Source organism: Mauremys mutica, chromosome 3, assembly GCF_020497125.1.
Source record: "Mauremys mutica isolate MM-2020 ecotype Southern chromosome 3, ASM2049712v1, whole genome shotgun sequence".
Classification (NCBI taxonomy): domain Eukaryota; kingdom Metazoa; phylum Chordata; order Testudines; family Geoemydidae; genus Mauremys; species Mauremys mutica.
The window spans coordinates 194,843,824-194,988,002 of record NC_059074.1 but is presented as its reverse complement, the minus strand read 5'-3'; the positions used below and the strand labels follow the sequence as shown (position 1 = coordinate 194,988,002).

The 144,179-nt window shown below is 45.4% G+C and overlaps 1 protein-coding gene across 2 annotated transcripts; it reads right to left on the bottom strand.

Moving 5' to 3' along the window:
- Positions 1–28,076: 28,076 nt before the first annotated feature.
- SERTAD2 (SERTA domain containing 2) lies at positions 28,077–131,576 on the bottom strand. 2 transcript variants are annotated; one of them, XM_045011130.1, is made up of 2 exons: positions 130,827–131,576; positions 28,077–34,050 (listed from the first exon to the last, which is right to left on the bottom strand). In XM_045011130.1, the coding sequence occupies exon 2, from the start codon at positions 34,044–34,046 to the stop codon at positions 33,090–33,092; it is 957 nt and encodes a 318-aa protein (XP_044867065.1). In that variant the 5' UTR covers positions 34,047–34,050; positions 130,827–131,576; the 3' UTR covers positions 28,077–33,089. The 2 variants fall into 2 exon arrangements, with proteins under 2 accessions (XP_044867065.1, XP_044867064.1); XM_045011129.1 differs by lacking the exon at positions 130,827–131,576 and adding an exon at positions 54,124–54,235.
- Between the last annotated feature and the right edge of the window lie 12,603 nt (positions 131,577–144,179).

The following is a 144,179-nucleotide window of genomic DNA, read 5'->3' as shown; positions in this document are numbered from 1 at the left end:
GCCTCCTGCAGGCCCGCAAGCAGGTTTCAAGGGGTCCGCCGAGCAGGGCTAGTGTTAGACTTGCTGGGGCCCAGGGCAGAAAGCTAAAGCTGGGGCTGAAGCCTGGGGCCCTGAGCCCTGTCACCTGGAGCTGAAGCCAAAGCCTGAGCAGCTTAGCTTTGTGGGGCCCCAGCAACTCCCTTCCACCGGCCCTGGCTTTCGTAGGCAGAAAACCAGTTGTGGCAGTGGTGGACGGTGGAGTTTTTATAACATGTTGGGGGGCAGGGGGGCTCAGGAAGAAACAGGTCGCGAACCCCTGCTGTAAGGAATGAATAGTCTTAAACTAAGATTACCAACACCTGTCGTCAGGTATAAACACCTTGGGACAAAAATATGGGCCTCCTGTGCATAAAGGCTTCATTTCATCTTGGGGGGCGTGGAGGGAACAACCTATAGTGTCAAAAAAACACTGGCGATTTCTTTCAGAAACATCAATGGCGAGACCGAGCCTGTTCACAGAATAAGATTTCCCTGCAGCCTCTCATTACTCTTCTGTGCTTGACAGCTAGGCTCAAACGGCGAAGTCCCTCACCTAAGAGTTTGATGTGCCTCAGAAATAAGTGAACCTCCTTCCCACTAGTGGGGAGTAGGAGAAGGAAGGACAGTTTTAATCCATGGACTGTGTGATGTGAAGCTTTAACATGTTTTTAAAACACTACAAACTTTAAAGCTATGTTGTGTGAGGGGGTTCGGAGAGCAACAGCTCCCATGAGGGAGGCCGGCTAGATAAGTTCCTGGTTAGCGGGAAACTGGTAAGTAAAAGAACCAACAGCCTCGGAAGCAGTGGTGGGGCCTAGGTCTCTTAAAGTCAACTTCAGTGCTATGGATGAGGTTTCCATAGGTGCCTATTGAACTTCTTATATGCCCATTGATTTTAATGGGAATTGAGCATCCAAATGAGTTGGCTTTGGAAATCTCAGTCCGCAGATGCGTAGACCATTTGGAATGCTTCAGTTACCTTTGAAGTCGTGTTCCCAGAAGACATGAAATGAAGCACAAGTTTGGTTTTTTTGGTTGGGAGTGGAGGCTTAATTTCTTCTGTTGGCTTCTCTAAAAGTGTTACAAATATAAATACTCAGCTTTGGTCCAATGCCTTGTTGGAACTGATTTGGGGGTAAATGTTTAGAGTTTTCTGAGTTTCTTCAACATATGAATGCAAGGCTGGAAATGCCTATGTAGAGATCTTTAGTGGGTATCATGTCATCAGAACCCATGAGGAGGAATTATGGGAGTAAGCATAAAATCAAGTCTTGCACATCAGTTAAGTGGATTGATAAAGAAAGCTAAACATTCAAATAACTGAAAATAAAGTCAAGGAAAAGGATACGTGTGGAATGGCGATGCTGTGGGGGAGAGAGACCTTGTACTTGGGAAAACAAATGTGAAAAAAGTGGAGCAGATCAAACTAGAGGGAAATACAAAAACAAGAATAAGCAGGCACTGAATGGCCAATAGCCGTGTGTAACAAGCAAACTGCAGGCAGAGCTGGCAGGCACCACCTGAAGTTAAGGTTGCCCTACACTTTCCATTATAAGACCCTGTTTGTAGTTTGCCAACTTCAACTATTTGGACTGAAGTTTCCTATGCTGGATGTGTCTCCAGCTGAAATTTTTTGGAACATGTAATCAAAAGTGGTTCGTTATTTCCAGGAATGAGGTTAGGAGGAAATGTTTTGCCTGTTTTTGTTTTTGTTTGTTTGTTTTTTAAATGTACACCCATGTCAGTGAGATGCTCTAGTGCCTCCACTGCTTCAAAGCATGATTTGAAATTTGTCTGGGTGGAGTCACCCTGGAGTCAGGGATGTGTCTTTTTGTCATCTCAATAGACAGCCCCACATTTGCCCAAGTTATACGGGTTTGAAAAATCTCTCTGCACGTGTTCAGTAGAGACTCGTTAGCGTTTGTCAGCTAAATTCTCTGAAGAGTCTTAGCATGTGCCAGAGTGGGGCTGAGGAGGATTTTCCCTGCAATTGCTGCTCCTGGCACGTACAGGCTGCTGTGACACTGGCAACAGGAACTGAGAGCAAAGAGATTCTCTCCTGGGCTCTGTGCCCCCTTTGCTGGGCTCAGGCAGTGTCGAGGAGGAGAAAACAGCCTGCTTTGAATCCAAAGGAGTGAAAATGGGATGGAGGAACAAGAGGTAAATAGAAGGACTGAGGGCTGCAGGAGCTAAAGTGTGTTGGGGAGCTGAGGAAGCAAGAACTCCGGAGTATAAGTGGTGGGGGTAGGAGCCAGGAAATGAGGAGCTGGATAGCAGTAGAGGTGATGTGAGGCAGGTGGTGGGATGGGTCCACATAGGAGCAGAGAAGGGGGAAATGAGGGTAGGGCGTAGGGGGACAGAGCTGGATGGGAGCAGAAGGGCATGAAGATAGGCTTGAGACACGGGCAGAAGGACAAGAACCACTAGAGCACGTTCCCCTCCAGAGCCCAGAAGTCCTCCTCTCCTGTCCGTAAAGAGATATGAAACCCACTGGCAAAGGAGTCCACACAGATGATAACCATATAGAGCCAAACAGGGCTACCAGTTACGCCACTGGCTAAAGTAGCAGACCCAGGGGCGGCTCCAGGCACCAGTGCTCCAAGCGCATGCCTGGGGCAGCAAGCCGCGGGGGGCGGTCTGCTGGTCACCATGAGGGCAGCAGTCAGGCTGCCTACGGCGGCATACCTGCGGGAGGTCCGCTGGTCTCGCAGTTTCGGCGGCAATTTGGCGGTGGGTACGCTGAAGGCACAGGACCATGCGAATTCGGCGGCGAGTCCCAGAGCGGAAGGACCTCCCGCCACCGAATTACCGCCAAAGCAGGGGCCCCTCGCCCCTGAAGTGCCCCGAAGACCTGGCACTTTGGCGGCTGGTCCCAGGGCGGAAGGACCCCCTGCTGCCGAATTGCCACCGAAGACCCGGAGCAGAAGAAGATCTGGGGGCCTGGCTCCCGCGAGAGTTTTCCGGGGCCCCCAGAGCGAGTGGAGGACCCCGTTCCAAGGGCCCCAAAAAACTCTCGTGGGGGCCCCTGCGGGGCCTGGGGCAAATTTCCCTACTTGCCCCCTCCCCCCCGGGCGGCCCTGCCATGGGACCTCCCGCAGCCATGCCGCCGAAAGCCGCCCGACTGCCGTGCTTGGGGCGGCAAAATCCATAGAGCCACCTCTGAGCGGACATCTGAGCTGTGAATCTGAAGGACAGAACTCCACTGACTATCCAAGCTGGGGGTTAATAAGGTTCCACATGATAGAATCTTTTTATTCTTGTTTCTTTAATTTGAAAATAACATTCTTTTAATGATTTTTTTAATGTGAAGTTTGGAAGTCAAGCAATCAGAAGTTGGAAATGCCAGAATTAAGAATGCCTGTGCAATGTTAATTTGATCCCCATGTGCAAATGCATTCTAATACAGTTTTTAATTACATGATTATGTACTGTTTTTTTTCCTACAGAACTCGTGTCTCATTCAGTTCATAGGATGGACTCTACTTTTGGGAATGATTCAGGGTTGTGTTGCGAAGGAGACGGTAGCACATCTGCTCTGTTAGTTGCAGAAGTGTTGGAAGGTGTGTAGTGAATGCGGGCAGGGGAGGGGGGGGAGTTTGGCAGGAAGAGAAAGGATGGTCTCCTGGTTAAGGCAGTTGGATGCTGCCCTGGAAAACAGATTTCTATCCCTGTCTCTACCACAGCCTGTGTGGTGCTGGGCCAGTCACTTGAACCAAAATTTTTAACAGGTGGCCACTGTCTGTGAGTTCCTCTGTTGAGTGCCCAGCATGAGACACCTGGGACAGACTAGAAGAAGTGCTGAGCACTCCTGGAGTCGTTGGGAGCTGTGTTTATGGACTGCAAAGTACTCTTGAAATCAGAAGTCGGGCACCCAAAATTAGTGGACGCTTTCGGCCTTAATCTCGCACCTCGGTTCTCCAGCTGCAAAATGGGGGCCCACATCCGTATGAGGTAAGATAGTATTGTGAAGATGAGTTCATTCATGTTTATGAAGCTGTAAGACACTCTGGTGATATCACCTTAGAAATGCGTGGGAGGAAATAATTCTGTAAGCAGTGCAGGGTTTGGACGGCATGTGTTAAATAAGGTCTAGGGTCACACATTGGATGTGGAAGATGAAAAATATACAGAATAACTGTGTGATCGTGTAATTAAACTGTATCATCGTGCATACACATAAGGGGGCTGAATTAAGGTTGTACAGGCAACCTTGTTTCTGGCATTTCCTAACTTGAGTGCTTGCCTTAATGTTTTTTTCAATGTAGTTTTTGGCATGTAATATCGTTTATATGATCCCGTGGTTTCAAATGAATTCTAACTCACTTTACAAAGCAAAACCGAGGAATCAAAATTTCACTGTCAATTAGCTTTCGCAGTTGATATGATCTGGAGCTCTCTGTTCTGATTCTTCCCACAACCCTGCCCCTTCATCACCAGCATTATTGAATAAGGAGAATAGATGTACAAACCACATTAGCCTCATCTGCTCCATTACAACCATGGTAAGGAACACATTTATGACATGGATGTGTTCTAACCGTGCTATAACATAGTTTGGATTTGCCTGTGTCTTTTAACCACCACGCTAAGGGACATCATGCTATCGCCCTTATGGTTATAACATGGTTTGGTCTGGTCCTTGCAAGCAAAACCCAAACCATATTATAGCATGGTCCGAACCCACCCTTGATGAAAGTGGGTTCTCCACCATGGCTGTAATTGTAGTCTGGACGTTATCAAAGTGCTAGGATTTTTAAAGCCTGGAGGCGGCGTGGGAAGGGATGATTTCAGTGCAGTTTAGCAGGTATGCTGAATAGTGCGAATGGTGTGTTGTCTGTGCCTTTGTCTCAGCTTCTCCAGTGAAATGTGACCAATTCACTCTTAAATCGCTAAGGGACAAAATGCTGGCTCCGTGTTCGCGTCTCTCACATAGTGAGAACTGCAGCCAGCCCTGCTACCAAGGCCAGGTGTGGCTTTCAAGACAGCTTTAATCTTCTAACCGGCAGGATGTAAGCAGCCGGTGCTGAAACTCCCCTGAGCCTTAAGCTCTTTAGCCTAGTAATTGGAAGGTATTACACAATTGGTGAAAAGCAGGCTCATTTGGTTGCACCTGACTCTTTCTAACTGAGCTCCAGTTGCCCAGGTGGCTGGTACCTGGGAAGAGTCGTGTTGTATTTAAGTCCCACACGTAGACAAAAGTTTCACAATGCATCAGACACCCAAATGCTTTAGTGCAATAATGTTGAGCGCTCTTCATTGTGGCAGAAACCCGAGTGAAACAGGGAGCCTGCAATGAATGCTGGATTTTTCTGAAGCAAGGCAACCCCCTTTCTGTGCCACTGCAGGCAGAGCTGACTGCAGAAGACATAGCCAACAAACGTTCTCTTGGCCTAATGAACAATCCATCCTAATCTAGGAGGTCAGGAACACAAATGGGCTGGAGACTGCTTTGCCCCCCTATCTGGCTGGGGAAGCCTGTAGTTGTCAGTACTTCCTGCTTTTAGGGACCTCCGTTTTCTTTCTCCCTGCCTAAAGATCATGAGTCATTTGCAGTCCCCACCACTACCACCCAGGGCTGGCCTCAGCACCACGGAGACCGCGACCACAGGGCCCTTGGCCTTAGCGACAGCAGACTCATTTCTGGCTGCAGGGGATAGGGTTGCTCCCATGCAGGGCCGGCATTAGGCCAATTCCCCCGATTCCCGGGAATCGGGGCCTGCACCTAAGAGGGCCCCACGCCTTAGGCGCCTTTTTAATTTTTTTACTCACCTGGCATCCGCGGGGAGGGGTCTGGGTCTTCGGTGGCATTTCGGCAGCGGAGGGGGTCCGCTCCAGGTTTTCAACGGCATTTCAGCAGCAGGGGGGGGTCCCCTCCGGGTCTTCGGCGGCACTTCGGCGGCGGGGAGTCCTTTGGTGCCGCAGAAGACCCGGAGCGGACCCACCGCCGCTGAAGTGCCGGCGAAGCCCCGGACCGCCGCCGGGTATTTGAATCAGGCCCCGCAGTTCATAAAGCCGGCCCTGCTCCCATGGCTGCTCACAACACTACGGTTGTCACAAAGCTCCCACCCAATTGACTTCCCTGCAGTGTGTGGCCTGCTCAACGAATGAGTAGCAGTCTGGTGCCGGGCTGTCTTTGTTCTGTGCCTACCGTCCTGGTCCGTGACTGGGGCTCCTAGATACTTCAGTAATACAAATAATACCAGGACTGAAAGCCAGGGGCCTCATGCATTATAACTGTAGCACTGCCCTTACTCTCACTGACCTTCAGCTGAGCCCCTAATCCTTCTGCCTGGGTGTCCCCCTGAGACGTGGTGCTGTGATGAAGGCTTGTAAAGCTCTAAAATTCACCAGAATGTTCCTGCACCCTGTGATGGCCCAATCTTAGTTCAGGAATCGTCCCTTGTAAATGCTGGCAACTGTGTAATGGACGCAAGTGACTGAACTCTGCTGCTTTCATAGGAGAAGGCTGGGGCCGGCACAGAGGTTATACTCCTTACACCCACTCTTTTGAGTCGGTGTGGTTAGCCACAAAGAATCCTCTCCCCGAGCCCTCCCCACACCCTCGGCCCAGCCCTGTGATCATGGCTGACAGGCGTCTAGAGGAGGGAAGCTGTTGGGGGTTCTGTGTATTTCCAAGGCAATCATTGGACCCAGTTTGACTCTGAGGCAGGATTGAGTCTAAGTACAAACACAAACATTTGGCTGGTTTAGAACCAGAATGGAAACTGACAAACACAAGAGTTTCTTTTCTTTAAACTCACCCGGAAAAAATCTTATTTCAGACGTTTTGTCCATATCCAAGGGACTGAGATGACTTGTCCCTGTTTGTGCAAGACAGTTCTACTACCAGATAGTTTGTGAGGCTCCAATATTTTAGTATGTGAAATTATTGAGCACTCAATGCTCCTGTTGCTCAGTTAACCCCCTAAAATCCACACAAAGCTGGTGGTCTACCTGCCGGTGGCATCACGCAGCTGTCAAAAATATTGTAAGTTAATAAACTTTCCTTGTGACTGGCTCTGACGGCGGCAAAGTGAGCAGTTGCAGCGCCGCTTTCGTGCACGGAAGCGTTCAGCTTTCCCTCCTTTTCTCTGGTTTTCTGTGTCTCCACCCAACTGGAGTCTGCTCTGGCAACCTTCCTCCTCCCTTGTCTGGGGAGGAGGGAAGGGGGTGGAGAGGGAGGACCAAACAGCTGTTCTTTTAGGCTCCAAATCAATGCCGCTCCTTAGCGAGCTGGCAGTGTGAGTTCATACGTTAGGAAGGCTGTCCTTTCATGCAGGGAGACTGCAAGAGCCAGTTCTCCCCCGGCCCGGGGCCGATGGGGTAGAGAGTTCAGCCTTTTCCAACATGGACTATCGGGCTGGCACAAGTTTCATATGTTTCCATTATGGGATGATACAGACTTGAACTGTACGGTGAAGGACTGTGCTGACACTTACGGAGAGCTCTGGTGCTATTATTTCTCTGCACACTACTGAAGTTTTGCAGTCTGCATGTTAGCTTCCCTTCCCTAAGTAAAGCCACTCTGCTGAGAATGTGTATGAGATCTTGATGTTCCAGTTTAGAAGGGCCAAATTCTGCTCTTTTAAGCCTGTGTAACTATAGAGTAATTTTACTCAAGCCAAACTGGGCCAGATCCTCAGCTGGTGTCATCAGCTGATTTCCCCCAGCTGAGGATCTGGCCCAATAGATTTGTGCTGGTGGAACTAAGAGCAGAATCTGGCTTTGCATAGTCGGATTTTAATCCTACAGTTTTCTCTGCTCCTCGTGTGGTCTCCAGATAGCATGAATGGTTGGTATTTATAAATGCTAGTACAGTGCAATACGTTAGCTGGACAGACATACCAGAGTAATGATCCAAAAAGCAAATGCCACTTACAGAGCAATACCCAGGTCTAAAAGGATAAAGGAGAACATCACCCTTGCCTTCAATACTAAAGCAGGATAATAGGGGCCTGATTTTTCAGAAGGGCTGAGCACCCACAACCCCAATGGAAGTCAATGAGAGCAGTGAATTTTCATCATCTGTCTAAACTCAGGAGTTGGGCTTTAGTTCAGGACTAACACATACAGACTAACACAGCTACCGGTCTGATACTTAGTTCAGGACTGTTGCTCCAGGCACGGCACCGGTGAGGTCTGTTTTCCCTAAGCATTTGTGTTTAAAGTGGCAGAGACGCATTTTGAAAGTTATGGGTGGGGAGTATTACAGCTGAAATCTCATTAGTAAATAACATGTCTTGTGTACAGAATTCCACATCCCCTTCATTGATCTCTTGCCCTGCAGGATTTGATTGGCTGGCCTCAGGATAGTTTCTTGCCTTTTCGGTGTGAACAGAAGGTCTGTGTACAGGTGATACAGGAAGAATGCCTGATGATTGCATTACAGGGGGAAATGGGGATTTCAGCCTGAGTACTGGAGGTCTAACGGTTGGAAATGTTCCTCAATGAATATAGCTAATGCCCACAGCCATGGTGAAGTCCTGAAGTACAGGAATGTTACCTGCTTTGCAGCAAGCAGGGGCGGCTCTAGGCATTTCGCTGCCCCAAACACGGCAAGTGGGCCTGGGGGAGGTCCACCGAAGCCACGGGACCAGCGGACCCTCCACAGGCAAGCCGCCGAAGGCAGCCTGCCTGCCGCCCCCACGGCGACCGGCAGAGCGCCCCCCGCGGCTTGCCGCCCCAAGCACGCGCTTGGCATGCTGGGGCCTGGAGCCGCCCCTGGCAGCAAGCCGCCTACTTAGCAGCAGAAAAGTGGATTACTGAAAAAGATGCTTCTTTTCAGCTGCTGTATTTCTTTTTAAGTAGTTCAGGGTACGAATGCTCTTCTACCGTCTGTTGGACTTGGACTGCTGCTATTGGGAAGTGGCCTCCCACAGCAACGCCGACCTTTGGGACCCTAGGAACCTGCCTGAAGATTAGGTACCGTTACTGATAGCAGCAGCACGTAGAAATGAAAGTAATGGCAGAGACTCCAGCCAGCAGGGGCAGAAGGAGCGAGAGCAGAGAGCTCTGGACATTAAGATCTTCCTCTGTCCTGTGCCGATTGGCGTTTGCTTCAGCCCCCTCCCTCTTCCCCTTCCGCCCCCCAAAAAAGAAGTATGGAACTAACCTGAGAATTGCTGTCATCAGGTAGGACAGTCCGTGTTTTACCCCATCCCTCACCCTGTCTGTCTTGCCCAGTTACATGGGGCCATCTGCTTCTGTGTTTGTACAGCACCTAGCACAATAGATTTGTCCCTCGGCACTACTGTAACAAACAGTATTAAGAATGGAGAAAAATAATTGAACTACTAAATACATTAGCCTAACACCATACCAAGGTGTCAGCGATGTAATGTTTCCCTAATTAAAGATGGCTCCTGTGTAGTCACTACTCTTCAGGGCAGTGACTCTCTCTTACTCTGTGCCTACAGTGCCTAGCGTAATGGCCCCCCCCCAGCCTGACTCATGAGGCCTCGAGGTGCTACTGTAATACAAATAATGAATAATAATGCCCTTCGTTCCAGCTGTGAAACCCTAGTGCTTTCACGCCCTGGTAATTGTCATTGGGAGAAAAATTATTTGCAGCCCCCGAGGTTGCAGAGCCATTCCAGTAGCAAGGATGTGGGCGGGGGGGGGTCTCCTGTTAACAATTCTGCAAGAGTTAGACAATAACCCGTTCCGCTCCCCCAGGGCTGGGTTAGTTCTGCAGTGCGACATTGGTAAAACCAGTGAAAATGTGCAGTAGAGTGCACTTAGGAGAGATTCTCTTGGCCCTGCCCAGGAGTACGTCTAGTGCCCCTGAAACAGGAACGTTAGGGCAGTGCAAAGGACTCCAGACAAAACTTGATTCAATGCAGCGGGAGTGGCGGCTTGGTCACTGGGCTGTCCCCCTGTTTTCTATCTGTGCTGCCTGCTTATTCCTTCTGAGTGCAGGACTTCACTTGTATTTGTACCCAATCTCCGCTGTTTGCCTGCAGCCCCTGCTGCTCTAATCTCTCCAGGTCACTCTGCGGTTTGTGGGTTTGCGCCCCCTCTGTTGTTCGCTGCCATCAGCGCATTGGATCATGGTTGAATTTACATCCAAGAAACACTTGACCAAAAAAGAAGGTTGATAATAGACTCCCATTTCTTTGCAGCAAGCAAAACAGGTTGAGGCAGACAAGGGAGCTGTGGCAGGCAGAGAGGGGAGCTGGGCTCTAGTTTCAGGCTTTCAGCTTAGCTCTGCTTCCCTCTTCTGATAGATGTGTTGTTGGATACTCACCATAACTGTTAAAAAAAAAAAAAAAAAAAAATCGAGGGACCAGCCACTGATACAGTGGGGAATCCAGGCTAGAAGGAAAATAAAGCTGGCATCGTTCCTTTCCTGTGAAACCAGCAAGTGCCTAGAAAGCAGGGAGGCACAAAAACGCCACACGCTAACCAGCAGAGAGGAAGAAGAAGTCTCTGCTCCTGGGGGAAGAACGGCTGGTTTTGTAGCACCAGCAGCACAATTCATAGCCTATCCCCACCGCCCCCCAGGAGCGTTGAACCAAACTTCACAGTGGAGACGAAAGGGTCTAATCCAATACGTGAACTCTCTGCACACGTGGCGCCTCCTAATTCCCTCCCCACACCTCAAAAGGTGGCTGAGAAGTGCCCAAGCGGTTTCAGTAGTAAAATCCCTAACCTGGTGTCGGGAGAGCTGCGTATTTAATCATCTCCACTTCTGACAGGCATTCCAGAATGTCCTTTTCCATATCTAGGGCATTTGCTGCTGAGAGCTGCCTTGTATTGTCGTAGTCAAAACAATAAATATTTCTGTCCAGTCAAGATTATGCGGTGGGGTATAAGAAGCCTATTTGTATCAGCTCCCAGAGTCAACAAAAAGTCACCGCAAGTGTCATCTGATTGTCCTCCTTAGGGCTTGAGTAACGTGTGCGAGATTGGGCTGTGCCTCTCTTTGAGATGCGAAGAGGGTTTTGTGCACCTGTGACCCAACTAGACTCTTATTCCTCTACAGGGAAGCAAAAACAAATACCATCCGAGCCCTATATTGTTTCTTATAGGACTCACCCCTTGGTGTGCAGCGGGTGTTATGTCTGGAGGAATAGGAAATCCAGGGCCTGATCCATCCAAAAATATCTGCAGCCTTCCAGGCTCAGCCAGTCCTGGAAGGCTGCACATGCTGGCTCTGCAGTGGCTTGGTCTTTCCGGGGGAAAGGTTAGCTTGCTGAAGGCTCTGAAGGGAGCATCAAAGCTCAGTTGACAGGAGCTGTGGAGCTGCTCCAGGGAGGAGAGCTCGTGTAAATGCTCTCCACAGCTGCCTTGGTACTGGTAGGGACCCGCTGCCCTTTTCCTCGACTGAAGCAACACAGCCAGCAAAGGCTCATCGCCCTGGAAAGGGGCCAGGCACAACTCCGAGAGGAACATCAGGTTCTGGGCCAGCTTCTGCTCCACTGTGAGCTCTGAGCTGCCCTGGGAGCTGGATTGCTTTCTAACATTGAAAATACAACCCCCACACCCATCCTTCAGCCTGGAATGGCTGAATACATGGGGCCTGATTATTTCCGCTTTCTGGATTAGGAAACAGCGGGAGGCCTGGCCTGAAATCCTAGATTTGAATCTCATATCTCTGTAATTGGCCTAACTGAACCCCTCCAAAATCTTCAGGCACTATGGTAATGGCAGTGGTGCCAGCATGCATCATTTTACTGTGACTTTCCTCAGATCTGGTGCACTGTGCTCAGATTCCCCCCATCCCAGGAAGAGGTTGGTGCTCTGAACTTGGTTTTGAAACTGTATCTCTAGAGACCTGACTGGCAGCTCCACAGCCGGTTTCCTGGGATTACCCCTGGGAGGTGCTGGGGCACAGAAGCCATGCATCTCTGGGAGGAGCCCTGTCCAGCCCCACCCACCCCTGCCAGCTGGGCTCCTTCCTAGCCTGCCTGCCTGCCTGTCCTGCATTCTTGGCATGCCCTGCTCCCACTCCTGCTGCGTCCTGCCCTGCCCACTTCCCTCAGGCCAGGAAGCAGAGAGTGCGAGGGCGGCAGCGCACGCTAGCAGCAGGAGAGGCCAAGGGTGGAGAAGAGCTGGAGCAGGTCCAGCCACTTGAAGGGAGCAAGGGTTGCCGCACAAGTGAGCTGAGGAGGGAGTGTGAGGCTGTCCAGCTGCCGGGGGTGGATCTTCTGTTTCTCTCAGAGGGAGAGCGAGGGGAGGGGAGGGTTAGAAGAGACGGGGGAGCAGGGGGAGAGATTGGATTTGGCTGGGGGACAGAACTGGTAGCCGAGTCTCCCTGGCTCCAATCTCTCACAATAGAGCCCTGTGTTCAGTCTGCGTCCCAAGGATGAAAAACCAGAGCGCTCCATACAGTAGCTTGGGACGTCCCGAGCCTCCCTCGTGCGGGCCAACGCTGCCCTCCATTGCCTGTGTCTTCACTGCCTCCGCAGCAGGGGGTACAGTCCCCCCAAATGTCAGCAAATTGTCTCCAGCCGCTAGCCCCCAGCCAGACGGGAAGGCTTCGTAGGCCAAGCACGGCCTAGTGGTGCCAGCTCTTGTGATGTTTGTGTTTTTTCTTAAAACCCCAGCAGCTGGACTCATGCCACTGCATAAGAATCTCAGCTTTCATTTTGAAAAAAAAAGTTTCTAGCCCTCACGGTTTCAGAGAGTGCCCCAAGAGCACCCCGAAGGCTCAGCAACCAGCAGGCACCAGGGGAAGAACCCAGCGATTATTATTGTGTAAATATCTCGGGGCTTTTCCAGCCAACCTCATGATTCTGGGGGGGCCTCATCATTTCTGAGCGTTTGGGGCTGGGCACACTGCACAGGGATGGGTAAAAGCTGGATTGCTTGGAAGCATGGACCCAAATCCTGACATATCCTTGCTTCCCTTAGAGGTAGAGCGTTTGAGGGCCATGCTGTTTACTGTGTGGGCGAGACCATAGAAACTGAGGTCCTGTCTGTTCTGATTAGAAAGGAAAGATTCCCTGGCAGCTCGGAGCACAGGTTTGCCCTGATGTCCTTGGCCGACATTCCCTTCTGCCTAACTGTTGTAAAACTTGCTGTGTGCGCCAATATACCCCTCCCTGCTGCCCTCCACCCCAGAGGTGGCTGCATTTCATGATGATGCTTGTAAAGTGCTTTGGGATTAAAGGTGCAATATACATGTAAAATAAATAGTCGTTAGTGGTGTCCAAATGAATCTATCCTCTGTTGTTAAGTGAATGGCTAGAAATCCACCGGGGCCATTGCATGTTGCTTCAGAGTTGGCCTCAGAAGCCTCAGCTTTCATAGCAGTGTATTGTGAGTGAGGAAATCCCTAGCCTGCTTCTTCCATCTTCCTACTTTATTTCCACTCAAACATTACCTGCCTCAGGCTGAAGATTTGATATGGTTCCCTCTGCATCTGGTCTGTGCTATTGTCTGTATGGGGCACCAGCCTAAGAAAGCAGTCGGCACACATGCTGTTATTCAGTAGCCGATTGTTTTACCCTCCCTGAGGGCAGCCCTGCGATCTGTGGGAGCCGTGAGCCGTCCCCCTCAACCTGCCAGCTCACGGACATGGAACTAATGCTCCTTGACTGCAGAGTCAATAAATAAATAAATCCATCTTTGAAAAGTCATTTGACGGTGACCTGTCAAGTAACTTCTCCTCCCCCTGTAAATTGTCGCTTCCCTTTCTTGTGCAGTAGAAAGCTGGCTGGGCACTGTTTTAAAAGACTGAGGGTGGGAGGGGGTTGGGTTTTTAACATAGCTGGTCCTTGCCGCCTTCCTGTTTTCCTGGAGAACCTTAGCAAAGCCTCTGGAGGCCCTGGATTGTGCAGTCCGGCTAGGGCTGCCAACTTTCTACTCACACCAAACCGATCACCCTTACGCTGCTCCCTGCCCCACCCCTCCTCTAAGGGCCCACCCCCCACTCACTCCATCCCCCCTCCCTCTGTCACTTGCTCTCCTCATCCTCACTCACTTGCTCATTTTCACCCAACTGGCTCCAGGGATTGGGGCGTGGGAGGGGGTTAAGGGTGTAGGCTCCAGGCGGTGCTTACCTCAGGCAGCTCCCCGAAGCAGCATCATGCCCCCCCTCTGGCTCCTATGCAGAGGTACGACCAGGTGTCTCTGTGCACTGCCCCATCCGCAAGTGCCACAGCTCCCATTGGCTGCGGTTCCCAGCCAATGGGAGCTGCAGAGCTGGCGCTTGGGGCAGGGGCAGCACGTGGAGACTCCCGCTTGCCCCTACGCCTAGGAGCCAGAGGGGAGACATGCTGCTGCTTCCCGGAGCCTGCCTTAGCCCCACTGCACTTAGGGTGACCAGATGTCCCAATTTTATAGGAACAGTCCTGATTTTGGGGGGGCTTTGTCTTATTTAGGTGCCTATTACCCCCACACCCTGTCCCAATTTTTCACACTTGCTATCTGGTCACCCTAACTGCACTGCCGACCTGACTTTTAACGGCCCGCTCAGGGGTACTGACCAGAGCCGCCAAGGACCCTTTTCAACCAGATATTCTGGTTGAAAACCAGACACCTGGCAACCCTAGGTCTCGCTATGTTGCATGCACTTTTGCCACCCAATTAAAGAGACAGCAGTTTGAAAAATACATTGACTCCCTCTTCTGCCTCTGGTTTGTGGAGAAAAAATATCTTGGATTGAGATATGGAGCAACAACAGTGCTCGATCCTTGCTGTTGCCCGCCTGAGCCAAGCTTAAATTGCCCGCTGGCCCAGTCCATCTAGCAGCAGGAAGTAAAAAGCCAGTATGTTGCTCCAACAGGTCAGAGAACCATCAAGCTGTCTGTACTGAAACAATGATGGAGTCAAATCAAAACTATAGGGGAAAAACTTTCTGGAAGCACCTGTGTGTCTCTTCTCTCGCTGTGTCTTTTGCCCCCTGTGTGTCTCTCCTTGTTTACAGTTGTCCTGCGCCTTGACCTACCTGGTCCATAGGTAAATACAGCACTGCAGCGTGGAGCGAATGACAGCTGAGCAATCATTTAAGAGGGGACTCGGAGCTGAAATACCACTGCGGTATGGCAGCGAGTCCACGGAAATTCAGAAAACTGCATCCTGGAGATTAAAAATAATATTCTCCTTATGGGAGTAGTAAGACTCCTCACTAATTGTTGGTTTACATGAAGAAAAACTGAAACCTACTGAAAAATTGACTCACAATAGAAGTTACTGTATCTTAATCGCCTGGTTCCTTTCTCGCCTTGCTAATAAGAAGTAAGGCTAATTTAATTTTTACAAGGTCCCAAATCTGTGGCTACACAATTCAGAGGCTTAATAAGCTTCTCCTGCCAAGCCAAGAAGAGCTTAGTGGTTTTCAGCTTGTTTTCTCTTTATGTATGTTCAAGACACTCCTGCAGTGACCAAGGCAATCGTGCTAGAAAAGCCTGTATTTCATCAGGCTTAGCCAGGGCCTCTGCTTAAGTGATTTTATTATATACATATGTCTATCTCTGTATGAAAACCCAGCACTATACTCACATGCAAACTTCAGAGCAGCTCAGTGACCACGCAGATGTTGCAGCTGCTCCTACGCCATATTTATATGGTGGTACATTGTTACTGTGGTACCTCTCGGGGTTCTGTGAGAGAGTTCATGCTATCAATAGGTGCCTGTTGTGTGTCCCCTATGTTAACACAGCGGCAACAAACATTCCTGTAGAAGCTGTATTTCAGGCATCCTATTCTGGAGTTGTGTGTCAACTATTTTGCTGGGTGACATCCAACTTCTGCATTATGGCGAGGGGGTACATGGTAAGCCTTAGGCTTTGTCCGCAGGCGGGCATGGCGTCATGTTAGAAAATGTGTTAACTGACATGATGTTAAACTTGCTTTGTCCCCTTAGTGTGGACAAGGCTCGTTGGTTTTAAACACCTGTTAGCTGGGCATGGCGAGGTGTTAGCTTTCCATGGTTAGTAGCTGACAGTCCTCACCCACAAAGTTAACCATGTCCAACTACCACGTTTTATAGCATGACTTGTCCCTGGCTGCTAAAGCACTTAACAGCATGGTCATTACAATATGTTGTTTGACACATTTGTCACCAGCCTGCCTGTCTCTGGCAGAGAAATGGTCGTAACAATGTGGGGGCATTTCTGAACCCAAAGGGCCAAATTCTCTTTTCACTTACAGCTGGTAGTTACCCTGGGGTAAATCTGGTGTTAACTGAGAAGACACAGTGGATGAAAACTGTCCACAGTCTTGCCTGGTTGTAGTTTGCTTGCCTGGTACAGGTTGCTAGGTTGACTCTCACCCACGTACAACTTGCTAAGAGCCGGGTTCCTGGGGGTTGAAATCTTGTCGATGTGACCCGGAGGAAGAGACTCAGCACTGAAAGCAGCCCAGCAAGTTTGAGACACTGACTTCCCCAGGCTTAACGTGTGGTGTTCCCTCTCCCGTCAGAAAATGACCAGGCAGGCGGAGTGGAACTCTACCCTGAAACACTCAGCCAGAGCACAGACTTAATGACGGGGTTTGGCTCAGCGCAGAGGTTAGGGTACGTGGAGGGGTGGCTGCGCTGTGCTGCTACCAAGTCAAAGTGCAGCTGCTCCATGCTGAGATTTGTGAAGTTAATGGGTGGGGCAAGGCCAGCCGCAGCCACAGCAGGAGTGCTACAAGCCCGTGGGCACTGCAATCATTTACCTCGGTAGCAGGGGCTTGGTTCACACAACCAGGGGTAGGACTCAAGCCTGTGCTGTGTGTATGCAGCAGCCCCATGGAAATGTTACTGCCTTCTGGCCCCATTTGTATTGCAGCCTGGCCTGGGGGTGATTAAAGATTAACTACACTGTGGGCTGGTGATTTTCAGCACCTTTTCCATCACCCTGATCGTTGTATGGGCCGAGCATGGGAGCGACTCAGTACCTGCTGCCTGGGGCTAAGCATCCTCCACTTCCAGCAATTGAGAGCAGAGCACTCAGCATCTCCCAGGCTCAGCCCTAAGCCTGTGCTGTGCTAACCCTGTCTTCCACCTTTGGGTGCCTATTTCATCACCCCAACCCAAAGGAGACTCACCTCCACAGCCCCCGTTCCCTTCCCTCTCTCTTCTCTGTATGCACCAATTAGTGCCACCCCACCCCCAGGGGGCCATTGGCCCCATCTTCCCCCTTTCCTGCATGGAGCGGCTCTGGGTTCCATCCTGGTTCTTTTCCGGCTGGTCCCCTGACACCAATTCCTGCCCTGAGGGGGTGGCTGGGAGGCAGCAGAGGGGAATGGGGGGGAATAGGAGTTTTGGCAGGAGAGCTCGGTGGGTCTTGCTGCATCTAGAGCCCAGCCTTGGTCCCACTTCCAAGTGCTAAGCACAGCCCCTGCCCTGCCCCCTCAGTTGTCACTTAACCCGTCTGGGAAGTAGCGAGGCCCCTGTGTGCCTGCGCCTGGGGTGTACCACTGGAGCTGGTTGAATAATTCATAGCAAATGGTTCACTAGACAGATTTCCCCTCTTGCTCTGTCCAGCAGCCGTTTGCAATATTCATAAAGGTGTTAGTTGTCATTAGGTATTGTTTACGTCCCAGTAGCACCCACAGGCCCAGGCACCAGCCACTCAGTCAAATAAAAGCAGCAAAGAGTCCTCTAGCACCTTATAGACTAACAGAAGTTTTGCAGCATGAGCTTTCGTGGGTGAATGCCCACTTCGGCGGATGCAAGTAGTGGAAATTTCCAGGGGCAGGTGTGTATATATAAGCAAGCAAGAAGCAAGCTCGAGATAACGAGGTTAGTTCAATCAGGGAGGATGAGGCCCTGTTCCAGCAGCTGAGGTGTGAAAACCAAGGGAGGAGAAACTGGTTCTGTAGTTGGTTTTCACACTTCAACTGCTAGAACAGGGCCTCATCCTTCCTGATTGATCTAACCTCGTTATCTCTAGCTTGCTTCTTGCTTGCTTATATATACCTGCCCCTGGAAATTTCCACTACTTGCATCCGACGAAGTGGGCATTCACCCACGAAAGCTCATGCTCCAAAACGTCCGTTAGTCCATAAGGTGCCACAGGACTCTTTGCTGCTTTTACAGATCCAGACTAACACGGCTACCCCTCTGATACTCAGTCAAATAGTCATTTGAATAATCATATTACTTTCTGCAAATAATTCTTGGTCTCTTCAATGTCCACGAGCTGTTAAATTGGGGATATTTAGTATCCATAATCTGAGGGCTGCTGGTTACTTTGGCGCAGTCCCATGGCACTGGAGAGCTGGGCTATAGACAGCAACATGAAATGCAACAAAGACAAATGTAAGGTGCTACACTTAGGGAAGAAAAACCAAATGCAGAATGGGGGGAGGGGGGTGGAAAATGGCGTGGCAGCAGCACTGCTGAGCAGGATCGGGGGTTGTGGCTTTCACAGCCTCAACATGATTCAGCAATGGGGTGCTGTTGCAAAAAAGACAAATGCGATATGAGGTTGCATTAACAGAGGCATAGCATGCAAGTCACGGGAGGTGATAGTACCGCTCTGCTTGATGCTGGTTAGACCTCAGCTGGAGCACTGTGTCCAATTTTGGTCACCAATGTACAGAAAGGCTCCAGCGGCAAGCAGCAAAGATGATCAAAGGGATGGAATGCAAGTCATATGAGCAAAGGCTGAAGGAACTGGGCATGTTTCGTTTGGAAAAGAGGCGATTAAGGGAGGGAGATATGATAGCGGTCTTCAGATACTTGAAAGGCTGCCATAAAAAAGCTGGAGAAAAGTTGTTCTCTCTTGCCACAGAGGGCAGAACAAGAGGCCACGGGTTCAAACTACAGCACCGCAGATTTACATTACATCTCAGGAAAAACTTCCTAACTGTAAGAACAGCAGGCCAATGGAACAGGCGCCTCGGGAGGTTGTGGAGACTTCTTCATGGGAGGTTTTCAAAAGAAGGCTGGGTGGTTTAGGCACACCAATTCCTTCATCTTGGCAGGGGGTTAGACTAGATGACCCTTGCAGCCCTTTCTAGCCCTAGGATTGTTTCTGGCCTTGGAAGGGTTGAACATAACTCTTAGGATCAGGTTTCTGGTGCAGAGAATCATGTTGGCGAGATCAACGCAGCGTTCCAGGAATAGTCACTAACATTTGCTGACAAGTCGTTGTTTCTGTGAACATTCCTGCCAATCAGCTCGATCATTAGGGTGTTAGTGGAACGCAAAAGGGGTGCGAGCAGAACCACATTGAAGTCAGGTGTTGCCCAGTAGCAGCTATTCCTGGGGGATCATTTTGACGCAACCACCCAGCTCGCCTTAGAACGCTGTGAGGCACCCGCCTGACTTGGCAGCTATACGCTCACTAGGCTCATGGCTGGACTGGATTTAGCTGCCCCTCCTCATGTCAGTTTGGCTTCGAGCAGTGATCGCCCTTTCCCCTTCAGCTCCCTGGTCCCCCATTTTTGCCTTGCATTCCCTCAATTTGTCTAGCTCACAGACTACAGGGCAATGATTTCCCCACCCACACACACACACTCCAGCTGCGCAGGTGCAATCGGTGGCGTTGCGTGCATGTATCTGAGTGCCAAACACAGCCCATAGACATTGGCAGGACCTACAGTCCTGGAGTCTTAAACTTGCACCTGTCCTGCCCAGGTCACAGGACCGCAGTGTTACTGGCCATGCAGGCTGGGCAGCCTTTGCAGACGTTAAAATTCCAGGATTAGGCCAGCTCGTCTCTCTGCTGCCCAGGCAGGATTCTGCCCCAGTGCTCTGACAAGCTCATCTTTAAATGGCTCAGGCCACGCTGCTGGGTCCATCTCCATAGTGCCCCGTACTGAGGGGTACAGGGCAAATGCTGCCCTCACATTCAGCCAGCGGAATGGCACGGACTGTGTGGCGTCTCGGGGGGGGGGGAGCAAGAATTGGGAGCAAAGAGTTGCTCTGTTTTTAACCCTTGACGTGCCTTAAAGCTATGGCTATAGACACTACAAGGCAGGGGTTCTCCACCTTCTTATGTCTGTTTCGGGGGACTGTGACTGAAGACAAGCAGTGGCGCCCCCTCCCTGTGGGGCTGAAGTTGGGAGCTGTGGGGCTAAAGACTCCAGGGCTGGGGACTTAGGGCTCTGGGCTCCGGCCACCCAGCAAGCATAGGCATGGTTTGGCTTCTGTTTTGGGGGCAGGGCCCAGAGGGGCTCAGGCCAGCTCCACACGGCAGGACGTGGGGTGGAAGCACCACACCTCCATACCCTGACTCACCTCAGCAGGTCACCCAGCCAGTCTGGGTTGTGGGGAGGGGTGCAACCAAAAATTATAGCTCAAAGCGGGAGGCTGGCTCAAAAAGTGCAGGCAGGGGATAGCTCAGGGTGCAGGGAGAGAGGTAGCTGGGGCCATGTGCAGGCAGGGGGTAGTTCAGGGTGCAGGCAGGGGGTAGCTGGGGCTCTGTACAGGCAGGGGGGTAGCTCAGGGTGCAGGGAGAGAGGTAGCTGGTCTGTGTGCAGGTAGGGGGTAGCTCACAGTGCAGGCAGGGAGTAGCTGGGGCTCTGTACAGGCAAGGGGTAGCTCACAGTGCAGGCAGGGGGTAGCTGGGCTGTGTGCAGGCAGGGGGTAGCTCAGGGTGCAGGGAGAGGGGGAGCTGGGCTGTGTGCAGGCAGGGATAGCTCAGGGTGCAGGCAGGGGGGTAGCTGGGCTGTGTGCAGGCAGGGGGTAGCTCAGAGTGCAGGCAGGGGGTAGCTGGGCTGTGTGCAGGCAGGGGGTAGCTCACGGTGCAGGGAGAGGGGGAGCTAGGGGCTGTGTGCTGGGAGGGCCCCCCCACCTGCAGGTGCTGAACTCCCTGAGGGCTCTGCGAGCCCCAGAGCCGGCTCCCCCTACCTGGGCGGTTCTTACCAGTGCACAAGCAGTCAAAGGGAGCTGGTTGGTGAGGAGCAGCTGTAACTCCAGACACCAGCAGGAGGAGGAGATGGGGAACGCTGCCACGGCCCTCTCCATGGCCCCAGCCAGAGCAATAGCAGCCCCCCGCCCCCCTGCCCGGCTCCAGCTTCCGGCCTCTGACCTACCCAGGGGCTGGGGGAGAGATGGAGGGATGGGAGCTTCCCCTGGGAATGCCCCTTCCGGCTAAGGCAGTGTAGTTTGGATTGCAATGACCCTATGCCCCCCGACTCCACCCATGGGCTCGAGGCTTTAGTCCTGCAGGAAGAGGCAGGACTTCAGCCCCACAGCTCCAGGCTTAACCCCCCCCCCCTCCAGGGGGGCATCGGGGCTTCAGCCGCAGGCCCTGCGGCCCTCCTGAAATGACTTACCTCCGGTTGAGAACCGCTGCTTTAAGGTGTAGGTTCACATTCAGTTTTGTACATAGAGGTGATGCCTTAAAAGAGTATAGTGGTGGCATCTGTTCCCTCACAGTCACAAGCAGACAAACCGAGGGTAAATGTTGAATCTGCAAGTTCTTTAGTTAAAATAACTGGAAACGGTCCCAAGCTGCTGAGTTCAGATCTGGATGGGGACTCCCTCCCTCCCTCCCCCCCCCCAAGTCCATCAGGAATGTCTGGCTCTAGGCCTGAGGATTTGGGCCTGTCATGACAAATAAGCTCGGTTACTTGTAGGACAGCAGCTTCCTGACGTTTTCCAGAACATTAGCCTTCCCATACATGAACTTCAGCAGGGTTCCCTGATAAACAGAGTAGGTTGTGGATGGGTGGGATGTGTGCGAGAGAGATGCAAACTACATAGGGTACATCTACACTGCAATAAAAAACAAACAAACATGGCACCGAGTCTCAGCACCCAGATCAATTGACTCGAGCTTGTGGGGCTCAGACTGTGGGGGCTAAAAATTGTGCCCATAGACATTTGGGCTCAGGCAGGTTCATGCCGAAAATACAATGCAAGCCGATGAGATTCCAGCCGAAGAAAAGCAGCATTTTTCCCAATGATGCCGTTTTTCTCCATATCCTCGTACACCCGCCCAGACAAGTGGATTTATTTCCTCCTGCCAGCACGTAGAGACAGGAGAAGAACGAGATTTGACCAAAAAAGCCCTTGCTGGCTGCATCAGCTCTGCTGGAGGGTTTCCAGGCAATGGAACTAAACTTACCCCGAGCTGCCTAGAACTGTTCTTTCCTCCCCTGAGTGGGTGGCGGAGGAGAAACAAGCTCAACAGGTATGAAATTATCCTGCCCCAAAATCTTACAGTAGCAGCCTAGACAAGTCGGACTACCAAAGCAATAGCCACCTTTCGCGCCTAGAAAAGAGGCGGGCACCTACAACGGACTGCAGACCCTGCAGCAGTGTCACCCACTCCGGCGACTGTTAGAAAGCGTCACAACATTTGGTGTCTTTCTTAAAGCCCCAGCGCTTGCAGTCAGCTTATTTCATGAGACTCTCAGCATTCGGTGAAATAAATAAAGTTGGTCACTAGCCCTCATGGTTGTGGAGAAAAGGGGACCCTAAGGATTCAGTAACCTCCCCCCACCCCCATTTATTATCGTTAACATCTGCTGATTGTTAAGCCGGTTGGATGATCCCGGGAGTGCCTGAGGCATGGTTTTTTAAATGCTTGGGGGCAGCCAGAGTCACAGCGAGTGGCTGGACTCAGTCAGTAGTGATGGCAGCAAGTGTGGGGACAGGCCCCACGAGCCAGTCGCTGCACATACATGTCAGGACAAAGCCTTTGCTTTCTCCAGCCAGGATGCTGTCACCGGCGTAAGCCTCCCAGGCCTCAGGAGGCTCTGCATCAACGCTGACTAACTTGTTCTCCCTGACTCAGTCTTGACTGTATGACCCCACTCCTGGGTGTCCCCAGGCAGTGCACGTGGGCTGCTGTCCTCTGAGGGACATAACCAGAGCCCGTCTGCCGTCCAGCATGGGAGGCCCCTTCTCCGTCTGCGTCCCTGGCCAAGGATGCAAGGCAGGTGGGGACACAGCGGGGCCTCGCCTGGGGCAGCGAGTAAGGAACAGCAGAGGAGCCAAGTATTGCACCTAACCTCTTCCCCGCACTGGTTGTCCCTGACTGGCCTGGCGTGAGTCCTCCTGCAGGCGCACCAGGGGCCACCCTCTCAGGCTGGGGGAGGCTCTAATCAAACTCAGGGCAGAGTTAACTCCTGGCTGGAGTCTAGAAGTGGCCCCACTAGAAAAGAGAGAGGGGAATAAAACAACAAATTAAAGCTCATTAAACATCAGAAAATTGAAATGACCCTAACTGGCTTCGTAGGCCGGCCCTCAGCAAGTGCCTAACTGCAGCCATGCGCCGTGGGTGGTGCTGGTGGTGTGTGTGTGTGTCCGTCCGTCCGGTCTCAGGATAGCTCTACTGGGAGGGGACTTGCAGAAGGGAGAAGTAGAGCTCCATATGAAAACACACGTGACACAAGCAGCACATTGATAGAATTACAGAACCCCCATCCCCCCAAGAGTAACCCGAAGAAATGAGCCTACCCCAAAGTAATGGAAAATCTGATCTAGTTACACTGCTCTAAGCCCCATCATGTGGCTCTAGTTATAACAATGCCTTAAACTGGGCTGGCTTAATCCCATTAAGGCAGCAGGCCTGAGCTACACTGCTTTATCCCAACAGACCTGCAGCCCCGTGTGGCAGCCTTGCACTGGTATAACTGTAATTGTAGCGCTAAAGTGGCGCAGACTTTCTTGTGTCGCCAAAGCCAAAGGCTCCTAAGTGACTTGGGCACTTTGAAAATGTTACCCAAGCCCTTTAGCCCACGGTAGCTGGGCCATGTTGACAAACACATGCCACCATCACACCTTTGACGCCTAGCCCAGCAAGGCCTTTGTGGTAGTGAGATCGGCACAGGCGCCCAGCGCGCTGACGTGAGGATGCGGGAAACTGTTTTGCTGGTGCTGTTGTAATAAGGGGGTGTGTTGGGAGGTGGGAGGGAAGGCCTGCGGCCTTGATGCACACACTAGTCCAGTGCAGGCTTCCAGACACAGAATTTTTTGGTGCAGTTTTTGCACAGACAGGCCATGGCACCTGCTCTTTGAACATTTTCTGGGGGAGGGCGTTCTCTCCCAGATCCCTCTTTACTCTGCTGGTTCCTGCTTGCTTTTGGCTGGCTCCCAGCACAAGGAGAACAGAGGGTGAAGAATTGGCCAAAAAAGGTAACAGTTTTAGTTTGGGTGCGTGCGCAACCTACCAGGGACAATGGATTCTTTCTAAAAGACGGGGTGGGGGCACAAGGCCCCGCCCTGTCCATGCCCCCCCTGCCCCTCCTCTCCCCCCCCAAGGCCCCACCTCCCAGCCAAGCCAGATGCTAAAGCCAGGCTGGGGAGCCTGGGCTCCTCTACCTGCCCGGGTGGCAGGACTTGAGAGCAGCCCCCGGCCCTCCGGGCAGGTGGAGCAGCTGTGACTCCCCACAGCAGCCATGGGTGGCTCTTACCCTGTTCTGGCTTCCAGCTGGGGGGCAAGGGGGGTTCAGAGCTGCAGCCAGGCCATGGTACGAGCTGCCAGGGCAGCTGTGGAGCGCCACGGACCCTCCACCTGCCCTGGGTGGGGGATCCGGGGAGCAGGGACACAGGCCAGAGGACCCTCCCACCCCGGGCAGGTGGAGGGTCTGCAGCTCCCCCACAGCTGCTCGGGCTCCCGGACCACTCTCACCTCAACTGGCTCCAGCTTCTGACCTGGCTGAGGAGTGGGGGCCTTGGGGGGAAGAGGAAGGGCAGGAGGCTGGGCCCATGCCAAAATGGGAGGGCCATGGCCCCTTTGCCCCTCCCCCCATTATCTACTCCCCACCTCACCCCCAGCAGCACCTCCCTCCTGAACTTGGAACCCCTAATGCTCCTCCCACTCCTTCAGATGAGCCCACCCCTTTACCCTTCAGCCCTACATTAACATTGGAGCTACCCTACCCCCTGCCCCTTCTCCACACCAACTCTGAGTTTCAGCTTCACAGAAACTGGCTGGATTCAGTGACTGATCAGAAGCACTGGCAGGCTCCAGTGGTAATGATGTCCGGTTGCCCCAGGCCAAGGGAGTTGCTACGATGCCTGTACTAGGCTCCTGCTGGAAAGTTAGGGAAGCAGGCGAGGAGAAATGGAGTCCCTGGTATGAAGAGGGAGGACACCAGATACTCCCTGAACATAAAGTGATAGCCTGACTCATTGCCTTGATGGTTGGCAGCAGATGGCTACATGAGCAAGGGAGACATGGACTTTGGGAATGGAAAAGGTGCATTTAGATTGTAGTTGCTCTCTTGCTTTGGGGAGGGGGACATTTAAACTCCTCAGTAGAGTGACAGCAATAGACTTGCATGACTGCCCCCATCCTTCCAGAGTGATCTAGGAGTCCCAACTCAAATACCATGGACCTGAGTCTGATCCCGTCTACACTGATGTCATCACATGGCCCTTAATGGTGCTGCACCTAATTAAACATGGAGTGAGGTCAGAATCACAGCACCCCTCATTTCCCTCACTTGGGCCCTACAGCATTAACAGCACAATCACTATTGCTTGAGCTAAAAGAGTAACTCTTATCTAGCAGCTATAGTAGACCCTTCTCCTATATGGACCAGCCATTAAAGGGAGACACAGATCACTCTGCCAGTGTAGGGAAAAGCCCTTAACTTATTGAATTGGAACAATAAGCAGAGCAGCTTTTAAAAAGGGGACAAACCCCACCCTCACCACCAATCTAGGCAGGGTAGAAACTGCATTCTACCAACAGATTGAGATGTAGACTGAATCTATACCCTATTCTGCAAAAGTAAGGATCCATGTGAATAAATGGCCAAGATGTTTTAAAAATTAAATGTCAACCAAACTGGTATTACTTAAAAAAAATCAAAATCCCCACCCCTTTACTAATAGTCTCCAGTTAGGTAATTAGGCTAATGATGCCTAATATTGGATTAGGAATATTAGATTCCTTAAGTGCAAGAGTGAGCGTACAGTGCAGATGGGTGTGCTAGGGAGAGTGAGCACGCACTACACATCTGATCAGGTATCAGAGTTTGGGGAGATTGTTTGCTTTATCATTGCAGTGTTATATTTCACCCTTATTTAAATGGTTCCTGGTCTTAAGAGAAATAGAAAAGCAAATTCCCCCACTACATCAACACCAGCCTGTCCATAAGCCTCCCACTCATCTCACTGGCCTCGGTATTTCTTGTGTCCTGTATTCCTGCAGCCACTTGTTACTATTGCCGAGCAACAGACCTTAGAAGCAGCTGGTCTGCAGCGCTGTCACAAGCGTTCTAAATGCAGTACCCTGCCATTGCTGGCTGTGATTCCGGTAACATGAGCCAGTTCTCTGTAGTCGAGATGGTGTCTGTGGCATGTTAAGACAGGAAAACTCACTGCTTTCCTGCAGTTTTGAATCCCCAACTCAAGCTGCATCGCCAGTGTCTGAACGTATGGCCCTGATTGAATTTGTAAGAGAGCACCACCACCTCCAGGAATATGCAAGGCCAAACATAACCGGGGTGATATGATTCAACCCCTATGTACCTGACCACAGCAAAACCCAATCCTGATGTAGATTCTGCTCAGTGAGACTCATTATTGCTTAAAACTGCTCGAGCAAAGACAAGCCCTTGCCCTCCCCACTCCTGCTATCCTGGGAAGTAACCACCACTCAGCTAGAGCTGGGGTTTTCAGGACAAAATTTTTAGTAGCCTCAGAGTGCGGCCACCAACTCTTGCTGGTGGCCGCTCTCCAATTTCTACCTAAAACACTTAATTAGCTTTAGGAAAAACAAATGAATATGCACATAGACATCATTGTAATTCCTTTATTGCCAGCTAGTTAGTCTGGTGTGAAAAGTGGTATTAACAAACATACAAGTATCGCTTTTCATACCAGACTTACTCAGCCAATCAAGCTCGGGGACAAATTAAGCCCTGGATGGGTGGGATAGGAGAGTGGGGGAGGCAATGGGGGCTGGGGCCTGAAACCCCACAGCCACAGCCCAAAGCCCTGCGGCAGAGGGACTGGCCCAGGGACGGAGCCCAAAGCTGTGTGGCTGGAACCTGAGGCCTGCCGCCGTGCAGCCAGAGCTGAGGGCTACAGCCTGAAGCCCCACGGAGAGGCCCTTCTCCCCTGCCACCCCACAGCTGAAGCCCAAACCCTGGGCCCCACCACCCCTGGGAAAGTGGAGAACTCACCTGCTGCCTGTTCCCCAGGTGACTCCAGGGGGGTGCAGGGCTCAACGCCTGCTGGCAGCCCCTGAAAGCAACACCAACTTCCAGGAACAACACGGAGTGGGAGAGGACGCTCCTCCGCCCCCCACCCCCGCCCCAAAAGAAAAAAAAAATCACCACAGTCCAGGAGGCTGTGGCTGCAAGAAAAGTCCCTGGTGGCCACATTTGAGAAATGCTGACCTAGAGGGATGAGGGTGACATCTGAAATCCAGCAGTGGATTATATAGCAAATGGTTCCAGCTGGCTTTTAATGCCGTAACTTAAAGTGCCTTCCGTCCCTTAAAATGGGACAGATTCTGTTCTCAGCTGCACCAGCTGAAATCCAGAGAAACTCCACAGAAGGCCCCAGGGTTACTCCGGGCTCGCCCCAGCGAGAGCAGGATTGTTCCCTCCTCTCTGTAAACCGACGCAGCCCCGCCAGTCAAATGCAGCTACTTTCTACATCTAACACTTGGTGATTAATGCTGCAGGACATGAGGCCAAGACCACACTGCTTCCACACTAAACTCAGGGCTGGCCCACCCTGCCCACAGCCAAACCATTCGGAGGGTGCTCCAAGGGCAGAATCTCCCTAGGGAGTGCCCTCTTATTGTTGTTGGGGTGCAGGGTCTGCTCCCCTGTGGAATTAGCCACCTCCAACCCTGCAGAGACAACTAATGGGAGTCAAGATCTATCCCTGTGGAGGCCTTGTGCCTGGGCGGTCCTGTTCCCTCACGCCCCTCGTCCAGCCTGGCTCCAAATGCCACCGGCCCGTCTTCCTTACAAGGAAACTCGTACCATGGAGGGGGCTCCATGGCAACGCAGGTCAAAGCTGTATTTACCTTTCCGGGGGAATCTCCACAGAGGAGCTAGGGGGTAGAGTGCGTGTGTCTCGCCCGCACAACCGGTCCCATTCAACCCAATGTGAGGACAACCCTAATCTAACGGGGCTGGAGACGTCTGGGGATGCAAACCCTTCCTCGGTCAATAGGTTTCCCAAGCCCTGTCTGGATTCCCTTTTAACACAATGGTTTTGGTCATGAACATAAATATAAGGGACAAGGGTTTTGTATCTTTTAATTGTTTATTGTATAATATAAAACTACAAAAGTAAGACTGCTCATTTCCATGTACATTTGTCCAATTGTTTTGATTACAGCCCATACCTACATGTGAATACCGTAATCTGGGTTCAAATGTATATGTCTGTAATATTGCATAGAAAAGGCACAGCGCTAAGGTCTGTGGGGGAAAAAAAAATACAGCCTTCTTTGTGACAATAACAAGCCCTCTTCAACCACCATGCACTGAACATGTCACACTATATATATATACACACACCTTTTCCAGAATCTCTGCCTTTGCAGATTCTAGCATGGGTTACATTGTTAACCCTCTAAAAAGTTTTTGTTTCTTTTTAAAAAGGATTCCAGAATTTGCATTAGGCCTATTTCCTGAAAGAGGGGGGAGGGGAAGCTTAGACTGAACTAATTTCTGAGAAACATTCAGACTCATTAACGTAAGCACTGAAAGCAACTTTCACAAGAGCAGGATGCTGAAATCCGTTCAAAATTAAATCAATGTTCACACCTCTTCAGAGCGAGCGAACCCATTTCTCAGGCAGGAACCATTATAATTTGCTCATTTAGTTTTTGAAGAACGTGTAAACTTTGGAATCACAACACTGAAGGCGATTAACATACAGCAGGGAGAAAACTACAATGGCTGCGGCACAAGCTAAGAGTTTAGTCTCACACTGGGCATTTCAGGTGGCGTCTCGATCATCTTATTTTGTAGCTCACTGCGATGAACATGAATAGACAGATGCCTTTAATTTTTAATACTTTACTGCTCCTCGAAGTTTCTTTTAAAAGGAATCTCTCTTTGCTTTGCATACAGATATGTACAGTCCACTAGGACTCTGAGCAGGGACTGTTACTGGGGCCCAATCCTGTATTGCTGGCAAAATTCCCACTGAGAACTACGTATGAGCAAGGACTGCCTGATCAGTAAGCAATAGTAAAATCAAAAGCCATGCGAAAAAACATGGTGCCCTTGGAATGTGCATTTACCACTTTTTGTCTGTGTCTTACCATTTTGCACAAATGCAGTGTCAGTTCTGTTGCACTTTCTGGAGTAAGGGCATCACCCTGCAAACTCTTACTCGCTCAGAGAGCCCCCCAGACTTCACGGGGACTGCTTGCATCAGTGAAGATTTAGGGGACGTCTACACTACAGCGCTGTATGGGCGCAGCTGCACTGGCTGTAGCGCGTCTGGTGAAGACGTGCTTTGCTGATGGGAGAGCGCTCTCCCATTGGCATAATTACTCCACCTCGGTGACATGCCAAAGCTACGTCAGCGGGAGAGTGTCTCCCACCGATATAGAGCTGGTGTGGACAGAGCGAAACTTGCGTTGCCCGGGGGGAGGCTTTTTCACACCCCTGAGCAACGTAAGTTAGATGGACTTAAGCGGTAGTGTAGACCTGCCCTCACTCATGCATTTACAAGATCAACCCCTAAAGGAACAGCGGCGGTATGCGAACCTTGCTGCTGCTTCTACTCAAGACTCCACCTGACTTTAAAGGGCGCAAGAGCAGGCCCCTTTAAAGGAACGGACGCATTAAGAGTCTGATTTTTAGGACTAATTTTGAGTATTAAAGTCTCCCTCATCCATACTTTTTGCATATTTCAAACAACCAGACCCATGTTGGAAAAGAGTGTGTGTGTGTGGGGGGGGAATTAATGTGAACCTTCCATATCCCGAATAGAACCCAATGCATTTTCTCTGAATCAGGCTCCCATCCCCTTTCCATACAGATTGACATTCCTACAAGAGAATACATTCCTACCATACATTCTGTACATGTTACAATCCAGATGTTGTTAGCTCCACAATAAAATAAATATATTTACAATGAAAAAAAGGAATAAATAACTTATGAAAAAATCACTTCAAATCCAAAGCTCTTTTATTCTGCTCCCATCTTGTCACTTCATTGCACATCATTGTCAATATACATTACCTGGGTATTCATCTTTTATAAAGAATTCTTATCTTGACTGTTATACTCAGCCCTTTGCAAGAAGGCCATGCTATAGAAAGAAAGTTACTGCCAACGCAGAAGGTTCCAACAAGCATTTCAATCTATAGAATTAAAGGTTACAGTTCAAAATAAGAATTACCAACCTTTTGCCTAATTTTATAAATCAGGTGTTTTGCTCTGTGTGTATCTCCTGCCAACTTCCTTTAAGTACACCTCTACCTCAATATAACGCTGTCCTCGGGGGCCAAAAAATCTTGTCACAATATAGGTGAAACCGCATTATATCGAACTTGCTTTGGTCCGCCAGAGCACGCAGCCCCACCCACCCGGAGCGCTGCTTTACCGCGTTATATCCGAATTCGTGTTATATCAGGTCACGTTATATCGGGGTAGAGGTGTACTCTAATATTAAGGATTTCCCTACTTTATTACCAAGGACACACAGATTTCTTTTGAGAGGTAAAGAGTATTTTGAGATTCTTTCTCCTGTTCTGCAATTACAAAGAGACTTCAAACAACCACTTTTAAACAGCAGTTCACTGCTCTGAAAATGGCGTTTATTTGAACTGTTGCCTAACATATGGTGCTTGTCTAAAAACACAATTAACTAATCCAAAGAAAGGGCAGTTGTTAAGAACTGATTTACAATAACTTAGAACAACGATAATCAACTGCTTACCATGTTATTGTTCTGAACAATCAACATTATTGCATGGCTTTAGGTTTTTGTATACAGATTGATACACTTTGTGGTAGCTATGGTTCCTTGGGTGTTCCAGTTACAAAAGTTGTGGAGTGTGTGGCAGGATTGTTCTCTTACAAGGAATGGAAGCTGCTGACTGAACAATAGCCAAACATTACTGGATGCAAAACAGAGCGACCCTTCCCCAGCTGGCCCTGCGCCGGCAATTAAAAATGGTCCTTAATTTTAGTTGGTTGCTGCCATTCTGTTTGAAGTTAGAAAATACTATATTGTAAGCAAACAATTGTGATTATATCAACATCTTGTTGTGTCAGATAGTATTTCTCTTTAAAATAGACTAAAATTGGCTGATTAATTAGGATCTAGAAGCATTTCCTAATTGTACATGATGCATTGCATTTAGAGTAGCAGTTCCTTCCCTGAAAAATTTATTTGCTTTGTGTTATGTGTGTGCATTATATATATTTACTAGTAAATATATATGGCCTGTTTAAAGTGCCAATTTATAAAGCTGCCTTCTTAAAGGCAGACAAGACCCAATTTTATCCATGACAAGAAGTGAGCAGAATTGACTGAATATTGCCAAATGACATAAAACATAATTTAAAATTTCTTAAATAAATATAAAAGTTATTCCTAAAGAAGCCATAGGCATGTCAACAATATAGGTTGTAACCTGCACTCATCAGCTAAAGTACCATTGAAAAACTAAAATGCCATAGCAATTTCAGCAACAGGCATGATACATTGCAAACGTTTTTTTAAATTAAATGTACACCACAATGAATACAAAAATGCTATTGGTGCAGTAATGAGAAGACTTCTCAGGTGTTACGGGGGGAAGGAAACATGCATAGAAAGCTGTGTCTGTATATTCATTGTAAAACAGGTCTATAAAGTGTAAAGCAGGTAACGCGGTTGAGACAAGAAACGAACCCTAGAGGAGATGCCAAGTGATGTAACACGACTGGCTCCAGTTTCAACAGCAATGGATACTAAAATAAGTCCATCCAGTGCAGATAAGAGATGAGCTTCACTGCAGTAATACTGAAGTTGCATTTTTCAGCACTTATTAACACAGTGAGGGAGAAAGAATGCTCCAAGAAAGGGCAAGTGGAATCTTGAACGCAAATTAATTGGAACAAATACCATGTATATCTTCTTTAAGAAAAATTACAAAGAGATGTATTTGTATATGGCGTGTATATTCCCATTAAAATTAAAAGCTAAGGAAATGCCGACTTGCTAAAATGGTAACACATTTCAAGTAACAAAGACAATTGGCTGTTCCAAATTTAGAAAAAACCCCAAAAACTTTGCTTAAAAATAAAAAGATTATACGTTTGTTTGACATACTGGCTTCAGGATCAGGTTTTCAGTAGCCTTGATCTCACAAGAGAACACTTAGAATGAAGTTTCACAATTATCTCCTGCCAACTGTTTAACATAGGTCTTGGAGTCGACATGGCTCTAGGTTTTCAAATCACAGTAGTGCACAGGTGGCTACAGCAGCGAGTAAATATTTGTGAAACAGCCCCCAGCCCTTTCTTAAAGCATTGCTTGCATTCAGGGAGACCTAACTGCAGATTTATTTGATCCATTTTTCTCTTTGCACCATACACATATAAAACATTACAACTCTGTATAAAAGTACAAGGGGTTCTTGTACATCAATTATGCAGGAACTATGTGAGCAAATCCTATCAAAATAGCTATTTTTTGTGTGTATAAACAGCATTTGTTTTTAGAAAAAACAATATAATAAACTGCAGAATCTGTACAAAAATATAAAATAAATTTGGGCAGCAGTTTCTAAACAGCCATGTAAATGCAACACTTAAAGAAGACTAGTTAATGCCTCCAAAGGGCTGAATTGCTAAGTCAACCTATACAGGGCTAAAATGCCAAAAAGGTACGGAGATTATCTAAATAATAAATTTTTTACCTCTTGCAATAAAACTTATAGAAAAAATAGACAAATATGCACATGCAAATGTACAGCTTTCCCCAACATAATCCTTGTGCTTAGCTTTTACAATTCAATTTTTTTGTCGTAATATCATAGTAATATTGTCTACAATATGTATTCTTTCCTATACCAGGGTATTAGGTCTTCCTTGAGGAACCACTTAAAAAAAATACATTGAAAGTGGTCATACATGGATGAAGGCACTCCAACTCTGCTTGAAGCAAAAACTAGTGTGATCCTTTTCTTTTAAAAAAGGCAAGCAAGGACGCATGCACAGTGCTGTGAATTTGGAGGGGCGGGGAGGGAGGGAAGGGTTGTGAAAATACTACCAAGTGTATATACTGGTACATAAAAAGTCGTTATACTTTAAGACCCAACAAGCACCTCCATTATGTGATCCAGTTCTGTGAGGTCCATTTTGAAAGGCTGATTTGGGGTTACTGGTTGACTGCTATAGGGGGCTAGAGTTTTTAGGAGATCATCTGCTGAGACCGGAGCCATTTTTGAGGCAGCCCCTGTAGCAGATGTGCAAGGGTCAAAATCATACATAGACGTGTCAATGTCAGCAAACAGAATATCATCCAAGGTCAAGTCTGTAAGGAAACCTGTGGAAGTTGTTATTTCAAAATTGCCGGGTAAAGAGTCCATGAGTTTTGATTCACTTGTTCTGCTCTCTTGGACTCCCTCAGACTTTTGAACATTAGACTCATTGGAGTTGTCTTTAGAGTCATCTGTTGTTGCTGCTGCTTCTGTTGCTGCTACTACTGCCTCGGTAGAGGTAGGTGTTGGACAGAGCTCCTCAATTTCGTCCAAGGCCGAGGAGAAACTGTCTTTTACCGGTTGGACAGCTGGAGGTGGTAGTTTTGTAGGACCATCATGTTGGACAGTCTGGGAAGTGCAAAAAGTGTCATCCTCAAGCAAAGAGGCTGGGGTGAGGCAAGACTCTAATGGTGTAGTGCTTACTAAGTCAGTGGGGTGAACTGGCTGAGAGGCAAGATGACTGAACGCAGGCTGAGCCTCTCGAAAGCTGTCACCCAGAGGGTCAGTAGGCTGTGAAGTGGTGATGAACACAGGCCTCAAGCTGCCTTCTTGTTTGAGTTCCTCCTGGATTCGCCTCAGCATGTTGTTAATTAAAACTGTCTTTTGCAAGCTTGGCTCTGTTAATGGCCTGTGGTTATAAAGTTTCATAAGGGAAATGTTGAAGATAGTCTGGCGCTGTAAGGTGTAAGACACCTTAGATGGACCGTCAGTAGGAGACACCACTTTGCCTTCCAGCCCATCTTCATGCTCGTCAAACTTCCGCTTTCCTCCTTTCCCCAACATATATCTGAAAAAGAGGTGGGGCGGGGGAAACCATTACAATAAATCATTTAAAATATTTATATCTTACAGCAAAACACTGACTTTATGCTTCACACCGAAGCTCAGCGTCAAACAGTTTCTACCTACCCTAGGCAGATATTCTACATACCAGTGACACAGATGGGTCTGAATCAGATCCCACTCATACTGGTTTCCCACTAGAGTAACTCCATTGACTCCAACGGAGTTACTCCTGATTTACACTGGTGCAATAGAGAGAACAGAATTAGGCACAGATAGGTCTAGTCAGAGCAATAGCTACCTTAGTACAACGCTACGGCTGATAATTTAAACAAACCTAAGTTAGCAAATTCAAAGTATGGTTAGAGCTGCAACTATAACCCAGCCCTCTGCACACCTGTAGCATTTACACTATACACTGTTAGGTGCATTAGTTACATCCCTCTCACGCCAATGTGGGCACGCAGGGTGGAAACGAGGCTCTTCCATTCCTCGCCAGCATTTGCTGCTGCTTCCACCTGCTCTGCGGTGTTGAGGCTGACTGTTCTGCCTCCTCCCTGCTAGGTGTATGCCTTCAATTACAGCTCTCCTACGGGCATTAATCGTTCCCAATCATAACACTGCATTTAACGTAGGGGGTTTTATACTGAATTTCCCTTTTTATTTTAAATTAAAAAAATTCCAAGCAACTGTACACAGAGAGATTGCAGAGTCAACTCTCTGGCATTCCACATATATGCAAACCCCAACCTGTTTTAGTCCAATGATTAAAATAAACTCTAGCCCGGGAAATGCTTGTCTCACCTCTCCAAAGCACATGCATTACAAATGAGGGGGAAAAATCCTTTCAAGTCATTTAGTCCATCCTCCTGCCAATGCAGGATTGTTCTCTCCTGTGTATTCGCCCGTTTAGTGTAATGTTAACAGCTACAGCCACTATAAAAAAGCGACTAGTAGTTTAGGGCACTCAAAGTTCAGGGTGCCCAAATTTAGACTCCTTAAAGGGGCCTGATTTCCAGAATGTGCTGAGCACCCACTCTGCAGAAATCAGACACCCAATAATCAAAACACTCAAAAAAAAAAAATCACGGATCCTGGTCTATTCAGAGTATTTGTTTCTAGGCATTTCAATGTCCCAAACTGAGGCAGTCACAAATGCACAGCTAAATTCGTCACCCTATTAATGCTGAGCACTAGGATCATGATGGTCTGACAGCCTACCTCTGCCACCACCTGCCCTGATGGGGGGCTCGCCCTGCATATTTGCAGTCACTGTGGATCTTAGGCCCTGACTTTTAAAGGTATTCAGCATTCCTCTGCTCAAGGTTGCAAGGCCTAGGCCCGGATTCGCAAAGGTACTGAGGTAAAAACAGTGGAAACTAGGCACCTAAATACCTTTGAGAATCCTGACCTAAGAGGCTGACATGGCTAAGTTCCATTTTCATTTTACACTCCTATGTGCCTAAATCACATTTGGGACTGGGACTCGGGCGTCTAAGTCACTTAGGCCTTGCAACACAGAGAAGCAATGCCTTTACAAATCTGAACTTTGCCATTTTCTATATTCATTTACTTAAAGGAAGGAGCTTCCATCATTTTGTTTGGGGCACTATTTCGGCTGAACAACAGGAAACTTTGACTAACAATGTTGTCAAAAGTTTCATTTCACTCATTTTTCACCTTGTTTATTTGAAGAAACATCAGCTGCCTTTTTCCAGTTATTAGACTGTGTATAACATCCACATGCATCTGATGCGTATATCTCGCTAATCATACTGAATCAACAGGGAAATGACACACTACTGCACTTGCACAATGGGTCTTATTTTTAAATGCCTAATCAAAGCACCTTCCTCACTGAGGCCTACATCCATGTAAAGTTGGAAGCTTAAAAATTTCTTTTGAGGTATCAGAGGACATTTTTAAAAAGTGTCAGCGTGCGCACACACCTTCCTAACACTAAGATACATTTTAAAAAGGACCATCGGAATTTCATACAACTTTCCCAAGAACATAAATTGCCTTTGAACTAAGAAAGCAGCATGGTGCTTTTCCAATCACAGATGTTTTATCAGAAAGTTAGAGAGCATCTGAAAAGAGAGGCCTAGAACGTGTCACTCCCATCTAACCAGAGTACCATAACTGTGACCATATTATTGCCAGCAGTATTCATTGGGTGGAAAAACATCATCTTTGAGACACACAGTAATCAGCTCAGCAAACAAATTCTACCATCATAGTAAGAGGTGCACCTTATGCTATACACTTGGTGTACACACAGTACTCAACTACTTGTCAACCATGTGGAACTTCCAATAGTTCTGGAAGCAAACAGAGGTTTGGTTTTGCTTGGGGTGGTTTTTTTGAATCTCAATTATTACTCAGGAAAACAGATTGCAAAGCCTGATGTGGAAATATATTTTCTGCTACAGGTGGCCTCCAGATATTTTTTCAGTGCTTGTGAGATTTCAGTCTTGGTAATTTTTTCCCTACAATTAGGCTGCATGAAATGAATATATTGTACAAGAAGTTTTATTGGACCTAATCTAAACAGTCGAGAAGAGAGGCCATCAATACATCTCCCTTACCTGCACCACAAACTCCATCAACCCCATCTGAGGAAAATCCTGCAGGAGGGAGACACTCTAAGCTGCTCTCACTGCATCAATCCACTGTGGGGGGTGGAATATCGCATGTTCACATGGGTTAGAGGGTATAGGGCCCTAGTAAGCCCACATGTGCACAAAAGCCTCCCCCTTTGCATTGTTCCCTTGGCTCTCGCACTCCAGAGTGGCGCTTCACACCCAGGAGCTGTGCTGCCACTGGCTCCCTGCCTGCCCTTTCCTCTTACTGGGGCGAGGAGGATAAAGCAGAAAGTGAGGAGCAGAGAACTCACATGGTTTGACCCGGAGACAACACAGAGCTTTGTGAGAGTGAGAGCACCGAGTCAGGCGTGAAACACTGCCGAGATGCACCTCCGGTTACCTGGAATGCTGCACCGACGGTTACTGCAATGAAGAAACGAACCACAGAGCTGCTGTCCCCTCGCCAGCCTGACACTGCACTCCCCCAAAGTGCAGGGTTCACATGGAGGGCTATGCAGGGGGCTGGTGGGGCAGTGCTTCCTTGCTCTAACATCCCCTCCCCATCGGACAGCGGTGGAGAGGAGGTGGCCTAGAAAGATTCTCCTTTACTCAAGGCCATCTCTGCTCATCGTCACCCCTTTCTCTCCATCTTTTTATTTAGGAACACGTATGAGGGGAGGAGAATCAGTCCCTGGGGTAAAACACAGAGTGGCAGATGAGATCAACTCCAGATGCACAGAGGGAAATTGCAACAGAAGTATAAGTAGCTCTGAACCCCGAACCTGACCCTTACACAACCCTTACTGTGTTGCCATAAAGGTCTAAGGCAGTGGCCCCCAAACTATTCACAGTCGCACCCCCTTTACTCCTGTCCACATCTCAGGGCCAGGAGCGGGGCAGTGTGGTTGCAGCAGAGAGCTGCCTGAGTCCAGAATCGTGCACGATTACACTTGGGAATGCACTCATGCTGCCCGTGCTCCTGTGGCCGCTCTGTTTGTAGTGTGCTAGCTCGTGTATGTCTACACAAGCTGGGCATTTTGTCTTCCAGCTGCTATGCAGACAGACCCTAAGGGGACATCCACCTAGCAATAAAAGAAGAGCCGTGGCCTGGCTATGGCTGGCCCAGGTCTACTGACTCGGGCTCAGCTCGGTTTCCCGGGCTCACAGAGTCTCAGAGCTCAGGCTCCAGTGTGAACCAGAATTTCTACACTGCAGTTTTCTAGCCCCTGCAAGCCTGAGTCAGCTGACCCAGGCTCTGAGACTCAGTGCCCCGGGGTTTTATTGTAGTATAGACATATCCCAAGCGACAACTTCTGCAGTCCTTATTCAAGCAGAATTTCCAGTTCACCTGATGGGAGTTTGGCCCGAGGAAAGACTGCGCTGCCTGTACCCACTGGTTTAACTCTTGTGCAGCTTTCATGTGAATTGATCTAAAATCTCCAATCTTTCTTCTCAGCCCCAGGCTTGTTTTAGGAGCGGTTTTAAAAGCAAAAAACCCTTTGCAGAGTGGAGGGGCAGGAGACAGGGTAAAAGAAGCGTGAGGGAAATACTCTGACACTTTCTGAAGTTTGTCTAACATTGAATCTAAAACAAGTGGGGGGGGGAAGTCAATCTTTATGGCTAAAAATAAACCCAAACTCCAGATCTCTTTTCTGGAGTTACACCTCTACCCCGATATAACGCTGTCCTCAGGAGCCACAAAAATCTTACGGCGTTCTAGGTGAAACCGCGTTATATCGAACTTGCTTTGATCCACCGCAGTGCGCAGCCCCCCCCTCCCCCCCGGAGCACTGCTTTACCGCGTTATATCCGAATTTGTGTTATGTCGGGTCGCGTTATATCGGGGTAGAGTTGTACATGCAATTTAAAGAGAGGGAAGGGGGCAAAAAACCCAAACAAACCAAGAAAAGCTGAGGAACCTGTAGGCACTAATCCAAGTCTCTTGGCTGTCTACCAAGAATCCTTGTGCCTGGAATCTCGAGTGAACGAAAACTCTGAAAAGTAGCATTGCCCCACGGAAGGCTGTGTTTTCTCTCAACCCTAGTGCCAATTTCACGGAATGCTCAGCCTTTTTTGTGTGTGTGTTTAAATTCTGCAGTGGCACGCTGCCTTTCCCTTTAAATGTGTGTGCCAAGAGCAGAATCGCAAGGCTGACAGGATACATCAAAGTAAGTGTTCTGAGCCCAGCAGTTTTAGAAGCTTTGTGCTAGGATGAGCACTGGCAGCGTTACAAGCAGAAAAAGGCTCCATTATTAGAAGACTATCAACAGAACATAACAACGGCACTACTGGGCCAGACCAAAGGTCCATCTAGCCCAGTATCCTGTCTTCCAACAGTGGCCAATGCCAGGTGCCCCAGACGGAATGAACACAACAGGTAATCATCAAGTGATCCATCCCGTCGCCCATTCCCAGCTTCTGGCAGACACAGGCCAGGACACCATCCCTGTCCATCCTGGCTAATAGCCATTGATGGATCTATCCTCCATGAACTTATCTAGTACTTCTTCTCCAACCTTGTATTTAAAGCAGAGTTTTTTAAATGGTGTGGGGTCTGCTGGAGAAGGTTTAAAGTTTGTCAAACCCTGGAAGTAGTTAATGTTTTAATACTAGAAAATATTCATCATACAAAACAAACCCTTCCTCCCTCCCACTAAGAGGAAAGCAGGCAGTTTGGGTGGCTAATACAGCCTTCCCATGCCAAGTTTTTTTTTCTAAAGGAGCTGATTTCTCTAGTAGGCACCAAAGAGCACGGAACCTGAAGTAAGCTCCTAAAGTGACAAAGGAGAGAGAGAGAGAGAGAGAGAGACACACACACACACACACAATAAACAAAATAACTTCTCTACATTGTTTTCCAGGAAGCTTAGAAATGACTGAAGGCTTCCTGTACACATGACTGTCTAGCTTTCACATATCATTCAGCCTTTATGTAGCTCAGTTCAAACAGAGCGCTGGTGGTGTCTTTTTTTAAAGACAGAATGTATCAAGTAACTCATAACTTCACCTACTAACTTTACAGTATTTCCCCCCTCCAGAAATCCCCTACCAAATGGGTCTAAAACTTTCAATCTACAGAAGTAGCTACTTCTAGCCTACACAAGGAGATTTTCATTTCCCTAACTAGGGGACTAGAATGACTAGCACTGGAACTTAAAGCTAGCATTAAAAATATTTTAATTCTGGAGCATAAATGGGAGTTGTTTTGAAAAAATAAGAGTTTTTCCCAATTTCCATCAACTGCTTGTTCATTCTACATGACTCCTCCCCCACTACCAGTGATCTTGGGTCTACATTAGAAAACACTTCAATTTTGCACATCTTGACTTGTTAAAGTATCGAGTGATTTAAAATAAAAGATACTGAGGCAATATGCACCACATAAGAAACACTCTCTCCAGCTTGACTCCTCTGGACTTGGTGAAGAGCCCACTCCTACACTCCCAAGTCAAAACTCCTGTTGAGGAACTGAGAAGGCCAACTTACCGGGCCGGCCAGGCAAAGAGTAAAGATTAGTGTAAACTTAAATATATTCACGCCCTCCACATATAGGAAGTCACAGTAAGTCTGAGTCAGACAATTACAGAAGGCAGGGATAAAACACCGGACAAAATGCAGTGCTGTTATGGACCATTTGGTATTCTCAGAAAGGCAGTGCCCAGTAAGAACTCCAAAGTATATTACATCTCTTAGGAGCTGGTTTACAGTGACCTCAGGACCTCTTCCTGGCTACATAGGTTCCTTTTCCTTGGTATTATCCCATTTCTAGTCATCTCTTGCAACATATTTCTGTATTTGTGTTTAGTGCTATTTAGGTCAAGCCCAAAGATGACCGACTACATGTTATGGTCACGTGTTTTAAGGTTTGATGTGGTCATGGGCATGAGCTACTTTTAAAGAGAGACAATGTAGAACTGATTCAGCCATTCAAAAGAAAAAGAAAAGTTGCTTTGAGATTTTTCCAGAGATATTAGCCACAAAGTAAGCTTCACCGGCTCCAGCTTTTGGAAGACCCAGTCCAATAAAGCATCTAAGAACCATACACTGTTTCAGTAAGTCTGAACTTGCTTTTTCGTCCTCTGCACTTTAGGATGATTACATACACTCTAGTAGATGAACTTTACAAGAGTAAAGCTGGTGTCATTAGCACAGTGGGTTTGGTTTGGTTTTTAATTAAAAAGACAAGTGACGTTATTGAAAAACATCTTTTGCCCTTTATGAAGAATCTGGTTTTGTTTCACCGAAGAGAAACTGGTTTTGGTTTTGTATCACCAAAGAGAAACAGTCTGAAGATGGTGGTTGTTCAGAGCCAACGGCAAAATGATTAGTAAGTGTGGGGAAGCTTGTAACATTTCTGGTCCTAATTACTGATATGAGTCCTTCACTTTCTAGAGAACACAGATCCATACACATCTCTGAAGTAGTATTTGCCAATCCTGGTCATCAGGGTATTCTTTGCTATTGCTGGGCCCAATCCTGAAGTCTTTACTAATTGGGAATTTTGCCTAAATAAGAACTGCAGCACTGGAGCCATAAAAAATAAAATGAAAAAGAAAACGGTTTGGTCATCTTGTCACTAGACAATACAGGCTTGTTCCCTACTGTATATACTCCAAGGCTTTGCCCAGTTTAGTTTTAAATGTCTCCCATTCACAGTGGCTTTTCTTGGAAAAGCTATTCCAGAATGCAACAGCCCTCATTGCTAACGAAGAAATAAAAAGGTTATTTTAAAAAGCAGTTTACCACCTCAAGAAATATATCCTACAGAATCCACAGAATTGGAATTGGATTTTTAAGAAGCCATATCCCCAATCCTTTCACTTGCGCAGTCACCTTAGGAGTTCTTGATACTGAATGGTTTAAGACTCACTCTCAAAGCTAACCTGGCGAGTTTTTTAAAAGGTACTCTCATAAATCTCAACAATTCACAGGCAATGATTTGTCCTCATGGGTCCAAAGTTTGAAGGAAAGAAAAAACTAGGAGGAGCTGGTGTGTGCAGGGTGGCTTAAAGCAGACCTGGCAGCATCTACTTCCTGACTGAAATCCTGTGTAGCTGAAGCCACAGCACTTAAATAAAAAGTAAAAGAGGGGGAAAATGGATTTTTTCCACTTTCTTTTCCCTCAGAAAAAACTAAAGCCCAAATCCTGCAGGCTGAAAAGGCAATTGGGGAAATTTTCCTCTAACTCTGAGTACACAGCTTTTCAAGCCTCAGTGGTGATCGCTCTGAGATTTTAAGTTTTTCAGGCACTTTCTGTGCTGTTTCTGTAACATGGAATATTATTTCTCTTCCCTACTTCAAATCTCAGAGGGACAAATTCTGGTGAAACTGAAGTCAGCGAGTGTTTTGTTACAGACTTCAATGGAATCAGGGTTTTGCACACAATGCCACAGGACCACGAGTAAAGGGTATTTTGTGTCAATTGGGTAGTTCAACCGGCAACACCATGGGCCAGCTCTGATCCAGCCCATCTGTGTTTGGCACAAGGACAGAGTGGGCAACTTTAAGCCTTCTTGATAATCCCAGATCCTAGGGTTGGTCAGGGCAGCCAGAGGGACAAGCTTAAATTATGCCCAGCCACCCCTGGGGTCAAGAGGCCATTTGGACAGTGAGGAGCGAGCAGAGCAAAAGCACACCTCTTCATACACCTTTTCCCTCGGCCACACCCTGGAGTGAATCCCACACAGGGTCAGACCTGCCAGCTTTGTGGCTGATTTGTGTTGCCCAAGTAAGGCCCATGATCTGGCCCCTAAATTCCTGGCAAGGAAGACATTGATTGTGCCAGCCTATGACCACCAGCTGGCCAGAGGAAGGAGTCAGAAGATTAAATCTGTCCATAAAGATGGAAGCCCTCCAACCTCCTAAAGGAGCGATGGACCCCTTCTCCCACAACCACTTGTTAAAGCTAGAAATGAAAGGTCATTACCAAGGATAAAAAGCGGTTACTCAGCTCTGGCTGGAGAAAGCGAACAAATCTAGCATCCATTTCTCACTTCACTTTGTATTTTTTTTTAAATCCATACATCCTGGGTTTTAGCCCAAGTAATTGGAAGAACAAATTATGCTGATTTAAAAAACAAAACAAAAACACCCACAGTCCTTAAATACACACTTTCTTAAAGATTTTGTTTGCTTGGTACAAAGGGGTTTTTAAATCCTAGCATAGCAATGTCACACTAGGTAGCTAGTACAGTACGTACTTCATGGTAATGAGCAACTAGATTTGATATGCTGCAGCTGGCTCAGAATCTGTACGTTAACTGTTTTTGCTAGACTTCTTAGTGTCTGATTCTGATCTCTATGATGCAGGCTGAACACCAGTGTGATTCAGCTTACTCCTAAGGAGTTTTACTCCAGAGTTACACTACTGTAGGCAAGAATCAGGTCCCAGGTCTTGATATTATGGGCACATGACGGGTGGGAGAAGCCAGAAGAGATGGAAGGCTATATGGAAAGGGATAATACTGGGGTTGCTCTCCTCTCTGACTTTTAATAGTTCGGATTCCCCATTTACAGTGTTTTTTTTCTAATACCAAGTTGTTAGTTTTAGGTCAATTCTGACCCAAGTTCCCTCTAAGCCACGTGGCCGCGCAGCAAGCTATCAAGGGCCATGCAGGCGGGGAGAGGCGCCTCTCCTCTGGCCCCGGGCTGCTGCTGGGGGGAGTCCTCTCTCCCCGCCACAGCCCCAGGGCAGCCTGCACCCCAAATCCCTCATCCCCAGCCCCACCCAAGAGCCTGCACCACCACCCCCGTTGGAGCCCTCACCCCCCCCCCCGCACACCAACCCTTTGCCCCAGCCCTGAGCACCCTCCCACACCCCAATCCCCTCATCCCTGGCCCCACCCCAGAGCCCGCACCCCCAGCCGGATCCCTCACCCGCCTGCATCCCCTACTGACTTTTTTTTTTTTTTTAAAGGAGTAAAAATATTTTTTAATAAGCATTCACAAAACTCTCTCGGTTGAATATCAAAAAGTACAGTTCCGCACTCCCAGAGAGCACTGGGCATCACTCACGTTCACCAGCCTTCTCTTCAAAGTGCTAGCAAAAACTGTAAATGCCAGGTGGTTTGGGGGTGTATTCTGTAGGAAGCTACTCCTCCCCCCATTTGCTTTTGTGGGCTGGTCTACACTTGGGGTGAGGGGGTATCGATCTAAGATACGCAACTTCAGCTACGTGAATAGCGTAGCTGAAGTCAAAGTATCTTAGATCGATTTACCTCGGGTTCTCACGGCGCGGGATCGACGTCTGCGGCTCCCCATGTCGACTCCGCTACCGCCGCTCGCTCCGGTGGAGTTCCGGAGTCGACGGGAGCGCGTTCGGGGATCGATATATCGCGTCTAGATGAGACACGATATATCGATCCCCAAAAAATCGATCACCACCCGCCGATACGACGAGTAGTCTGGATGTACCCTGTGTGTGTGTGTTGGGGGGGGGGGGATTATAGCAAGTTTTAAACCTCAATAGTAGAGGCTAGTAAAAATGAACCCCAGACATGTCAACTCAAGCCAGAATTTTCAGAGGTGCCAGTCATGCACAACCAGAGTCATGACGGCCATTGTGTGTGTTTGGTTCCTCTGAAAATCTGGCTGGTTTTATACAGATACTGTAGTAGACGCGCTGACACCTGGTAAATTAAATAATCATGCTTAAACAAAAGAAAACAAAAACCCCACAGGGGAAATTTTTAGTAGCTATCTTAAGTAGGCTTTAGTGCAGCGTACTGAAAGTTATGGCAGTCGTAACACTAGGATGCCAGCGGAAGTTTAGAATCTCCGTATAGGAACATGGGAAGTCCCGCCGTTATCGCTGGAGTTCTACTTTGCACTTCCAGGAGGTCTGAGGTCCCTGCAGTGACATCCATGTTAATTGGAAAGTAAGGTGAAGCCTTCCCTAACAAATAAGCAATGCAATTATAAAGCAAGTCAATAGCGTAAAGCCAGCTAACGTGTTCCAGTGATATTTTGAAACTGTAATCCGATACTACTGTTTCCATCCTCGTGCCTTGCCTGCACTCCCTTGTTGCATACTGTACTATTTGAGGCCCAGAGGGCAAGGCAAGCTCCTGCTGTTTATTAATGATCAGACGCTGCATTTCGACTGAGCTCCGCATGCACACCACCCGCACTATTTTCTCGATAGTTTCTTAAACTTGCAGATTATTGAAACCCTACCAGAAGGTTAACCTTTTTGGAACAACTTAAGCAAGCAACCCCTCCTCCCCTCCCCGCAACTCTCTCATTTTAAATCTCCAACAGTTTTTACTGTGCTAAAAAAGGCAAAGCCACTCGAAGCAAGTCTCTACTCTTGCTAAGTTTTGCAGGAAGCATATGCTTCTATTAAATTAGAAACAGTTTCTAATGCTGTCAGTTTGCTAAGTGTAACCTTTTCTCTTGGAAGAAGAGAAGCTGGTTTAATGTTTTTGACAAACTGCACTCAGCAAACAAAACTATGTCAGATAAAGCTGGAACAGGCTCCAATAAATATAATTTAAAATAAATTAGGGCCTCATTAAATAATCATTTGAAAGAGGGGCAGGTTTTGGATATTATAGCTGTGTTAATAAGAGCGTTCATAATAGTAGAAATTGTATTCGGGCAATAAAACTTAATACAAGTTGAAATCAAATTTACCCTCCCTTAGCTTGTTAAGCCATTAACAATTACACTGAAAAAATTAGGAGGTGCTCCAAAGTACACAGGGGCTGTATATGGAAGGAAGACCAGGCCTTTTAAAATGGTCACTTGAATAGAAATCACGAGCAAATAGCACAGGCAGCATAACACAGGTGATTGGATCTTCTTTCTGATACAAAGGAGAACAAGTGATGTGTTTTTAGAATAAAGTATTAACACACACACACACTGCTTACTGTCTGGTGTGGAGCTGTCTTTAAAGCAGGAATGAACTGTTTGGGGGCAATACATATTATTTTTATGCCAGAGCCCCCAGCTAGCCAAAAGATCAGTTCTGACATACTCTACCTTGTGTAGATCTTCTCTTTTGCCTCCTTGAAACAGTGACCAAGGGCATCAGTCAAGTGTGAATGTGATCACGAGACTCAAGCCTACTCCCTTTAGGGATCAACAACTAGGGAGTTTCATGCAAAAATTTGCTACCATTGCTAACTCTGGCTCAGCTCCACCAGTGGGAGTGCTAGTATGGACCCTATGACCACGGGCATAATTTAGACCTGCTTGGGGCAAGAGTAGCTAACACTGTTAAATACACTGGCAGCCCATTTACACCATTGCTACCACTGGCATTGGCAACGAGGGGGAAATATTTGCAAAACACAGACACGGCCTTATCCTGGGGGCACCTCTTTGTCCAAAGTCCTCATTACTCTTTTCCCCCGGAATAGCTGCGCACACTGCATACCAACGAAGGCAAAACCAGGATTCCTACATGGAATCTGCAATGCCGCCTGGGACGCTGGGAAAAAAAGAGCACATTCTCCCCTGGCAGAACGGGAGCGTTAGCTCTGCAAGGACTTGTCTCAGCCAACGTGAAGAGCGAGACTGAGGTTATTCCGAAACTCGGATCTCCACGTGGCAGTGCTGAGGAAGTTGTCAGGCTTGCCAAGCACGACTCAAGTTATATTATGCTGTATACACATGGTTCAGACTCCTTTCAAATGGTGAATTGTGCTGCCAATATACAGTAACACCAATATCTCAAGCACCATGGTTTGGTTCCCTGCACTTCTTCTGAGGGAGAGAATAAGAAATGCATTAACTAAATAGGATCCAAGGCTAATCAAGGTGCATGGACCATACAGAATAATCCTAATCTGATTTAAAAAAACACACAGGTGATGCTTTTTGTTATCTGAAGCTATGCCATGGGGCCTATTCAAAGTTACCTCAATGGGCTGAACTCAGTTACGACGTCTCTGAGCAGGTCTCATATTAAGGGGCTCTCTTGTCCAGTAGTCAGCAACACTACGGGCCACAATCCTGAAAGGAGAACCATATGGGCAGACCCCCGAATGGAACCGCACTCAAACCCATGGGTCTCTCTGCAGCATCATGCACTTCTACTTGGAGAACCCGGGCCACAGTTTCTCAAAGCCGTGAAGCCTCAACAGTTAAGATGACTGGGCACTGCTTTAGGGCCAAATCCAGTTGATTGTCCTCCATTCTCACTGACTTCAGAGCCTTCAGGAATCCGTATGTTGAAGAGCCTACCAGGCAGGCGCGGCTTAATCGTAAATTAAATTCAAAACAATCTGAAAGACCTACTACACTAACAAATAGACCTTTTCCTTTCACAGTTAAAATTGTAACCTGTGATCATGGTATGCTACTGTACACAGAGGATAAGGGGGATGCTGAAATATTTAACACTTATTTAACCCTCCCTTCCTCCTCCCTTGTAATTTTGTTAATGTGCTAAACAATGGGGTATGGCTGTGCTGTGTCATGTTCAGCTGGTTAAACAAGACATCTTTATTGGCATATACATGTCATGGTCTGGTTGATGTATTTAGTGTATTTAAAGAGCCAAAGTCTTCAGAGTCTATTCTCCCCTGGATGCACGCAATTCCTGTAAAGGTTAATGGGAGTTATGCGCGCATCAAAGGGAGACAAGACCCCTTTGTGTATAATGGAAGGTAGTTTTTCTCATGTATTTATAATTACTTGGATGGAGTCCTTGCTTTCAGCCCTTTCATAGAGTCTTTTCCCCAAAGGTACCTTGTTTTTCCCCCTCACATTTTAGGCCCTTAATAAAACACACTGGGAACCCCCTCCCCCCCACTTAAAACAGAAGCTGAAGTGTTTGCCAAAATGCATATTATAGCTTTGAAAATGGAGTATTGCATAAGTTACCACAGTCAAACTGAAAAGAAGCAACTAGACTGTTTTTTTTTCTGTAAAGAAAAGTGTGGCATAAAATGCAAACTACATGTCAGCAATGGGAAATAATCTTAGCTTCTGTCTTGTAGGTTTCATATGTTAACCAGTTTCTTGCCACTGAAAGTAAAAAACCGTGAACAGACTATAACAGAAAGTATTTCCATGATGCTGTTCTCAAAGCAATTGTTCTTATGTGCTTAGGAGTAGTTTTCAACATTTTTTGCTTTAATAAGCGAAGCACCTATTGCTTTAAACAAACAGACAGGTCACAACAATCCTCAGGATCATTAGTTTTACATACGTCATCTAATCAGAGGTAATTGTTATTTTTGTGCCAGGTACTGCAAATGGAGGGCTTCAAATGTTCTGATGCTAAAGAATCTGTGCATTATTACATGTAACAAATCTTAATAATATGTAGAAAGGAGCATAAAACATTTTAATTTATTTCAATGGGAGGAGTAGCTATTATCCTGCCTCTACCACACATGTGTGAACACAAGCAGAAAAAAATGATCCCGAAGAACCAATGTGAAAGTTTGCCAAGACAGCATTAAATGAGGTTAGACAAGTGGACAACTGTTGGCCTTTCAATCTAGTGCACTAAAGCTCTCGCATTTGTTGAAATACTGTGTGTGTTTTCATGTTTCCTGAAGTAGAATTCCAAAAGCTGATAAAGGGAACTTTGGCTAGCGTTGAACTATAATGAACCTATGGCAATGGCAAGTAAGAGGCAGAGAGATTTAATTTTCATGGTCTCTGTTTGATTCCACAGTCAGAATAACTAAACAGACACACAAAAATAGTATAATTATGAATATTAACCCACTCGAGCTGCATAACGTCCAGTAATTGAAGTGCTAATATCCTCAGAAAAAACTGTCATGCTAGACCTACATGGTTTTATCCAATTATCCTATTTTGGAACACTTATATTTTATGGCACACTTTAGGATCAATTCCACATTTAAAAGCCTGGCTAATACAGGTCAGTTAGCTTGGAATACTGTAATTTAAACACTGATACAGTGTGTGCATTTGGGGGATGGGAAGCTGGCCCACATTTCACAGAAAAGTAACGTTAGAAGAACAGAATAAAAAGAAAAGAGAAAGTGTTTTAAGTTGCATTTCTCCTTTAAGCCAGACACAAATCATACACCATAGCCAAGTTCCACATTACATTAGTTTTCTTTCAGAGTTACAGAGACTAGAAAAAAAAATGTAACCCAAAACAGCAACTGTGTATTGTGCATGTCTTTTTGCACTCACAACTGGGGCAATACACCAGACAATCAAGGCTTAAGTTTAAAAATACAAAAAGGTATAATATTCCCTTCTGTACATTTGCAATATTTTGTGCAATGAGTGTGTGTGTAATCTTAGAAGCACCAATGTCCCAAATATATGGGGGTTGGAGTGTTTCAGAGGCTATGTATCTCATCACAGGAAGGTAACAGAAGCAAAATTACTGTATTGTAAAGTAGCCCCCTGTTCAAAGCCCTCCTGACTGTGAGTGATATAAGTTACTGCTCTTGGCGAGAGGAAAGGCAAGGGGATATGCGCTGATTTGCAGCAAATCACACTATAGTGAATGCTTAAATATTGCAGATTGTCACATACATACACACACTCTCAATGCAATAAGAAAGCAAATTTTACTACTGCTGAAAACACTCGGGTGGATTTCATGCACACCAGAGTCTCCTTTTTATGATGAATTAAGGAGACTTACTCTAATAAAAGAAAAATGTATATTTTAAAATATTAAATTATTATATATTTTAAAGGAAAAAATATTTTTCCAGGGGGAGGGGCTATCTTCAACACATGTGAAAAATACTGAGTGCATGAGAACACAGGAAGATGTTGCCATATTTATGAATTAGATTTAAGAACTTCATTTCTGCAGCTACCTACAGTTAAGACAAAGCTGCCTTTAGGCATTTAAAACTAGTCAGACCTGCTGTAGCAGCTGCACAGTCTGCTTCGAATATGCCCTCCACACTCCTTCCAACCCCCACCCCTACATATCCGCATAGTTTACCTCCAATCATGGGCGTTTCTTTCTATAGTGCAGTTCACTCAACAATCTTATTGCCTCCTCTGCAAGGGAAAGAGTTGCAAAAAGAGCAGTGTGAAAAGACTACTAAGAAAAAGTTGGATGTTAGCAAATCATAGATGCTAATCACATTTCAGTTGAAAGTCTGTTTGGATCCTGCAGCACAATTGTTTTACCATGGATTGAAAATCATGGCTCAAAGAAAAATGTTTGGTTTGTTACAGATAATCCTGTCAGGTATTAAATCTGAGGAAATTAAATCCTTTCCTTAAACACTGTAGTGACTGAACACGTGTCCAATAGAAGGAAGGGTCTAAACCTACCCCATTCAAAATTCCTTTGATCAAATTAGTACCATTTTATGTCACTCCGTTTTTTAAAAAGCAGTTTTTAAAGATTCCTGTCATGCATTTGTATCTGCTTCATATAATTTTTATATATGTCGTAACACTTCTCTTTTGCTGTTTTATTCTTAACAGGAAACACAGGAAACGGGACCAAATCCGGTTCATTCACTGATGTGTAAGTAAGCCCAGCAGGATCTGGCTCCCACTGATTACACAGAATGAGATGTAAAAACTGAACTCCAAAGCCCCATGGGAGAGGCCATCCCAGCTTTTCCAAAGGCACAACAGGGCTGTAATGGGACTGACGTTCTGGCTCAAAGACTTCAGTAGAGTTACACCAGTGTAACGGAGAGCAGAATCTAGCCATGTAATCTACCTACCACAGTCACATATTTATATTGTGGTAGTGCCCAGGAACCCTGGTCATGGCCCCGGACCCCCTTGTGGCAGGCACTATACAAATACAGAACAAAATGACTGCCCCACCACAAAATCCTTACAATCCAAAGGCTGTACAGTCACTTTGACTTTGGCTTCTCTGGACTTTTCAGTGACTGTGCAATCAGAATGTTGCAGTAACAGTTTGTGTTCCGTTTACATTACATATTATTTTTTGCTGACTGCACTGGTGATGCTGAAAAAAACCAAAAAAAAACCAAAAAAAAAAAGGAAGACCTCAGTTGTGGCAAACATTAAAGTTCACTTCATTTATAACAGGCAAAAAAGTATATACATTAAAGGTCTTTCTCCATTTAGGAGAAGCAGGCCCTTCTGTTCAGAAGCAGCTATACTTTTCCTGATTGATCAGTGTACTTGTAAAATAACTATTGGTAGAAATATGTCAATTGCATCTATTTAAAAAAAACCAAACCAACACCACACACCAACACCCCTACCATTCTCAGATTTGCAGATTCCACTTTTTATAAACTAATAATTAGTGCGAGGATCAGCTACACTACATATTTGCACTATTACCAGCTGGCTTCCCTTTAAACTGGACCTTGCTCCCTTTTCTTTAGTGCATTCATGATCTTTGGACTCAGCAATTGAAGTCTGCTGTTTCTGGCACGGATTGATTTTTTTTTTTTTTTGGCCAAGAAACGGTTGCCGCTGAAGCGGTCTCCTTTTGCGCCAGGCTTACAAATATGAACTAACTCACAAGAAAGCATACCTGCATTAAAAAGAACTTATAAAAGTAAGTGGGTCATCAGAAGATTGTCTATACCTTTGAAGGGATGCATTCCCTTTTATGAAAAGCTACGCTGTAGTATATGTTACCTAAATGCAAAAATGGTCATCACAACTCTGGATTACCTGCCTTCCTTCAGCACTCCTAGTCATGGTCTATGGCAAAGCATTATTCATCAGTGTGAAATATAAAACAAAATTCTAAATTGTTTTTCAGAGAAATGATTCACAGAAAAAAAAAAGGCTCATTAATTATTGGCAAAGCAGTTCAACTAGATACTACTAAGATCTGCTGCATCCAATGGAGATGAAACTTCACTTAAAGAAAATGTCAACCTACATTATAAAGTTTGAGTTCTCATGCTGACTGCTTTTAGCACATTGTGCCCAGTTGTGTGATGTCTTTCAAGCAATCATTTTCAGTACTTGAGTCTTATGCATTATTTGTATTACTTCCACCAAAAGCATTGTGAAAAACTCATTATCTTATATTTTGGGTAAATCATGCTAAGAATAGCAGATGTGTCTAAGGAACACAGGACACTTCACAATAAATTGGCATATACGCCTGTTTAATTCGATATATTGAAATGGTTTTAAAGAAAGACAAACCTACATACGTTTAGGCTAAGAAGTTTCTTTTGTCTGTCTGTTTTTTAAACAACTTCCGAGTGAATAAAAATCAGCTTGACGCGAAAGTCAAAAGGAGTACTTTAATAAGCACAAGGTATAGCTTCATTCTGCAAAGAGCGTAATTCTGCTTCTACTGAAGACAATTGGAAGTTTTGTTATTGACTTACATGGAAGTAGAATCAGGCTCTAAAGGAGGAAACTGCAGCTGGTATGTTAGATGCTGCAATACTTGTCAGGACAATGGAAGTGTTCCCTAGGATACATGCCCTAATGTACCTGTCTGGCACCACAAGCTACTAATCCTCCTTCCATCTCTAATAAAGGGAGTGACAGTATTAATACTAGCCCATAAAGGTAAATCAGGCTCCGAAGACACCAAGCTTGATTTAATATGCATGAAAAAAATATCAGTTTTACTGTGAACAGGAAGAGCTACTTTTAATTAGCCTACCTAATCAACCGCTTAGTTTATAAAGCAATATATGTATGTTAAGCAGCAAGTTATAAGAAAACGTAATTAGTTATGCAATTACTTTACCATGTGAAAATCCTCATGGCACTGGATCAGCAAGCTAGGTAGGGTTCACACAACCCTTGTGTATAATTTCTATACCCTCTATACACTTTGTCTGGATGTAGGGAGTTTTATGCAGGTAAATCTCTGCACGCTGAAAAGGAAAACTATGAACCTGATTCTTCTGTCACTTTAACCCATGTAAAATCAGAAGTGGCTCCATTTACTTAACTGGAGTTACACTAGTGTTAAATTGGTGTGATGGGAGAATCAGGCCTCTGCACTGTGAGCATTACAGGTACGCTGTTGGGGCAGAATACAAAATCCACTGGAGTCAGTGAGAGTTTGTCCATTGATTTCAATACACAATGGATAGGCCCTGGGTGAGGGGTGCCTGACTGTTGCTTTGGACTCCTCTAAACCCGAATTGCCAAGTGCAGCAACTCATACCACTTTCTATGTCAGGACTTTGTAAAGGCACCAACCTCCACCTGGGAGAGAACTGAAACTAGCAATTTCATTTTGCACTGTCAGCTGATCAGAACTGGAGTCCAAACTATAATCAACCACTCCTAGATCCTCCATGACTGCATATGAACAATTCGGTACTTCCTATCAAAACTCTCCTTCATCACAAAATACAAGAACTGTAGCATATAATATGCACTACAAATGAATGCCTTTCCCTTGAAAGATTCATGTTTCCAGAAGGACCAGTGAGTGACACACAAGAAACGCTAAAATCTCAGGATACCCCCAACAGCCAGGAATCTCCTTTTACAAATCCCAAAATATTCATGCAAATAAAGCAGGTCACTTTGAAACCAATGGGCACTGCAAAAGAATAAAATAATTCTTGCCTTGAATAAAATGCTTTCAACATTCCCTAAATCTGTGTATTCCTTGATGTGCTGATATTACCTAAAAAGTGATTGAATCTTGTTCTCTAACACACACACACACACACGGCATGTTTTTCCTCTGCTGGCATTGCTTCTATCGAAGAGAAATGTAAATGCACTGCTGCTCGATGAAAAGACACAATAACCCCCTGCCCTGATGCCACACAGACACCAAGCATGGACTAATCCAGCTCTTCTCTAACCTATCTGGGACAGGCAGAGCCTCCACCAGGGTAAGTCGTTTCAGCTCCAACATATCTGAAGTCTTCTAGATTTTCAGAACCCTCCCCAAACCCTTTAGTTTGCCCTGCAAAGATACACACGTCCAGGGGGCCTCCCAAGTCCTGTCTGCCAGGGTCTGAAGGCCGTGGGGGAAGGGAGGGAGGGAGGAAAGGTGGGGGCAGATTGCAAGATGCAGCTTATATTGCACCTTGTCTCTCGCCGGTTTCCAGAGCTCTCCGGCCCCGTACTGAAAGTTATTACAGCACAGACTGTTTCTGCAAGTTGGAGGTAAACATGGCTCTGGGAACACTAACGCGCAGCGCTCACAGAGCGCGGCCCAACAACCCCCCTTGAGAAAGTACATATACACACACACACACACACACACACACACACTTGGAGACCGTCCTTTTAACAGGATCCTCTTTTCTGCTCATCCCCCTCAGAGCCCAGCCGCCTCTGGAGGGGGCAGATCCTCGCTCCCGAGGATTACAAATACTGCAAAAAAAAAAGCACTAGACCCGTGGCTCCCCCCCCGCCCCCAAGTCACTTCTTGCAGAGTTTTTGTCTTTAGTGCTAACCAAGGGAAATCGATTGTTTGTAGACACAGCACCGGTGTCATTGTGTTATTACGTATCGACCCCCCACCCCCCACACACAAACAAAACAAAACACACACTTTTCTCCCCAGCACCTGCAGTCCCAGCCGCCCCCGGCAGCTGGACAGCAGAGCCCCCCCTCCCCGCGCAGAGAGTTGAACTCACCACATGCAGTTCCACCTGAGAACTAAAGCATCAGGGTCTGCACGCTCCGGCCCTACAGCCGCTCCATATGTCGCTCGCTCGCTGGCGGGGACGGGGGGGGATGATGGAGGTGGCGGGGGGGGGGAGCGGAGGCAGCGTGAGGATTTAAGCCGCTGGTGTCTCCGCGCTGCCGCCGCCGCGCTCACGAAGCATTATACAATGGGGGCGGGCGGGGGGCGGGGAGCAGCCCGTGCGCCCAGCACTTGCCGTGCACAGAGAGTGACGCGGGGAGCGAGCGAGCTCCTCGCCCTCCGGCTCACGGCGCAGCTCCGCCCCTGGGCTGCTCTCCCCCGCCTGCTGCTGCTCCTCCCCCGGCTCCCGCAGCAGGGCTGGGAAAGCAGCGGCGCGTCCCCGGGCCGGCCAGGCCAAGGCGAGGCGGAGCTGCGCTCCCCGGGATCGCCTGCACGTGCCGGTGTCCCGGGAGAGCCCGGCGCTGCCCGCCGGGGGGGGGGAGGCTGGGAGCCAGCGGCAGCACCTCCCCGAGCCCCCCCCCCGCGGGGGGCACCTGCCGGGGTGCGCGCAGCGGCCCCGGGCGCAGGCGGGGACACAAGGCAGGGGCCGGGGCGCCCCGCGCAGCGCAGCCACAACTATGACAAGCACTCGCGCGATCCGGCAACTTGGGACTGGTCAACAAGTCGGGCTGGAGCGCGGCGAGTTCCTGCAGCAGCAGCGGGCAGGCTCCGGCGGGGGGGGGGGGGGAACAGCAGCTGGGGGCCTGCCCCCGCAGGGAGGCCGGGGGGGGGGGCTGGCTGGAGCGCTGCCCGGCCTCACGCATTGGCGTGTGCAAAAAGCGGAAGGGCCGATTGGGCACCGAAGTTGTGCTGGACTTTCTCCAGGTTCCCCAAGCAGCAGCCAGAAACTCCCACCCCCGGGGACAGCTAGGAGCTCCCGCTGTTAGGTGAAGGAGGAGAAATCCCAGCGAGTTGCGCAACTGAGGCCGGGGTGCAGCAGAAAAACACAAGCAGAGCAGGGGGCTGGGAAGGTCCCGAGCTCCCTTCTGCTGGTGGAAATGTTCTTTGCAACCTCAGAGCTCTTTAGAGAGGAGGCAGCAGTGTCCTGATGAACACCCCCCCACCCACCACCACCACCACCACCACCACCACCACGCCTTCCCCAGGTCAAAGCCTTCATCCAGCCTGGCTGTAGGCTGCAAAAGGAAGAACTGGCCTAGATCAGTTCTCAGCTTTTCCGGACTACTGTAGCCCTTTTAGGAGGCTGATTTGTATTATAGACCCCCCCTAGGTTTCACCTCGCTTAAAAACTACTTGCTTACAAAATCAGACATAAAAATACAAAAAAAAGTGTGTCAGCACGTTATTACTGAAAAATTGCTTTCTCATTGATACCATATAATTATAAAATACACCTATTGACAAACATTGTACTTACATTTCAACACATAGTATATAGAGCAGTATAAACAAGTCATTGTATGACATTTTAGTTTGTACTGACTTCGCAAGTGCTTTTTATGTAGCCTGTTGTAAAACTAGGCAAATATCTAAATGAGTTGATCTACCCCCCGGAAGACTTCTGCGCATCCCCAGGGGTATGCATACCCCTGTTGAGAACCACTGGCCTAGACCCCAGTCTTTTCTATTTCAGAGTTAAGAACATGTTTTGGTTTTTCAGAGTTTTGTATTGTAGCTTCTAAAACTATACAAACAGAAAAACAAGGTGCACACATCCCCCTCTATGAACATATAGTGCCTTGATCAGTGCACTGTACAAACAGTCACTAATGGAATCCTGTGCAGTTAATTATGTTTTACACCCATTTTACAGAAGGGGAAACAGAGAGAAATTAAATCATGAACAAGGCAATACAGCAAGTCAATGGCAGTACTTGGATTATTATTAAATTCTTAGTTCACAGACTTCCTTTGGGTGTCTCAGTGTCACCCCTCAACACCTCACCTTTCCAAAAAAGGGTTATGTGGTTTTAAAACAAACTAGTAGAGACTTAATTAAATTAGCAGAGAAAACTGTACACTTGTTCTCTCTCATCTTGGAAATATTTTTTTACCTGGGAAATTAATTTTGATAGTGATTTTTCTCCCCTCTATGGAATCCTAGATTCTAAATTTGGCTTTACAGATATATGCCCATGCACAAAATTAGGCCAAATGGGTGTGTTCAAATGCATAAAGACTTGAGGGGGGAAAGCTTTGAACCATGTGTTATCTGCAAAGAAAGACTGTTATAAGTTACCTAAATGATTATGTTTTAAAATGCATTTCTAGACAGTATTATAAAAGGCAATACAAACACCTTAACATTTTAGCTGCAACTTCAAAAGCATCTCAGATCATTTTGGTCCACTAAACCAGTATTTTGTGACAATAAAGCTTTAAGACCTAACATAAAGGAGGTCATTAGTCATTAATATCACGACAAGTTTAGGTATTATGTTCAAAATGTTCTGAAATGATTTGCAAATCAATCCAATTTATGGTCTTGTTGCAATTTTCAACCAGAGAACTGAAAGAAGAATCATACTTTTGAAAAAAGCTGAATTTAGCTGGAAGCTGCATGCACATAAAATCCACAAAGTCAAAACATTTTGAAATGAAAATTACAGTAAGAAACCACTGAAGATTTTACTAATTTTTAAATTATAATTTAAAAAGACAGGTAATTTATATTTTAAATTCCTAGTCTTTTAGGGTCGTTTTTAGATGGTACTTCACTTCACATGGTGATGGCATATATCATTAAAAAAATATTAGAACTGAAGCATTGGTGCGTCTCCATTTCCACCAGAGCTGTGTATTTTGGAGGCCTCCTCATATCTTACTGTTCTTTCCTATTCCTCCCTCCCTATCAGCCACTCATTTTGAGGAAATCAAATGAAATAATACCTATAATCTCCTGTGATACTGAGGTAGCACTGAACCAGATTTGCAAAGCAATTCATGAACCATTTATTGAATTTTGATAAGTGGCTCATGAATTGATCGGAAGCAGGAAAAAATTAATAGTAGTCTTTCTGATGGCTGGATACTATCCAGCAGATAGGATAACCTTCTGTCTGCTTGAAGGAAGCAAATCTTTTCTTGAAGGCAAAAAAAAAAAGTAACTTCATTTTATTGCTGAATTGAACTGTGATATAGCAAAGACTCAGGCAGGTTTCAGCATTCTCATAAGCCACTATATATTTTTAAGTATATTTAAAAATAATTTTCACGTGCTATATCTACTCAATTTTGCTCTCTGTTGCGTGAATGAACATCCTGAGTAACCCTTTGATTTCAGTGGATTTACACCAGAGAAACTATGAACAGATTTGGCCTACAATAATTGTTAGATTTAACATTTCAGACAGTATTATGAATAGATTTTCTCCAATATCTTTCATAAAAGAAGGCCAAGGCACACAGTGGATGCTACAACACCTACTAATACCAGTCCTACACTAGGTGATTAACTATAAATGGAGAGGCCAGATTCTGATGTGTTTTTTTAGGCTAGTGTCATTTTGGAGTAATTCCACTAAGCCCAATTCCATTACTTTCATCAGAGTTACTCCAGATTTACACTGGTGTAATTAAGAGTAGAATCTGGCCCTGAGTGTGTTGCCTATACGATACATTCAGACTACAGAATTCAAAAAGTTTACAGTTAACTTACAGCTTCTGCACGCCAGTGAGTTTGCTACAACAAATGTTGGCTAAAGAAGCAATTGGGTTTGGTTCTGATATCTAAGGGCCCAGTCTTGCAGTTATATATTGCATGGCATAGGGCCAGAGTCCATTTCATATCAGTTTTAAACTGGTATAATGCTACTGACTTCAGTGGAATTGCTCCCAGTGTACACCAGTCTGAAGAAAAATCAGATACCTTCTGCTTATTACGGTGAGCGACCCCACTGGACTTTTCTCGATGAGAGGTTTTTTGATCATGTTGTAACACAATTGTTCCCTCCAGTGGGAATTTTGTACACCCTGCGTTTGTGCACAAAAGTCCCTCAACTGAGTGTCGTCACACATGCTACGTAGCCTAGGAGCTTCAGCACAACTGAGGGCTTGTCTACACTACTGCGCAGGGTCAATATAAGATATGCAACGTTAGCTACATGAATAGCATAGCTGAAGTCGACGTACTTACATCTGCTTACTGCGGTGACTTCAACAGCTGACGCTCACCCGTCGACTCCACTTGCGCTCCTCGTTCTGGCAGAGTCGACGGAAGAGCGCTCAGCAGTCGATTTATCGCATCTATACTAGAGATGCGATAAATTGACCCCTGCAGGATCAACTGCTGCCCACCAATCCGGTGGGTAGTGTAGACAAGCCCTTGGGCTCCACTATCTCAGGTCAATATGTCACTGCCAGTGTGCACAAAGGTTACACTACATATATCAGATTAGCCTACCATTGGCTGTCCCACACTGTGAATGTGGCTTCTCTGTAACAAAACTCTACTGCCTCAAGATCAAAGTGACCAGATCCTGCTATTACGGCTCTAGGGTGAACTCAACTTTAGACCCCTTTCAGTCCCTCTGAAGTACGTCGTTTACGGGACTGCATTCGCTTCCTGCACCTCATGCAGAGTGGAGCCAGGCAGTGTAACCACTCTGGATGTCGGCCCCTCGGTTCTGAACCATGCTAACAACACAGGTTCAACTTGGTTTTGGCACCTGTAATACTTTCCTTTCAGGAGTGTGACAGTCTGTTTGCAGTGACATAGACAGACACAAAGTCTTCAGAACAAAGCCTTCTTTATTCCGCAAAGCATAGAGAGCAAAGGGGAAAAACAATAAGAGACCCACACATGGGTCTTAGTTGTACCTTAAACTTTCCTTGCCAGCTGTTGCAAGTTCCCCTCAGCCCAGTTAACTTTGTCTCTACCAGGAAGAAGCAGCTTATCCTACTGCAGCAGGCTCCCCATCTGTGTGTGTCAGATGGTCAGCTTTCCCCGACATTCCCTGGGTAGCCTACGACCACTCACTCAACCCCTCTTTCCCCAGCACCTTTGAGGTTTAGGATCCCATTTGATCTTAGGCTCAGCCTTGGAAAGAGCCAGCCACTCTAGTCCGGATGGGGCCGGCTGGGGTATTCCCCAACTGATAGTTTTCCTCAAGGAGCTTTATCTTTCTCATTGTTTCATTTCCTATGGATTGGTTTCCCCCTTTACAGCCTCCTTTGATTTAACTCCTGCCATTCAAGCAAGTTAATATCAAATAGATAATCTAAGGGGCGAATGAGATTTGTGACAAACACCACACAGAACTCCCTCATTCTCCACAATGCCTACAAGAGGTTCGCCTAAACCATGTCGGTCAGCATAGAAACAGCTGGGGACTGAGACAGGTGTTGCTGCACAGGGAAATAAGTCGATGGAGGCTTCTAGAACATGAAGGAATTCTGGAAGTTTGACCATAATCCTCCTGGGCATGCACAAATCCTCCCAGAGGGCAGTTAGCAATCACCCACAATGCACCACAGTTTAGAATGGTGTGAGCAATGTTTTCCCAGAAGGCATTGCTAAGTTGACTGAATGCAGACCTAGTCTGGATGCAGGGCATAACAACAAGTCTACTAAAACATGAACACGAATGCCACAGGAGGATAGCCTGCATTGTGTTTGCTACAACTGAGTCCAAGCATAGCCTCACACCTTCGCTTTGATTGGTAAAAACATCCACAGGACAGATCAGGCTCTTTTACGCTTTCAAATATTTGATATTGAAGTATTAGCATAACGTTACCATTACAAGGCTCACCTTTGAACTCCTTACTTAGGCAAAACTCACCGGAGTAAGGATTGCTGCAGCAGGCCTGTCACTGGTATCCTTACCCAGAATCCAGGTGTTACAGCATTTACAGATGCAGATTTTTGGTTCTTCTCAAAGTAATTAGACTATTATGAACTGATCAATAACATTTGAATACCAAGATGCGTGCTGATTAGGAAACAACAGCAATACTGAGGCTGCAATATTAGTTTGAACATCTACATCTTTTAATTTTTCAAAAAGAATCAGTAAAAACAGTTTGTTACATTTCTAGTGTGATCCTCTACCTATTTTAAAATGTATTGGACACTAGTGTTTTGTGAGATTTCACCAGGTAATTCTAGTTACAAATCTAGTCGTTAACAGCATTCTCACGGAATTATTTTGTATTGAACTGAATTCAAACAACAATATTTGGTGCTAATAAAGAATTTTTTCCCCCCTCAGTTCTCAATTTTTGGACAAGATTGAAAACACAAGGGAGATGTTTTTTCAGACACGTTTTTAAAGAAGTGGAAAAATAGCAATACAGGAAGGAGTCCTTAGATGGATCAATGTAAAACAAAGGAATACATTCTAAATAAAAGTACAGAAATGTTGGGAAAACACCAGAGGAAGCAATCAGTCTATGGGCCAAATTAACCATTGGCATAAGGAGATTTAACTCCACGGAATCCAGCAGAGTTGGGCCACTAATTCTAGTTCCGAGCGTGCCCCGATGTGTGAATGGTACTGCTGTTTACTTACAGAGTGTGTTAGCCCAACAATGTCTGTAAAAAGGTCACCACACTCAGTTTTACTGATGCATTATTCACTTCCGGTTCATAATCAAAATTGGACTAAATTTCAATAACTCAGTGTACAGCAAGCTCTGCAGATACTACAGATCTTTTTGCAAGAATGCTTGTAATGAAGTCGCAAAGAATCCTGTGGCACCTTATGGACAGTCTGTTAGTCCATAAGGTGCCACAGGATTCTTTGCTGCTTTTACAGCTCCAGACTAACACGGCTACCCCTCTGATACTTGTAATAAAGTCATTTCCACAATGATGTAATACAGAGACACATTTACTAGTGCAGATGCACCCAACACAGATCCTTAACATATTAAAACACAGTTTGGTTCTTTCTATGCAGGCAAGACCAAACATGTTATAACATATTTGGGTCATTACCATTAAACAGGGCTTGAATACCATAAATTTTTAAGCATGAATAGGACCAGATAGGTAATCACAAGCAGAATTTGGCTAGCATGGCTCGTAAAGGGAAATGCTCTGGCTCACATTTATCGATAGCAGTGACTTGCTCGTGCAATTCCAGTCATAGTAAGGATAAAGCCTAGATGCTGATGTGGATTGATAAACTCATTTAAACCCATACTGTCAGAGTTCCAACATGCTCTTGTTTATATTTGCTACGAACGTGCTTGTGCCGAAGAATAAATTTCAGTCTTGTTTATGTGTAAACATGCATATGCATGTACACATCAAAATGGATGACCATATTTCTACCTACTTTTGCTTAAAACGAAAAACAAAAACCACCAATGGTACATCAAGCTAAGCTTTCATCGTGTTTCTGAGGTTTGGCACTCCATTAAAAACTTTAGGAAACATCACAGGGAGTACAGATTCAAGAGGTGCCAACTGACATAGGCATTTTATTAATAACCCAAATTTGTAATGATATAACCCTGCTTCTACCATCACAAAAAAGTGCAAAAAGAAAAAGAAAAAACCATCATGCAAACATGCAGTTATCTGAGGGTCTGATCAAACAGTGAATGATCTACACCAGTGGTCCACAAGTGGTTCTTTTTGGGCTCAGGACCCACTTGTAAATGTTGATTTACTGGGTGGCAACAGGTCATAGTCTGGGGTGATGGGAAGGATCCGGGGGGGGGGGGGGGGAAGAGATGGTTGGGTGCTGCCCAGCACTCACCCTACAGGGGCGGCTCCTGCACTGTGTGGCTGGCTGGGCTCGGTTCTCCACTCTGGGTGTTGCAACCTCTAGGGTTGCACTGCACTGCTCAAGTTTGGCCCTGCCCCCTTGACTGGACCCCTCTTAGAAATTTGGAATTGTGACCTGGCCCATGGGGTTGCAGTGCCACTCACTCAAATTTAGCCTACTCAGACTCCCATCTTCATGGGGGCTGGGTGGAACCTGAGTGCCACGGGGAGGGGCCCCGGAGGCTGCAGTGCCTGGAGCAGGGAGGTGAGCTCAACCAGCCCTGTGGGGCAGGCACCGCAGGAGCTGCTGCCCAACCCTTTGAAACATTCTGGCGACCCAATTTTGGGTCCCGACCCACAGGTTGAAAGCCCTGCTCCACACAGCTTCCCCTTACAAAAACAAAAAAACCAGAAGTTGAATCTGCACCACCAAATTCAGAGGATAAAGTGTCTGACAGCAACTCGCACGAGATCAGATGTAGCAGAAATTCCCACTGCCGTTCTGTTCCATTACAAATAACTACACGGCAGACAGGGCCTAAACTCATTGAACCAAGGCATTAAATTACATTTGCAAGTGTTTCACCTTCCCTCCCTTTAAAAAAATACAATAAAATGTACAATCTTTGAAATCCACATAAGTGAATAAAGCCTCATGTCCGACTCTTTACTGACCACAGCTACAGTAATGACTCACTTGGCCTTGTTAGATTTATGTTAGTGACAAGATGAGTCAGCAAAATCCAGTACTGTATATGCAGGTAAATAGCTACCAGTCTGTGGAAGCAACATTTGCACTCCCAGCACCACCTGAAATCATCATTGTAATGGTCATTACCACATTACCCTCTAGACGAGTAAATAAAAAGGACTACATAGGTAATAAAATTCATATATTTACCTTTTAATAATTTCTAATTCTTTCCCACTTCAAGTACAGCGTGCACAAGAGCAGTTCTCCATCTGTAGGAGAACAACTGGACCATTACCATGATGGTTTCAGGTGGTGCTGGGAGTGCAAATGTCGCTTCCACAGACCAGTAGCTGAGACTGACGGCTCTACAAATCACTATTTCTAATTTAGAGGTAAAACGTAATATCCTTGTGGACAGACTCAAGAATCAGTGTCCATCGCAAGGGAGAGAAAGCAGTAGAGATTCCGAAACTGATGAACACAAAGGGTCATATACTCCCACTCTTTCCACCTGTGCTAGCAGAGGGAAGCCAAAGCCACCAGAATCTGGCAGGGCGTGTGGAAGTGGGGAGAGGCAGCTGTGCTCCATTTATCCCCACCCCTCTGCTGTCACAGCCTGTGAGTAGGGATTCAGAGGAAGGAAAGGGGATATTACTGAGGCAGGATGGCATGGAGCTGCGGAAGCAGCTGCTGTATGCGGCATGCTCCTCCCTGGGCCTGGTGGCGTTCTCTGAAAGCTGCACAGCTTTCAAGTAGCATTAACTCCCGCTTCTGCGCTTTCTAACCACATGGGAGTAGGGAAAGGAGAGGCAATGCAGGACACTAGGGCGGGGGGGAGCTGACGACAAGGCAGAGCCATTATGCCAGACAAAAGGAGTCGCTAAGTCACAACCCTGGTACCTGCCAGTCTGCAGCCTGGCTAGGCTCGGTGGGGCTTCCCAGCTGTGCCCTTGGGAAAGGAGAATGGGAAGGAAATTCCATGAGGCAACCCAGAGTCCCCCCCCCCCCCCCCGGCTTTTCCTCCTACTGTGGATATTTCAGCACAAAGAAAAGGCCAGGCCCCAGATCGCCTCTCTTTCATGAACAGATGAATTGTATTTGGTGGAATAACTTTATAAGCAAATTTCTATCTAAGCATATTTCTTAATGCAAACACAGGAATTGCCATAAGGCCCATAGTCCATCTAGTCCAACAGCCAATCCTTGACAGTGGCCAGCATCAAATGCTTCACTGCCAAGTGTTAAAATCCCTGTAAGGAACAATTATAGACTAACATGGCTGCAGAGGAAGTTTCTTCCAACACCCTGTCAGTTAGTGGTTGATCTCTGCACTGAAGCATGACTGTCTATATCTTTTTATTAGCCTATCTAATGTAACAGTGGATGATCTAAATCATTCATAGAAGTAGCTAATCACTTCTTGAGTACTGCGAAACCTGTGGCAATGAGTTCCACATGCAGATTTCCCCACCTGGCTCTGGACTTTAAAAAGGATTTTTGTTAGCCTTTAGTTTAAATATTTGTTGATGTTCTCTTCTGCTAACTCCCTTTACTCTAATGTTTAGCCAAGGTCACAGAGATAACAGTAGAAGCAAGGCACATCTTCAAGTACACCCTCCCCCACCCCCATCCCTGCTCAGAAACCTCTCACATGCCAGTAGCTCCCCCAGAAGGAAACTCTCTCTCACCCGATATGTTGAGATTCAAGAAGTGCAAGTACTGTACTCCTAACATAAGTAGTTATGGTGCCAATCAAAAAAGCTGTTTCCTAAAAATGGCAGACACTACTTGCTGGCCCCTTAATGTTCCAGAGAGCTTATTTCGAAATTTAAAAAGGAAACCTAGGGTTTGTTTTCTTTTAACACCACATTTGCTTTTAAATAATATTGTCTCCCCCAGGATGTTCAGGTGAACACCTCAAACTCCAACACATTTTGCTTGCCTTCTGTTAGCTGTCTCTTTTGGTGGGAGAAAAAAAAAATGCATTCATTGTCCTGAACTTTGGGAATGTGAGTTGCCTCCCACTTTACTGAGTGAATCTTCACCTTAAGTAAATTGAAACAGGGAGATCTTGTTGAAATAAGCCTTAAAAAGTTTTAATCACACAATTTCTTGCTAGCTCGCAGTCATTCAGTAGCTAGGTGGTTCTAAATAAAGAATTCTAGTCAACAACAGGAAATAACTCCCACAGAAAAAAAGGCAGAATACAAACTCTCACCAACTCTTGTACACAGCTCACAACGGCCTTTTGTTTCATGCACAGCACGTCTAAAATCTTTACTTTTCAGAACATGTTCTTACTAAAAAAAAAGTTTTCTGAACAAGATTTTCAAAACGGACTTGTTCTCAGTCAGAGACATTTCACAAGGGCCTGATTTTCAGAAAGTGCGGGGCACCTGCTGTCTGAAAATCAGACCCTTTTAAAAGGTGTCTCCAGCTGGGAATACCACAAGTCACCAGCCAATTTTAACAGTTTAGGCTTTTATCTAGAATGATCTACTTCTAAATGATATGTTATTGGCCTGATCCTGGAAACGCTCTTAGTTGCTTGCTTCTTCACCATGTTCACTTCAGTGAGACTACACGTTACCAGGATCTGGCCCTACAAGTAACACAAGCAACAATACAAATCTGAGTCTACATATTCTGGGGGGAAAAGGAAACATTTATATTGATTCTTTTTACACCACATTTCTGTAATTCAGATTAACCAGTCCAGATTGATGGGCTACTGTGGCCTTCATTCTACCAATTAGACAGATTGACAGGAAGGGAAGATGGTCACACACTGACAACTCCTCAAGGTTCCCCGCTCAGTCTAGCCTCCAGTTCAATGTTTCTGTAGAAAAATGCAGAGAAAAACTGTCCCATCTGCATGAATCAGCTGAAATGGAAGAATTCTGGAAGGGTGACTGAGGCTTCTCTACATGAGCTGGGGTGTAAATCTATGTCGCACTAGCCCGCTGCATGCTACCTTTCCACACAGACCCTACTGACATGCACTTACAGTTCCTTTGGGTGCTTCGATTTAGTCCCACTTTGAAATGTGACCAAACCAAAATGCATTAAGAAACTGTTAGTGTGCATCAACAGGGTCCACAATGACTGTTAGTGCAGGGTAGATTTACACTCCAGTTTGCCACAAACTAAATGTTCATGTACACAAGCCCTAACTCAAAGAAGTCCAGCTCAGCCTGGCCCAGCTGTGGACACAAGTAGTTCTCTACATTGCTATGTGGAAGACCTGGGTTTGTTGTTTCCAAAGCTGGCTGGGGCTAGATCAGGGCCGCCCAGGGGATTCCGGGGGCCCGGGGTCTTTGGCGGCGGGGGGCCCTTCCGTTCCGGGACCCGCCGCCGAAGTGCCCCAAAGACCCGCGGCGGGGACCCCCCACCGAATTACCACCGAAGTGGGACCTGCCGCCGAAGTGCAGCCTGGTCTTCGGCGGTAATTCGGCGGTGGGGGTCCCCCCGCCGCGGGTCTTCGGGGCACTTCAGCGGCGGGTCCTGGAACAGAAGGGCCCCCCGCCGCCGAATTACCGCCAAAGACTGAGCTGAACTTCGGCGGCGGGTCCCGCTCCGTCTTCGGCGGTAATTCGCCAGCGGGGGGTCCTTCCGCCCCGGAGCGGAAGGACCCCCCGCCGGCGAAGACCGGGAGCGAAGAAGCTCCTGCGCCCGGCCCCCCAAGAGTTTTCCGGGCCCCCCAGAGCGAGTGAGGGACCCTGCTCCAGGGGCCCCGAAAAACTCTCATGGGGGCCCCTGTGGGGCTCGGGGCCTGGGGCAAATTGCCCCTCTTCCCCCCCGCCCCCCTCTGGGCGGCCCTGGGCTAGATTTGTGGTAGCTCCAGTGCTCAGTCTCTTCAGGAAGGAGCCCAGAAAGGGAGTGCCGTGTGTTGCCCCACAGTAACAAGAAGCATTAATGAGCTCTGGAAGGAATCCAATCTTGCAGAAGTCTTCAGCCAGAAGGATGACCAAGATGCAAACCCTAAAAATATGCTGGGCTATCGACTGGGAGCAAAATGAGGAAGGACCCTCAGGGCTCCAATATGATGAAATGAGAAAATCCAATTTACAAGTAGGAAATTTCCCTTCCTGTGCACACTGATAGGTTCTGCATAGTTGTCTCACCCTGCCATTAGTTAACAGGGTGAGAAAGCTAAGAGGAATATACATAGCGAAAGTTAGCGCTAACTTTAATGAGAGCAATGAAAACTCTACAGCCAAAATCCCACACTAGCAGAGGCTCCGACATCTAGTCAACTGCAGCTATAAAATTGATACAAATCATACGCATTCAGAACTAACTAACTATCTCCATATTCACATAACAGAGCCATTAAGGAAACCTGGGTTAATAATCTGTATTTTTAAAAAGTCCTTCAATTTTCATTGACCTTATTCTGTTATTGTCAACATCCTGGCTGCAAAATGTACTAGGATTTGGGGCAGTGGGGTTTGAGTACTCATCCCTGTGCTCTTAGTTAGTGGAAGTTTGCTGTTCTCAGCCTCAAAAAAAAAAAGGGGGGGGGTACAATCTGCTCTATCAGGAGGAGATTTTAAACTAAAATTTCCTTTCAGAAAAAAAACAGAAAAAAAAAAAAAAAAAAAGGCTCTTGACCCAAAGGGTGGATTATCACGCTGTCACAAGGTGGGCTAGGTCCTTTAAGAAGGAACTGCTCCTGCCCACCTGTGCCACATTAACAGCCTTGGTGTGGCCTGATGAAGGACAGGGATCCTGTAAGAGCAGCAGGAAGCGACAGTGAGAGGGAGAGGAAGCTGGGCAGACAACTGGAGGCTCCTGCAAGCAGAGTGACCAGACGTCCCGATTTTTGGGTCTCTCTCTTATATAGGCTCCTATTGCCCCCCAACCCCGTTATGATTTTTCACACTTGCTGTCTGGTCACCCTACCTGCAAGAGACCCTGACTGGGAGAAGGGCTTGGGCCTGGAAGCCACAGCCAGACCGCTGAAGAAGGCTGAGGGCCAGAACAGCAGAGGGTTTTGACTGTTCACTTTGCAAAGCTGGAGAGTTGAGCTTGGCCAGAGAACACTGAGAATGGGAGTTGAGCTTGCCCAGAGAACATTGTAGCCTAGTGTCTTATAGTTCTAAGATGGGCGCCAGGAGGTTGTTGGACCCTTTCCTGGAGAAGAAAGGATTCCAGGTGGGAATACTGGGGAGTTCTTGCTAGGAAGAGGAGGGACGGACTTCAGCTAGAAGTCCTTAAAAGTGGGCTGGGACTGAAGAGCCGCCTCAGGACTGGCAGAGCTGAACAGGCGTTGCACTGATGGACTATATTTTGGGACTTAGACGACACTTGGAATTATTTTGTGTGTGTATTTGTTATGGACTTAGGACCAAAATCTACCACCTTTACTCAAGTACAGTGGTACTTTACTCCATACAAAATAACATTTGATATCTCACCGAATGGTCAATCAGGTCAAAAGATTAAGGGCCTGATCCTGCAATGTAATCCTCACTCATCAAATGGTACCATTTACTTCTCGGGGACTACTCGGGGGAATAAGGGTTGCATGGTCCCCATGTATAACCATGCATTATTGACTCAGTTATCCCCCATAGATCAATTGTGCCAACATGTAGATAGTTTTAAAATGCATATTATTGGCTGGCTATCATGTGGTAGGCATCTTTAGGACATTGTTACAATTTGTAAATACTGTACATATTTAGAAACCATGTTTTAGGGTTACATGTCTCAAGCATTTCTACTTCAAAAGGCCAGTGCTATTATACCACATTATAACTTAATCCCAAAACAAATTTGATTTTAGAACTCCAAGCCTGGTTTGAGTCATACAACTGCGAGAAGTCAGTTTGAATTGGTCAGCTCGCTTTTCTTATTCCTCCCCTCCCCTCTTTAAAAATGTACAGAAAGGTCAAACCAAATTTATTTTGTAAACAAAAATTGGCTCTTCGGCTGAAAATTCTGTATGTAGAGATTTAGCCTGGGATGAAATTTTGTGGCTGTGTTACGAACCCCTGAAAGAGTAGGTGTACAGAGTGTCGATACCATGGTCTTTGCTATAATCGAGAAGCCGCGGTGGTCACTGCTGTAGTGATCGGACGTGACTTTAGCACTTTCTAAAGGAAGAAAAGCTAAAAGAGACAAACAAGTATCCAGCAGCAAATGCACAAAGTTCACAAGCTCTCAGCTGCTGGCTGAAATACTATAACTATTTCAGCTGATTATCTGACTTTTGAACAAGTACTATACTTCAGTGATATTTCAGCCCACATACACTGACACACACAATGTCTGAAACTGCCATGATTCATCCTCAGTTCTAGTCATGCTCACAAGTGATGTGGCATGCTATATGTGCCTACAGTATCTGCGTAATTTAGCTTCATTTTCCTCAGCCCCCATCCTGCATTAAGCGAAGCTCCAACAAAACACAGTCATCCACCTCCAACTCATCCTCCTACCTGCTTGGAGGATGCATACAGCAGGATACTGATGAAGAATAAAAAAAAAAAAAGGATGACAAAGGTAGAGAGAGTTGTTAGAAAGCTTTCTAACATCTTCCGGGAGTCGAAAAGAATAAGGATAATAATTGAAATAGTCACTGTATAGTGTAGTCGTATTGTAGCAGCTGCACTTATCTTAATTAATTATTACACATTTCATATTTTTGTGACCTTGTCTTTAAGTGACTGTTCGTATGAAAGAAGATTTCTCTCTCTTCTTTTTTATGTCACAATCCAGGTTTCATGAAGGCACCCACAACATCAGCTGCTTTCCACAATAACCCTGCAGCGACCACTAGCTTTCCTACCCTGTCCTGGTCAGACTGCTCTGACTAGGCACAAGAGTTAGTGCATCCTCCCTACCAGTCCAATTGTAGATCTCTTGTATCCATGGCATCCAGTGGCTGCCAGCCATTCTGAATTACGTGTGGTGGTTTTGTGATCCAGCTTACAGATCACTGAAGACTGAGCTAAACTCCACTCGTTGGAGACATTAGGCCGGGTCTGAACAGAAATGAAAGACAAGCTTTTCATTTGACAAATCTCATATCTCACCGACATTCAAAATACACCCCAGTCACAGAATTACAATGTCGTTCTAAAATTACTTAAAGCGTAGTGATGCTTCAGCATATAAATGGTGCGTGATTTAGAAAATGTTAACACCCCTTTGCTAACATTTCCAACCTTTTTTCTTGTAATTAGATGGAGGAAATAAACACTCATTTTTATTTATTTGTTTACAATTGAAAAGGAAAAAATAAAAAGGTCAGTCGTGTTCCTTGCAGCAGCAGCAGCAGCAGGAGACCCCAGACAGAATGAGTCATCTCGCCTCCCTTAACACTGCTCTAGAGGGGCTGCGTGACTTCCCTCCCACCCCCAGATGTTATGAAACTGGGAAGAAGGGCAATTAGCATCAGAAGACAGGAGGGAGAGAAGGTGCTGAAATACTGTGACGTTAGGGGTCATAGAAGTACATAGGTAAATCTAGAGTAGACAAGAGCAACAACAAACGAAGAGAATGGATAAGTTCCTCCATTTACAGGGTCACTGTGTCTGCCCGTCTGTCACCATCACCCACAAAACCTGCCAGCTAGCCAGTGTCACATTGCTGATTCCCCATTCATGATCCTAGCTGACTCAACACCAGCAGGCCAGAGCAGAGATTAAGTTCCCTACCTGCCCATGGGCCCTCCCTTGCTCTCTAAACTGTCATTCAGCGCTGCCTGCCAGGCTTGCCAGCCGGCTTTCTGCTACACCCCTAGCTGTTGCGGGGCATGAGTGATTGACAGGCGTGAGTACAACGCCTGCTGGGGTGTACAAGCTGGCTGACCTGTCAAGACCCAGTGGATGAAGCTCATGAGGCAAACTGAGTTATCCACAGCCTGCAACAGTTGCATCGTAGTGGTGTGACTTGCCCCGAATGTAGCACTTTCTCATCAAGCAAGTTCAGTTCAAATCAAACCACGAATCAGTCAGCGGGACAACAGCAGTCTGGCTGGCTCCCCTCCCTGCCTTCTTTTACCAAAGCCCCTGAAGTGGCGAGAGCCACTCTGGATTTTATTTTCTTAAGGTACATTTTGTTATACTGCACTGGCCCAAATGCCAAATCATTGCCACGGGGTTTTAACTCTCCCTCATTCCACCAAAGAACCTGCTTTCCGCAGGGCTCGCCCAGTTTAGTTCTTAGCCACTCTGAGAAATATACTGAATTTTCTTGTGTTCGTTTGTTCCTGCCCCCTCCTTTCCTAGTGCTCACAAATCCTCACAAAACAAGTGAAAGAGTTGCCATAGCTTGAGGGGTGAGTGGTCACTGACAGGAAGCGACTGGCGGGGGTGTTAGCTATACAGTAGAACCTCAGCGTTATGAACACCAGAGTTACGAACTGACCAGTCAACCGCACACCTCATCTGGAGCCAGAAGTACCCAATCAGGCAGCAGCAGAGAACAACAACAACAAAAAAGCAAATACAGTCCAGTACTATGTTAAATGTAAACTACTAACAAAATTAAAAGCAGCATTTTTCTTCTACCTAGTAAAGTTTCAAAGCTGTATTAAGTCAATGTTCAGTTGTAAAGTTTTGAAAGAACAACCGTAATGTTTTATGCAGAGTTACGAACAACCTCCGTTCCTGAGCTGTTTGTAACTCTGAGGTTCTGCTGTACATGAGGGCTGGAGGAAAACCTAGTCCTAAATTGGGAGGGTGCTGGCCGGAGTCCCACATGGCTGTTTGACACGACATAGGGCTCTGCACATGCTGTGTTAGGCCCTGAAGGCGTTAGGGGATTTTAGTAGTAGTAGAAGAGTAACACCTAAAGGCCCCAAGACAACTGGGATTTGTGTTAAGGCACAGTACAGACAGACAGTAAGGATATGTCTGTGTTGTAATCCAAGGTGTGACAACAGCACGGGTAGGTATAGCCATTCTAGCATGGCTACAAATAGCAGCACAGATCCCCTGGCACGGGCCGTACAGGCATGCTGGGGACACTAGGTATGCACTCCTGTTGCTAGCCAGTGCTAACGCCCATCCCATCACTGCTACAGTTAAGACGTACTCGTACAGGTATGTCTACCTGTTTCTGCAATCACACCTCGGGTTGCAATGTGGACCTACTCTGAGATAGAGCTTACAAACTAAACAGACAAGACAAAGGCTAGGAGAAAGGAAGGATTAATCCCATTGTAGAGATGGGGAACTGAGGCACAGAGAAATTAAGTGACTCCCCCAAGGTCACACAGGAAGCCTGTGTCAGAAGTGGGCATCTGAACCCAGATTTCTTGCATTCCAGTGCCTTAACCACAAGTTGATCTTTCCTCTAAATGTCTAGTTTAGAAACCAGACCGTAAGGGCTTCAGGGCAGGGATGGTCTCTCTTACTTTTCTATTTTATGATGTGCTCACTCTAGGTTCCTCCAGAACCTGTAGGCTCCTCATTCTGTGCACCTGGTACATACATCTAGATAAAAACATAAGAACATAAAAATGGCCATGCTGGGTCAGACCAAAGGTCCATCTAGCCCAGTATCCGGTTTTCCAACCGTGGCCAATGCCAGGTGTTCCAGAGGGAATGAACAGAGCAGGTGATCATCAAGTGATCCATCCCCCTGTCGCTCATTCCCAGCTTCTGGCAAACAGACACCATCCCTGCCCATCCTGGCTAATAGCCATTGATGGACCTATCCTTGAACCCTGTTATAGTCATGGCCTTCACAACGTCCCCTGGCAAGGAGTTCCACAGGTTGACTGTCCGTTGTGTGAAAAAAAAAATACTTCCTTTTGTTTGTTTTAAACCTGCTGCCTATTAATTTCATTTGGTGACCCCTAGTTCTTGTGTTAGGAGAAGGAGTAAATAACACTTTCTTATTTACTTTCTCCACACCAGTCATGATTTTATAGACCTCTATAATATCCCCCCTTAGTTATCTCTTTCCAAGTTGAAAAGTCCCAGTCTTATTAATCTCGTCTCATATGGCAGCCGTTTCAGACCCCTAATCATTTTTGTTGCCCGTTTCTGAACCTTTTCCAATTCCAATATATCTTTTTTGAGATGGGGCGAGCATATCTGCACGCAGTATTCAAGATAGACTCGCAGGCACTCTCAAAGTGTCCCAAATTGGGCCTCCTGCCCCAAGCCTCAGAGAACATAGTTTCCTCATTATTTCAGCTCTTCCTGTCCCAAGGTAGGAAAGCTGTTGGTCTCCCATGTGGTAATGCATTATGTTGTCAGCCCAGTATTTAATTTACTCAAGAAGGTAAGTGGCAGACCTCCTTGTGCAAAGGTTTACAATGTGATCTGAGAAACAGCAGTCGTAATCATATACAATGGCAGGAAAAGCCACCAGGGAAATAATGTTAATTCATGGGGATTTTTCCCTTCTCCCCTCCAGCAAGTGTTAGAGCCAAGAAATTCAGAATGAGCCTCTGTTAAATATCTCCTGGTTAGGCTAACAAAATGGGTCAGTGTCGGTTAGCCCACTGTTTCCCTAATAATGGGGTTTACAGTTCTCAGCTTCTCTGAACATGAAAAAAGATGCTTCAGCGCTTAGCTAAAGATGGCAGGTTCATCAGTCTGTGCCCACAAGAAGTGCTGAAGCAGAGGGGAAAAAATTTGTTTTGTCACTATTATCATTTCTCCTCAGTAGAGATACAACAACCCCACCCCCAAACTTTGCACTGTATCTTGACAATGGTCTAACCAAGCCGCGAAAGACTTTTCACATGACAAACCACCAAAAATCAGTTCAGTCATTTGTGCGATGGAGAACACACGTGCAGTTTCAAACCCATTCACAAAAACTGTTGCCACACTAACTTTCAGCAAAGATTTTTTTAAAATGAGTAACGCCGAAGCTCTGAGGAGCAAACGCTGCAAACACTGCACCACAATGGAGCCCATTCTTCTCCCCATGCACGTGCATAACCCATTAACATGAACGGGAGTTGAGCTTGCCCAGAGAACATTGTAGCCTAGTGTTTTATAGTTCTAAGCTGTGCATGCTTTTTTCCCCCTCCCAGAATCGACCAAAGAGACCCAAGCTCCCAGAGTGAGGAGCTTACACTTTCAATATGGATTCTGATTAGCCAACTCACTCCTGGCTATTTTGAAAGATTTTGGTAATTCTTCTTCCTCAACTGATGTTGATTAGTTGATTAGGTCACAACACACTTGTGTACAAACTGATGTAACAGAGATATCTTTAACCAGCTAAATAAAGGCATAACTTTCTCAAAACAGAAAGCAACTTAACTGGAGTCATGCATGGAGACTAACGGCTACTTACTGAAGCAGTCTAGATACAGAAGTGTAACAGCCACAAAAAAATAATGTTAGAGCTTTGAAAGAGAAACTCTGCACAGCCATCTGTATCTTAATTAAAAAAAGCTTCACTGTCATATACTTTTGGTTCATTTTGTTTGCTAGTTCTGCAGATCACAATGGTTCCCGAATAGTTACAGTTATATAACAACTGTCTCCCGGAGGCACAAAGGTGATTCAGTCTATGGGATGGAAAGGAATTGAAAAAGGTAACTTCTGCCCCACATAAAAGAAAGCAGAGCCCTTGTCCGCTCAAGTCCGGCCTATTTGCTTTAGTCATTAGAAATGGACATAAGTTATTTTTACACACACGGCTAAGAATTGCAGCAGAGATGGTTGATTTAGTGCTGATGGTTCCATGAGCTTCTGAACACCCGGGTAATGCCACCTAACGCTGGCCTGCATTCTGCTAGAATTTCTAATGATACACCTCTACCCCGATATAACACGACCCGATATAACACAAATTTGGATATAACACGGTAAAGCAGCGCTCTCGGGGGTGGGGAGGCAGGGCTGCACACTCCGGTGGATCAAAGAAAGTTCGATATAAAAGAAAGATTATAATGCAGTAAGATTTTTTGGCTCCCGAGGACAGCATTCTATCGAGGTAGAGGCGTATATCCATCATAGTACAAGTTATTTGCTTCTTAAACCCCCGCCACCCGCCCTGCAGAAAAAAAGAAAAAAGTCCAAACACACACAGCCACTCATGATGACCTGACTTCAGAAAATGCCCTTTTTACTTCTTATATTTAAAACAAGATTTGCTTTACGGACTATGGCCCTGATCCTGCAAACATGTATGCACGTGCTTAACATGAGCATGTGAGTAGTTCAACTGAAGTCAAGCATCTGTAGGACTGGAGCCTATTCTTCCTGTTGCATTGAAGAATACATTATAGAGTTATGAATAAATAAAAATAATAATAAAAACTAACATGAGCTTTGACTGACACAGAATTCCCCCACCGCACCCCACCCCACCCTACCCTCGCACAACCCCAAGCTGACAGAAAAACATTTACAATTTAAAAAAATTATTTATATATATATAATATATATATATATATATATATATATGATAAGGACTTGGCTTGACCAAGCTCCATTACCAGCTTTAGACCATATTGGTTTTAAAGCCTAGAAACAGACTGGGTGTCATTTAATCTCCTAGATTAAAATCACTTAGCGAATATTGTATTGTTTTACTGTCCTTGCTGTCATTTCAGCATTCAGGGGCCTCACTGGAGTTCTTCTGCTGGCTAGTTTACAAGCTAATGAAACCTAGCACAGGAACAGCTGCCTGAATCTATGTCAAACTGCATCTGGCACCCATCTATCTTCCAGCCATCTAAATTCACCTCTGAAATCATACAAAAGCAGCCGCAGTGCTCCCTGCAGCCACTCCAACACACCAGTCTTTGTCTCATCAAGCCTGTTAAGCAATTTATTTTTTAATTTGCCTTGTATTTTATAGTGGCAGCTTTTCAAAGGAAGGGGAGAAGTTAAAAAAAGGAGTATGTGTGTAGAAAATAAAGCCTTAAAAAAAAAAAGTGCTGTCAAGCTCTGACTATCATTAAACCAGTTTTGGCTGAAACTGTATGTTTAGGGGTTTTCCAATGGAGACACTCTGGTGCCTGCAACACCCAGACAGGGAGGGGAGACTGCTATACAATTCTTGAATTGTTGTCACGGCTATTAAATATGCCATAGTACAAATACCCACCAGGGCTGAAGGTTTTCAGTGCATTAGCTCTGGAGAGGTATCAAAAATACTGGTATTAACTAGCAGATAATTTACAGTTACAAACTCTGAACAGAAGATTAAGTCAATGTTGGAAAAAGGTTATTAAATCACCCTTATCCCCCGCAATTATTTGGCTTAAGTATCTTGTAAGTTAAAAACATTTGACATTTATCTTTAGTGTTCAATTGACTGAATTGCCCTTAGAAATTGAGGAACTAACTTTCTGTCCCCCCTATAGCACACACTCACGCATGCACACTCAGAGCCTTGCATCTTACGGCTTGCTGCACTTGGGTAAAGATGTCTGCGGCACTGACACAGACAAGCCACAAGTTGCTGACTAAAACAGGCGAATGAAAAACAAGTTAGTGAGTGAAAATGAAACTTCTCATTTCTCCCAAGAATAGGGTGTATTTTTCACTTGCTGCACTAGCACAATTAAGTTTAATGTTTGCAAAAGCTGCTCAATAGACAAAGTCAGGTACAGCAATACAAGTGTCACTGCACCGCCTGTGTCAGAGCACACTAGCAGGCAGGCCCGCCTGTAGAAGGAAAAGGCCTGGCCCTAGTGTTTGAACACAGATTCTGGACTGGAGCCAGGAAGTCCCCAAGTTCTAATCCTGGCTTAGTCTCTCACCCTAAACATGGGCATGTCACTTAGGAACGAATTTTCAAAGCAGCTTGCATGTACATGCAGCGGGACTTGTAGGCACATGCTCTTCTGCACACATTGGGGCCGTCGGTTTTCAAAGATTTATGTGGGCCTCTAGACAGACTGAAAAAACTGGATAGCCATTGTGTGCAGCCAACCCCTGGGTCGGCAGAGATTGCAGCTGCATGCACAACAGTGGGATCTTGAAACAGGGGCTTGTGTGCATCATCCAGCTCACATGTCTGTTTCTCCTCCCTGGGGGCATCGGCAGCTCAGATTGTCATTGTACCATAGGGCCAACAGTAGATGAAACACCAGGCTGTTTTGACCAGATGCAAGCTGAATGTTACAAGCTGTGGAATGAGCAGGAGATGAACTGGATGAATAGGCCAGTCTCCTCAATACACATCTTTCTAAGACTTCGATGTTTTCCTAAGAGAAAGACCCTCCTTCCTTGACTAGACCTAGAGCCCACACAGAGCTGCTCAAATACATTTCGAATCATTTGCAGTCGATGTCTGAGGATTGGGGGAGACGATTACTAGGACAAACTAAGACTACTTTTGCATATAGTCCTCCTATCTATCCATGAAATTTGTTTATATTGTGGCCAGCACCACTGAACCTGAACTGCTTTGGCAGGTCCATGGCTCTGCACATTTCCAGTAACCCCCTTTGAAAACTCTATGCATGCCCCTTTCTTGCTTGGGTCCCAGATTAAGCATCCAAGGACTTGCACTCATGCAAGTGTTTGAAAATTTGGCACTTCATCTCTCAGCCTCACTTCCTCTCCATCTGCAACATGAGGATGCTAATATGTGCCTACCAACCTCAGAGGGGTGTATGGATTAAATCTTGTGAGGCAACTTTGAAGATGAAAAGCTCTATTTCAGTTTGGTCTCCATGCCATCCAGTCCTATGGCCTCCCAGATGGGATTTGCAAAAAGGAGGCCTGTTGAGATGGTGGTCGTCTTGGTGTGGAGAACTGTCCACTAGGAAATGGACTGAGATCAACAACTCATTTTACATAGCAAAATGGGGTGCATCTTAACCAGTCACCCTAGGGACAGAAATCACCTTAGCCAGCCAGTGGAGCTATAGTATACCGAATTTTTACAGGGTTCTTTCCTCCCCCATTTATAAATGTGATAATGCCCAAAGTTGTGAGCATTCTCACATGCTGAAGTCACTGCTTTGAAGTGTGACACGCAGCAGAATACAACAGTTGGCATATGATACAACAGTCATCCACAGAATAGGTTTGGGTGTCATCGTCTGATTTGTATCTAAGCTGGGAATGTCAATTTCATATTGACTCTGTCCTCAAAAAAGATTTTTATTATAATTTAGCATCATTGGTGTGCTAAGCCCTGCACAGGCAAGTTGTCAAAGTCTCAGTCCTGAGGAACATACAATCTAGAAATACAACGTGCTGATTAAGGGTGGAAGACAGAATGGTGACAAGAAGCAAAGTGACGTGGGACTGCTTTTCACTAGAGTAGAACCTCAGAGTTACGAACACCTCGGGAATGGAGGCTGTTCATAACTCTGAAATGTAACGTTTTCTTCAACGTTATGAACAGTTGTTCTTTTGAAAGTTTACAACTGAACACTGACTTAATACAGCTTTGAAACTTTACCATGCCGAAAAAAAATGCTGCTTTCCCTTTATTTTTTGAGTACTTTACGTTTAATACAGTACTGCACTGTATTGGGGTTTTTTGGGTTTTTTTTTGTCTCTGCTGCTGCCTGATTGTATACTTCCAGTTCCAAACGAGGTGTGGGGTTGACTGGTGAGTTCATAACTCTAAGGTTCTACTGTACAAGATTTTACTAGTCCTCATGGAAGAAGAATGTTTGCAGAAGGAAATAGGAGGAGAACAAGATGGAAGCACAGCAGACTAGGGCTACAAAGGGAGAGTACTAAGCACAAGGACCCAAGTGGAAGAAGACACAGTGAGGTGAGTGAAGGAAATGAAGGAGTTCTGTAGCTTGGATTGAGCGAAAAGAGATGAGAGGATTAGGTGTCTGAAACTAAACTGTGTAGGCCCTTAAAGGTAAAGACAAGGAACTTGTATTCAGTGTTGATGCATGGGTATATAGAATAGGATGCTATATTTAGGACACTGTACATGGTTACTAATAAACATGTCAAAACCCACGTGAAAGAAAAGTCCCTTAATTGAGGGTTACGTGTGTGAAAATCCACAAAAGTCCAGGGAGGGAAGCTACTAGTGATCTCAATCTCAAAAATTAAGAGCTCAGTTTTGGATGATTGTGGTGATATCATCCTTATGATGTCCTCCCACACCAGGCTCCATGCCTACCCCTTTCCCTTCCCCGGCCCCACAAAAATGGCAATAAAGCACTGAGAACTTTCAAACATGCTGAACACCTCCCTGCCAATGGGTGCAGAGCAGATCACCTGCAAAGGAAGCACCCATCTCTCACGGCTACAGAATGTCATCATAATTCTACCCAGAATGTGGCTTCATGACCAGCACGGGAAATTAGCAGGGGGTATCTAACACAGGTATAATTCTTTCCTCTACTGATATATTGCCTTCTGGCATGTAAATTTATTCCTTAAATATATTTTTCCCCAAATGACCATTAATTGGGGAAGCCATGATCAGCATGGTTAAGAACTGTCTCAGGTCATATTTATTTATTAACTGAATAAGTATGACAATTGAGTATAATGGCAAATGCATTGCCCACAGAGGTTCATTCCTTTAACAGAGAGAATATTTGTTTAAATAATCCTCTATTTCACATAATGTGCACCACAAAATTAGTTTCCTGGCAACTGAAAACTGGGACCATTTGACAGATAACTTTCACCATCCTGTGTAAGATTTTCTTTGGCATGAATTGATGCATCCTTGATCTCCTTACTTTTTGTTCCCAATTTTACACAACTTCTTAGAGTGACTTTCCCTGCCAGAGGTATGGAGCTAGGCACTCGCATCCTGAATGTTTGCAGGATATTTATAATACACCCTCATGCAAAGACCCAGTACCCAGCTAGGCATCTAGAGGGCAGGGAAAGAAATACTCTCTCCACTGCCACTCTGCAGAGGACATTTCCACCCAATAACTTTGAAGGAGCCCTCCTTGGCCTTAGTGCATCATCATGGGAGAGGACCTGTGCAGCAGAAGATCCTGTAGGCCTGTCTCTTCCTTGATTCCTACCAACTCATTGCTCAATGCTGCTGTGCAGGGAATTCCTGGGCAGCTGTATCTTTGCACGTTGCAGTAGGTGACCTGTCCTGACCCAGTGCTCTGTGCTGATGTGCAGGGGATCCCCTCCAGAGCTGTGACGCAATAAGCATGTAGTGCCTGCGTGGCCCACAAATCCAGTTCCTTCAACCCTCCCTTGCCTTAATGGTTCTGATTCCATGAGACTGCTAAGGAGGCGGGTGCTGGATGTGTCCCTTGAGGCATAATTTGGAAGGGTATTACTGTTTAAAAAAAGAAGTATTTTTAATGGAAAATCCAGACGGATTTTAATTTAATGGCGCTGTTCCTGTGTTGGGTATTTGTTAGGTAAACTTTACTGTAGGGAAACAGTTCTCCAAACAGGCCAGCCAAGAACTCTCACATTTGGTTATCTATAAATCAGGGCTGAAGAGAAAGGGAATGTTGTCCTAGGGTGGTGCGTTTCAGTTCAAGCCACTGCTAAAACAAGCCATGCAGGTAAACAGCGAAAAGACCCCATTAACAGTCAAAAGGGTCACATATATGGTGTTAAAGCACAGAAACAAAACTACAACAAAGTCCACTTATTTATGCGGAAGGGACGAGCGAGCTATCAGCATGCACTTTACAGACAAACAGGAGGAACGTAGGGTGACCAGATGTCCCATTTTTATAATGACAGTTCCGTTTTTTGGGACTTTTTCTTATATAGGGCCTATTGCCCCCCACCCCCTGTCCCGTTTTTTTCATAGTTGCTATCTGATCACCCTAACTAGGTGCCTGTGGCAAAGCGCTTACAACCTAAACGGTATATAAAAAGAGGGACGCAATGCAAGGGGCAGCAAGCGACTGAGCCGTGAGGTTATTCTGACGTTTTGTGAGACAGTGATTATTCGTGATCTGTTTTGCCAGCACTTCCCTGTGGACGGGATGAAGATTTACAGGCCCTGTATTTCACAGAGGAATTGTTCCGAGTTAAGGGTGGAGGCCCCTTTGGATGGGAGATTCCGATCACAGGGAAGATGGTGCGAGAGATGGGAGGGACACAATAAAGCGTCTATTTGTGCCGCTTGGGCATGGCAAAGATAGCAGGCAAAACACCAGAGCACAGAGACAGGCTGGAGCGAAACTGTGCAGCCTGAAGGAAAGAATATGCTGCTTAAAGCGGGTAGAGAAGGCGCTCCAAGCCAGTGAAAGGATTTGAAGAGGGGCTAGACCTGACTAGAGCAGCAGGGAGCAGACATGATTTTTGCAGCAGCACTTTGGATGGATTAAAGGGGGCCGAAGGGAGAGCCTGGGAGGCCAGGGATGGGGAAGGTTGCAGTAATGCAAGCAAACAATGATCGGGTTTGGACGAAGGTGTTAGCAGAGGGAACGGAGAGGAACGAAGGGAGTTTGGAAATGGTCTGGAGAAAATACAGCAGGATTCGGCAACAGCATCGATGGGCGGGAGGGAGTCAAACACAACACTGAAGTTGCAAGCCTCTTTTCACAGCATTAATTCAGCAACGAAACACTGAATCAAATGGGTCTGAACAATGGACTATTCATTGAGGGGAGTGGGGGGGGATGTTGTTCCCTTCAGCCGAGTAAACTATTGTCCAGAGATTTTAAATATTTTTTAAAATTGCAGAGGGTGAACCACTACCCGATAGCTTTGTTCAGAACTGCTGCCCTTACGCCCAGTCACAGTATTGTGTGTTCTTTAGTTTTCTGGTGAACATGGGGTACTCGCTCTCTGTGTAAGTAAATAACTCTGACTACAAAGTGACCCCCACACACACCCCCCAATCTGGAAACAGAGTGATGCACAAAAGGCTGCTACATTTTCAAATGCAGTTCTACTCTGGAAATCGACTCTGTTTAAATAAATAAATAAACCTAAAGGCACCTTCTTACTCAACAGATGCTTCCTCGGTGTCACAGCTGATCACTTCAACAGCAGGCTTTTTGCTACCACTGCCTTTAGCACTGCTGCTATAGGAGAACGAGCTGGATTCTATTCTAACTTGCACATCACCAAGAGGTGTTTAGGAAGTTCTAGTCAGAGGTTGCTTTCACTGACAGCCATGCAACCCCACTGAAGAGACTGCTTGGAACAGAGGGCAGAATTTGGCCTGCAGAATCTTTCTTGCTGATATCAAGAGCCGGACAGACCCTAGCATGGCTTTCAGAGCCCACGATGAGGGTGTCAGACTGGCTATTAGAAAAAGACATCATTAGGCCTAGAAAGTATGATGGCTGGCACTCTCCGAGTACTGAAGATAGGCTTTCTGCTTGTAAAGTGAGCACCCTTGTTACGGAAGTCAAAGAGGACCAAGGAACCCCACAGTAACATTTCTAACTTGCAGTTCGGAACCACACTAGTTAGGGGCAAACCTCAGGAGGCTCCGTGCAGATAAACACTTCGGGTCAAACCATAACATTTAGCCACCAGGCTGTCACATGCACAACCACATGGCCGCAGGGGGTGCTCTAAGATGGACGTGTCTCAGCCACAATGCTCCCCTGAGCAGCCAGCCCAGCATACTGGCAAACATGATATCCTGCTTATCTGTTCATCACCGCCTTGGCCCCTGAGTGTGGCCTCCATGCTTTTGGGGCTAGCATGGGGATGCGGCCCCACCTCCTCTAGGTTCCCAGGGGCATAGGGAGGGAACAGTCCTTGTGCTCTGCAGAAAGCAGGGACTGCAATTGCAAGAGGCATTTGCATCATCAATACAAGGGGGGAGGAAGGCAAGGTTGCCTGTGCTTCCCTTCCCTGCACGCGTGCACGCGCACACACACACGGGCATAAGGACCTGTCAGTCTGGCCAACCTATATTCAGAGATTAATAAGACCAGAAGGGACCTGTATGATCTTCTATGCTGACCTCCTGCATGACAAAGGCCACAGAACCTCACCCAGCAGTTTGTACATCGAGCCCATAACTTGTTTGTGCTATGGCATATCTGTTAGAAAGCAATCCAAGTCTCAACACCACTCTCCTTGAAAGCTCAACACGGCTCTCCCTGCAGAACTGTAGTGGAAATCACCTGGGCAAGGGGCTGTCTCACAAAAAGTTTCTAATATTTCTTGCTTCTGTTGAGGTCAGAAATACCATAAGAGCCTGTCTAGTTGGTATTTCATCACTACTACTTCCACCAGGAACCAGGAGTTACTTCTATACATTGCTAAAATGATCCTTTCAAGCAAGTCAGCCAAACTTTGGACTGTTTAGCTGAAGCTTTGCAGGAGAAAGCTCAGCTCCGTTCTTTTTTTAAAATCCAAACAACTCTATCTAAGCACAGTCTTGGGAACACTGGAAATGACAGACCACCACCTCTTATGTTTTGTCTTTCATACAAAAATGCCGTGGGCTTCATTCAGTTCTGGAATACAAGGCCAGCACAGGGGCCCATCAGAGGAATGTCGGCCTGACTGCGGGGGGGGGGGACTGTACAAGTAGCATTTAATTTGTAATTTAATATTGCATAAATGTAGTCTGTGCATATTCTATATTGCACACGCGGTTTGCACACAAAGAGCACACCTATTACGCAGGAGAGAAGTGAAGGCAGATGAGGTGATATTATATAAAACAGTCCAAATCATCACGTTTACAATTTTCATATACACATGATCTATAAATTTCATATTGTTTCATATTTAGGGTTAATGTAGTTCACAAAGTATCTTACTACACCAGTCAGGCATCGTGAATGACTGTAGTTTAGGGACGGACATATACAACGTGTCAGCTAAGCGCCAGGAAGTATACCTTAAAAACACCACACTTCAACTCTCTGAAAATCTCTTGGGTAACTGGTTAACTGGGTAACTGGTAACCTTTGTGGCCTCTGGCCATGAGTCCCATGGTTTCCCAGGTCTCTCTAACATTGATCTGAGCTTTCATTTTAAGAGGGGGAAAAAAAAAAGTTTCTACCTCTTTTCATTGTGAAAAGAACCTTCAAAATGTGAACTGAAGGCTGGGGCTGAAAGGACAAAACTCCTCCCTCCCCCCTCAGCCCCCAAGTCATTCATAGTCCCCACCACCCTCTCCCCCAAAGAACCATCTCACTGGGTTACCAAAATAGCTAGGAGTGACCCCAGCTGTGCCGAGAACGCCTGCTTGCAATACTTAGGCTACTAGGCAGAATACACACTGGCAGATAACTATACTTCCCAAGGCTGCTCTCCTCACAGCTTTGCCAGTATGCCTGCACCACACATTTTTGTCCGTCACCTCCACACCGAGGACTTCTCCAATCCCCTCCATCAAAAGGTGCAGAGGGAGAATGATTCACAGGCTGGCTTGCAGAGCCTGGCCTGCCCTTCAGGAGCACCACAATCCCCCGAAAAGCTACTGCTCCCTTCTCCCTCCATGCAACCACCAACATACAGAAGAGAAGGAATAATGCCGGGATAGGGTCAGGGAAGAGAACCACTGGGGGAGGAAAGGCCAAGAGAAGGCACGAGAGGAGATATGAAGGTGAAGTCAGACCAGTGGGTGAAAGGTTTGAGGGGAGAAGACTGGTGGGTGGAATGAAAAAGAGAAACAAACACACTGAAGTTAAGAATTAGAGGGAGGACATGGCCAATTCAGAAAATAAAAGAAAAAAAGGCTATTTTGTAGACAGAAGAAATGATCAAACATTTAAAAAGGCTGACGTTAGCCCGAGGAAATGCACTTACCTTGAAAATGATTACAAGGAAGATATACCAATAGAGAGACACACAACAAGTGGAGGATAAGAAGAGGAAAGGAAAATAAGAAGGGAACAAACATGGAATCAGTTATTTTTGCCTTCACTCACACAGGTGCAACTCTCCTTAAAGTTCATGTTTAATTGAGACAAGAATTGGGCCCCATATTTGACAGTCCCAGCAGATCATCTTCACACTAGGATTAGTGGCCCCCTCCACTCCAAAAAGGATATTCTAAGAATGCCTCTGACAAACCCTCCATCACAAGCAAGGACCTGCAGTATCTAGACCAGGGGTCAGCCACCATTCAGAAGTGGTGGGCCGAGTCTCCATTTATTCACTCTAATTTAAGGTTTCGCAAGCCAGTAATACATTTTAACGTTTTTAGAAGGTCTCTTTCTATAAGTCTATAATATATAACTAAACTATTGTTGTATGTAAAGTAAATAAGGTTTTTAAAATGTTTAAGAAGCTTCATTTAAAATTTAATTAAAATGCAGAGCCCCCCGGACCGGTGGCCAGGACCCAGGCAGCGTGAGTGCCACTGAAAATCAGCTCGCGTGCCGACTTCGGCACCTGTGCCATAGGTTACCTACCCCTGATCTAGACTATGCTCATTGGTTTTAAAATCAGATTACCAGACTCAAGGTACCGGATCAACACACATCATCAGTTCAAATTATTTCAGCTGAAAAATTTTAATTTATCAAATACATTTTTTACTTGTAGGTTAAATATTGTAGTAACAAAACTTCTAAAAAGCATTGCACTGTCCCCTACGAAACAAAAATAAGGCTCCCCCAATCACGTACCGGTACCGCACTTTGCCTCCAAACTCCATGAAAGTCTGGCATGAACTTCCCTTTCGGGCATCATACTTCCCAAGGACAGACTTATAGAAAAGATGCACTAGTTCCCTTACATCATATGTACATGGACTCAGGGGCAGAAAAAAATGGCTGTGTGAATGTACTGTGTGCAGATGAAGCTGCAAGCAAATGTCTTCACTCTTTCTGATGTAATATGATACCTGGCTTTCGTGATCATTCCAGCTCTTGAATTAGGAATGGAAAATGTGAAAACCTCTTTCACAGCAACGGTTTAGGCACAAAAATCTCCATGCTCCTTTCTTAGGATATTTGCTTTACAATGGACTTTAACACCTGTGATAGGTACACACACGCACAGATCTGTGTGCAAAGGCTGCCAACCAGTGTCTCTTATACTGTGGTTCCGGTAAAGCCTAAGTTTCCCTGAATTTATTTCAAGTGCCATATTTTTAAAGGTGGCCTCCCCAGCTTTGCCGCTGCAAGTTGCAATTTTGTGGATGCAAAAAAAGCATTTAAACAAATAGCTACCACTAGCTAGTTAATGTTGCAAATCAGAGAGTTGGATATCTAACTGCCAATAGCTGCTTCTGCAAAAACTGTTCCTGTAGTTGACTGCAGGAGTAAAATGAGAGGCTGAGTTGAGATCCCTACAAAAATTGTTGTCCTTAATTAAAAAAAAAAAAAATTCCTTCAGTATTACCCACGTGCAAGCGAATCAAGGCATCTTCGTGTACATCTGCTTCTTTATGTCCCCTCTCATACAACTGGTAACTTTAATTCCCTAGTAAAGTCTGTGTTTTGTTTTGTAAGGGTTTATAGTCGCTATACTTTGCAATATAAATCGAAATGCTTGGCTTCCGCAGACAGTTATGCGTTGGTGAAAGGTTCGGTGTAGTCCAGGGATCAGCAACCTTTGGCACACGGCCCGCCAGGGTAAGTACCCTAGTGGGCCAGGCCGGCTGGTTTACCTGCTGCGTTCGCAGGTTCAGCCATTCGCCGCTCCAGGCCAATGGGGGTGGTGGGAAGTGGCGGCCAGCACATCCCTCATCCCACGCCGCTTCCTTCAGCCCTCATTGGCCTGGGACAGCAAACCGCAGCCAGTGGGTGCCAGGATCGGCCAAATTTGCAGATGAGGCAGGTAAAGAAACCAACATGGCCCGCCAGGGTAACGTGCCAAAGGTTGCCAATCCCTGGTGTAGTCGCATGCTCCAAAGGAGAAACTTTCTCGCTGAGTGTTGTATCTAAGTGATTTCAATTAAACAATTATACATGTTGCCAAGCATTATTGTAAAATGCTGCAAGGCTTTTGATGGCAACATGATTTAATACAGGGGTCGCAAGGTTACTGCGGAGGGAGTCATGAGCGCTCAGCCTCCACTCCTAACCTCCTTTTGCCTCCAGTATTTATAATGGTGTTAAATATATAAAAAAGTGTTTTTAATTTATAAGGAGTGTGTGTGTGTGTGTGTGTGTGTGTGTGTGTGTGTCACACTCAGAGGCTTGCTATGTGAAAGGGGTCACCAGTACAAAAGTTTGAGAACCACTGATTTAATGGGGGCAAGGGAGGGGCAGGAGTGGCACAGCCCCACAATCCTGCTGAATCCAGCATAATAATTCCTGATGTCAGATTTGCTACTATTACTGTAGGAAAAGGCAGAGTATCTTCTTTCCCCTCTGTTCTAACAGGGCTTCCCACTTAGGCTCGAGGTCTACAGGAGAACAGAAAAATGGTTCAATATGGGTCAAGAGAATTTGGTAGCTCTTGAGATTAGCATACTGATCGCTTCCTCCTAGAGACAGAGCTTTCCGTCTAGCTCAGGTGGCTTTTGAGCTACTCAGAGCTCTTCTTCAGGTCTGGCAGATCTCATCTTTCTGAACAGCTGAGAGGTTTCTAAAACTGCAGCTACTGTGCATATGGAATTTACTCTAGTGAGACCATCGCGGGGCCTCATAAATGTTTACATTTGGCCGTGTGGTGGGAAATAGGAGTTCATTATGCAAATTAATAATGAAAAATAAAAGCCTGCCCTCTGAAGTAAACATTAGGGCAAGGAGAACCTAGACTGCTGGGTCCCAAACTGTGTTTTGTGGAGCGTTGGCTGGTCGTATGTTGCTGGCTTTCTATCTCATTTCCAGCTGCTTCTACAGATGCCAAGGCTCTTCACTGCAAAGGAGAACTGGCAGACTAGTAAAAGCAGCTAGAGCAGTGGGTCTCAAACTTTTGTACTGGTGACCCCTTTCCCACAGCAAGCCTCTGAGTGCGACCCCCACCATATAAATTAAAAACATGTTTTTTATATATTTAACAGCATTATAAATGCTGGAGGCAAAGCGAGGTTTGGGGTGGAGCTTGACAGCTCGCGACCCCCCCCCATGTAATAACCTCGCGACCCCCTGAGGGGTCCCGACCCCCAGTTTGAGAACCCCTGAGCTAGAGGAAAAAGAGGAGGAAGCAGACTGGCTGTCTCCAATAAGAGAATCAGAGCCACAACTGCACTGCCCTCAAGCACCACTAGTATGACTGGAGCTGCTAACCACCGGTAAAGGAATAATAACCAGGGAGAAAGGACTGAGGCAGCAAGATATTATGTCTAGGGGAGAGGGGATAGAAGAGGGCCAGGTCGCTGGGCAGCATCTTAAAAAGAGATGAAGAATGGAGCCAAAGAGAGGAGAAAAATGTGGTCAAGTAACAGAAGCATGTGCAAGAAAGAAGGGAAAGAATCACAGAGTAGATGGGAGGAGAGGGGAAGAGATGATGAGTAGACACAGTGTGAGCAACTTCTTTTCCCCCAGATGGGACTGACCACAATAAAGACAGCTAAAATGTAGACACACTTTCCTAATATTACTTTGCTATGTAGACAGTTGAGATGGTCCACAAGACAAATCTCTTTATTCAGATATGGTCCAAACCATTAAAAAAAAAAAAAAAGGGCCCTCATCCCAGTCTCCTAGTGCTAACGAGTTACACGTTATGCTGTGTCTGTCTTTACTGTAGTGCCACAGTAGTAGTTCTGCATGCAACACAGAAACAGTCCTATTGCTTCCAGCATGATCTCCCAAATACTCTCACCCCCTGTCTGTGGCCAGGAAAAGACTTGCCCTGCAATGTAATTTGAACCCATATCCTAAACTTTACCTGCATCAGTAGCCAGACATCTAAATCTTTGATGCCACAGTGCTGGCTTCTGCAAAGCACTGCTCCTATAAAGGAGCTATTCATGGAGCAGCTGGGAATGCTTCTCTCAAGCTTACTGAACATGGATATATGAGCTAAGATTTGCTATTACATGGATTTACAAAAGGTGCCCCTCTAGACCCATTTTACATGATTTTGATAAAGGGACATTTTCCCTTTTCCTTCTGTATTTATCGGGCCAACCTCCATGAAATGGGGGACGAGCCAGAAGGCCAATCATGCAAAATTCTTTACAGGCCTGGAGAAATGTAGCCAGAATCAGGCTCAGATGGGTCTCTGGTGAATGCCAGCTGCTGAGAACATGCTGCACCCAGCTTCCGTGAGCTCTCCTACTGGGACAAAACACAGCAGACATATCCCTGCTGAGCACAGGTGCCATGGTGGCAGCATTCAGGAAGAGGCCATCTTTGAGAGAGCCCGATTCTACACCATGCACAGCTTTGCACACCATAATAATTGGTCCCTTGAATTTTTCCCAGACACAGATTGGCAGCCAAAGTAAAGTATGGAGGACAGGTGTGAGATGCTCTGGCCAACACGCCCTCCTCCCAAGGTGGGCGGCTGCGTTCTACAATAGCAGCTCTTCTGGGAAAGGCCCACAGTATGGCCATGTGAAAGGGAGGCAAAACCGCATTTGACAGAAAATGTTGCAGAATCCTGGCAAGCCAAAAGATGAAAAGGGGCATCTCCTGGGTCACTAGAGAGTGGGAATCCAATAGAGGGGACTGTGATCCCCTTTGATAACCGGCAGGCAGCTTAATCAACTGGGCGTGCACTCACTGACCCTGCAAATTTCTCAAAACTTTCTCCTTTGCCAACATGCTTCACCTCCCTCTTATCCAGGCGGTGCCAAAGCTCACTAGATGTCACGCAAGTCACCATCTCCACCAGACACTCCACTTAGGTAGGTGCCTTAGGCAGATGCTAAGTGAGCAGGGAAAAGCTCAAACTGGGCCTGATGAGATGGAGACAGAAAGAGGAATGTTGTCAGTACATCGATAACACTTGCAGCCCTCAGCACCTCACAGTCTTCATATATACACATCAGCAAGAGAGCAAGACTGAACCCTTCAGGCCTCCAGACAAAGTATCCTCATGGCACAGGATGGTAAAAATGTCTCAGGCTGCAATTACATTTCCTTTAATGCACGGCCTTGACACACACCTCTCCTGCTTCATCTCTCACAGTTCATTAGAAACTCATGGTGACCTATTAGGATGATACGGGGAGAGGGGCCCATTTGGTCCTAGACATGTCCTAAACTAGGGATGGGCAAGCTACGGCCCCGGGGCCACATCCGGCCCTTCAGATGTTGTAATCCGGTCCTCAAGCTCCCGCCGGGGAGCAGGGTCTGGGACTTGCCTGTCTCTGTGCCGTGGCTCTGCATGGCACATCCTCCCCTCTGGCTCCTATGTGTAGGGGCAGCCAGAGGGCTCTGCACACTGCCGCACCCAAAGCTCCCATTGGCCAGGAACCGTGACCAATGGGAGCTGCAGGGGTGGCGTCTGAGGATGGGGCAGCGAGCGGAGCCCCCAGCTGCCCCTGTGCATAGAAGCCGGAGGGGGGCATGCCACTGCTTCTGGGAGCTGATTGAGGTAAGTACTGCCCGAAGCTTGCACCCCTGACCCCCTCCTGTGCCTCAACCCCCTGCCCTAGCCCTGATCCCCCTCTTGCCCTCTGAGCCCCTCAGTCCCAGCCCAGAACACCCTCCTGCACCCCCAACCCTTCATTTCCAGCCCCACCCTAGGGCCCGCACCCCCAGCTGGAGCCCTCAGCTCTCCCCCACTCCCTCCAGAGCCCCTCCCCACACCCTGAACTCCTAATTTCTGGCCCCACCTCAGAGCCCTCACCCTCTCCCGCACCCCAACCCCCAATTTCATGAGCATTCATGACCTGCCATACAATTTCCATACCCAGATGTGGCCCTTGGGCCAAAATATTTGCCCACCCCTGTCCATCACAGCAGGCCTATTGCACAGTAAGAAGGCTGGAAACGCTTTTAGCTTGGGCTGGAAGAGATGGTGCTCAGACCACGCAAGTTCCTTATACCCACAGCATCATACAGTAAAAATCAGGTCCAGGGTGTATCCACTTACACAATTAGAATCAACAGTCACATGGGTTGACCTCAGGAGTGATATGAAAGTCATGAGATGCCAGGTCACTGGGCTAAAGATATTGTCTGCACAAAGTCCCCCAGGGCAACCAGTCTTGGTGACACCAGTACAAGCACCTGTCTGCCAGCCTGAAGAGGAAACCTGTGAGGGAGAGGGGTGTGCACCAATAAGATTGACAGCAGATTGTCACAGGAGTTGCACATCAAGAGGGTGCACTTAAACAACAACTTCAACCTGGATATGGGGCATCTTCTACACATAGGGCCAGATGGAAAAAGCAACAGAAAATGGATGGTGCTGTGAAGGAGATGGTCTACTCGCAGTTCATCTGTAGAACCATCTTTAAAACAATACGAATGCGTTTTATTTCAGGCCATTTATGCCAGGACATTTAGAATTGTTGCTGGGGATTGGAATCTTGTAGACACATCAGACTAACAATATTCTTGTTTTTATAAAAACACTCTGGTATCAAGGTTATATTGTTGGAAAACAGTTCAAACATGCAGTTTCAAATCACAGTTTATTTGTAAAATGTGTATATCAAAGGGGGAAAAAAAACCCCAGAGCTCTGGAAATTTCATAGATCTACGCAACACGAACACAATGGTCAGCAGGATTTACTGCATTCGGAAGAATACTTGGAAGCACTGGGTGGGGTGCCGCAACAGATGCTGACCACTGCTACTGAGGGATGTAAAATAGAAGTGAGGCCAGGAAATGGGTGGGGAGGGGCGAACAGTGAAGGACATGGCCGTGGTCAGGAAATGCACTTGGCAAGAGGTGTGGAAAGCAGAGCTTAACAGGAGTAAAAGACACACCACAAAGCAGGAGGAGGAGGAGAATTGCCAGCTATGGAGAATTGGGAATGGTGCCATTTGACAGCACATTATGACTAGCAGTTGCTTGGTGCTGGTTAAGGCCTGGTATCATGTGATCTGTGCTCAGATGAAAGGCAGCAAAGGAAAATGAAGACTAAGAGACACCTTTATAATAAGGTAATAAAACAGTTAAAATTAGGAGGTTGGAGCAAACACCTCTGTCAAGAGCAGTACATTGGAAACCACAGATTTCTATAGGAGGTTAGTTTTGCAGTAAAGGCAGCCACCAGTAACCTGGATTCCTACAAGTAAGTTAGCTACAGAGCTGTCCCTTTACAAGACAGAGCTGAAATAATACTTTCCCCTTTTTAAGGATGATGCATCTTTTGAGAAGGGAATAAAGTAAGAGATCAGAGTGCAGGGCACTGTACCATTTTGACACCAACCGATGGCTCGGTAAGTCCCAAGAACAACATCCGAATCATCCTGCTGCATCTTGATGCCAGGCCCAGCGATAGCAAGTAGCCAGCCTGTGCAGGAGTTACACCCTCTTAAATGAGAGAGTGCATGTGTAATGTAGGTCAGAAACTGGAGCAACAACAGGGCAAAAGAACAGTAAGAGAGTCACTTGAAGGGATGCTCGAGTGTGTTTTCTAGTTCCCAAGATAAGGAGTTATCTAACCACAAACACCATCAGGGATCCAGTGGGATCTCCAAGACGTGAGCATAACCGAATTGTCCCCCTCATACTCACTCCTGGTGTCGTCTTATAGGACATGGTTCTTTACAAACACACAATGAGAAAAATCTCTGCCCAAAGAACCTACAATCTAAACAGAAACGACAAAGGGTTGGAGAACGGTCATATTATTAATGGGGAATTGGGGCTGAAAAATTAAGTCACTTGCTCAAGCTCGCACAGCAAGTGTGTGACAGATCTGGGAACTGAACTCAGTTCTCCAGAGTCCCAGTCTAGTCGTGCCTTTAGCACAAGACCATTCTTTCTCTCCTTATTGTCTCAGTCAACCAGAGGGAGGGACAGCTCAGTGGTTGAGCACTGGCCTGCTAAACCCAGGGTTGTGAGCTCAATCCTTGAGGGGGCCATTTAGGGATTTGGGGCAAAAATCTCTCTGGGGATAAGCCCTGCTTTGAGCAGGGGGTTGGAATGGATGACCTCACAAGGTCCCTTCCAACCCTGATATTCTATGACTGCAAATTCTTCAGGGCAGGGATCAATCCCTTTATTTATTCTGTGAAGTGCCTTAGATTTTGGGGTGATGTACAAATTAATATATTCCCACAAAAAAACTAATCTTACTTGGAAGGTAGGAAAACGTGCTGTCTTATTATTTAGGGAGAGGTATCTGTATTTGGGGCAGCAGAAAGAAGAACATCGGGGCATACACAGTACGGAAAAGAGTAAGAGAAAGTACAGTCTCATGGAGGCTAACTGAAAGCTCCTTGAGATGTTACAAATGAGTGATGTTTGCACAGTATTTTGTAAACGTAAAACAAATAAATAAGCATTAAATATTAGGGATTCCTCTTAAATCAAGCTTAAGAAAGTCTTAATCTGAAGGAATATTTCCAGTGACACCCAGTGCTTCTTGCTGAGCATTTAGGGACCGAGGATTCTGCACATTAGTTATTGCAAACTACAGTACAAAATGAATCATGAAGCTGGTTATTAGTGGAGTTACTGGACCAACCATGTCAACCAGGTCAGAGGTTAGCTCATAGATGGGCAAGCCTAGAAGTGTTCATAAGGCTGGAGCTTTATAAACCAATGTGGTTCTTCACAGAGGGATCTTTTTGCCCAAGTGTAAATTAACCATTAAACATTTAAAATTACAAACATTCTTTGTGCACATATTCCGAGCACCCCATAACTGAAAGGTCAGTATAATGTACAAAATGTTGTCATTTGAAATACAATACTTTTATGAGAATTGTTTTGATTTAGCCAGCTTTTGGAACACAACAATTGAGCTAACTTTGTGCAGCACGCTGACACAAGTAGCTGTTTAGAGCACAAAGCTAATATAAATTTTTAATATATTGTGGTTTGACAATCTGATTCAACACGTGTCTGATTTAACATGCTTATCTGATTTCCAAAGTACTAAGAAAAAGAAAATACTTTGTCAAGGATTAGCACTACGCAAATATTTTGTGATTACAATTTTTCAAAAGTTTGTTTAAATTGGCTCCTGAGGCACAGTAAGAGAGCCCTTCACAACGCAGTTTGGAGAGAACTGCAGTTTAAGAGCACTAGAGGATGTGTTTGCTCTCGGGGCTTACAGGAATCCCATTTCACCCCTCTCTAACTTCTACTAGTTGATCAGCACAGGTGCAATGAATTTTGCCTTCCTGGATGGTGCACAGAAAGTTATGATGAGTGCTGTAGGTTAACACGCCTCAGCATACTCAGTTTCTGCCATCTGAAACCAAACACAGTATTCGCTACCTGTAACTAGAGACACAGGTTTATTTCACTGTTGCTTGCAAGTTATTTTTATAGGGACTTAATTTTTCTCTGGGTCTTGGCACTACCAACTAATTATCCTGAGCAAAACCCATGGTGGTGGCAGACTTGCAGTCATGCACCTGTATCTGTGATTAGGTGATGGAGAACTGGACACCACTCACCCACCCTGACAGTGACACACACACACACTCTTCTCGAAACACCTTTTCAGGCCTTGAGAAAGTTCTTGGATAAAATCCTGGCTGCACTGAAGTCAGCAATTGACTTCAATGGAGCCAGGATCTCACCCTGATCTTCAGCCCATCTCCTCAACCCCACCCCCTTTACGATCTCTGTAAGGTAAAGATCATAAGATAAATATCATCTTAAGGTAAAGCTCCTATTTCAAAGGCTGGTGGTCACAAGAGCAGCACTAAACTCAGCAGCTTCAGATCACCTGAGCTTTGCTTTAATTTGCAAGTTTGAATGAACCCAAAGCTGAACATGAAGCTTCTGAATTTTGCCTGGTTTGGGTTCGAAACTAGAACAGACACTGCATTTAACAAGTCCCAAGTTCGCTCGAATTACTGCCAAAGATCACCAGGCCTTGTAATGAAAGCCAAAGCCCAGCATGTGTCGTCTAGTTTCAAGTTTTGTAACAGACGTTTCTCTCAGCATTAGTTATTGCTTGTTTACCTTAAATGTTGGGGGGTGGGGAGGGTAGAAGGGTGTAAAGCATGTGTATTTCAAGTGGGAACATACATCTCAAGTTCGTATCACTACAAATATTCCTGTGCCCAAACAATTGCTAAACAAACAGAAAGAACCAAATTGTGTCCGTATTTATATTCAAATCAAGGGCACTGCCTGGTTATAACCAAGGACAGAATTTGATCCACTGTGCAAAGTTAAGTCAACTAAAAAACTGGAAAGTGAACTAGCCCTCAGGGACTGGATGGCTCAAGGGACCCAAATGCAGTATAGAGCATCAGGGAACCTGTTTGAATCCAACCCAGACAGAAACCAGATCCCAGCTGCTGGCTTTCCCTAGGGATATTCGAAGTCAACTTTTCCCCCAGAGAACTTCTCAGAACTCACCTCTACAGCTGCTACTAACCTGGCTAGCAGCATGCAATCAGAACAACCAAGGTAGGAATGGATTTGGAGACTAAGCAACCCTCATCCCCAGAGACAGACACTTCAGCTTAAGGCTAAGGTATGCTGGCAGGACATGTTGGGGCAGCTCACATGGATGCTACCTGGGCCACACCTGTTCTATGGGTAAGCAGAGGACTTCAGTCTCCAAAACCTTTGGTTAATCTGGCTCCTTTCACAGTCACTTAAAACCAGGCATTTGGCTGTAGCATCTATTAAGAGTGCATCCATGTACAACTTCTCTCACTGATATAATCAACATCAGTCCTTACATTTGTATGGCCTACAGCCATACCTTAGGCTGTGATCTCCTCAGTTCTTGCAAGCTGAGCAGGGTCAGGCTGGGTCAACACATGAAAGAGAGACCTTCAGAGAAAAATCCAAGTGTTGCAGGAAATGGAGTAGGTAGGGATTCAATAGTAGCACTCTTCTCCCCTCTGACTCATGTTGTTGAGCCAATGAGTATTTTTTAAGGTGAGATACTGAAGACAATGTCCGGATCATTAAAGATCTAGCAGTACTTTTTGCAAGAAAAAGCTCATGTGTCCTGACCCTCTCTCAGTTTAGGTTACCTGTTTACTTAAGTTCCCCATACACTTTCAAATAGCTACAATAAACTTTTCCACTTCCTGTCCTAAACTCTTGTATGTTGCTGTACTGTTAAACAGCTGCTGCATTCCACCCTACACCTGGCTGCTTTTCATTAGCAAGTGAAGTGATTTCTGTATGTGTATATGAATAGCTTGCAAAGTGCATTAGGATCCTTCACGATGCAATATCCATAATAAATGTGTAATATTAGTTACTTTTGTTAGAATTGCCAATGCGAGTGATTTCTGCATCTATGACCGACAAACAAATGCATTTAAACCAGATAAATAAAGTGCACAAGATACAGTTTTTTCCAGCTGTAATTCATTCAAAAGTTCTAAAACTTTCTGTAAAAGCTAATGAGTTCATTTATGCGACTCCCACGTGTCAGCTAGCAAAATGATCGCTTTTACACTATGTCATCTGACAGTTCCTCCACTCCCTGCAAATTCGTCTTGATTTGAGATAGCACAAACTCTTGCGGGTACATTTTCCAAGGAATTATGTGGGATGCTTGCTGCACAGTTCCCACTGGAGCCAATGAGAGTCAGATAGCTAAAATCCCAAACAACTCTTTTTGAAAATTTACCCCATGGAGTCAGTCACAAAGCTTTAATAATGGGACTTCCTCAGGGAGAGAGCTTTAAACAGTTACGGAAACTGCTAAAGAGAAACTTACAATAGCAATAATAGCAACTTGCTTTCTAATCTTTGTACTTTCAGCTACTTAAAGGTGTTTGGAGTTACTCTGAAATGACCTCAATGTGACTATGTATGGCATTCTACCCCGGGGAAAACAGGGCACTCCCATAAAGACTCTCCTTCTCCTTCATTAATATTTCCTGCAGATAAAGTTCAGATTTTTGTTATCCATGAATTTATCAATTAAATGTTTTCAATTCCTCAGTCCATTGGGTTGCTTTTAATTAGACCTCATGCCTGTGTCAGAATACAGTGTAAGAAACTCTGGAGTTACATTTTCCATTGATCATGTAGTAAACAGCCCATCAGAAAAAGTATCCTCCTAAAACATACATATAAAAATATAGGAGAGAGGGGGAAAACCAAACCCAGCATTGCTCTCTCCTACCAGAGCCATCCTGCATCATCACACACATATGCTGTATGTATTTAGAAGAAAGATACAACAGGATTATTGTACAGGGGGTAATTTTGGTGAAATATGGGGGGGGACAGGAAAGATTAATATTCCAGTACAATTTAAGAAAAAGATGCCTCTTCTTTTTAAGATAGAAAAAACCTTCCAAAAAACAAGCAAAACCTTTCAAGTAACTTCATATCAGAAGAACATACACATTAACGCTTCAAGCTACAGATTTGAAGCAAAATGCTCTATGGCTATTCTCCCAACCAGATGTACTTTATAGTAACTGTCTAGGCAGCAAGATCACTGCTTATTTTGGAGTTAAACTAACAAGCTTGGGCTAAATTCTGCCCTCAGATCCACACAAGCGTCTCCCATTGACTTCAGTTGTACAACATGAAAGTGACCGTGTCCCACATCTTACTTAAGACTTTTTTTTTTTTAAGAAACAGAAAAATAAAATAAATATACCTCAGGGTGCAACTGAAAAGCTGCAACTTTGTGCCAAAACATAGTTGAGACAGACACTTTTTAACTTGGCTGGAAAGGACACAGTCCACTTGAAATCTAGCCAAGTGGGGGAGGGGAGGAACAGTTCACAAATTACTTTCAGTTCTATACCTGCCCCCATTGTCCCCTGTCAATTTTGGGGGTTTTATAATCACAATGTTTCTATTTTTTTTTAACTCTTTACCAGTTGCCCTGTGACAGACAGACAGACACACACACACACAGAAACAGAGCAAAGAGTGGAACTAACTAGCTACAACCAAAGCGTTATCAAAATTCACAAAGTCAACAAGCTGGGAAAAGAAAAGCTTTCCCCTCTAATCTCTTTCAGTTATAGTAATTTTGGATATGACTTGTGTCAAAAGTAGAGAAAATATTTTGGGGGCAAATGTGCGATTTAAAAAAAACAAAACAACAACAACAACTTGATCCCTTTCAAGTTAAAAAAAAATGTGCGGGGGGGGTAAAGAACCCCCCTCCGCCTAAGACGACAAACTAAAAGGCTCCCCCATTCTGGAGAGTGTGCACTGTTATCACAGAAGCAGTTCTGTTGCTTTCTACTGAAGTGTTTGGTTGGTGAAACCACACCCTCCGTTTGGCACACTGCATATGCTGCTCCCCGCTCCCTCAGCAGGGCCCTGTGTTTGAGACGAGTACAGCAGAAAGGAAGTAAAAAGCTTTGGCCAGCAGCTGTTACGGCCGCTTATGTGTCACTCACAGAAAGGGAAAGAAAAATGTTGAAGAGGCAGCAACTTGTTTTCTTTGTTGAGTTCCCCCCACCACCACCGCCCCGATCTATTATTCATTCAAAGTGCCTTTGTTGTCACACATTCCCATTTTTAAGACATTGGTTCAAAGTCCTGCCTAAGAATTGCTTCAAAGAAAAAAACAAACCAAACCTATTTGTCCATTTTAAACTAAAGTGATCATTTTTACAACAGAAATAAGTGAATCTTCAGAGGAGGAGACAAGAGTTTCAGTTGAGCGCCATGAGATTTTTAACAGTAATGTTAACGCTATTCATAAAATCAGCCACCCATTTGCTCAATCACACGGACGTTATGCAGCTGCGTAAGGGCCTGCGCAATCTACCTAGCTGTCAAATTATTCAAATTCCTATTTGTGCTGCACAGGTCCATAAAACGCTGTTTCCTTCTGCTCTTGAGTTTCCCCACCCTCTGGTTTCCCTTCCTGACTTCTTCCTCCCAGTCTGTCTTCTGTGGCTTCCCCGCCAAGGGAGATCAGTACATTTCCTGTGCCTGCCGCTGCCCTTAAAAGGGCAGATCTGGAGGCAAGCAAGAGGGAGAGCCTTTCCAGATTAAAGAACAGCATCAAGGTCAAGAATGATTGCCTGGCTGCAGAGACCGTCTCTTGGAGCTGGGATAGGGTACTTCATGGAGCTTTACTGTCAGGGCTAGGGTGGCAGGTGGGGTGACAGCATGGAGAAAATTCCTATCTACTTAGTGCTCTGCAGCAGGGGAGACTCTGTGGCCCACTGGAAAAATGGAGTGGGGGAGGGTACATAAGAACGGCCGTACTGGGTCAGACCAAAGATCCATCTAGCCCAGTATCCTGTCTACAGACAGTGGCCAGTGCCAAGTGCCCCAGAGGGAGTGAACCTAACAGGTAATGATCAAGTGATCTCTCTCCTGCCATCCATCCCCACCCTCTAGCAAACAGAGGCTAGGGACACCATTCCTTACCCATCCTGGCTAATAGCCATTCATGGACTTAACCTCCATGAATTTATCCAGTTCTCTTTTAAACCCTGTTATAGTCCTAGCCTTCACAACCTCCTCAGGCAAGGAGTTCCACAAGTTGACCGTGCGCCATGTGAAGAAAAACTTCCTTTTATTTGTTTTAAACCTGCTGCCCATTAATTTCATTTGGTGGCCCCTAGTTCTTGTATTATGGGAATAAGTGAATAACTTTTCCTTATCTACTTTCTCCACATCACTCATGCTTTTATATACCTCTATCATATCCCCCCCTTAGTCTCCTCCTTTCCAAGCTAAAAAGTCCTAGCCTCTTTAATCTCTCCTCATATGGGACCTGTTCCAAATCCCTAATCATTTTCGTTGCCCTTCTCTGAACCTTTCCTAGTGCCAGTATATCTTTTTTGAGATGAAGAGACCACATCTGTATGGAGTATACGAGATGTAGGCGTACCATCAATTTATATAAGGGCAATAATATATTCTCCGTCTTATTCTCTTTTCCCTTTTTAATGATTCCTAACATCCTGTTTGCTTTTTTGACCGCCTCTGCACACTGCGTGGACGTCTTCCATGCAGAGAACTATCCATGATGACTCCAAGATCTTTTTCCTGATTCGCTGTAGCTAAATTAGCCCCCATCATATTGTATGTATAGTTGCGGTTATTTTTTCCCCCAATGTGCATTACTTTACATTTATCCACATTAAATTTCATTTGCCGTTTTGTTGCCCAATCACTTAGTTTTGGGAGATTTTTTTAAGTTCTTCACAGTCTGCTTTGGTCTTAACTATCTTGAGCAGTTTAGTATCATCTGCAAACTTTGCCACCTCACTTTTTACCCCTTTCTCCAGATCATTTATGAATAAGTTGAATAGGATTGGTCCTAGGACTGACCCTAGTTACCCTTCTCCATTCTGATAATTTACCATTTATTCCTACCCTTTGTTCCCTGTCTTTTAACCAGTTCTCAGTCCATAAAAGGACCTTCTCTTTTATCCCATGACAACTTAATTTACATAAGAGCCTTTGGTGAGGGACCTTGTCAAAGGCTTCTGGAAATCTAAGTATACTATGTCCACTGGATCCCCCTTGTCCACATCCCTTCAAAGAACTCTAAAAGATTAGTAAGACGATTTCCCTTTACAGAAACCATGTTGAATTTTGTCCAACAATTTATGTTCTTCTATGTGTCTGACAATTTTATTCTTTACTATTGTTTCAACTAATTTGCCCATTACTGACGTTAGGATTATCGGTCTGTAATTGCCGGGATCATCTCTAGAGCCCTTTTTAAATATTGACGTTACATTAGCTATCTTCCTGTCATTGGGTACAGAAGCCAATTTAAAGGACAGGTTACAAACCCTAGTTAATAGTTCCGCAACTTCACATTTGAGTTCTTTCAGAACTCTTGGGTGAATGCCATCTGGTCCCGGTGACTGGTTAATGTTGAGTTTATCAATTAATTCCAAAACCTCCTCTAGTGACACTTCAATCTGTGACAGTTTCTCAGATTTGTCACCTACAAAAGCCGGCTCAGGTTTGGGAATCTCCCTAACATCCTCAGCCATGAAGACTGAAGCAAAGAATCCATTTAGTTTCTCCACAATGACTTTATCATCTTTAAGTGCTCCTTTTGTATCTCGATCGTCCAGGGGCTCCACTGGTTGTTTAGCAGGCTTCCTGCTTCTGATGTACTTAACAAAATGTTTTTTTATTACCTTTTGAGTTTTTGGCTAGCCGTTCTTCAAACTCCTCTTTGGCTTTTCTTATTACATTTTTACACTTAATTTGGCAGTGTTTATGCTCCTTTCTATTTACTTCACTAGGATCTGACTTCCACTTTTTTAAAAGATGCCTTTTTATCTCTTACTGCTTCTTTTACATGGTTAAGCCGCAGTGGCTCTTTTTTTAGTTCTTTTACTGTGTTTCTTAATTTGGGGTATACATTTAAATTGGGGCTCTATTATGGTGTCTTTAAAAAGTGCCCATGCAGCTTGCAGGGATTTCACTTTAGTCACTGTACCTTTTAATTTCTATTTAACTAACCCCCTCATTTTTGCATAGTTCCCCTTTTTTAAATTAAATGCCACAGTGTTGGGCTGTTGAGATGTTCTTCCCACCACAGGGATGTTAAATGTTATTATATTATGGTCACTATTTCCAGACGGTCCTGTTATATTTACCTCTTGGACCAGCTCCTGCACTCCACTCAGGACTAAATTGAGAGTTGCCTCTCCCCTTATGGGTTCCTGAACTAGCTGCTCCAAGAAGCAGTCATTTAAAGTATTGAGAAATTTTGTCTCTGCATTTCATCCTGAAGTGACATGTTCCCAGTCAATATGGGGATAATTGAAATCCCCCCACTATTATTGAGTTCTTAATTTTGATAGCCTCTCTAATTTCCCTTAGCATTTCATCATCACTATTACTGTCCTGGTCAGGTGGTCGATAATAGATCCCTAATGTTATATTCTTATTAGAGCATGAAATTACTATCCATAGAGATTCTATGGAACATATGGATTCACTTAAGATTTTTACTTTGTTTGATTCTACATTTTCTTTCACATATAGTGCCACTCCCCCCCCACCCCCAGCACGACCTGTTCTGTCCTTCCAATATATTTTGTACTCAGGAATGATTGTACCCCATTGATTGTCCTCTGTCCACCAGGTTTCTCCTTTATCACAAGGCACTCTAGTTCACCCATCTTATTATTTAGACTTCTAGCATTTGTGTACAAGCACTTAAAAAACTTGTCACTCTATCTGGTCTGCCCTTTTCTGATGTGTCCGATTCTTTATGTGAATGTTTCTCGTCTGATCTGGCCCTTACATTATCCTCTTCCATCCTCTGCTCCTGACTATAACCTAGAGAATCTCTATGAATAGACTCTCCTCTAAGAGAAGTCTCTGTCCGATCCACATGCTCCTCTGAAGCAGTCGGCTTTCCACCATCTCCTAGTTTAAAAACTGCTCTGCAACCTTTTTAATGTTAAGTGCAAGCAGTCTGCTTCCACTTTGGTTTAGGTGGAGCCCATCTCTCCTGTGTAGGCTCCCCCCATTCCAAAAGTTTCCCCAGTTCCTAATGAATCTAAACCCCTCCTCTCTACACCATCGTCTCATCTATGCATTGAGACTCTGAAGCTCTGCCTGCCTACCTGGCCCTGCGCGTGGAACTGGGAGCATTTCTGAGAATGCCACCATAGAGGCCCTGGATTTCAGTCTCTTCCCTAGCAGCCTAAATTTGGCCTCCAGGACGTCTCTCCTACCCTTCCCTATGTCATTGGTACCTACATGTACCACGACCACCGGCTCCTCCCCAGCACTACACATAAGTCTATCTAGATGCCTCGAGAGATCCACAACCTTCGCACCAGGCAGGCAAGTCACCATACAGTTCTCCTGGTCATCACAAACCCAGCTATCTATGTTTCTAATGATCGACTCTCCCATTACTAACACCTGCCTTTTCCTAGTGATTGGAGTTCCCTCCCCCGGGAGAGGTACCCTCAGTGCGAGAGGCAACCCCAGCACCATCTGGAAGGAGGGTCCCAACTATGGGAAGGTTTCCCTCTGCTCCCACTGACTGCTCTGCTTCCCTGGGTCTTACATCCTCCTCAACAGCGCAGGGGCTGTCTGACCGGAGATGGGACAATTCTACAGTGTCCCGGAAAGCCTCATCAACATACCTCTCTGCCTCTCTTAGCTCCTCCAGTTCCACCACCCTGGCCTCCAAACCCTGTACGCTGTCTGTGAGGGCCAGGAGCTCCTTGCCTCAAATGCACACATACGCCACCCGCCCACAGGGCAGGTAATCATACATGCTGCACTCAGTGCAATAAACTGGATACCCCTCCGCTGCTGGGCTTCTGCCGGCATTGTCTCCTGCAGCGACCTAGTGTATGAAAGGGTTCTGTTTAAATCAAGAAGTTTTGAATGTAGTTTAGTTTACAGGTTTTAAAGAACAGCAAGTGAACTTTGCCCCCTCCCCACTCCCCTTCCAAACTCCCTGTTAGCAGCCCCTTGTTCACAAAGCATGAAGGCCACGATATTTATAGGGACAGTGGGATACTTGCAGGAGGGCTTAGTTGCTCTACATAGCAGCTGCCTTCCTCAGTTCCGTAGCTCCCAGCTGCATAGGGGTAGGGTTATTCTCCAGTGGAGGCCGACACCCGAGAGATGACGACTGTGTGGTCGGTGACAGGGCTAGGGCAGCAAAAGGAAGGTTTGTAGCACTTCTAGGGCCAGGAGACCGCTTGCAAGCGCAGGTGTCTTCCTTGCCGATTTCCTAAACCTCACTAGCACTGCCTGCCCTCCTTCTAGCCCCCTAGCCTTGCACGAAAGAAGAAGAAAAAAGAGCCACCCCTCCCCCCCACACAACCTCTCCCCCCCACACACAGAGCAACAGCTAATGTGAACTACCCTCCCCTGCGCCGCACTCACTTGAGCCAGTGCTTGGAGCAGCAGTAGCTCTCAGAATAGAACCCTAGGTACACCTGAACTCCAATGGAAGGAGTCCCACGCCCAGTGTCCGTTACGAGCCATGATGCTGTCACCCCTGTTCTCCTTCCCTCTCTACATCTAGGCTTCCCCCTGCCAGCTCACTGTGACAAGCAGCACAAGGTGCCTCAGTGGGGTGGACCCTGAGACCTACTCTTCATCTTTGTGAGCCTCTCCCTCCTCACACCGCCAAATGCCAGCCAACCAGCCACCACTACCTCTCCCCCAAAGTGATCATGGCAGAGATTCACTCAACAACGTCCCGCCACAACAGAGGACGAGTTTGTAAGAATTTATGGTCCACCGCTGACCTGAACAAACTTCAGAATTTAAGTCCCTCTCATTTCCATGAAGTCAGATCAAGGAGTGCTTCAGCCACGAACCCTCCCCCACTTCACAAACCTCGGGCTTGTGTACTTAGTAATTTGCTTCATGCCCAAGGGTCTGAAGAGAAGCCATCTTTGCAATAGTTCATCGCTCTTTTGATCATTGTGGAAATTCAGTAAGATGCCAGGGCAGTCTCCTGCGGCATTGCCAGCTCTTGTGGTTTGATTCCCAATCTTGCCATACCAGGTGTTTTTCTTAAAGCCCCACCTCCTGGAGTCAACCGATTACATGACAATCTAAAACTTCACTTCATTTTTAATAACATTAATTTCTAGCCCTTATGGTTGTGGAGAAAAGCTTGAAAACGGGAACCCTAAAGCTCAAACAGCAGAAGGCAAATAAAAATCTTTTTTTTTCAAATGAATAGTTCCAGGATTGTTAATTATTCTCACGATTTCTGGGGGACTGATCCATGACTTTTTAACACTGGAGCTGGCATTACAGAGCACAGAAGTGTAGGACTAGAATGAACCTCAGTAGGTCATCTAGTCCTGTCCCCTGCACTCAGGGCAAGACTATGTAATAACTAGACCATTCCTGACTGGTGTTTGTCTAATCTGTCCTTAAAAACCTCCAGTGAGATCTTCCACAACCTCCTTAGGTAACGTGTATCAGTGCTTAACTACCCTAACAGTTAGGAAGTTTTTCCTAATGTCCAGCTTAAGCCTCCTTTGCTGCAATTTAAGCCCATTGCTTCTTGTCCTATCCTCAGAGGTTAATTAGATCAATTTTTCATCCTCCTCCTTGTACAATCTCTTCTGAACTTGAAAACTGTTATCGTGTTCACCCTCCCCATCTTCTCTTCTCCAGACTAAACAAACCCAATTTTTTTTTTCAATCTTTCCTCACACATCATGGTTTCTAGGCCTTTAATCATTTCTGTTGTTCTCTGGTGGACTGTCTCCAACTTGTCCACAACTTTCCTGAAAAGCAAATAGACATTGAAAACAGATAAAGCAATCTGACACACTTTTTAAAAGAATCATTTCAGTAAGACAGGAGGTCATAGAAAAAATTCATCATCAACTAACATTACTCTAACTCTGCTGGGCAAGTTTGGGACCATTGACACAAGTTGGGTCGAATGTGCTGCATGATATACAAGAGGCTGCCTATAAGCAACGAACCCTAGTTACAAAAACATGGCAAACTGCCATCGTTACCTGGGGGAACCACATGTAGGGGGGTGAGAGATCCCAGAGCAGGGCCAGCAGTGCAGCCATCTCAAAGGCCATCTTGCAGTTGCAGAGCAGGAAGTCTTGGCAAAACAGCCTGCAAACACACGGCTTATTGTTCCTTGGACCGGGACTGGTCTGTAAGTATCTGGCTAGGGATTACCACTGACGGCGTGTGCATTACGCACAGCCCATATCCCCATTAAATTGCGCTGCGCGACCAGCATGTTAGATGGGCAAGAAGATGAAGCAGAAGAGCACCATGGCACTTACACATGGGAGTAGGGAGAAGAGGAGAACCACCCTATTCGTTCTTTCTTCCACCCTTTGCAGAACAGACAGCAGGATCTGGTCTGTAGTGAGGCCGCACCTGAGAACTGAAATGCCTTTGCTGCTAGCTGATATTGGAAATTTACACATGCTGCAGAGGGCCAGCACAAGGCCCAGTATGCCACTTACACCTCATATGGAAACTCTGGGTGAAATCCTGGCCCCATAGAAGTCAGTTGCAAAACACTCATCGATTTCAATGGAGTCAGGATTTCCCCCTCTGTGGGCGTAAGTACAAAAACTGTGCCGGACCGTGGGAGAACGAAGACACATAGCAGAGCCTGGGCTTACGCAATATACCAGTATGCGACCAGATCAGGATGAGACAGAAATGACAGTGGACGCAGGGCACTGAACCCCACAAACAGTGTGTAACCGCCCAGGATGCGTCCTACCCTCTTTGAACCGAGGTCTGAGGGGGGATGTCTTTTTCTTACATTTCAGCAACACTTCTCTAAATTTCTCACGCCCACAAATTCTCACTGAGCTGTGCTTTGTTTGACACTCTGAGTCAGAGATCACCTGCACATCCCTTACATGAGCAGAAAGGAGCTACGTGCTGGTCCTGAATAGATTGGTGCACAAACCTGCTCCAGGGGAGAGGCCTCGGGATCCACATTTACATTGATCCAGTGGCCCCCCAGCTGGTGCAGAGGTGTGTGTAGCAAAATCAGTTCACTTGCTCTGGTTTGGGAGGGGTGAATTTCACCCTGCAGCCCCTCTACAACTCCACCTGCAAAGAGTCCAAATATTTGGGCTTCAGGCGGGTGGATGAATTTTACCCAAGTGGATTACTTGTGAGCATTCTTAGCTTAACTGGGTTATCTTTCACTTACAAGTCTGCTACAACATAAGGGTTATCTGAAGGCTTCAATTGTTTTGTCTTATCTAAATGATCTGAGGCTTACACATAAGTCAAGAAGGACCAGATCCTACCACCACATGCCAAAAACCTTGCATGTGTGCCGAGTACTTTCTACCCACATTGATTTCAAGGACTAGCCTGGCTAACAGCAGGCTAGGGCTCTTCCAGGTTTAAGAGATACACTATTGTGCCTCCTTTCTGAGATCTAAACAATCCCTGTTTTACATTCTTTCTATAAAATGTGTGGGAAATACCCTATGGTCGTTTTCATCCTATACCAAGTAGTTTCTTTATGAAGCGATCTATGACTCTGCACCGATGGTTGTGAAAACACGTAACAAAAAAGGCCCCCCTTTCTCTTCTCTCCCCTTCTTTGCCCCCCCCCCCAATAAAGCCAGATTGTATTACTAACCCCATTCATGTATACCCTTAAAAAAAGAGATTTAAACATTTTTGAAATTCAGAAAACTGTAAGGTTTACTATTGTTCTCATTCCCTTCTGGGGTTTTACAGATTCTGCAAACTCTCACTACAAAAATCGACAAGGAATACATACTTTTTAGCTGTCTCCACAGCAGCACAAGGAATAATGCAGACATGCAGCTCTTTTACACGAGACAAATATTTTAACATGTGACTGACAGTCCTTTTCTGGCCCGTGTTTTAACCATGGAAAGTTGTTTATAGCAGTTTGTCAACTTTTTGCTATAATATTCTGGTTTTCTGTCAAACAATACCGTGATTTTTCATGTTTGTTTTGACCCTCCCACTGTTACCAGCACAACAGAATTACAAACCATTCATTTTTAGCTGTGGATTTTGGCACAGGAATATTGTATGTTCATAATGCAAACGAGCTTTCAGTGGTAAAACGGAACAATAGAAAAGTCTTTAACTGTCTGGATATGAGGAAAACCAGTTGTTAATAAATTTAAGTCACAATGGTTCTATTTCAGAAGTACAATAGCGGCTTCAATAGCTGTACAATCAAAATATTTGTAGTGTTACACTAGAGTAAGTATTCACAGTTCCCGCTCCCCAAGGAGATCCTATGTAAAGGGAGGTCATCTATTGGTTTCCAACCACTGCGTACTGTTGGAGATTCCCTGAAACACTTCACTGCAGCCTAATTTAACCATTATTTATTTAGCCATTCACTGTACCAAAGGCTACACCTCATTACTGGTGTCTACATTTTGGTATGAACAAGTAAGTAGTATATGCAGTTGGAAGAAATATTCCTTATACCGGTAATACAAAGTAACAAAATACATAGAACCTTAGTTAGAAGCTTAAGATGTCAGGTTCAGTTCCCTGAACTATCTAGACTAAATAAAAAACAAAAAACACTAAGAATTAAAAACCATAACGAAAAAGTGTTTAATTCAACACAATGGGAAAGTCAAATTTCATCATCTGCTTGATTGCCTGTTATACGGTACTTTAATTGTGCTGCGATCTCCAGTACAATCATGGCAACTCTACAAAGCAGTAAATATTTTAGAGCATGAATTGCCAGAAAGGACTACTACATACAATGAGATCAGAATCAAAATACCTCTTTTATCCAGCACTTAAAATCACTTCTCCATTGCATAAAAAGTTATCAGGAATTGCTCTATTATTTCTGTCATTAACCAATTTTTTTTTTTTTACCAAGTCCTCTAAAGTCCAGCCAGAGATTATCAAAGCCAATGACAGGCTTTCAACAGCTTGGCCAGTTGAAAATCTCTCAAGTTGTACTGCTATCACCACTGCACGAGCTGACGTCAGACTGTTGTTTACAGGAGATGGGATACTGCCAATTTCCACTGAGCTGAAGACAGCAGTGCCCGGCCTCTTTTGGCTGTGCACAAGCTAGAACAAACTCCTTTTGTGTGTTGGTGCACGTGGGAGAGAAAGAATGAGAGAGTGCGCACATGTATGTGAGTGAATGCAGGCAAAATGCTACTTATTCTTCACTAGGACACCAAAAAAGCCAAAACAAAAACAATCTTCTCTAGGACAGCAAAGCCTCATTGTCAGACTGCAAATAAAAACATGGTTCTGTTTTTATCATATTAGATATCATACTGCATATGAAAACCACAGTTGCAAACACAATGGATAGCAAGGAAGTTTGGAGTTCTCCCTACTGCCCCTGTAAATACTCCCAAACTCTAAAAATGTTTGCCTACCAATAAAAGGATTAAGATGAAAATGTGAATACACAATGTCAAAACTTTGCACTAAGTGACCAAGCATTACAGGAACCATTTAAAATTTCAGAGTAGCTACAGTTCCTTCCTCTTCTAAGACCAGGAAATCCCCTTGTCAGTGCTAACATACATGAATAGAATCCACCATAGGAAGATATTGTGTCAAATTTACTGCCAGTAGAGAAAAAAATAAGAGTGCCTGACAACTTCCCCCCCCCCCATTTATGGTATTTCCTGGAACATGGCAAACTTAAATGTAGGTGTGTTTTCAGGGCGGGGGGGGGGGAGGGGGAGCGATGGCAAAGCAGGAGCGGGAGGTAGAGAATAGGGACAGTATCAGGTCCAGTCTTTCTTCAGCTAACTTTTACTTATTAATCTTGCTTTTAAAACAAACAAACAAAAACAGCCAACCAACAACAGACAAATAGACAGATCCATATCAAGTTTATAAGTGCCACACCATAGCTTCTGCCTGTAAGAAAGTTTCAGTTAAGTGCTAATCGTGGAAAAAGAATGTGCACGTATTTGTACCTAAAGTGGAGCTTTTAGGATTTGAAGGTGATCTAAGAGCCTGCATTTCTGTTCTCAACCCCTATGGCTAGAGGCTACAATGCAAAAAGCTAAAATATCCAACCTTCAGCATAGAGTTGGCAGAAAGCATGTTAACAGACTTCCCAGAGGCGGCAACACGTTGCAGATTTCCTTTACAGGAGTCTACATCCTCACAATCCAAAAGCCAACGATTGCCTTTTTCAAATACTCCAGGACAAAGTGGACAGGATAGCGCTTTTGCGATCTGTCTGAGATTCTGCTGCACCTCAATACTAATTAGGAATAAGACAGACACTTCCCTTTGTAAGCTGACAAAAAGGGCATTTCACCAGCACAAAAGCTTCCTCTCCATTTGGACAGGATTCTCATTTCTGGGTCTTGTGCTTCTTAGTACAAGACAGGTGCCTCTCCCTTAGGTTTCTGAGCCCAAAGGATAAAGGTAGTTGTGTACTACTAAGGACAAAGTCAGTCAGAACTTGCTTGACCAGTCTGTAAAAGAACTGTGTAATATGAATGTTACACAAAAAGGATTGTGCTGGTAACAGACTGGACCCATTGATAATACATAGTCAGGGCTTAACGTGTGTGACTGAAAGGATATATCAAAGAGGACCAATGAAATGAGTCAGTCATGAATTGTGGGATATAGCCATTATTAGGTCATGGAATCCCATGGTGAACAGGTACAATACACAATATGTTATTGCATTGTTACTTGATGTGTTGTCTGTGCCAATCTTGGACCAGGGTTGAGTGGAAATTCCATGCAGCGCTTTTGCATTCTGCTTCCTGTATTTATTACAGATTTCAAAAACTTATCTTCAGTGGCAGCATGAGTGCCTGGCCACAACATGACATCCCAGCCTCTGTTCTTGCATTTTTCTGTACTCAGATTGTGATTTGCATTTATGACCTCTTGCAGTGGTATTATGACATAACATCCTTTACACAGAAATCCATCATCTGTAGAAATTCCATATCCCAGTAAGTTTTTATGCATGAAAATACCTGGCCTTGACTCACTTTTTGTTTCTTATTTGAGCTTATCGAATTTTGTTGCAGAACTGGGTAGTTCTTGAATTGCACTTATTTCAAATTCCTCTTCCGACAGATCTTTGCTTTCAGTATTTCTAGACATCCAACCACATGAACTTACATCTACTCCAATTTTAGGCTCCTGGTTCATCTCAAAATATTTCAGTACGGATGTTTCTGTAACAGTTCTTTCTTTCTTTTTAATTCCATTAAGTTTCTCCTTTTCCCAGTCATACTATTGCCATTCTGTACTGTCCTCAAGCTGTGGTCACACTTAATTGTAACAAATTAGTAACCAATTTACTTAGTGATAACATGCCCACGAATCTCTCTGTTAGGCCTCCTTGTTTTGTGGTCTTTCCACTAGTACAACTGCTTCAAGCTTTCTTGGGTCTGGTCAAACTCCTTTGTCAATGGGTGTATGTTCTCCCCAAATCAAGAGAGCATCGACAATTACCTTCCCTCAGTGCAGATTAGAAGATGTGAGACATGGAGTTTTCATCCAGAACTGAATATACTTTGAGGAAACCATGTCTAGACTTAAAAAAACCCATCTACTTTCATGGGCTAGAGCAGGGGTTCTCAACCTTTTTCCTTCCGGATCCCCCTCCTCCTGACATGCTATAACAGCCTCCACGGCCCACCTGTGCCACAACCACTGGTTTTCTGCATACCCAGTGGATTAAAAGACAGCGCTGGCGTCAGGGGGTAACAAGCAGGGCAACTGCCTGTGGCCCCACACCACAGGATGCCCTGCAAAGCTGAGTTGCCCGGGATTTGGCTTCAGCCCCACGTGGTTTGGGCTTCGGCATTCTGCTCTGAGCCTCAGGGAGTCTAACGCTGGCCCTGTTCTCTGGTTTATTTTGGTGGTCCCCCTGAAACCTGCTTGCGCCCCCCCCCCAGCGGGCCCCAGACCCCTAGTTGAGAACTGCTGGACTAGAGTGCTAGTGTTTGATGGCCTTATTTAGACTTTTTTGGATAGGTACACGTACATTTAAACTTTTTTTTTCCCAGTGACCACACTGTTAATTCAGCTGCTATCTGTATTGAAGCAATAATTAACTATTGTTTGGTCATTTTCATCTTTTGCTTCATCTCTCACATGTGAATATGGTGTATGTATCTTGGTGATGCACTGAGATCTCTCTCATATGTTGTATTGTATCCTTAATTCATCTCAGTCCATGAAACACCTCATCATATTCTTGAAGTCCCTATTCTGTACACCCATTTGAGCATCCGTATTTGTAGACTGTTCTTCAACCCTACATACGACACTCTTTCAAGCTTTACTGCCCTTATTCAGGCATGCCTGCATGGCTTACCCACATGGGTTCATTGTATGCCAGCTACATGAAACTAGCTTAGTTTATTTTAACATCAGGCAGTCACTAATGTTTCTGTATATGTTTGCTGTGATTTCTTTGCACTCAGCTCCAGTATCTATTTTCAAATTCATTGTTTGTTCATTTATTTCCAGGGTCACAGACCACTCCGTTGTAGAACCTTCCTTGGTCATTTTAGTTAAGTGACCCAACTGCATCATGATTTGATTTTTGTCCTTCAGCTGTATGTTCATGAACATCATTTGCTTTTATACTTTCAAATTGGTGCTGACGTGATGTACTTTTTCAAAATGGTAGCATACGTTATGTACACATTGTGCTGGACCCCTTGGCTTTATATTGCAATTACCTCTGCATTTGTTACAAACAAATCTGGGTCTGCCATTTCTGTTTACGAATGAATTCTGTCTTTATGGCTCCATATGTTTTTTAGTTAGCTACACTTCAGTTCTTCCACTGCTTATTAACATTTTCATTGAGGGAAAAGCGCAGTTTTCACCAACCCTGCAAATACCCACTGCTCTTTGCAAAGTCAAGGCTGTTGCTCACAATACCTTTTTCATCTTATCAGTTATACCACAAATCATTTGGTTTCCAATTAGTCCATCTGCTAACAGTTCAAAAATCACATGACTTAGCTTTATGCAAGTGTGGAGCACTATGGTAAACGAGAGCTAGCATAAAGAAAGTGTACCTTTCCGAAGTGATATTCCTGCATTGATCAAAGGATTAAATGATGTGTTTTTAATGACTTTCTAGCAGTTTGCAGTTCTCCCCATGCTTCCAAAGGAATTAGCTGTAGATCTCAATTGCTGCATGTGTCAGAGTCAGAACCAAAATGCCCTCCCCAATTTCTCTGCAATGCCACTTGTTTTGAGAAAGATTTGGAAGTACTGCAACCACATCCTCCAGTTCTTTGCCAGGCTCCCTTCCAGGCCAAGGGATTCAGGTGGCTTCGTTTGCTCAATTTTTGTCAAGTATCTGGTTTACTTCCCATACCATTTAACAGATGTCTGACCACACAGGAGTGCAAGTAAGAGACTGAACTTTGTTTCCTGACATGGGTCAGGGCTACAAAAAAATGCCGCTTGTCACATGACAGGGGTCAGTATCCACAAGCCACTCCTCCAGCTTTCCACCCCATCCCAGCTTTCAGGCATACTTTTCTGGTGTGTCCCTTCCTGCCTTCCAGTTGGGTCCATTCCTCACATTTGCTTTTCAGGAGCGAGCAGGCTTCTGGCCTCCAATCAGTCAGGAAGCACTGAGAGAGCTCCAGTCTCTGCTCTCCAAAGACCCTGGAGAAAACCGAGCCATGCTTGGATCTTTGTCAGCGCCTTGGTACTTTGATGAAAATTTCCCCTCCCCTTAGCCTGCCATAATGACCTCCTGGCAAATAGAGTCACTGGGCCAATGGCACCAGGTGAATGAGGAAAAGGATTTCTTCTAGGCACTTTCTGATCCTTTCAGACATGAGGGCCCCAGCTCACCCTGGCTCTCAGGGACCTCAGTCAACACCCAGTCAAGGAAAATTCAAGGGATTGGGGTGCTCGTCATTGGAAGGTTGAGTCCCCCCACTCACCATGCTGTGAGATGAGTGGGCAAGCAGGCAAAGGAGATACTAGGAGGGGCTGCTGACAGAGCAGGAGTCCTCCCCTATTAAACTGAGGGGCTGCACACTTGGCACGTATCCAGGATTGGTGACTGTTTAACTCTCCAGGGCTGAGGGAGAACACAGCAATTCTAAAGCCCCAGCTGCTTCAGCCTTAGTGATAAGAGGCCCAGAAGGAGCTGGCAAAGGGCTGTAACTCTCCTTTGCTGTCTTTTTTTCCAGGCTGTCACTGAAGCTTTTGTTGACGAGGCTCAGGTGTACTGAACAATAGTGGTGGAGCCGGTTGCAACTTTGCTGCTTGGTGGCAGACTAGAAACTGGCTCTCAGGAGAGAGAGAGAAACTAGTCAAGCCAGTCTCAGAACACCATCATTCCTTCTGGTTCATTGTGCCTGAGTGACAAGCTAGAGAGACTGGAAATTAAATTAGTCTAAATTAATGGGTATGTTGAGTGAACCAGATATTCCAAAGATACGGACCATGTTTTTACTTAGGCTGCATCTGTAATGGCAGTAGGGACCATGATTGTAGCTCTCGGTGCTGGCATCGCAGTCCCTTCCTTGCCTTATCCTTACCTCTGGCAATTGTGCATAGGGGTGAATTGCTCCCGTCCTCTCCCTAAGCCAGATGCCATGAAGTTGCAGGGAAGTGAATGCTGGGGGCCCATTACCGCAGCCCCAGCCATTGTGGGGTGGGCACATACCATGCCCCCCAATCCTCCAGAAACCAGCTCATTCTTCCAACTCCTACAGACCCGTGCAGAAAGGACAATCCCCCTCTACTGAATTGACACCAACTTCCATGACTCCACACAGTGGGAAGAACAGGCATTCCAGCTACCACTCACTGGCTTTGCAGCAACTGACAGAACGGTGTGCTTGGCACGTCCCTACTCTCCAGTCCCAGGCGCTATTGCTCCTGCATTCTCCCTGTTGCACAACATTGCTTGCTCTGCTCCTTAGCTGGCATTGTTCTTGGGAGGGGAAAAGGAGCAGGGTCTGGGGAGAATCAGATGATTCATGTTAAAATAAAAATTTAAAACAAATTTTAAAAAACAATTTTATATTGAATTTTTCATATTGAATGGGGGAGTCTTTCCCACATGCTCAATTGCATATTGCCGCCCCAGTACCACGAGGGCCCCCACAAACGGAGACTTTCCAGCAGAAGCATCACAGATGGGCAAATAGAGGCTACAAGCAGGACCTCTGGTACTAGCTCTGAGAACTAGGTCCATAACAGTACGATGACTGTAGTTGCTTTTTAGCATCGCGGTGAATTCGAAAAATAAATACTTGGCCCATATATGGCACTGCTCATCTTCAGTGTTTTACAGACATCAGCAAAATCAGCCCTCTCAACAACTCTGAAGTGGGCAGGTATCACTCCTGTTCTACAGACAGGGGAATTCGGGGAGAGGGAGTAGGTAATTTGGTTCTGGTTACAGAAGTCAGCATTTGAGAACAAGCATTTGAACCCCAAAGATCCTGGCTCCCCATCCTATTATCTCTCTTCTCACTGTTACGATAAAGTACTATTTCCAGTGAAAAAAAAAACAAACAAAAAACAAAACAACCCCCCCCCCCCCAATATTTGTGCTTACATGTTAAACAAGATGAATGGGGAAGGAAATCAATTGAACTGAGCGGGGGGCTACTACGCTTCCGCCTTGTAGGTGTATGGTTTGAACTCCACTGTAGTAAAGTCCTTCGCAAACATCTACCTAAAAGCAATATATAGCAAATATTGACTTTTTTAAATGGAAAATTGCTAGCAGATGTCACTCTTATCAAAGGTTGACTTTCAACGGCAACTACTGCATCTTTGTCAGTTGTTCAATAAAGGTATCAGATTAGATACCTTGCTGACTTTTTCCTCAAGGACCAGGCTGCATGCACGGCCATACATATCATGTACAAAAACCATGCGCAAGTATCACACCACCAAGTACCAATAGGAGGAAGAGAATCTACTGCAGACATGTGGCTCAGACACTGCTGGGAGTTTCAGCATCCTTCTTCACACTGAATTCACTCTCACTAAAACTCATTGCAACCTAACTGCACGTGAAAAATCTCTGCTTAGGAATTCCAGCTTTAACAATTAAGCTTATGGACAAAATGTCCTTTTCTCCCCTATAATGAAATTACTATTTATTTCAAAACTATGATGAGTACTTATTTCATTATGGTATCCCGTGACAACTCATCATTCACTGAACTTCACATTATGATACATGAGAAACTGCAGCACTAGCTTAGACAGTTCTATTTAAACTAGCCCCTGCAATTGAAACAAATCATTCCAACAGCAGTATTGAATTATGGAAAGGACCATTCAAAATCTGAAGACATAATATTCTTCAGTATTCATAGAGCTTAATATCTTCAAACAGAAATTACTCAAACTGATGTATCTCATTATTACGGAGTCAAAGTTCCTCCCAAAAGGAGAAAAATGTAATAGAGAATAAGAGACTGTCGGGGCCAGCATACAGAGAGATCAGGTCAGAGCAGAGATCAGTTCCTGTCCCTTTTTCCAAGCCAGCAAGACAAGGAGTGCTACAGAGGAAATACACTTTGTACCTCCTGTTTAAAACAGGGAAGTCCCTCCTCTCATTCGACAGTGCTCCTTTCGGCACCAGTGAGCAAAGAACATTGCCCAAGCCCTCTTGGCTAAAAGGATGGTAGCTGTGATACAGAGTTTGAAAGCTGGAAGGAATGTAAAAATGCAGGGAGATAACATGTACTCCATAAAAGACTCCCCTGGCCTTTTTCCTCCCATGCCACTGGGAACAATGTCATACAAGACAAAAGACCTGATCAGGAGATACGTGGAACATGTGTAACACCTCTCAGGATCAGGCTCTGCATTTTGTAGGTACTAGTGGGACTTAAATTGCTCAAACTGGGGCTGGTGAGAGGCTAGGAGCCCAATCTGATATGCATGGGAGCCCTCTAGAAAATGAAAAGCTCTACCATTGGCCTAGGCAGCTCTCCAACAGCTTCAGATGATTTCAGAGGCAATATATTAAAAATATAAAAGGAGATTAGGCCTTTCAGTGTCAGAGGCCAGAGTGGAAATACCCCAATTCTGACTCAAGCTGGTAGTTGCTGAGCATGCGGTATATGAGAAATACGCGATCTGTAGTATATGTAATACTTCTTGGTGCGTCTGGGGCCCCTATACATTGTACACTGACCTTTCACATAGGAAACAACAGTGTGGAATCTGTGTAAAACGAAGTACGCCTCTACCCCGATATAACGCCGTCCTCGGGAGACAAAAAAATCTCACCACGTTATAGGTGAGACCGCGTTATATCAAACTTGCTTTGGCCCCCCCTGTTCCTTGTTCCCTGACAGCCCCCTCCAGAGACCCCGGTCCCTAATCACTCCCAGGACCTCACCCCCTACCCAGCCCCCCCTGTCCCCTGACTGCTCCGACCCCTATCCACACCCCCCGCCCCCTGACAGGCACTCACCGGCAGAGGCGGGAAGCAGAGCAGCCCGGCCCCAGCCCACTCCACTCTGCCAGCTCCTAGCTGCGGCGCTCCGCTTCCTGCCGACGGTGAGTGCGGGGAGGTTGGGGAAAGGACGCCCCCCCTCCCCCCGCACTCACCTGTGGCGGGAAGCAGAGCGATGTGGCTGGGAGCTGGCGGAGTGGAGCTGGCTGGGGCTGGGCTGCTTCGCTTCCGCCACTGCTGGTGAGTGTAGGGGGGATCCCTTCCCCCAAGCCCCCTCCCCCAAGCGACATGGCTGGGGCCGGGGAAGCAGAACAGGCTGCTCCCAGCCCCCTGCTAATCCCCTGGGCCACTCTGGGACTGCAGGGCCCCCAAAAGTGCCCTCCCACAGCTCCTGCCCCCCAGACCTTGGTGGGGGGAGCCCTTGACTGCCCCCGAGACCCTCTGCCCCTTATCCAACCCCTCGGTCCCGACCTGGCCCGGCACCTTAACACGCTGCTCAGAGCAGCATGTCAGAGTTTTACCGCCTTGTATGCGAACCTGTGTTATATCGGGTCGCGTTATATGGGGGTAGAAGTGTATGTGTCGCAGTCAAGCATTGCAAGCCACATGCACAACATGAGGGACGTAGGATTGCCATCACTGATCTCCTATATTCCCAGCCTACCAGAGCACACAGCTGCCCAGAGTCAGCCTTAAAGAAAACCAGTTTGCACTTTATACCTCATGCTTATCGCTGCCTGACCACTAACCAGAGTCAAGCCACTGAACTAATTTCCAACTCTGGATGGCATTATTTCCTTTCCTTCTGTTAATATATATCAGGAAATAGGTATAATGGCCATACCTCATACATAATTAAGAGAGATGGCAGTGGTACTGTGTAATATAGATAGCATCCCCCACACCTGAGTTAAGTCAGTCAGTATTTTGTGTAAGCCATTAAAATGGAGGAGAGATGAAAGTAGCAGCTTGTGATATAGTACAGGAAAAGTCCTCCATTATGAAGACTTAGATACTCAGCATTAACACCCATGTGTATTTTGCTGTGGGCCCACCACATCAAGTGGCTTTCATCTACATACCTACAAAACCTCTGTGCCCAAACTACATGCTGTTTTTACAGAACAGCTTCAGGGAGAGAAAGATGCTGTTTAGAATTTCCCCTCATTTTCTATCTAAAGCCCTTGTATGGGCTCTCAACATCCTAGCATCTAAGCACCTCGCAATATTGAGTGCATTTATCTTCACAGCTCTCTGAGATAGAGAAGCACTATCATCTCCATATTGCAGATGGGGAACTGAGGCAGAGAGAGACTAAGTGACTTGCCAAGGGCCACACAGGAAATCTGTGGCGGAGCAGGAACTGAACTCGTCTCCCGCACAGCCCAGACTAGCACTCTAACCACTGGGCCATCCTTCCATTACGTGCTTACAACTCATCTTTGCTTGGTCCATGAACACCTTTTGTTCCCTCTGTGCCTAAAAGCCAAGAGGATGATTTGGCTGCACATACTGCTATCCACACATCTGTCTCCTTCTCAGTTACTAAAAGCTTAGAAATAATATGAGAAAACCAAAAATACAACCACTAAGCACTAAGACACGTGAACAAAACCTCTCCCTATGACATAATTTAGTGTGTCATGTAAAGAGAAACACTAACAAAATATCTCCACTTACTACATGATCATGCACTGTATATACAAGTCTGCATGGGGAGGTGGAGCCACTAACAGGGTAACAATCTAAGCTGCTTTTTAGTAAATGGTTCAAGAAATATCTTGTGATTAAAGCAGAGGACTGATAATCAGAAGGTCTTGCTTCTACTACTACTTCTGACTCAGATTTCCGGGGGAGCGGAGGAATATCTGTGCTTCAGTTTCCTCATCTGTAAAATAGGGATAAAACTGTCATTCCACCTGACAGGGTGCTTGCGAGTTTAAGTTAGCTGGACCAGATCCTCAGCCCTGTCAAACAGCTGAAGCAGAGCAAACGTAATCAATGCTGACTTAAGTGGCCAGGTGAGGATCCCTCTTGTGTAGCAGAATCCTCTAGGAGCAGGGATCCAGGATAGCCAGCACTAAACTACCCCCTCACAGCCTCCAGCACAGGGGCAGGCTGAGGTCAGCCACAGGCAGCATGGGCCCATTCCTGCTGAGAAGCCTTCAGATACGACAGTGACTTGTCAGTAGATTTTTTTCTCCCAAGAACTTTCATATCCCTCTATGCTGAAAAGGACAAGACCAGGGCCTCATTAACATCCCTACTGTGAGAACACCACAAATGCAAGCACAGGATTGATAAACAAACAGCCCATGCGGTATTTGCAACCAACACCCCCTTACGATATATTGAGTGAGCTTCCACAGGTTAAGCAAGCTGAACTGTTTCGACCAGGCTGTTCTCCTCCATCAGAGCCTGCAGTCTGACGTCAATGGGTCTTCTGCTCCTGAGTCACTTCGTTGCCTAAGACTGAGCTAAGAAGCCTAACTGTAGGTTGTTTTTGAACATTTTGATCTGTGTGCATAAAAAAGTTTCACAATAACTTTAACATATTGACAATCTAAATAACTTTTCACGGTTTACACTGAAGCAATTTTTTTTTGAAGTGACAGATTTTATGCCACTAGGAGAAATTTGCTTAACAAAAACCCAATTTTATCCCTTTGAAATCAATGGGAGCATTCATGTGAGTGAAGCTATGTACCTGCTTGCGTGTTCACAGGATAACGCTTCAGTTTTCAACATTTTGATTTTTGCTTACAGCAATTTTGTAAAATTCAAATACGATACCCACTGAGTGGTGGCACTTAAAAACATTTAAAATGTACAATTAAATTATAATCCGACATTGTAATAGCGTAAATTTTCAAATTAGTTTTCATGAAGCCTCAACCTGTTTTAAATCAATTATTAAAAAAAATAAAATAAAATCAAGTGATTTAAGTCAATGATCAGAATCACCTTTAATTAATCACTCCATCTTGCTGTGCTCAGGGCATTCAGTGCTATTATGTTATTACTTTACTGTGCGCAGAACGCTGAGGGTTAGAAATTATCTGAAGTCCTCCACCACACAATGGCACTGCCAATTACCTACCCAACTTCTCATCTCCCCACCCATCCCAGGATGTTCCCACTGCTCCCCTGCAAATTCGGCTCCCGTAGTTCTCACCCCTTCTGTTGTACTGTCAAATAAAGAAATAATGGTTTATTACCGTTGCTCCCAGGCCATGTTCTTTGGCCACCAATGAGACCACACACAACCACACTGTTTGTGTGTCTCCAGGACCGGCTCAGCACGCAGATGCTTGTGCAGTGTGCTCATTCACAAGACATTATGTTTCCAGTGGCAAGAAGGATGGGAAAATTGCCAGCCACTTGCTGTAACCTTTTTGTAATGCCACTTACTGGCTAATTTGAGGACATGTTCTTAGAAAAAGCTCTGGATTTCATCCTTCCAAATGGAGGAAGAATGAGAGAGAAAGAGAGAGAGACACACACACGTAATGATAGAATTATGGCTGAAGAGTTTTTATTCTAAATTATTATAAGAACATACATAAGAATGGCCATACTGGGTGAGACCAGAGGTCCATCTGGCCCAGTATCCTGTCTTCCGACAGTGGCCAGGTGCCCCAGAAGGAATGAACAGAACAGGTAACCATCAAGTGATCCATCCCATCGCCCATTCCCAGCTTCTGGCAAACAGAGGTTAGGGACACCATCCCTACCCATTCTGGCTCATAGCCATTGATGGACCTGTCCTCCATGCACTTATCTAGTTCTTTTTTGAATCCAGTTATAGTCTTGGCCTTCACAACATCCTCTGGCAAGGAGTTCCACAGGTTCACTGTGCGTTATGTGAAAAAAATACATCCTTTTGTTTGTTTTAAACTGGATTATTGATTATTTGTACTACCCTAGCACCCAGGGGCGGCTCTAGGAATTTCGCCACCCCAAGCACGGCGGCACACCGCGGGGGGCGCTCTGGCGGTCGCCAGTCCAGCGGCTCCGGTGGACCTCCGGTCGACGTGCCTGCAGAGGGTCCGCTGGTCCCGCGGCTCCGGTGGACCTCCCACAGGCGTGCCTGCGGATGCTCCACCGAAGCCGCAGGACCAGCGGACCCTCCGCAGGCATGCCTGCGGGAGGTCCACCAGAGCCGCCTGCCGCCTTCCCGGCGACAGGCAGAGCGCCCCCCGTGGCATGCCGCCCCAAGCACGCGCTTGGTGTGCTGGGGTCTGGAGCCGGCCCTGATAGCACCCAGAGGCCTCTGAGCACTGTTTGAAACATAAATATATGAGACAGCCAGGGGCGGCTCTACGAATTCCGCCGCCCCAAGCAGGGCAGCGCGCTGCGCCGCTCGCGCAGCCGGGCGCCGGTCCCGCGCCTCCACGGGACCTCCCGCAGACGTGCCGCTGGTCCCGCGCCTATGGTGGAGCTTCCGCAGTCATGCCTGCGGGAGGTCCACACGAGCCGCGGGATCAGCGCACCCGCCGCAGTCATGCCTGTGGGAGGTCCGGTCGTCTGGCGGCTCCATTGGACCTCCCGCAGGCATGACTGCGGAAGGTCCGCCGGACCCGCCTGCCGCCCTGCCGGCAAAAGGCCGCCCCAAGCGCGCGCTTGGGTCTGGAGCCGGCCCTGGAGACAGCCCTGGCCCCAGTGTGCTTACAGTCCAAGTCCCTGGTTTCAGGTACTTACAACTTTCAGAGAAGTTACTCTTTGCACTGAAGTGTCTCATGATTGTTCTCAACCCAAAAGTAATGGAACTCAACATGGCATGCACTCAGTTAATGTTTTTTACTCCTGTTAGAACGCTTAGGAAATTAGATGCAAAAGAAATTTAAAAAAAAATCCCTACACAAACTCAACATTATATAGTTAAGAGTTTAAATGAAAAAGAGCCAGAAAATTCAAGCGTACAATAGCTGCTAACATAATAAATCCAACCACACTGCAGCTTGTATGTACATTGTAACTTAACTCCCCTTTTTGAATCCTTCCATTGGCTTCCCATCCGATTATACCAAACTCAAATTTAAGCTTCTGGTCACCACTCTCAAAGTTCTGTCTCTCCCTTCTTATCCTTCCTGTCAAACATTGCCTTGCCTCCCCCGCCTCTCCCCTCCCCATTCCCAACCTCGTTCACTCATTTTGTCAGATTTGCACAAAATCTGTGCCACACACCTCCTTTCATGCAGCCCCCTACACAGGGTTTGACCTCCCTGAGGTCACCTGCAAGGCACCTAACCCTGCCCGCATTTACATCTCTCTTAAAAGCCCCAGCTCTCGCACGCTGCCTATAGTAAATCTTGTTGATTTGTATATAAATTGCCTATTGTTATTCTCCTTCCCCTGACCTATGACTTTAGCTTGTGAGCTTCTTGGAGCAGGAACTGTCATCAACTGCCTGGCACGCAGTGGGCACTATTGCACATAAATAATAGCACAAACACACACAAGTATATATAGTAAGATAACTAAATACTGGTCTCATCTTTGACCCAAAAAATGAGCATAGTAGTAGCTCCTGGAGGTGATGGTGGGGAACCCGCACCCTTTGCTCATCCAACAACTGGGAAAGTGTTCAGATTTGCCTTCCCCCAGACACGTTACCTCTCTCTGAAATGATCCACTGCCCCCTTTTCATTATAATAATTTCTAATCAGTTTTGTGGCATGGCAAAAATCCAGCATAACCATTAAAAACACACACGGAAACCACACACACACACACACACAAATCTAGCCTCTTCATTTAAAATAAATAACTCATGTATGTAATGCAGATACACAATCTGGGGGGATCCGGGCCAGATGAATAGCCCCTTGGCTCTCCAGCACTTACCTGATGCTGATTTTTCATAAGGGGTGCTACTATCTCACTCCCCTTTTCCTCTGGAAAGAGGAAATTTCACTGTCCTCTCACAGAAGTCAAGGAAAGGGGAGCAGCAGAGAAACCTTCATTCCTCTCCCTTGGAGGCAGAGGGATGTCATTGCAGGGCCAGAGGGAGCCCTTGGGAGCTTTCTCTGTCCCATCCCTGCTCCTCCCATGAGCCTGGGAAAGCAGTAGGAGATCTTCCCAGCTTCTCCACTTCAGAACATGAGTCCAATTGGTGCATGGGGAGGGAAAAAAAAAAGACTATCAGAGGAGAAAAGCAACAGAGCTACTGGTTAGAGTTCTTACTTTCCGTGTGATCTGGAACACAGTACTTGCTACAGACTCCCCTTACCAGTACCTGAAGGAACCCGTTTGCCTGAGTAAGAGCAGTAAGGATTTATACTACATTCATAAATGGGGGAGATAGTGCTTGCTTCCTGCTCTTACTCTCAGGCAAAAGCAGGACCCTCGGAGGCCAGGATTCTCAGGCAAAGCCAAGGAGAGTGCTGCACCCAGAAAAAGAGAGGGAAGGAGAAATCAACAAGCACTTAAAGAAGAGCGGCTGCGTGAGCTTGAATTGCAGGTGATGAGAGAATGTGGGTGCGTGCAGGTGAATCACCCAACATGCGTGTATGCCCTGGACAAAGGGGGTATGTTGACCATGATGGGCATAAATAATCAACACGCACAGGAATATTAACGAGTGTGTGTGCAAAAAAGGACAAGTTAACAAATGCTCTGGAAACTGTAACTTTTGAATTTTCTGCACTGTGTACTTAAATCGCTAGCAGGGTCATTTTGTGTGGGTAACCACTTATGCTTGGACAACTATGATGCCGCCCCTACAGAATAATAAAATGTATGAAGGAACAAAGTTTAATCCATACGTTACCGTCCAAGAATCCAATATTTGCCCTGAGCAAGAAGGCAGTTCATCTAATTTTTAATTAACTACTGGAGAAAAAAAAAGCCTGTGATTTAGGAGAGTGGATTTTCTAAGTTAGGGATGCCACGTATGCCATTATGTCAAACCTCTCAATCTAAAAGTTTGAAAGATAAGAAGCACTTTTTCCTGGGAACAAACTAAAATATTTGAGAGTGAGGAAAATTTTAAATTTAAAAAAGTTTAAGCAAAACATAATTTTGTCAGTTTCAAAGTTAAAAAAAATTTGCTTGGGAAAGAAGAAAGGGGACTACTGCTACTTTATGTTTTTTCTGCCATTGCTAGCCAATTTCCAACCTGCTTTCAGTACTGATTGAACAGCCTATACATCAGCTTCCTGCTTTTACCCTGCAGAGTCATCATAGCAAGATGACCCTGGCTAGCAGCAGCCTTAGATACGTCAAGTCTATTTAGAAACTATATTTTCAAATAGGCTACTCATCATGGTGAAAAGCGCTGCTTACCTTTCAAATTTTCAGACTACTGGGCCCAGTAGAATAGCTGATGTGGTCCTTTAAGAACTAATAGGAGATGTATCTTTTACCTCTATAGTATTCCTGAGTTGGATTTGTGCAGCATGTAAATTACAACACAAATGCACCAAATATTGCCTTTTCCCTGTCTACATTCATTTTTTAAAATATATATTTTGGTGCCTAACCTGACCGTACATGTATTCTTCTGGTATGTGAAGCCAGTGGGCCTAATTGTGATTTCACATATTCCTGTATAAGTCAGGAGACATTCCACTGAAATCAGTGATGCTGCATCAGTGTAAATGGTATCAAAAGAGAAATGTTTATGGCTACAGAACAGTCCCAAAACGCACTCTGAAAAGTCACTCAGACTCAGAGTGCATTTAAGATGGAAAAGAGCAAATGGATGAGGAACACAAAAAATAGAAAGCAGAAAGAGGTGAAAGGATGGGAGGTGGGTGGTCTACTGGACAGGGTACTGGGGTGGGGCTCTGGACCCATCTTCTATTCCTGGCTATCCTCCTCACCTGCTTTGTGCCACCTTGGGCAAGTCATTACACCTCACCCTGCCTCTGTTTCCCCTCCCATCCTTTGTCTATCTTGTCTGGTCAAGTTGTAGGCTCTTTGGAGCAGGGACAGCTACTATGTTTTTGTATAATGTGCCTAGCAAAACGTGATCCCAATCCTGACTTCAGCACCTAAGGGCTAATGTAACTCAACAACTGATAATACTAATAATGGTACTAAGAGGTGAAAGAAGGAGGAAAGAAACAAAAGGGATCAAGAGGAGAGAGAGAGAAGAGAAAACAAGAGGAAACTGAGAGGAAATGGAAGAGATATGAGACAGAAGAAGAGAAGTAGAAGGAGGGGGAGTAAACACAGGCATAAATATGCACATCTTCTACTTTATTTCAAGAAAAATACAATGCATGTTCCTTACCACAGTGTTAGTGCTTTATTTTCCCCAAAGTCTAACAAACTAAAAACTTCTCCAAAGTTTCTAGTATATATAGGAAAATGCAATAAATTCAAATTTTAATTTTGACAAGGAAAATTCCAAGTTCACAAGAAATTTGATGTCAGAATTAATGCTCTTTAACTTCACTGTTAATGGCCGAATGGTTTAAAAGACAGAAACAACGGTGTGATTACAATTTCCTCTCCACTTAGAAGCTTCACATTTTATGTGACTTTATGAAAAGTAACCTCTTTGTTATTTCTTGAGATTCTGGCTTTATGTTATTGAATTTAACAAAAGTTTGTTCTGGCTCAAGTTAGGATTTCTTTATCCCTGTTTTTCACTTCTATGTTCTTACAACTATCCTTGAACTGATTCCCACAGCAGTGCCAAAGAAAAGTAGTGAAGGCCACAGGGTCATAATAAGTTTCCTTAACTACAGGCAATATTTTGGAGAATCAGGAACCTATTTGTAAAACGTGCTAACTCTGACTCCCATGGTCCTTTGGGAACACAACCTGACCAGAAGACAAAATACAGCTTCTAAAATGCAGATGAACACTAAAAGCCCCACTCTGACCCTCACTGGCTCTGTTTAATAATAGATTAACAACAAACAATAAAATACTGAAGATTACAAACATTTTCTCAGTTTCACCATAGAAAGGATTTTGGCTGGGGTGGAGAAAAGGGGAACACTGCTGATTGTGTGTGTTTCAATGCAGTGAAAAATGCAGATCCATAAGAACCACCAGAACAGACTGGGGTGTGGCTCACTCCAATCTGCATTCCCTCTTAAATGTCAACATGAACCATATTATTAATTTTCCAAGTTGGTGACCTTTACTGTTGCATGCATCATGAATATGGCATTTTGAACAGTTTCTGTTCATACAAGAACAAGCTTTGTAAGCCCCCAACATACCAAATCTCAGTACTTTCACTCCTCACATGTGTCCTGAAGTAGGTTCTTCATAAAGCTGCAGACTTGGAGTTTGTTATATATTAATTTTAGGGGAGTTAAGAATTACAGTATAGATCACTAAGGCAGGCAAGTTTCCTCACAAGAAAAGATTCAGAATTCCTTATCTTGCTTGAATAAATGTTTTGGAGTATCTGGTTCGGGGTTATAACACTCTGGAGATTTTGAACAAGTTATCTTATTTTAATTAAGTAATGTTCATTTCAGTTGCAAAACACAAAGTCCCAACATTAAGGATTAACAGCTCCCATTTACCGTCCCACAGTATCTCATACAGATCACCAATACTTAATGTTTCATATATGCTACAGAGGAAGGCTGTCAATTTGTTAATTCTTTCTTCCCAGGTACTTAATGTGATTGATGGTCTAGTTACTTGTTTTGCTAATCCCAGAACAGGTGGACCTTTGAGGCAAGGTGAGGCTAACACATTTTACATATTCTACAGAGATCAATACCACCTCTCTCCACCCCACCCTCTAAAATAGTTAAGGTCACAATTTCTCTTTCAAATTTACTTTGGGTACATCACATCCTGGTATACTGGAACTTTCCATACACCTGAGTTACTTCAAAGCATGAGCATGAGTATGGAACCATAAGCCGGAAGCGAAGGAATATACAATATTTAGGCAATAGCAACCAATATCATGCCAGCATGTCATCTGAAAAATAAGTGACCTTCCCTCTTGATTCTGCTGACAGACACACTGAAATCACTTATAGGCCAGCATGTTAGTGTGATTTCTGGAAGGCAATCTAATAAATAAAGATTTAAAAAAACAAAAGAAAAAAATATTTATCATCTTTACACGTATTGTCTAAACTGAAGAGACCACCTTTCTAAATTAACTATTTAGCACGCCAATGTGAAATGCTACCAAGAAAGAGCATCTTTTTCTTTTAACGTGGATCTACAATTAGAAGAAAAATCAGCATTTTATTGATTTTCATAAAATCATTTCCATGGCTTAACACACACTCACTAGATTGCTAAATGGTAATTTTCTAATACTATGCAATCTTCCCATTTAATTACATAACCTCCACTTGTTAGAGCCCAGGGCACTGTTTTTAACTTTCCAGAGGACTACTGTGATGGTCTTGCACAAAAGACAAATACCGAATATAAACTGAAAACAAATTATTGCTTATTTGGTATGGAAAGTCAGAGGAAAACTGGGAATCATTTTCTAATGTCTTACAGTATGTTTACACACCAACACCTTAGAATGTTGACAGTGTAAAAGAATTCCAATTTAAATTCTCCCTCCGCCATACTTTTTCTCCTGTAAGTATATTATGAATATAAAAACAGAACACAAATATCCCTGCAATTATGATTTCTATTGAGATTCTAACATGAATCACATTCAGCTCTCAAGTATTTCATAGGGGAAATTCAAAGTCAGATTTAAAGATTTCTATTAATTTCACTATAATCAATCTGAAGGAATTAATTCAAATATCATGTACTTCCTCTATATAAAATATTATTAGACTTTAATCATTTCTTCTACAAGCACTTTTGTTTAGAAAAGTTAGGGTGTAAAACTAATATCACCCTTCAAGCTGATGCGGAGGTTTTTAGAGACAAAGCAAAAATTAAAAGCAACAAAAAAGAAAAAAAGAAGAATTAAGCAAAGTTGCCTGTTCCATCAGCTTATTTTGCCAAAGCTAACAGTTTACTACCTGCCAAATTCTGTTTTCCTTAAGCAGGCAAAAAATTCTCACATACTTAAACGGAAACTTTATTCAAATAAGGACTGCAGATTTTACTCAATAATTCTGTCTATCTTGACAGAATATGGTGAAACTCTAACATCTAGATACTCTCTTCACACAGCCACTATACTTACTTCCTATTTTGTATCCTTGTTACCGTGCCTCATTATTTCAGATCAAATTGTGTGACTAAGCAGTGCTGTCAAATAAAAAATTTCATAAAATGTTTGAGCTGAAAGTGGTATTTGTTTTTGTTTCCCATGCAGTTACTATTTTGTAACTAAGAAGTTCCTCCAGCATCCTGAAATGTCTGCATTCTTGTTTAACAAACAAACAAGATGACAATATCAATACAGAGTGGGAGAACCTCTAAAAACAATCTAGTTTGCATAATTAATGTTAATTACAATAACATCGCAATCAGTGACACAAAAGCGTAGCAATGAATACAGTCATAAAAGGAAGTGAAAACATGAAACAAACATGAAATAATTCTTTCATCCTGAGCGTGTCCTATACAAGTTTCAGGAAATTTATAAAAAAGTGCATGTAACGCATCAAGACAGGAAACAACATCACTTCACTAGACAGGTTTTCTTCTTAACAATCTGTTTAGCACAGGTCTTTCTACTAAGACAGAAGTCAGAGGAGTAGCATTGTGAACGCTTCCTACAACATCAACTGCTCTAAGAAAGACTATCGCACTGCTTCTGCTCCCATTGAAATCAACAATAAAATTCTTCATGCCATATTGTAAGAAAGCACCTCTAACACTGCATTACCAACTTGCCTCCCACAAGACCTTTAGTTTTCAAAGTTCTCTCCAGCACAGAATTTCATTACAAGATACTGAATTTCACAACAATCTTTTTCTACCTTCCACAGCATCAAGAGACACACCCAGAATACTTACTTGCTTGCTTATTTCATTTGTAGCATAGGGATCATCTTAAACAGTTATTTCTGGTGTAATCATTTAATAGAATAACTTCACACTTAGTTCTCAGAAAAATTTGCCATGACCCCAAGAAATATATCAGTAATTCTTATTTCAAGGAAAAATATATATATATTAAGGGCCTGATCCTGTCACCCTTACTCACACTGATTGGTACTTTAGCATGTGAGTAGTCACACCGGGATCAAAGGGACTACTCGTGTAATAAAATACCACTCCGTATGAGTAACAGTAGCAGAACTGCCTCCGATGAGAGCTGGAATCACAGTTTGTCATGTAAGTATTTGGAGGCTTTTTGAAAACAGTGGATTCTAATCTCTTCCCATACAGATGTAAATAAAGAGTAACTCCATTAAAATTATTGGAGGTGCACTAGTATAAAAACTGGTTTCAGAGAGGTGAAACAGGCCTATGCATAGGGCCCCACCAAATTCACAGCCATGAAAAACACATCACGGACCGTGAAATCTGGGCTCCCACCACAAAAACTGGTCTGTTGTGTGCTTTTACGCTATACTACGCAGATTACACGGGGGAGACCAGCGTTTCTTAAATTGAGCGCCCTGACCCAAAAGGGAGTTGTGGGGCAGGGGTCACAAGGTTATTTTAGGGGGGGGTCACAGTATTGCCACCCTTACTTCTGCGCTGCCTTCAGAGATGGGCGGCTGGAGAGCGGTGGCTGTTGGCTGGGCACCCAACTCTGAAGGCAACACACCAGCAGCAGTGCAGAAGTAAGGGTGGCAATACCATGCCATGCCACTCTTACTTCTGCGCTGCTGCTGGCAGAGGTGCTGCCGTCAGAGCTGGGCTCCCGGCCAGCAGCCGCCGCTCTCCAACTGCTTAGCTCTGAAGGCACCACCACTGCCAGCAGCAGCACAGAAGTAAGGGTAGCTGTACTACAACCCCCCGCCCACAAGAACCTTGTGACCACCCCACAACTGCTTTTTGGGTCAGGACCCCTACAATTACAACACTGTGAAAGTTCAGATTTAAATAGCTGAAACCATGACATTTATGATTTTTTAAAATCCTAAGACCGTGAAATTGACCAAAATGGGTCATGAATTTGGTAGGGCCATAACTACGTAATATTGACTCAACAGACCATATCTAAAAGGGCCCCATGAGAACAACTGTAGCAGGTATTTTAAAAAGATTTACACACATTGGGCAAATTCATGCTTGCTGTAAGTACATGGGGTCTGACATTGTTATGCAAGCAATGATTTTGGCTCATAATTTTTTTTATTGTACATATCAATTAACAAAAAGTAGCTACCAACCTCTGAATTTAGTATCTCAGCCATCTAAGTTTTTTTTTTCTTTTTTCAATGTCATGGGTGACAACATATGAATTTCTCACCTGTCCAATTTTATTGTCTCCGGCCAATCGCTGAAATCGCTGGGTTTCATTTCAGTAGTCACTGGCTAACGAAATCATAGCTATCTTGATTTCTTCTCATTTTAAAATATATATATTTGTAAGGACTGTTGAAACTTGGTATACAAGATCTTAGTCTGGCACCAATTATTGATTTTAACAAAGTTTAGTGGAAATTTCTAGTGACTGTTTTTAGCCACGAGTTAGAGACAAAATTGGAGTGTTGTAATAAAGGAGCGTAAACATCCGAACACCACAATTCAAAACTGCTTTATTTACCTGATTTGAATGTTGTAAGTTATTAGTCTTCTATTTAAAATATTTTATACATAGATCAAAGTACTGTATACTTTTATACATAGTAAACATAGGTAAAGTACTTAGGCTTAGACAGTATCTTCTGGAGATACGCTGTAACTACTTGTTGGGGTTGGGACTTAGTTTTTCATTTTAGCAACTTTGGATATTATGGTTATACAAAACACAAATTAATGCTCCAGTCTCATTTTTTAATTATATATTAAACGATCAATACAAACAAACTCCAGGTAAAACTATTTTACACTAATATTTTGAATCTGAGTTTAGTCCACTAAAAGGACATTCAAACTGAAGGCTAAAAATCTAATTGGATACACTCATTTTCCTGTGATTCAGTCATAAGGCTCATACATTCCATGTGTGTTGAAATATCTAGACAGATCAGAGTGTGGTAAGGATGCAGTGGTAGAACAAATGAATTTCCTTGTTTGTTGTGGGTTCAAACACTTTACAACTACTTAATAGTTTCGTTTTAATAAAAAGGACATACACACAGCACAAAATTTCAAAGAGTTGAACTGCAGTATGATTTGGGCAGTGAGCTGTCTACTGCTCCATCAAAATACATTTCAATATGAATTACTTTGAAAAGTTGGCATATATATATCACATAGATTTTTTTCCAATGTCAAAAAAAGAAATATTTTTATTTCAAAACAATGAATGTATCTATAGCCATTTCATGTGGATTTGTACTGATCACAGGTACTTTATAAAAATCAAAAAATCAAAATCTAAACAGACAAAAGGGGAGTAAGGGGGGGGGAGTAAAATAAGGTAAGGAGAGAGAAAAAGGTATCATCTTTGATTCGTGTCAGAGTTAACTTTAAAGAAATCAATTCAACTTTTAAACAGTTTGCAACAGATAAGTGACCCATTCAGCAAGTAGCAGTAGTAAAGGATAATGATCATTTACCCTCTCTCCCACCCTCATTTTCCTTTTAATTCTAGATCTTTATTGAATAAGCAAACAGCACATGCCAAGGCAGACCCCAAACCCCACATAAGATTTTTTTTCCATTAAAAGAGGGTACCAGGCAAAAATGTTAAGTCAGAAAGGCCATGTCTTGTACTCACCCTTTCCAGAAGAACTCAACAAATCTAGGCTCCAAGACAAGGGGAAAGGGGGGAATAAAATGAAGAAGAGAAAGGAAGAGAGGAGGAAGAAGAACCAAGGAACAGGAGAAGGAGACAGGCTGTAATAAATAGGAGCCCAGGTGCTGGAGTGGCTTTGCTCTATCCCATCACTTTGCAGCAGCCCCGGGCAGGAGGAGACTAGCTGGGGGGGAAGTTGGTGCTGCAGCTGGCGGGGAGGAGGTGACACTGTAACAAGTCCAGCCAGCCAGCCATGTATCAGAGGGGGAAGCGGCGGCAGCCCATACACAGGGGCTGGGGCAGCGCAGGGAGCAGCCGAGGCAGCACCGCCTGCCCGCACACGGCATTTAATAGGATTGATGGGTTGTGCAGTGACTCACAGACTTTAGTTAGTCACAGGAGGGGGAAGAGCCCCGCCCACACTGCTCCAGGGAGCCTATAGCCAGGCCGGCCAGGCTGAGTAGCAGGGCTCCCAGCCAGTGCCCTGGCAGCTCTCACCCAAGGCGGGGGGGAGGGGCTTCGCCCAATGAGTCTTCCGAGGACACTGCTGCGAAGGGAAAGGGGGAGGAGGGGAGCCCTGTGGGGACCGGAGCCTCTCCTGGTCTGGCAGCCTGGCCAATGAGCTGCGGGCTGCAATTTGATGGGCATGGCAGATCCGGCCAATCAGAGGTAAGGGGGAGGCAAGGGCGGCGGCATCGTCCCCCTCCTCCCTCTAAATTGGTCACGCAAAGACAGGGGGAGGCTGGGAGCCTGACAAGGAGGGAGAGGGACGGGATGCGCTGGGGGCTGCGAAGCCTGCTGCAGGGGGAGGGGAGCCCTGCCCTGCCCTGCCGAGCCTGCAGCACGCGTGGGGGGTGGGGAGCCCTGCCCTAGGGGAGCCTGCAGCACGCGTGGGGGGTGGGGAGCGGAGCCCTGCCCTAGGGGAGCCTGCAGCACGCGTGGGGGGTGGGGAGCCCTGCCCTAGGGGAGCCTGCAGCACGCGTGGGGGGTGGGGAGCCCTGCCCTGCCCTGCCCTAGGGGAGCCTGCAGCACGCGTATGGGGGGGGGGGGAGATGGAGAGCCCTGCTCTGCCCTGGAGGAGCCTGTAGCACGTGTGGGGGGTTGGGAGCCCTGCCCTGGGGGGGGGGGGAGCCCTGCTGCAACACGCGTGGGGGGGCCTGTCCTGGGGGAGCCTGCAGCACGCGTGGGAGGTGGGGAGCCCTGCTGCAACACGCGTGGGGGGCGGGGGGGGCCTGTCCTGGGGGCGCCTGCAGCACGCGTTGGGGGGGTGGGGAGCGCTGCTGCAACACGCGTGGGGGGAGGCTGTCCTGGGGGAGCCTGCAGCACGCGTGGGAGGTGGGGACCTTGCAGCGGGGGAGGGGGGGCAGGACCCGGGGGGGGGCAGGCTCTTGCACTGAGCGGAGCAGCAGATGGGGCAAGCGGAGGAGCTGCCGCCCCGCGGTGCTGGGGGAGACCTGGTCCTGGAGCACGAGCAGCGCTTACTTTGTGCCCGGGCTGAGCCGCGGCACCGCTGAGCTTGGCAGGCCCTGGCCCCGGCCCCCGTTTCTTTACAGCTTAGGCCCGGGGCGGGGGGAGCGAGCCCGGGGGACGGTCTCCGGGGCGGCCTCTGACAGCCGGCGGGAGGCGCGGGGGCTGCCCGGCAGAGCCGGGGCGGACAGAGCCGCCCGCTCCGGGCGCGGCGCGGCTGGAGCCCAGGAGGGCGGTGCCTGTGGGCTCGGAGCGGGGGGGCAGATGGTGCCGGGGCGGGGCTCGCTGGCTCCGGCTGAGCTGCAAGTTGCGATGGGCTTTCCAAGTGGAGGGTGGGGAAGGCTTGTCACCGCCACGGCCCCTGGGTTCCCTGAGCTCGGGCAGGTCCATCCCGCCAGGTTTGCAAGTGGTGACTTTCCGGGTGCTCAGTGGGATTTTATTGGTATCTACTCAGTGCCCAGGATTTTTTTTCTTAAGTTTGAGTTGGCTTTTTAAAAACTAGGACACTTAAAAATACTCCCATGTTAATTATTTACACTAAATTGACCCCCAGGTGCGGAGATACAAAATCGAGTCGGTGATAAAATCATAGTTGCATTACAAGTATTAGTCTCTTGCCTTGCAGATTGCCAGACAAAACTGACAGCTAAGGAGAACATTAGTTGTGGATAAGTGCAACATACATTATCTTTCCAGACTACATTCCCGTTATTAATAATGGACATTTTTTGTTTTTTTGGTGTTTAGGGAAAGTAAGACATTGAACCGTAACTACTATTTGTCAATGAATTCTGATCCTGCCAGGCAAGCCTTATTACAACCAACAAAACCAGATAGTCAAGGCTGAGCATTCATACACACATACAGCAACCCTAAAATTCTGCAGTATTTTAAGGGTTAATTTTTACAGCAGGCGCATACGATAATTGTTAGCCATAGGTATAGGGCAGGGGTCGGCAACCTTTCAGAAGTGCTGTGCCGAGCCTTCATTTATTCACTGTAATTTAAGGTTTCGCGGGCCAGTAATACATTTTAACGTTTTTAGAAGGTCTCTTTCTATAAGTCTATACTATATAATTAAACTATTGTTGAATGTAAAGTAAATAAGGTTTCTAAAATGTTTAAGAAGCTTCATTTAAAATTAAATTAAAATGCAGAGCCCCCCTGGACTGGTGGCCAGGACCCGGGCAGTGTGAGTACCACTGAAAACCAGCTTGCGTGCTGCCTTCGGCACTCGTGCCATAGGTTGCCTACCCCTGGTATAGGGTTTTTTTTGTTTTGTTTTTTTTTTTAAGCAAGGCTACCAAAAGAGGAACCATCCCTGCCTTCTGCAAAACTGCAAAAAAACATACCTGTTCTAAAGACGATCTGAGATAGAGAATTGCATTGTGCCCTTTTTGCATCATGATAAAAGGCCTGAAAAAAAACTTAAATGATTTATTCTGCTTGGTTTTACCTTAGAAATATCAAGAATAACAGGATGACTCTTCTTTGCTTTTGCTATGGATCAATGAACTAGACTGGAAGCTTTCATATCCCTCCATTGAAAGAGTAGGAATGTTGAATCACAAGTGCTTTGGTCTCTCTTGGTGTTTGTGCTGATGTCATCTTACTAGTTCTCCAGTCATCCATTGAGCCTTTGAGGAAATACAGGTTAGGCAAGACCTGAATTTCTAGTAAGAGAGAGTAAGCAGAATAAAGCCATTTGGGCCATCGTAGACATATACTTTTTTTTAACCTTTGCAGAAAGGTATACTTTCATTGAAGGGCTCCTGGCAAGTCAGAACAATCCTCGCTATGCTTACACATGTACCTAGGGCTACCCTGATCGCACAAGAAATTTTAGGAACTAGGCTGTCATTTTATTTAAAACTTACTATGCAATAGTTATGTTGACATGAGTTATATGAATGAGTTAAACTCAGTTTATATTGTGCCGCTGCAATGAGATTAATGGGGGGTACAAGGGAGTTAACATTTGTCTGCAGACCCAGGAAAACAGTACTGCTTTAGCTACACTCAGTTCACAGGCATGAAAGCTAGAAACTTTCTCCCAGCCTGGGTAGACAGACACATGCTAGCTCTGCTTGAGCTAGAATGCTAAAACTAGCGGTGTGGGTGTCGCAGCATGAGCTAGTCACCCAAGTATAAGCCTGTTTGACCCCCTGGGTTTGGGTGGCTGGCCCATCCCACGCTGTTCCTAACACTGCTACTTTTAGGCTTTGTCTATGCTGCCAATTGAACGACAAAACTTTTGTTCACAGGTGCTTAAAAAAGCTTCTCCCCTCCCCCCCCAAGACAAAAGTTTTGCGGCGGAAGTATTGTTCAGCAAAAGTGCCGACAAACAGCATTTACACGGCTGTGTCGCTAAAAGCTGTGTAGTGTAGACAAAGCCTGAGTGAGCAGAGCCAACGTGTCTGTCTACCTGGCCTGGGATGCATGCTCCCAGCTGCAGTGTTCCTTTAGAGTGAATTCCAGACCCCGTTGAAGTCAATGGCAAAACTCCCATTGACTTCAATGGAGTCAGGGTTTCAACCTATTTTTTTTTTAATCTTAGATTCTGCACAATCTGCATATGGATGGGATGAGGGTCATGTAGAGCAGACCAGATTTGGCCTATGGGACATGTTAGACACCTCTGGTGTAGACAGACAGATACTGCATAGACTAGTGAACCAAACCTAGAAACAGAACCGCAAGACCCTGCCCAAGAAGAGGTAGCATCCTGTTACACAATGATATTTTTCTCCATATGTACTGAAGATACTAAAGTATGTTTGTCTGCTCTTCATAAGAGGACACTGGCATTTTGAACTCACGCTTTTGATTTCTTCTCCAGCCCAGTTTTGCAGTCCCTTTGTATGTAGACTGCTATTGATGTCAATGGGAGTTTTATGTAGCCAAGTGCTTCAAGATCGGTTGTCAGGATAGGCAGGCAACAGATACCAGTATTTGAAGTGACATTATGTGTCATTTTGGATGCTGTACGTTGTAAGTTTACGGTCCAAAAGTTAGAACATAAAGCAGAGTTTTCCCAAAAGCTCTAAGGTGGTAACCTCACATGTTTGCTTTCTTAACCCTGCACCAACTTTTCTGAAAGTCACAGTTAAAACCAAAACAGTTAAAGCTGTATTTATCAATACCCACACCATATGTTCCAATTTTGGGGACACATGCGGAGAATGTTTGAAGGCTCCCCACAACTGTTGACTAGTATTTTGAGTGAAACCTTGTAAAGTCCCATTGAAATGACCTGGGTTTTTATATTTCCATTCCTTTTGTTCTATATCTGAAATATGTAACAACTATGCTGTAAATGGTACTATGGAAAATTCTACTTCAATTAATACTGGATTGTGGTCCAGCAGGACTAAATCCAAACACTGGATCAAAACCATCCTATTATTATCTAGTTTCATCTTATTTTATGTATCTCAAATTTTGCTTTTCTTTTAATGACTTTTCACATTAAAATGTGAAAGTCTGAAGACACATTTTACTTGGAATGGGCCCATTTTCACTCAAACACAAGCCAATTTACACTGGATAGGAAGTTCGTTTTTAAGCTAAAAATTGGGACACGCGGCAGTTTCTGAATCATGATAAAATGCCACCATTTAGTTTTTCAAGGATTTTTGCTTGGCATTATGAATATTTCGAACACCAACTGTCAGGCATTGGGAACTTTATCAATATTTGTATGGCTCTCCATTCTCAAAGACTTCTGGGTGCTGCTGAAAAACATGTCTTAAAACCATAGGCAAAATGTCTAGCAAATAAAGTCGGTGACAAAATAAATCAACCCCTCACCAAAACAAGTCCCTTAAAAGAACAAAAGTGTGTGTTTGTGTGCTTGGGGGGAAACGAAAGTCAGCAGCATGAGACCACTGATCACACACAGCTACCACAATGGGACATAGTATATCCACACTACAGCTGTCCAGTATTAGGAGGTAGCTGTGTTAGTCTGTGTCCACAAAAACAACAAGGAGTCTGGTGGCACCTTAAAGACTAACAGGTTTATTTGGGTGTAAGCTTTCGTGGGTAAAAAAACCAAGTGAGGTTTTTCACCCACGAAAGCTTATGCCCAAATAAATCTGTTAGTCTTTAAGGTGCCCCCAGACACTACAGCTGCGAGATGAGTCCCAGCACAGATCACCCGAGCTCTCGCTCAGCTAACGCATGAAAAAACGAACAAACCCAGCATGGACATTGCTGCACGGGCAGCAGTTTGAGCCAGTGCAAGCCCACCAGACTGCTGGGTCCAAGCTTGGGGAGCTAGCCCAAACCACCGCCGCCGGGGCTGCAACATCCACACTGCTATTTTTAGCATACTAGCTCAAGCTGAGCTAGCACAAGTCTGTCTACCCACCCGGAATCACACCTCCCAACTACAGTGTAGACACATCCACTTGACAGCTCTTTCCTCAGACGGGCACCGTACACGGTTGGCAAGCCCTTGAGGCACACTAGTTGGATAACAAGCGGCTAATGCAGTTCACTAATGTGGGCCTCATACCGCTGCACTCTGTGCTGCAGTAATCTACAACTGGGTATCAGTGCAGGCCCTAGTAAAGTACATATATATACACAGCTCACTGTTGCCAACTCTTGCAATTTTATTGCAAGTCTCGCAATATTTGGTATTTTTTCTTAAGGCTCAGCTCCTTCAGTAAAGTGATTACAAAAGAATCTCAGCTTTCATTTAAAAAAAAAAAGTTTCTTGCCCTCATTGCAGAGAAAAACTTGAAAACCTGACCCCAGCGTACCTAACCAGTGCAAACCCTTTTGCAGACACTCTTATTTTGATTTAAGAATGGTATTTTTTTTAAAAAAAGGTTTAGCTTAAGTTTATTGGGAACTGGCTTAAGTTAAACAGAAATAAGCCCCTCAACGCCAAAATAAGAGTGTCCACACAGAGGTTTGCACTAGTTTAACTAAATCAGTTTAAAAAATTTTTTAAGTTAAATTGGTGCAACTTCCCTGTGTAGACAAGACCTAACTGTGCAGAGGTAGTTGTTATTTCTAGCTTACAGGTCCAGTAACACTCAGTCCAAAATGTACGTGTGGTGTAGTATTTTGGAAGAGGGTTGCATGTCTCAGTTTTGGCCCTACCTCACCCCCATCTTTGTTGCTCCAGTGTTTCTCCTTTTATTGCTTTTGTAGCAGTGACAAATGGGATAGAGGCAGTGGGCAAAGAAAAATGCCACTTTCAGTTTGGGTAGTTTGTAGAGACATCACTGTGACACTACACCTCATATTCTTCATAGAGATATTGTCATGATATGAATATGGCATAACTAAGATGTGTTCTGTGCAAGATGGGGCATGTGAGATATCATTGGAAAGGTTATTTACTGAATATGATTATCCTGTTTGTATGCATGTATCATTTCTGTATCTGAAGTTAGGAATATTGACTATGTAACAATTACAAGTGGGTTTACATCTGGGGAATGCCCAACAGACAGAAGGCAAACAATAGGACTTTGACTCATGGCTGGTGTGACACTGCAGGGCCATGTGATCATGTCACCTGGAACTGGACTCCATCTTAGACTACTAGTATTTTTCCACTAATAGGGAGTGGAGAACAAACTGGGAAACTAAGGATTCCTGCCACATGTAAATCCTATTTAAGGCAGGGAAGTGAGTTAATCAGGGTTCATTCTTCACTGAATCCCCACTCAGGATGACTACTGGAAACATCTAAGAAACAAAGACAAAAAGGGGGAGGGAGAAGAGCTGAGCCCAGGCTGGAAAGGGTGTCTGGCCTATGAAATAAATGCCTAAAACAACATTTAGGGTGAGAAGTTACTACTTGTAACCAGTTTCTTGTGTGTCTTAAGCTTACATTGCGGTTTTTGTTTTATTTGCTAAGTAATCTGCTTTGATCTGTTTGCTATCCCATATAATCACTTATAATCTACCTTTTGTAGTTAATAAACTTGTTTTTGTTTATTCTAAAAGCAGTTTGTGGAATTCCTAAGGAGGGCGGGGAAAGCTTTGCATATCTTCCTCCACATTGAAGAAGGGGGCGAATTTCATTCGTTTACGCTGTACAGTTCTCAGTGCAGCGCAAGACAAAACAACTTTGGGTTTACACTCCAAAGGGGGTGTGCACTTGAGTGCTGGGCAAATCCCCAGCTGAGTCTTCCCATACAGAGCTGATCTCAGCGTCTGTGTCTTTCTGCAGCTGGGTGTTTGCTGGAGGAGGCTTCAGGGCCTGGCTTAGCAGGACAATGTAAGGGAGCCCAGACTGGTGGAACATGCGGGCTCAGTGGTACCCCAGTACATCAGGTGGCACCTTGGAGTGGAGGGTAACTCATCACGATCACTAATGCACAGCTTTATTATACCCCTGAAATCCAGCACAGTCTGTCACAAATATAAACTATTCCATAATGGGGCAGACCCCAAGAGTTTGACTCTGCTCTCTCTCTCTCTCTGCTCTAACTCAAGAGTAACTCCACTGAAGTCTCTAAAGTTATACTAATGTTAAAAGACTAAGAGAGATGAATCTGGCAGCAAGGACCCAATTTTCCACTGCCTTGCATTTCGGTGCATTCGCACCTGTGCAAAGTTCATTTAAAATACTACCACTTCTGAATTCTTCACTCACACCAGTGGTAGCATTTTACACCACACTTCTCACAGGTGTTAAATGACTACACAAGGTGCAAGGTAGCAGAATCAGGCCCCGAGCACCATGGATTTCAGTTAGAGTTGTGGGAGATCAGGATCCTGCAGGGAGCTGAGTTCTTTGAAAATCTGGCCCCAATTATGGGTATTAAGCACTTAAAAATCTGGCCTTAAGTGATTACATTCCTAACTACCTGGAAGCAGTCAGTAACCTCCTGATTTCTAGGCACATCCATTAGCTACATAAACACTTCCACCTACAAACACTTTTTTCCCAGGGAAAATCCCCAAGTTTTTGTTGGATTAAAAGCAATAATTTACTAACACCTTTATTTCTTTTGACCATAGAGCTGCAACAGTTGTAACTGGTACACCCAAAGCTCTCAGGCTGGCCTTTATACTGCATTGTGGGTATCTGCAAAACACAATGGCTTAGCTATAAACCGAGCACTGGGGGAATACCTCTAAAATTTTTCTGCACATATTTGCTCAGATCAATAACACTGAATCCACTTCAGCTGTGTTTTCATTTACTTTTAGAAAATATTATAGTAAATGAGAGTAGCAGCAGGAATGTTTATGGAAACAGTTTAAAGCCAGTTTTAGAGAGTATTTGCAGAATGCAAATTTTTCATCTCAGAAACACAAGTATTTGTACTGGAAACTTTGAGTTGAAGTTATATTAACCCACACAAGGAACAAAAGCAATCGTCTCTGATCTGTGTGTTCAAACGCCACACCTCTCCACTTACACACACTCGTCTGTTTGTGTGTCACCCCACCCCCCTCATCTGCTCTGCCAATGGTGCCAGCTTCAACACTTTATTTGTCCACTTCTCCCACAGCATTTCTAAACTTCCTGCACTGTTCTCTGCCTAGAGCTTCCTCCAGTGCAGGATCCGGCCCAACTCAGGAACTCCTGCATAGAGCTTATAGCAGTCCTGCTGCAGGGATCACAAAACAGAATGCGGGCCCTGGAACATAAGATTACTATCCTCTGCATTCAAATTCCTCTTGAAAGCCTACTTGCACCATGACACCTATCAACACGGTCTGGTTATGGCAAGGTTATACACACTTGGAGATAACCTGAATATAACAAAAGAAACAACAACATTGTTGTCCCAAGGTGTGGACAATTACCACTTTACTTATATTCTCCTTTCTCTGGCTTCTACAGTCTGTAGCAGGGGTCGGCAACCTTTCAGAAGTGGTGTGCCGAGTTTTCATTTATTCACTCTAATTGAAGGTTTTGTGTGCCAGTCATACATTTTAACCTTTTTAGAAGGTCTCTTTCTAGAAGTCTATAATATATAACTAAACTATTGTTGTATGTAAAGTAAATAAGGTTTTAAAAATGTTTAAGAAGCTTCATTTAAAATTAAATTAAAATGCAGAGCCCCCCGGACCGGTGGCTAGGACCTGGGCAGTGTGAGTGCCACTGAAAATCAGCTCGCATGCTGCTTTCGGCACATGTGCCGTAGGTTGCCTACCCCGGTCTATAGTCTACTACAGGCTATTTGGGGCAGAGATTGTCCTGTTTGGACAGTGCATCATACACCTAACAGATATAAAACAAACAATAACAACTAATCAACACAACTCATACCTTAGACCCGGTATGCTCACAACAGCTTCTGAATGATCTACAGGCCAAAAATTAGTTACAGATAATACTTGAGGGGGAAAAAAATCAAACAACGAAAATTCAAGCAAATTATAACCTGCTCCTGGACGAATAGGCTAAATTCATAGAATAAGTTTATATACTATGAAATATTTGCTGAGTTCAGGATTTTATAACAGAAAAGCCATCAGACATCCAACTACAGATGCTGCTACCGATTACCTACATGCTGGAATAACAGGAAGTGTGATATAAATAAAAGGAATGGTGTTGGAAAGTTGCTTCACCCAGACTGATGTATTCCTATCTTAATTATGCTATGGAAAGGTCAAATCTGGATCCATGCTTATGGATGGAAAATTTGCTTTTATAAACTAATCTCTCCCAAACACAAGATCTGAGAAATTAAAATGATTTTTTCCTCCTGAGATCTTGGGCTCCAAATCTGATTTTAAAGCAGTCTTATGGAGAGGTCATGAAATTTTACTAGTCCAGTCCCAAATCTACTCAGTTTAGTCTCCAGTCCTGCAGCGAGAATCACAGGAGTGCCCCCATGGTTCTCACTGCAGGACTGGGGCTCCCTCTAGGACTCATATACAAGCGTGTGACTCAGTCTCTGTGTTTAGGCTGTAATGGGGGTGGTGAGGAGTCCCAGCACCTTTGGACAGACACTGGTCTGCTCTGAGAATGCCTCTTTAGCTCAACATTTGTGCTGGTATCAGAGGGGTAGCCATGTTAGTCTGGATCTGTAAAAGCAGCAAAGAGTCCTGTGGCACCTTATAGACTAACAGACGTATAGGAGCATGAGCTTTCGTGGGTGAATACCCACTTCGTCGGATGCATGTGCTGGGGGAGCAGTGTCTGCTACATTCCTTTAAATGTTGCAGCATTCCCTCCACACACCCCTAGTGTGGGCAGCTAGCCAGGTTTGTCCCTTCCCCTCACTTTCAGCCAACTTACTCTTTGGGGAGCAACTCAGAAGCAGCCCCTGTACTCCCTTAAACTCGGAGACTGTGATTCTTTAGAGAGCTGCATAACAGCAGGGAGAAATTCCTTACCTGTTCCCCATTCCATGCTGCCCAAACAGACTAGCCACAATCCAGCCATAGCACGGCTCAATGATAAGGGAAAAGGGAAAACATCATAGGAAAACTTATCAGCTGGAAGGATGAGGAACGGAGAGAGAAGCAACAGCCAGGTACCAAATAGCCTCTTTAGGACTACAGCTGCTTGTCTATACTAAATTTAAAGGACCAGAGATGAGACATGCAGGCTGGGAAAGTGTCCTGTTAAAAGGTGATCCTGCCTTTAGAAGTTTAAAAAAGATGACCAGGGAGTTGAAAAGTGGTGCTTGTAGGGAAAAGGGCAAAGACAGAGAGAAAACTCCAGGATGGAACCTGAAATAGCCGTGTCCTTTTGTTGTTTGCAGTGTTGTTGTAGCCATGTTGGTTCCAGGGTATTAGAGAGACCAGGTGGGTGAGGTCATATCTTTAATTGGGCCACCTTCTGTTGGTGAACGAAACAAGCTTTCGAGCTTAACAGAGCTCTTCTTCAGGTTTGGGAAAGGTACTCTGTGTTAGCTTGAAGGCCTGTCTCTCTCACCAACAAAAGTTGGTCCAATAAAATATATGACCTCACACACATTGTCTCTCTAGTGTTTTCCCCCCTGATATTATGTTTCTAATAAGCACAGAGATGTAATTTTGACATCAACCCCGTACTGTTTAATATACTACCTGCACATCACACCTTCGCATGCTTTCTCAGGAGGGGCAGATGCAAAAGTTATTATTTATTTGTACTACAGTAGTGCTTAGAGATCCCACCAAAATTGGGGCATTGTTGTGCAAAGCCTTGTATACACATATAACGAGAGACAGCCCGTGCCCTGAAAAGTTTACAATCTTAATCAATAGGACAAAGAGCGAGAGGGGAAAAGGTTTACCTAAGGTCATACTGCAGGCCAATGGCTGAGCAAAGAATAGAACTCCCATCTCCTAAAACCTAGTGTGGTGGCCGATCCTCTAGACCACATTCTCTCTCCAGGGGGTAAAAATGGCATGATGCATAAGTTGTCCCATGGCTAATATACCAAAAGAGCTGGAAATGCAAACTTCTTTAATTTTGGGTTGAGGAACCAGACAGAGTTGTCCCTACCACCTTTATTATAAATTAGGGTCACCTGTCCATGTAGCTATTTCCTACTATTAGAAATTATTCCTGTGGCAAATATCTTGAAAACCTTTTGTTTAATACATAGGACACATACAAATATAGAAACCCTTGAATCAACTCAGTTTTTCACCTTGCTGGTTTAATAACGTGATCCAATGGCTGGAAATTGAAGACAGACAAATTCAGAATGGAAACAAAACAAATATTTAACAGTGAAGATAATTAACCATTGGAACAATTTACCAAGGGTCATGGTGGATTCTTCATCACTGACCATTTTAAAATCAAGTTTGGATGTTTTTCTATAAGATCTAGGAATTATTTTGGGGGAAGCTCTATGACCTGTGTTATATAGGAGGTCAGACTAGATCAGTGGTTTTCGACCCCAGGGGTCCACAGACAATGTCTAAGATTTCCAAAGGGGGCCGCACCTACATTTGACATTTTTTTAGAGGTCTGTAAATGAAAAAAGGATGAAAACCAATCAACTAGATTAACACAATGGTTCCTCCTGGCTTGGATTCGGTCAGTCTAATTATACATTTTTATTTCTCCATTTTGTGTGGATAATGTTAATTGTTTTCCTTTAATACTCATCTTGTACTTTATATGGTATTTTATTTGTCTATCCAAAAAAGCTCTCACAATGGCCGAGAAGAATTCTTCAAAACTGATTTACATTGTACACAGAGGCTCCCCGTCAGGATCAGACCCATGATGCTGGGTGCTGTACAAACAAATGTACACACAGTTCCTGCCCCATAGACTTTTCAGTCTAACGCTCTGATTTCACAAGTGTCTCTGTATAAATGAACCCGCGGGGCTCTGCACAGGTACAGGGATCTGCCTGAGCAAAAGCCAGCTGCAGGGCAGGTGACATATGGAGGGTTCGGGAAAAGAGAAACCATCACATAAGACAATTTAATAGACACATTTGTGTCTATAAAAATAAATGATAATAAATAGATAAAGTGAGCTTAGAGTGTTGGAGCCAAGATGGGTCTTGAGAGGGGATCTGAAGGCCAAGAGGATAATGACTTTATTGATCAATTCAGAGAGGACGCTCAATGCATAATGGGTACAGATTTGTGTGGGAAGCTGATAAATGAGACTGGGATCTCTGGCAGAACTAAGGAGGTGGAGTGTGGGGCCCACACGATATGAGACAAGAGCAGACCAGTAGGAAAAGACACAGCTGTGGGGGACCAGAGCTTGAACCTGACCAAGAGGAAGGCATGAGCCACTGGCAGGAGTCAAAGAGGATTCATTTTAAAAGGTTCTGCCAAACCTTAAATGAAAACAGAACGGTTTCCATTATTTCTTAAAATGTCAATAAAGCTTGATGTATTTAACCACAGCTAGCAACCCAAACAACACTGCGCTGGGAAATGAAACTGAGGAGAAAAGGAGAACCAACCAGTCTG

Bases quoted from the DNA above. Each gene is read 5' to 3' on its own strand.
- SERTAD2 (XM_045011130.1), bottom strand. From the start codon at position 34,046: ATGTTGGGGAAAGGAGGAAAGCGGAAGTTTGACGAGCATGAAGATGGG.